Below are 104,514 nucleotides of genomic sequence, written 5' to 3'. Positions count from 1 at the left end.
GTGTAGGTGTTTACTCTGTACTGCATGTCTATTCGTTAATAGTTAGGGTTGAACGTCGAAAAGCTGTGATATCCCCACTGTCTTTTGGACTCTTGTGATGATCTTGCATGGCTAGAGAAACCGTACACTAGGTTTCGTAGGTAGGCCAAATTACACTACGACATGAGAACGCTGGCTAACTCATGAAGACACCGGTTATCTAAACATGAGCACACCGATTAGCTCACTATGACTACATGAGCACAGAGAATATGCCGCGAAACCCCACGCAACATAGCTAGTCTTTTCATTGGGTTTTTGAACAAGATTAGAAAAAACAAACTGGTAACAGTTGTCTCTTCTTGTCTGTAATCCTGCAGTTGCAACGACTTCTTTCTATTAGAAAACGATAAAATCCTTAAGTACTGCATGAATGCTCAACCAGAGCCTGGCAGAGGACACTCGCGATCATGGCGGTTCATCTAAAAGAAACCACAGTTGCTGTTAGCGATTCATCACATGGGCAAGAGAATCATCAGAAACCAAGTGAAAAAGCAGATAACTGACAAGGATTGCTACTGAACGTGAAAGAAAGCAGAAACAGTGTCACTTGTGAAGAACATTTCTCAAGTGCATTTTTTGCTAGTCTATAGTCCGCGTGCCAAATTGTTATTAGCACATAATTGAAGATGTTGCGATTAGATTAGCTAAATGGAAATATAATCAGACGTGATTACAATCAGTTCAATGTCCACTTACCGTTGCAATTTGCATTGGCGGTTTCATGGGTTTTCATTGGTTTTCATGGGTTCCACAGAATGTTGAATACTGCAGCAATCCACGACAACGCGGGGAATTTGGGTTATTCAAAACCCAGCTCTGTTAACCAATCATGGGTTTTGAGTGGTTTCAGTGGGTTTCTGGACGAATTTGAGAAAACCCAGCTAGGGTAAATGAGTCATTAACCCAGCTGGGTTATGCTACTTTCCATAGCAAAAAACTCTATCTAAAGCCATGAAAAACAATGTTTGTTTCGCGTCATATTCCCTGTGCCCGTAGTCACTGGTAGGATTGGTGGGGTTTCAACCCCATATCATTTTAAAAATTTGTACTTTGAGTTTCCGGAAACTTGAACTACGGCATAGCTGATTAAATAACCTTTTATATAATTACCTTATAATGACTTCACTGCACGTTTAGTCTGGCAGCACGTAAAAGCTAGCTAAGCAATGCTTGCTTCTAGTACACGCCTTGGCTAAGATTAAAGAACACGCCCAACTAATTAATTAATTAATATTGATTTTAACCCCACCACTTTAAAATTTGTGACGACGGACCGCAGAGGGTTCAGCAGAGCCGGCATCGAAGAGTCTTCAGTAAGTATAAAGTAACAGTCTGTCAAGTTCTCACACTGGCAGGTTTATCATAGACTATAGTTGTAAAACACGTGGAGTGCGCGCGAGGAGAAGACTGGGTACGAGTCTAGCAAACCTTCCAGTCCTTCTATTATGCACACATGCATTCCGTATGTCTATTTTTGTTTAGCGTCTCTGTATAACTAGAGTTATACAAAGTGCATCAATCACCGAGTGCATGAAGTTACATGCACTAGTGGTCAACCTTGCTTACTATAGACACACTTTATTAATTAAACCTCCTTGTAAATAGAGTAAGATGATAGCGTTGAGTTGTAGTTTGGATTCGCCTTCTTGACTTACAATGAGGTACACGTATCCGTGTGCTGCGTCTCTATGATATGTAGTTAGCGACTCTATGGCGTTTCCGTATGGCAAAAATTTTGGATAGTTATATATTGGCTGTGACTCAAAAGCCATTAATTTTTTTGCAAATTAAACGTTTCTCCGCGTTATACGCGGTATGCAGAAGAGAAGAAAACAACTGAAATAGCAAAATCTTGTTTGCTGGTCAATATTTGCAATTACAGATCGTCGATAAATTAATGATAAACTTTTACAATTAAATAAAGCTAATTGTTTATGTTGCCATAAAACACGTTTCATACTAACTGTCATTGCTTAGTATTAATTATTATAAAAAGGTTATTATCGTTTATATTAATCTTGTATTTTTAAATTCGTCTGGCGTGTGTATTCTTCTGTTTACTTTAACCAAAAAACTATGCGTAACGCGCGTACCTAACGCCTTTATGACGTCGCATGACGTTGAATAGCGTCAGAGCAGGCAGATCCCTAAAAGACTATGTGTGCAAGTAGTGATTTGATTAGAGTAATCAGTATAAGAACTCAAAGTTGTTAGTTTTCTTTTTTTTTTGGTAAAGAAAAGGGGATGTATAGAGATGAGTATGATATTATGTTGTAATAGAGCGTGTAAGGTTACAAGTAAGATATAAGACTAGGGACATTGTAATTCAATACATTCTCTCATAAGTGCACACATTACACTTACTGTTTAATCATGTATATATATATATATATATATATATATATATATATATATATATATATATATATATATATATATATATATATATCTTCCTCTGCAGCCTTTGTCGGTAGTTGCAACTCCTCTCGGACTTTGTCTCTCCGCCTGCTCTTCACTCCTTCAATGCCATTTTCTCCACCTGATGGGTCAGATAGTATGTCTCCTACTTCCGTTTTCCCTGGCGAATTGGAATGTCGGCAGTGTTTGGCGGATCTTTTACCACCTAATAGTACGGCGCTATCTGTTAATTCCACGCAACATTCAATTCAACGAGCTTTAGATGACGCTTTGAAATCCAGCGTTAGGTCGTCTCTTTGTAGTTTGCGAGAACAAGCGCGTTTTAATGCTGTCACATTTCCTCATGTGGGGGCTTGGTTGAGGGCAATCCCTAACCCAAATCTCAGCCTGGCCATGTCCCCGCGTGAATTCGTGACTGCTTTGCGTTTGCGCTTAGGAGTTCCAGTGTTTTCACCTCCCCCACGTTCAATTCGCTGTGTCTGTGGCCATATTTTAGATGTCTTTGGTGACCACGCACTTGGCTGTAGCAGCTCTCTGCGAATCAGACGACATGACGCCTTATGTGACACCGTCTATCACTGGTTGCTTGTGGATAATTCTGGGGTACGAAGAGAGCAGCGGTGTTCTTCTCAATCCATGGACAGACCAGGTGATGTTTTTCATCCCGACTTCTCTAACGGAAAGGCTGCTTATTTTGATATCTCAGTGCGAAATTCATTTTCTCCCTCACATGTCATCAATGCAGCTGTAAAGGCTGGTGCTGCTGCTCAAGCTGGGGAAATGGAGAAAGACGAACGTCACGACTCAAATGTTTCCTCGTATGGTTGCTTGTTCTATCCTTTGGTTGTTGAGTCATATGGAGTCTGGTCAGAACATAGTCTTGAACTGCTGAAGTCTATTGCCAAGAAGTCTACTCTGTCTACAGGTCACAGTTTCAGCCGAGCTATTACTAACCTTCATGAACAACTGTCTGTGAAACTGTGGCAATACAACTCTCGCATGATAACTGAACATCTAGATGTTTTGTCTGTAGCAAGTGTTTGTAGTGGTGTTTTTCAGTAGTGTTCCGTCCATTGGGCGGTTAAAATTTAAAAAAAAAAAAAAAAAAAAAAAAAAAAAAAAAATATATATATATATATATATATATATATATTTTTTTTTTTTTCTTAGGTCTCATATATATATATATATATATATATATATATATATATATATATATATATATAGAATAGGACAATCGGCGACATTTTGTCGTAGAAAGCGGTCACAATGGCACTCTGCAGTCTATTGTAGTAGTACACTCCACGAAAATATAGTTGTGTCAGAGTCGACGTATATAGAAATTACCCAACCAGGTGATGAGAAAGTCAATGAGCTATACGGAACGTTATCTCGCTCACAAATGATTTTGAGATTAGACGTATGAATTAGTGTTTTCTGAGCAAGATGTAATATAAAAGTTTAGTCTACTGTTCAGGAGTCAATTATTACTCATCTAATACAATACGGTAAAAGACTATAAACTTTTTAAATTTAACTTCTGCATGCATCGTTCATGCAACCATTACAAACAATGAACGGATTTATCTGCCTAGTGATTGCTAACTTTAATTAAAATACATGAAAAAGCCCAAAAACAAGTAGACAAACAAACAAACAGGCAGATACACAAAACTCAAATGTTTGTCAAGAACGACACTTTCTACTCAAATGTCTAGTTAAGTTTAGTGTTGCTAATTCAATAATATCCAGCAATGTTTAGAAAGCAAAGCACATTTCCCACGGCCGGCTCGTCACTAAACTCCGTGAAAAGAAATCGATCAGAAGAAACGGGCAACCACATGTTGACAGAGTTGACATCCCTTCTAACCGGTTGATGTACGGGAAAGGTAGCGTGTTGTGCACGTACCAACACGGCTAGGGATCGCGGTATTCACTGGCACAACGTTGTGTGTCAGAGCGGAGTTGTCCGCGACAAAGCGTGGTTTGGCACGTGACGGAAAGTAAACTGAAAACAAGCAGCTGTTTGAGTGTTGGAAAAATGATCTCCTGAGACACGCGTTTGAATGGCACTCCCACTGAAACCCCCGCTGTGTCTAGTGTCTTCGGTCAATTCAATTGTCTATTCATGTGAGAAATTGAATAAGCGAACGGCGCGTTCAAGTTTCTAGTTTTGAACACCTAGGGTGCTTACAATTCAAACTTTAAAACATTAATCTAAAGATCACAAGAATCAAACATCAAAAGATGAAACAATTTTACAAAAGAATAAAAAGAAGATAAAAATAAGAAAATTAAAAATTAAAAATGTAAATTTAAATTTAATAAATGCATAATTTTTAGATAAGAATGCAAGAAAAAATTTAAAATTTGAAAATAAAACAATTAAAATAAAAAATTAAAAAATTAAGTAAAAATAAGTAAAAAATGAAAAATGAAAACATAAAAATTGAAATGTAGAAAGTAAATGGCCGGACGATTAGTGGATGGTTCGGCCATCTAATTTTTTACATTTCAATTTTCAAATTTTTAAATTTTTTTGTTTTTAATTTTTAATTATTTACTTTTTACTTGCATTCTTATTTAAAATTTTTTAAATCTATTCTCTTTTTTATTTCTTTGTAAAATGGTTTTTTATCTTTTGATGTTTGATTCTTGTGATCTTTAGATTTATTTTTTAAAGGTTGATTTTTAGGCACCTATTGTCTGTGGATGGTCCGGCCATTTAATTTTCTACATTTCAATTTTTATGTTTTTATTTTTCAATTTTCAATTTTTAGTTAATTTTTTAATTTTTTATTTTTAATTCTTAATTTTTTACTTGAATTCTTATTTAAAATTTTTGTGTTTATTAAATTTTGAATTTTTAATTTTTAATTTTCCATAGTTTTTGTAAAATGGTTTTCATCTTCTGATGTTTGATTTTTGTGATCTTTAGATTTATCTTTTAAAGTTTGATTTTAGGCACCTATGTGCTCAAAACTAGAAACTTGAACGCACTGTTCGCTTTTCTATTTCTAACATGAATAGAAAATAGAAAATAGAAAATTGAAATGACCGAAAACGCTGGACACAGCAGGGATCTCAGCGGGGGTCTCAGCAGGACTGCCATTCGTATGCGTGTCTCAGGAGATCACTTTTCCAACACACAAGCAGGTGTTTGTTTTTACTTTGCTTTCCGTCACGTGCCAAACTACGTTCGCAACTCTTGACAACTTCGCTCTGACACACAACGTTGTGCCAGCGAATACCTCGGTCCCTAGCTGTGTAGGTACACGTACTGTACGTGCATTGTACACAACACGCTACCTTTATTGTAGATGAACAGGTTGGAGGAAAATGCTATGTTACAGCTAGATAGGCGCCCCACTAGCTTGCGGATCGCCGAGTTGGCAACTGTGGTGACGAAGTATACGGAACGACGTTTGTTGCTAGGAAAAATCGAGACACAATTGAAACATCGAAACCGTCAACCTACTACAATTAATTAAGTAGTAGACTGCGAGCTTTCACGGGCACACTCTAGATTTAGTACACGGTACCGGTACCGTATACAAGAGTGGGCGTGGTACTCTATAGCAGGTCACATTTCTCATTTGCATGACGTCACACAACTCACCAAGTAAACAGACATGCACGTCCATCATCAACGCCTTCTGAACTCTAGTTGAAGTCAACTCAACTGAACTCTATTTGCTCAACTCAATTAATTAACTCAACTAGCTAACGCAGAACAGCGCGGCTGACAGCTAGAGCTAGTTATTAAAGTAGACTATGTCAATGTGTCACTCAATGATCTCTGGGCTCTCATTGTCGGCGCGTACGTTCACATCTGCAGTCAAGCTGCGTGACGAGGAGGCACCGGCACCTTGGGTTGTGGCAGATGGTAACACGATTGGTAGTTCCGTGTCCGACGAGCTGTCGTCGTGAGCTACGTCACTCCCAAGTTCATTTCGCATTTCTTTTTTGAGCTCTTTCATGTCGTCGAAACCGCGAAGAAACAGCGGAAGTTTGTCGTCTGACCAAGTAGCGTTGCAGAGTGGGCAACGCCCGCATTGAGAAGTGCAACGTTCGCAGCCGAGCCATTGTCGGCAGCAAATAGACACTGCTATCGGACTTCTGCTGAGCAGGTGGCAAATCTTGCAACGCATCATTCTTGCTGCTATTGTCGCTGCTTTCGATTTAGTGCGTCGTTTCGATGGCAACCGATGGCGAGTCACTTGCTCCATCTTGTCTTCGATGTTCTCGAGTCGCTCGTGTACTCGTTCGAAGCTGGACTCCAGGCGGCCGAGATGAGTTAGCGCGTCTTCTACTTCGCCGTCGTTCTTGAAAAGGATATACATATCCGGAGATGAGGCACGAGTGCTCGAGCTCAACGACTGCAGCTGGCCGTAACCGATCGCTGTTGACGAGGCGGTGGCCGATGAAGCTCGTTTTCTTTTGATCGGTGCCGTCTCTCGTATAGAATCGAGGTAGCACTTTAGTGAGTCATAGTCCGACTGGAGTACCGCTCAGATTCTTCGAGACGGTACCTTCCAAAGTGTACGTCTGCATGCATCCAAAGCAACTAGGTTAATTAGTTAAAGCGTGAACGTATATATATATACATACCAGCTAGAGTGCATGCATGCTTGCTAGTGCATTTGAGCATGCAAGGCTTTAGGGTGATCGACATGTTCATGAACAGACAAATTAAAGAAGACCGCGCTGCTTGCTGCAGAGACTCCTAGATAAACACCTCGTCACGCATACTGTGCATGCATAGATGTAACGTATATCCTACATCTTGTTCCGTCGCCATCTGCGAACGGTACGCGCGGTTGTTCACTAGGATAATTCGGTCGTCACACAGAACAACACCTTGAGCTTCGAAGTGACTCTGAAATAAGTCAGTAATATGTAGTAGGCTGACGTCACTTTCGGCAACGTACTTCGTACGTCGAACGTACTTCGGCTAGCTGCAGCTTGTTTCGAACGACTTGCATAGACCACAGGTCAACACTCTTCTTGATTTCTCTGACTGCCGATTGCGACCGCGCTTTCTTGCTGCTCGGTGCTACCGATCTAAACGCAGACCAAGAGAAAGACGGCGCCGGCGCCCATGAAGTTCCGGGTGCTGGAACTGTTGCGGTCCTAGCAGTATGGCGACTTCCTTCGCTGGTTACACCTACAACTGGCTGCAGCTGTAGACGACGACTGTGCGAAAACGACGAGGCATCGGACACATTCGACTCTTCCACCAAGAGCGGGTCGCCGTAGAGTTGATAGCGATGACCAGCGGAGAGTCCGTCGAATCGACCTCCTGTCTGGTGAAATATTGCCGCCTCGTTGCCATCCTCTCTTTTCAGGTAAATGACTTCTACCTACACATTGATACGCAACACTGAATTTTGTCGATCACCTTAATTAATTGGTTAACACTGTATGATTGTTTTAACATCGAAAGTTGTTCGCGCCGTGTACAACTTTACTTGCCTTGAAAACTCGAGACAGTCGCAAACTGTCCACGTCCGACAATTTCGTTGGCAGCTCTTGCGTTCCTCGAAAAATGGTCACCATATCAAATGGTCCACTTAACCGTCGTTGCCTGTCCATCGTCTCCACACGCACACTAAAATGATTTTACTAACGATTGACGACTATTGACCGATACGACCTCTTCTAATAGAGCCGAGGCGGTGTGACCACGCCTAGCGAACGCTTCACAGCATTAGTCAAAAACAATATGGGTAGATGCAAGTTGAAGCGACCTAACGTAGACGACGCTTACAAAACAACTGTAGTGGAGGCTGCGAAAGTCTACCCAAGAATGTCTTGCGGTGTGAGAAAGCAGTCGCCCCGCCCAATTACTACCGAGCGGTGGTTCGGACCCTTCTAGAGCTGCAATGCGCTTTGTTTTGACATTTATTATTAGCCACGCATGGGGTTAGCTAACTGTTCTCACAAACAACCAGACTTGAGGCTTCGAAGCAAATCGTTTAGCACTAGGTGACGTGTGAGAACATACGGCCACGCCTTTCCCTCTTCTCGCAAACAGCTACCTCCGCACACTAGCTACTATAGTGTATCGATAAATAAACTCTCTGAACATCAAAAGCTATAAGCTTTCCAAATGTACAAAAGCAATTTGCTAACCGTAGACATCATCACCCTTGCTAGATCTCACCCATGATCATTACGTGCTATATAGTTATTTATGTATGCATAGGGGGATTAACATCTGGGGCATGCACAGCAGTTAGACACTCGTCTTACTATAAAATATATTAAGCTGTGACCCTTTATACTTTGTGTAAATCATCAGCGCTTAATTTTTAGGGTTCGCGTCACCACTTATGTATCATTTTGATCGTGAAGCTAGCAAATACTCGTGCTTGCTTTGATATTCATTTATGATTCAAACACGTCGTGCACCGTCAGTGGCGAACTCAACGAGTTCAGGGGAGCCGTAGCTATGGGGGATCATAGCACAATCCCCTAATTTAGCTGTGTTCCTTTTATTATCTATTGTATACGTTGTTGATGACCATTCACGAATTCCTACTATCTACACTAAAAGTGTGAAAGTGGATAGTATTATGTGGATAGTAAATTTATCTATAATCCTAACCCTAAAATTATAGACAGATTTTGTTCCATAAATCAAGGACGAAGATCGCGCTTAAAGTAGAGAAAAAAACACTCTAATATATAAATAGTTTGTATACTCATGAATATATTGTTGTAATTTGGAGACTATACTTATCCCTAAATCGTCCTACGTTGTAAATTAATATTAATATTAAAAAGTTATTAAAATTAACATGCTTCCTATTTTTGGGGCCTGGCTATACGCCGCTGAGATGCCGATAGTTACTGGTAGGATTGGTGGGGTTTCAACCCTATATGACTTTCAAAATTGGTACTTTGAGTTTCCAAAAACTTTTGAAATAGGGCTTAGCTGATTAAATAGCCCTTTAATTAATTACCTCATAATGACGTCACTACACGTCTAGTCTGACAGCACGTAAAAACTAGCTAAGTAGCGCTTGCTTCTAGTACACGCCTTGGCCTGCATGCATAATTACCTACCACGCATTTCTAGTGAAAGAGACAGTCATGCACTGCAAGCAATCAGTACATGTATTAGCTAGCACAGCACAGCTTTGTCTACTGCATACAAACACAACGTCGTTTGCGACAAACGGCTTGACTTACAATCTGCAAGCAAACGTACACAAACAGTGTGCCACATGTATGCATGCGCTTACGAACCAGCTCAATTAACTTAATCAACAGCGAAAGAACACTGACACATGCACGGTCTCGTCAAAACACTGTTCTTCATTACTGCACGTATATAAAGGCAGATTGTTGAAAGACTCCGTGTTTACTTCCAGATCGGTAATGCAGATTTTTTGTTGATGTTCCAGTCTTATCACAACTATAGTTATCATAGCAGCTGCTGACTCCAATTCCTAGAGCATAGTCATCCAAGCGGCAAACTCCTTTTTTCGAGTAGTCTCCAATGCATCCGATACGAGAAATTGTATGACGTTCTGCCACGTTGGGATTAGTGCCGTGGGCGCATCCATCCCCTACATTCAGTCCACACCACTGAGCATTGGCCGCAAAAGTGAAAGAGACGCCAAACGCAGCTGCAAGAGTTCGAAAGTTGTAATTCTCAGTAACAGTGACGCCAAAGTTGCTGGCAAATAGTCGAGAAAGTGGAATTCCAAGATTATGAGTGAACACAGCACAATTGGTGTGAGGTCCGTTGTAGCACACTTTCACTTTCTTTCCGTGGATACTAAGCCATCCTTTGTTTTTCATCGAACTTACTGCACTAACGTCTGCAGCAGTATCCGGGGCAACGAGTATGTTGTTATACCAGTATTGACTAGCCGGAGCCCACTCTGAACTGTTTCCATATGCTCGAGCAACGAGTGTCCAACCTCCACCACCTGAAGTCATATCACAATATGTCTGTATAACGCAAACACAAATAATTACTATATACATGCATATTCATTGAATATGTGCGCAGTAATATAAACACCAAATGCAACTGGTCGCGTATAATATGAATACCCGTGATAAATCATTCACATCTGGTATAACATGCATATAGATGGTATGCTCCCGAGGAGAGGTGACCGGTTGGTCATTCGAGCCCAAATAGGCGTAATCTTAGCTAAAGAGCCAAAACATTACAAAATTTTGAAACTTTACTTTTTAGTGAAGGAGAAAACTATAGGGTGCCCATAGTCATGTGGCCGCCTTTTGGCGTCACGGTTCTTCACACCTATCTATACGTTAATTGTTGAATTTACGGAAAAAACGCATTCGGCAGTTGTATTTGTTCTATGTATATGTGTTTGTATATGTATATTTATATGTGTTTGTATGGAACAATGAATTACCTTGAAAGTTGTTTTCCCCGTACTTTCGAATAGTAGGTAAGACTTAGAATGCTCGCTTCCTTGTAAACCAATGTCATACAGCTCTTTACAGCTACTTCCTGCTGTACTTGTGAGCCTAATAACACACAATTACTGTTAAATTAATATTGTATCTGTATATGACAAATACGATTACTTTATAAATTTCAAGTTTGAATTACCACCGCATACGATAAGATAACTGTTGTCAGAGGTCAAGAACGTTTGGCCTGTGTTCTTGGCAGTGCAACTTTCGCCTGTGTATGTTGGTATTTTCAAAATTTCATGGATCTTCAACCATCCAAGAGTTTGTTAATCAAGTAAGCATGACAGTTAAGAAAGTTGAGACTACGTACGTACATGGCATTCTCTTGCAAACAGAAAACATGGTCATGCCTGCACCGTCACGTAAAGACAAGCAACACACACACGCACGCACGCACGCACGCGCACACACACACACACACACACACACACACACACACACACATCAAAGATAAACTGGAATAATACACCTTTTACAGTCTGTTAGTTAGCACATTGGTAAAACAATTATCAATTAACACACACACACACACACACACACACACACACACACACACACACACACGCACGCACGCACGCACGCACGCATGCACACACACATACACACAGACACACACGCACACGCACGCACGCACGCACGCACGCACAAACACACACAAACCTCACCACACCATAAACACACGTACTTAACGCGACACAAAACGTATATTTAGCCCCTAAACTCGTACCCAGTTCTCCTCCTCGCGCACGCTCCACGTGTTTAAGCACGTGCTCTTTGTTCCAATAGCCAGGAGAAAGACTGGTAACATTATGTCACGTGAATTCACGTGGTAGGTTTCGGTGTGTTGATTGGTCAAAACTGTAACGCGAGGCGAAAAATTTTGTTACAAAGGCACGCGTAGAACAGGAGCATATAAAGAAGAACCTTCCCTCTATATTATTCTCCTGAGTAGAATGAATTGAGTAGCAATTACCTTCCCGATTAGACGGTTATTTACAATTGTTGTCGTCACGTAAGGTGCAAGATCAATAATGTTAATTGTCTGACCTCTACTGTGGACATCCTGACAATAACGTCTTCTCCAGCCAGAATTGACAGAGATGTCTCCAGCTGCTCAGTACGAATTGAATGGTAGCCAATAGACGACAGGAGCGCGTACAAGGTGCATTCGCTACTGCTAGGTAGTAAAACTACAATGTTCATGAAGCAAAGTTTTCACTCGTCGCAACTAAGACTATCTAATTAGTAAATCTAATTTCTGAACAATCCTTAAAATGAGCGTAAAGCTTTTGTGTTTTGTATTGGCGGGCGACAGTATAAAATTTAGCGTAGTACTCTTGTTAGACTAATTACTATATTATCAGTGCAGGTGGCAACAATTTACAGGACCGGCTTCTAATAAATGTTCACTTGACATAATATGTTACCAGTCCTTAGTGGAACAAAAGAACGTTCTAAAACACGTGGAGCGCGCGCAACGAGGAGGACTGAGTACGATTCTATTAACCCTCACTATCTACGCGGGTGTAGCATTATACGTTATCAACAGTTGTCTTTAAGTTGTACTTCAATTAAAATAGTAGTTGAAGAAGGCGCAAATGTTAATTGGATAAAATAACATTTAGTTACCTGCTGTGTCCACTGTTCTAGTTCTTTTACCTATAACACATATATTTATCACATTTATGTACGACTTGAAGAAGGACACCAATGTTTTTCCACGGTTTACCCTTATTAATAGTCCCTTGACAGGGTTGAAACAGCGATTCAAAAAATCCTCACTCATCTAGCCATAAGCAAATACCGTCATTCACAACTTGTTCAATGTAGTTCAACGTTGAACCTCTGGTCCAGCAATGCCTTGCGGTCCTGCCTCTCCTTTTGCTCCTGGTAACCCAATGGCGCCCTAATAGAAGTAATATGATTGCGAGTAGTGTGACTATTATCTTTAATAACGCACTTTTACTCCCTTTGGACCGTGCGGACCTGGCGTACCAACAGGACCTGCAGATCCCTAAATAAATTAGTTGTATAGCAAAACAACGAAGTTTTTTATGTAAAATCATACTGGAACGCCATCCAATCCAGCTATGCCCCTTGGCCCTGTTGGGCCTCTGTCTCCCTAATAGAACAGCGGACGTAAATATGCAGTATCTAGTTAATTTTTTATATATTGTATTCAACTACATAGTAAGATTTATCGTGCAGATAAATTACATAAATAATGTACAAAACTCAAACTAACTTCAATATGGTTGCAAAATACGAGTAATTGAGAATCATATCCTTGTGTGTGTGTGTGTGTGTGTGTGTGTGTGTGTGTGCGTGCGTGTGTGCGCGTGCGTTCGTACGTTTGTGTGTGAGTACGTGTGTGTACTTGTCCCATTTAGTATACGCAGCAGGGGCGGCGGAGCGAGTTGAAAGTTGAGGGGGCTGAAAGGGTAAACATTACAGAAAGCAGAAATTCTACAGCATAAAGTTGATAAAGTTGGGGGGGGCTCTAGCCCCCCCAGCCCCCCCGGCTCCGCCGCCCCTGCGCAGCAATTCATTCTGTGACATAAGTAGAGCACTAATGCATGTAAGAGAAATGTGGAAAATGAAACACAGAAAGCCAAACAATAATGTTATATTGACCTCATTCTTCTCGTTAGTCGAATTCACCCTTTTGAAGAGTAGTGTACATGCCTGTTTATACACCAAAAGCTGCAATATACAATTATACATACTTTTTGACCACTTGGTCCTGTTTCTCCTCTAGCGCCTCGAGGCCCAGAGGAACCCTGAAGAAAGAACGTAGATAAACATGCTGTTTTCCATATGTACGAGTTTGTCTTACTGCTAGTCCAGTCTTTCCAGGTAAACCTTGTGGGCCAGGTGGACCTGCAGGCCCAATTACACCTGAGGCTCCCTGTAAAACAATTAGTAGCAGCTAATGCATGGGTAGCAATGATTTGTAGCATTTCTAAATTCATATTAAGCTAGATCATTAACTAATTATCAAAGGCTAATCGAAAGACCAGCCCAAATGAGAAGTAATGTCTATAGAGATTGGATTTGCACGAGTGCCTCGACTGCTATATATTTGTGAGAGTTCAAGATTGTTTTACAAACGTTTCAAGCTACCATTATCTTGTGTCGTCTCATCATTCACTATTATTTTTAATTTTTAAAAATTTTTTTATTTAATTAGCTTTAGGTTTATATTTTATATTTTGAATAACCACCATACCGTTGGTCCAGTCTTTCCAGGGGGACCTTGTGGACCTGGTGAACCAGGAGGTCCAGTTAAGCCTGGAAGACCCTAGATAAATACAGAATGCCAATATTTCTAGATGGATGCTTTCATTAATTTACTGACTTGCTTGCCTGTAGAACCAACTGGACCCTCATCTCCTATCGTACCCTTTTGCAATAGACAACCGGTAAGTTTATAGTGATTACAAATTGTTTCATTGCGCGTGTCTGTTGATTTTTGCTTAAGTGCTTGTTTGTGTGTGTGTGTGTGTGTGTGTGTGTGTGTGTGTGTGTGTGTGTGTGTGTGTGTGTGTGTGTGTGTGTGTGTGTGTGTGTGTGTGTGTGTGTGTGTGTGTGTGTGTGTGGTGTGTGCTTGAGTGCGTGCGTGCATGTGTGTGTGAGGGTGCGTGTGAATGTTTGTGTGTATGTTTACTCAAGAGAAGGTACAACATGGATAACATGGATGATGATCATGATGATGATGGTGTATGTGTGTGCGTGCGTGCGTGCTTGCGTGCGTGCGTGTGTGTGTGTGTGTGTGAGTGTGTGTGTATGTTTGTGTGTATGTTTACTCAAGACAAAGCACAACATAAATAACATGGATGATGATGATGATGATGATGAAGATGATGATGATGATGATGATGATGATGAAGATGATGATGATGATGATGATGATGATGATGATGATGATGATGATGTGTGTGTGTGTGTGTGTGTGTGTGTGTGTGTGTGTGTGTGTGTGTGTGTGTGTGTGTGTGTGTGTGTGTGTGTGTGTGTGTGTGTGTGTGTGTGAAGGCTAAGCATGAATAACATAGGTGGTGTGTGTGTGTGCGCGTGCGTGCATGCGCGCGGCGTGTGTAGTTGTTGCTTCAACTTCTAAATAATGTTTCGAATAATTAGGCAAATATATACTGTACCAACCTTTGGTCCTGTGCTACCCAGTCCGCCTTGGGGACCTTGAAAACCGGTATGGCCCTACATGTTCAATAAAGATATTTAGTCTGCAAATGGCGGCGATTCTGATTAAGGTCCACTAATGTATATCTTTTATTAATTTTGCATATTGGGAATCATATTTTATATTTATGATATCTACTGTTCATGCAAATAATGTTGGTGCGATAAACAATCAAACAATGGTCTTCAGACACCGTTGCTTGAAGCAAGCAGATTACATGCAATAATATGTACTTGTCAGATACCAGATATTAAAAAGCGCAAGGTTTACAAATAATAAAAACAGAAATTAAATGTCTAGTCGGTACAGACATATCTCTCCGCTTCATTTTGATAAAGACTAGCAGAGAAACCCGGCAGAATCTCTGAGATGTGTAGTATAGTATATGTGTACCCTGAAAGAAGACACGGCAAAGCACAAGTCTAGAACCAAAATGGCTTACAAAGCTCAACAAATAGGCATTCACCTGGGTAAGACTATTATAGTATAGGATTGCCCATTGAATTTGACAAAACGGATCAATGTGTGGTCACACACACACACACACACACACACACACACACACACACACACACACACACACACACACACACACACACACACACACACACACACACATGGCAAATTGCAAATGGATAAGAAGCTCCCGTTAAACGTTCATGCCCCAGCCAGATGGCTGGGTTCTTTTGCACTAAGTAGGAGCTCTAGGCCTTGCTAAGCAATCTTCTGGAGTCTGGCCAGATGCTCGCAGGAGCACTGACTGCGGTGCCAACTGTGGTGTGGGCACCGAAAGTCCCACCCTGACCCCAGTGGTTGATGGACTTTGTCGCAGTAGAAGGCCTTTGCCACCCCAGTCGAAGACCAGGTACTCATTACCCGAGGCCCGGATTTCCGGGCCTCAAGTATAGTAGTCGTTCGACGATCCGACGACTCGGCGACCATATATATAGTTGGTTAGCAGAGATGCAAATGAAGCTATTTCGACCAATAGACGAGAAGTGGTGTCATTACTGACCAATAGACGAAAGTGATGTCATCATGAGGCTCCACCTCGCTTTCTTTGGTTGCTGCTAACGACAATTCGGCCATCGGGCGTCCCTCTTGTACATGGTGTTTACCCCTTTGCTTTAAGGGTTTAGCACATACATTTGTACAAGTATGTTTCCCCAACAACAACCAGGAGCGAGGTGTGTAGCTGTACCTGACTTGTAACATTGTGCTTGTTCCACAGTGTTTCTGCATAGTGGTTCTGCAGTCTGCCAGCTTGAATTTTGGGTGTGCGTGGCTGAGCGGCCGTGGTGTTGTTGCAAAGATCACTGGTGTCGTCTTCAACAGAAATTTGGCACTTGACAGGAATTTGCGAAGGGGAACGTGCATTGTCCATGACAGCGTCTGTTTGTCGGGCGAAGCGGCTCGGCTGACCTGTAAGTACGCTAGTGCGTCTCTATTCATTTTTGTTTTACGGTATCCAAATTCAGAACGAACAGACGCTTAGCTAATCTACGTGTGCACGTGCATGTTTTCCCACATTGGATGTTTTGTTTTGTCTCTGGGGTCACCACATTAGAAATCAAGCAATAATTGCCGTAATATTTAATTTTGAGTGATGATATTAATTTTTGGTAATTTAGTGATCTGGCTACGCGAGACTAAAACGTTAGTAAGTAACTTACCCGAATACCTGGTGGTCCGGGTACGCCAGGAACGCCCTGCATCAAGAATTCCAGTGCATGACTAGAGTTACGTAAACACTCACAATGACTCAACTGACTGGTTCTCCCTTCATTCCTGGGCATACAGTAGCTTCAGCGCTGGATTTTCCATCGCAACGAAAGATTGAAAGAGTACAGAGACAACACGCAAGTAGAAAACAGGGTAACTTCAACATGTCAGTGTTTCACGTCTGCTCAACACGATAGCGCAGCAAGCTGCCTGATGAAATGACAAGTGAGGAAGCAGAAATAACTCTCCGAGAGCAGCTCTACGCTTCCCAAGAGGAACTTCGTGAATACTTCGTCCCAACACCAAAGTGGCTGCCCAGTGCGTTGCCAGACAGTAAAGCTCCGCTGAGTCTGCGTAACAACCTGATACCAAATTCTCTACAACGCCCACGTGCCTTGTAACCTAAGCGTTTGTTAGTGTAGTATCTGGCTGTGTAGATTGTCCAGTGGCCGTGGTCATACTTGGCTTAGCAAACTCGAGTTTGCGCTAATTAATCATATAAACCTGCTGTGCTTTCATGCTCAAGGTAGGTGTGTTCTCACATGTTGAGCTTGAGCTTGTCCAGTTGCCTCTAATTAGTTAAAATAGGCTGTGTGAACTCTAGCAGGCTGCAACTGATTGTATCATGTACTCGAGCTACGCTACTTAATTTCAGCACAAGAATTGAAACGTCTTTCGACCTCTTTCTGTCTTCAAGTGCCTTCTCTAGGTGTATAGAGACCACATGCGCATGATAGAACAGCAGCAGTTGCCTGAATCTATGGATGCGACAACGTCTTTTACTACAGAATTCCGCAAGTCGTGCTACGGATTCGATTTGCTCAAGAAACAACTGCCAGACCAACACAAAGTAGGGGAATCGTACTTGATCCATAGCTGTGATACGCAATATGAATGAAGAAGCACTAGAAGTGCAAATCCTCGGCCAGTATGCACCTTGAAGGTAATTAGTCGCGCTATGACAGAATGGTTTAAACAATACCAATAACCGCCACGCACAGCAAAACTATAGAGCAAATACAAAACTCAGATTTTGGTTAGATAGGTACAAAAGAAGCAACACTGATTTTCAGTGAACAAACATGATTTCATGCACCTACAATGTTTTGAACTTTCAGAAGATGACATTATTTATGGGACAAGCATAATTTTACAATCTTTGCTCTCTAGACGCCTAGTTTTTTGTGCCATTTTTTCTAGGTGTCTGGTTGAGCCACTATGGGCGGTTTTAGGCGTGGCATAGGTAACCCCATAGCCAAAACAAAATTAGATGTGGGAAAACATGAACGTTACAAATGTAGCTAGATTAGGCGTTGTTTCTAGTGGTAACTCTCACGTACAACAAAAGAAACAGCTCCCCACCGATTTTCCAGCTGACAACAATCTAGACGTCTCGTTGTTTGTGCAGCTTCTCTAGACGTCGGTTATGTGTATAGCTTCTCTAGATGTCTGGTTGTTTGTGTAGCTTCTCTAGACATCTGGTTGTTGTCCTAATGGGGGAAAACATGCATGTTACAAATTTAGTTGTTTCAAAGTGCTGGAACAAGCCAAATGTTGCAAGTCGGAGAGCCTGGACGTTAGGCCGGCTCGCCTTACGTGATGAAGTGTAGCACTCGTCACTGTTAGTGCTTGCAGCAGCTACAGTTCTCAGACACAGCAGAAGAACAACTCTATCCTATTGCTATAACGCGTAGCTCTACTCAAGGCAGACTAAATAATCTAGCAAGTGTATGGTCTAAATAGACAACAGTCATGATGTCATACTAACGTGCTTTAACGCAGTACTAACGTAAACATACATCTAATTACTCGCGCTACATTTCTCCCTCTCTAGTAATGAAACGGGTCCTCACGTCTTCTAAGATGATTACGGCGAACAGGTAGATCGATCACAACACTTGGGTCAGTAATATCCAATGTTGTAATCTCCGGTTCTCATCCAGGCAGGCTGAACGAGTCGGCGACCAACCCGAATAACAGGCCGAGGTGCAGGTGGAACAATCGGTTGTACTGGAGGGACTGGAACAGGTTGAACATTAACCGCATTGCCGTCGGCTCTGACCAAGACTGCTTCCTCCTTGTCGATGTGATGATGAATGTCCACCTCGAGCAATGTAGACGACGGATGACGTTGATTATGAGAAGCTCGTCCGGTTGCATGGTTGTTTCTTGTAGAACCTTCTGGTGTCTGGTTCGGCATTCTTCGGTAACACGGACTCACTTTGTTGACATGAATTCGCTGAACACATCATCCTTTGGGTCGCCTGATAGAGACATTGGTGCTACCATGAACCTTTATAACCTTGAATGGTCCAGTGTATCGCCTAACAAGCTTTGGAGATAATCCCTTAGGTACTGCTGGGTTATACAGCCAAACATAATCATCTAACTTGTACACAGGACCACGGCTGCTGTCGTCATAGTTCCTTTTTTGTCTGTGTTGAGCTTGCATTATTTCATTGTCTGCAAATTCTCTTGTCATCTATAACTGTTTCTCAACTGCTTGATTAAAATCAGTTGTTGTTTGAGGTTGTGGAAGAGGATTCTGTAGCTCCACGTCTATAGGTAGACGAGTCTCTCTGCCAAACACGAGTCGGTGCGGTGTCTCTCCAGTGGACACATGTTTTGAAGTTCGATAGCCAAACAATACAAGAGGCAGCCACAGATCCCAGTCACGCTGGTTGTTGAAAACTGAAAACATACTTTGAGATGGCTTCCATGAGGGTCTTATTCATTCTTTCAACTAATCCATCACTCTGGGGATGGTAAGCAGTTATCCCAGTCTTCTTCATAACGAGTAATTGACGCAACTGCTTCATGACATTGCCCTCGAAATTTGCTCCCTGGTCGCTATGTATGACGACTGGAACTCCATATATAGAGACAATGTCTCGCATCAGAGTTCGGGCCACTGTTTCAGCTTTCTGTTCCGGTAGTGGAAAAGCCTCGACCCATTTAGTGAAATAGTCCACCACCACTAGGACATGTTTGTTGCCTGCTTTAGTACCAGGCAAAGGCCCAATAATGTCCAGCCCTATCATTTCCATAGGACCTCGTACAGGTACATTCTGTAGCATTCCTTTGGTCTTGGACATGGGCTTCCTTCGACTGCACATCTCGCAAGATTGCATGTATTCATATATATCCTTGCTATAGCCTGGCCACCAGCATGTGTCAGAAACACGACCTATCGTTCTATCGTCTCCAAAATGACCTGCATTGTCATGTAGCTGATCTAAAACCGGAGGAATTAGACAAGTTGGCAAAACAAGCAACTGCTTATCCTCTCCACCGTCAACAGTGGTGGCAGGGCAAAAACGATATAGAATGCCAGCATCGAGGGCCAGCTGGTGCCAAATCTTGCGATAAGCAATTAATTTGGGATGAGATCTCCATCGCCCTGCAGCGGAGGGACGTTCTGTGAATTGAGCCAACAATCGTGAAATTATTGGGTCCGTTGCTTGCATGTCACGCAATTCACGATACGACCAAGTAGGGGTCATTCCCACAGCACCTAAGACGTCCTGAACAGCTCCAACCACAGGCGCCATGACCTCTTCAAAGGAGTCATCAAGTGTCGCATGATGACTGGCCATGTTGACAGAAGGCGGTTGATGTCTGGACAATGCATCAGCATTGGTGTGTTGTTTGCCAGGTCGGTGGCAAATAGACCACTCATAATCGCTTAGGAGAAGTATCCAACGTGCCAAGCGATCCCTGGGCTCTCGAATGGACTTCAGCCATGTCAGTGGACAATGGTCAGTGATAAGTGTAAAGAGCCGTCCATACAGATATGGCCTGAAATTATTGACTGCCCAACTAAGGCCAGTGCCTCCATTTCGATGGTAGAATATTTTTTCTCACTCTTGTGTAGTACTCGATTAGCATAGGTAATCACTCTCTCTTTACCGTGTTGAATTTGGGAGAGAACTTCTCTCAGCCCTATATCACTTGCGTCTGTTGCCAGAATGAATTCGACCTCAAACTGAGGAAATGTCGAAATAGGAGCTGATACCAACTTTTGCTGAAGTGTGCAGAATTAATGGTGACTGTCCTCTGTCCAGACGAGGGGTTGTTCTGGCTTTGTTGCTGCAGCTGAAATAATGGCGCTGCTACAGATGAATATTCTGATATAAATGGACGGTAATAGCCAGCCAATCCCAGGAAGCTTCTCAAGGCGTCTTGTTATTTGTGCCAGTTCTCTAGCTAGACGTCGAATACCTTACACTGTACCGCATTTACGCAGCTATCCGTCTAACCGCAATTTTGTTTGTTATAATGAGGTGACCCCAAAGCCAAAACAGAACAACAATGTGGGAAAACATGCACGTCCACATGTATAGATTGTTAGTTATGCGTCTGTTCGCTCTGACTTTAGATACCGTAAAACAAAAATGAATAGAGACGCACTAGCGTAGTAACAGGTCAGCCGAGCCGCTTCGTCCGACAAACTGATGCTGTCATAGACATTGCACGTTCCCCTTCGCAAATTTCCGTCAAGCGCCAAATTTCTATTGAAGACGACACTAGTGATCTTGGCAACAACAACATGGCTGCTCAGCCACGCAACCAAAAATTCAAGCTGGCAGACTGCAGAACCACTATGCAGAAACACTGTGGAACAAGCAAAATGTTACAAGTCAGGTACAACTACACACTCTCGCTCCTGATTGTTGCTGGGGAAACATACACTTGCAAATGTAAACCATAGGTGATGTTTGTATGTGCTAAACCCTTAAAGCAAAGGACTAAACACCATGTACAGCACGGGCGTCCAATGGCCGAATTCTCGTTAGCAGTTACCAAACAAAAAAAGGTGGAGCCTCATGATGACACCACTTCTCGTCTATTGGTCGGAATAGCTTTATTTGCATCTGCGCTAACCAACTATATATACGGTCTTACGGTCATCAAACGACTGCTATACCCTTAGCCCGGAAATCCGGGTCTCAGGTAATAAACTGGAATGTTTTGACAAGCGCTAACACCAGCTAAACCCAGCGCAAACCCTACATTCGGAAGAGCTAGGCTAGCTTTGCTCTAACCCACATTCCTGTCGTAAACTGACCTGATGTATTCTAATTGATTATGCTAAGCAGTAGCAAACCAGCTCTAAACCAAACTCTCTGTTCGCGTTGGCTTTGCGCTCGGAAGTGACTAATGAAGCAGCTGTATTTGTTTATCACAACCAGATGTTAAGTTATATTCTATGAACTGTACATTCTAGAGGTCATATTACAATACAATGATGTTAGGTAACGGTAGAGAAAGTCGCAGGCTATCAAGACAAAGCAGAACGAGAAGAGGAGTCAGAAATATCAAGCAACTACTTCCGAAACAAGAGCAGCTGTGAGTTGATGTCAAGGCAGCGGACCATTTAGTAACCTTGCTAATTGGCTACTTCCTCTATTAGCAGCATTCTTGTTGTAAGATCAAACCTTCTTAATAAGCTAAGACCCTAACGACTCTTGATATGCAAAAGCCTTATCAAACGGCCTGTGTAATACATACGCCATCGTTACCCTAACTATAGGAAATCTGGGAACTTGCGGTTTTGAATGATACCAAGGTCGTCACTGTCTGCCCTATTGCGCAGAAGTTATTGCTGATTTTCAAAGCGCAAATTCAACGCGAACAGAGAGTAGTGCGAACACAGCCTGTGAGTGCGGAGAGCTGGTGTGGTGCATGAAACGTACATGATGATTATCATTACTTTCTGTAATGGCGAGCGTCGATCTAGACGGTATTTCTACCAATGAAACGGTTGACGTCAATCGCAAATGTCGTATTTACTCTGTACTGCATGTCTAGTCCTTATTAATTAGGTTGAACGTCGAAAATCTGCGATATCTTTACTGTCGCTTGGACTTTCGCGATGATCTTGAATGGCTCGAGAAACCGTACGGCTTGTACAGCTCCTATTTTGTTCACCGGATACAATTTGGTTTACGTGTTCTGAACCTGTCGTAGCAGCCCCTATTTTATTCACAACCCTTATTTTCTTTACAGCCTTACTCCGTCTGAACAAAGTACAGTTTCGGGAATAATGGAGTCCCCGTAACAGCGGGAGACTACTTGTTTATAGCGACTAATTGGTTTCGGCTTTCCTACGTCTCAAAAATCGGCACACTCTACTGGCATTTAGTATTTTATACTTACCACTTAAGTAGGAAAGTCTAATTTGCAATAGAAAACCATATTTATTTGTTTAATATTTATAATATATTTAATAAATAAAACCATATTTAATAGCAAATGCTATGTGTGCAACACATTTCAATCAAAGCAAAAACAAGAAACAATGCAAGCCCATCCTATTCCAGACCGCCCATGGAAACGAGTCGGAGCAGATCTAGTTAGAACAGCGGACGTAAATATACAAATCTAGTTAATTATTTCATAAAAATAAAACAACAGAAAATTTATGTAGTAGCGAAAAAAAATATGATAGCCATTATGATGTCCTTCGCATCGGTGTCATGCAGCCACAACAGTAGAGTCCCCCGATTTGAGACGTAGGAGATGAGGCGATAAGATGCATGCGATGAAAATATGAGATTGCATCAATACGAGATTACCAAGACTGCACGCGAAAAGGATTATATAGTTATATTTAATCTAATACAGAGAATCTAGTTTTTAAATATTTTTTCTCGTGTTTTTGTGTGATTGCATCAAGGCTGCGTGCTTGAGCTCCACAAAATCAATTGAAGTGCCTACTCTCCCATTTTCCTAAATGTAGACAACACATGCAGTATGTAGTCTTTGGTAGCCGGTTGGAGAGTTACAGAATGTCGTATATATGTATCTTGTACGCGTTGGACACTCGCTGCAACTCACTCTATTTCTATAGTATACAATTGATTGAGTTTTCGAGACACATCTAGATAGGTACTTCGTGTAATTGCCTCTTGGGAAATTCACTTACACGTGTAGAACACTTAGTAGACTCAGCGGGGCTTCCATTCGTACGCGTGTCTCAGGAGATCACATTTCCAGCACACAAGCAGCTGTTTGCTTTTACTTTCCGTCACTTGCCAAACCACGTTGGCAACTGTGGTGACGAAGTATACGGAACGACGTTTGTTGTTTAGGAAAAATTGATACACAATTAAAACTTCGAAATCGTCAACTTACTACAATTAATAAAGTAGTAGACTGTGCGCTTTCACTGGCACATACTAGATGTAGTACACGGTACCGGTACCGTATACAATGGTGGGTGTGGTACTCAATAGCAGGTCACCTTCTCATTTGCATGACGTCACACAACCTATCAAGTAAACAGACATGCACGTCCATCGTGAACGTCAATGCACGGCCATTTAATTTTTACTTTTGAAATTTTTACATTTTGGTATTTCAATTTTCAATTCTTATTTAATTTTTATTTTTTTTTTTAAATTTTAAATTTTAAATTTTAAATTATTAAATTTTTACTTGCATTCTTATTTACAATGTTTGTGTTTTTTTATTAATTTTAACTTTTAATTTTTAATTTTTAGTATTTGCTCGCCTTTTTATTTCTTTGTAAAATTGTTTTTCATCTTTTGATGTTTGATTCTTGTGATCTTTAGATTTATTTTTAAAGTTCCATTTTTAGGCACCTATGTGCTCAAAACTAGAAACTTGAACGTGCAGTTCGCTTATTTAATTTCTAACATTTCAATTTCTAACATTCCTCTCTTTTTTGCGACTTAATTTCACGTTATTGTTTAAGGAAAGTTGTATGAAGCAGTACAGCTTATTAGACATTTCTAGATGAAAGTAGAATGACGACGGTTCTTGTAAGCTAACAGGAAATGCACTCCGATTACCTGACAGCTGATGGCAAGACTCCACCTTACAACTACGAGGCTTATTAATCAATCAATAATTGTACTCCTCAATCTAATCCCAGCGGTATGCCTAGCTCTACTCATATTGCATGCCTAGATAACTAATCTAAATCAACAATAAGCTTAGTCTTCAAATTGATGCAAGAAGTAGATCAAGGTGTCTGTGCACTGCAGTCTCACAAGTTGGTTTACCATACGCACTACAGCTGCTAATTGAGTGAAACGTGTGGCCACGATACATACACCTTCTAAAAGTTTCAATGTATAGCTGCCCTCTACAACTCATTTTCAGGTAAATGATGTAACAATAAGCACGATTAAACGGCAATTCCACAGTCTACACACACACACACACACACACACACACACACACACACACACACACACACACACACACACACACACACACATGGGTGCGCACACACATTATATAATCTGTAAGTACAACAGCAATGAACAAAGAGTAGCCTTGCACGGATGTTGACACTTTACGCCTACGAGTCCGGTCAAGTTCAGATTAGGTCCAAACTGTACAATCTTCTGGATGTAAATAGCAGGTGTTATGCTGCTAGTAAGTAGTTACTACAGACCTACACCGATCTAGTCGCCAAAATGTCTAGCAGCCGTCCGGTTCCCATTAAGTTTAATTAATTGAAGATGTCAATTGCAATTGACACAGGCCCACCACTTACACGACTCAGAGTAGTGCAATTCCATAAACATGACAATAAACATTGACATAAAGCAGCAGAATTATGATAGCAGCACGTTCTCTAAAACATTATTAAGATTTAACTTATCGTTCCTGTCAAGGCTATATGCATGCTCTTTACTCATCGACTGAGTTCATTGCTTGTGGTAATAGGCGGAGATTTGCTCTTGTTTTGACCGTTTCTCTAGACGACGACACAATGATGCACCGATTAGTCTAGTAGATAGAGCGTCAAAACCACGCCCTCGACAACACATGACTTATGTCACACTAGTTCAGAACAAAGAAACACGTACCAGCTAGCGCTGCAGAGTAGTCGTAACTCAAACTTCAGAGAGGCGATATGAACGAGGAATCATTTTTCGTTTTCTCAATTTTCCTGTTTGCCGCAGTCAACCAGATATATTCTGAAACATCGAGTCCCTCTTTGTAAAACGCGATAGATTAACTAACGTTATACAATAGTCGTCACCTCTAGCTCTGATCTGTGTCTATAGTCATGTAGCTGCACCAAGAAACCTTATACCAGGCGAGACGTTTGTTGTCTACGTTCACACTGAGGCCACCAACCTCTCAAGTACTCAGTCGATATCTGTAAGTCTACATCATTCTGCTGGGATAACCCTTGTGGATGGAGGCACACGATTGATAAAATCAGGTAATAAACAATTGCTCTGCACAGAGACAGTCACTGTAAATTTATTTGTCGTTGTCTAGGTTCGTCCAACAAATTCGTTTTGATGGTATGTCTCTAGAATCTGAATCATTGTCAACTTCATGTTTTGCAGTTACTACCGATTTGTGTAGACACCACTGAATGCTGATCCTGCAGTTACCAGCTACTACATTTTCGTCAACAAAGTGACCGGGACAGAGAATTCGCAAAACAAAAGCATACCAGTTACAGTCCAAGGAAAGACCAAAATCATCTTGATTCAAACTGACAAGCCCGTTTACAAACCGGGAGAAACAGGTAGAAATTGCAATGTCATTTGATTAAACAATGTCAATTTCTACGTTCTAATTCTAGTAATGGGGAGAGCAGTCGTTCTTAATCGTCAAACAAAATCTGCTACTGGAGCTGTTTCAGTTACACTACAGGTCCATACCGTATGATGTTCTACTAAAATTATTAATTGTTAAATTCAGTATTTTTTAGAATCCCCTCTCGTACATGATGGGTCGCTATTCAAATGTCACGCTTGATTACGGTTCGTTTCAGATTTCCATTTGCGAAAATATAGCAGCACAATGCATTTTTCTATGCTACGCATACCAATATCTACTTCATCGTCCTTTTAGGTGTTGCAAAGTTCGAGTTTCCTATATCATCAGAACCTGTTCTTGGAACACATCGAGTGTGTGCTACCTATGAGGTAACTGATTGAAATTCTTTAATAACTATGGTAATTTACAATAATAATTTATTTTTAAAAAATAAAACAGGGTTTGCCAAAAGGGCAACGATCATGTTTTGAGTTTGAAGTTCAGCGCTATGGTAAGTCACATTTGCATCACATTATACCCATGTTAGTATTTAATTGCATTTATTTAAGTTCTTCCCAAATTCTCATGTACCATCACTCCTACTGATGAGGCCCTCTCCTGCTCCCCAAAATCTGTCTGCTTTTCGGTATCAGCAAAGTTAGTCTCTGTGGCCATTGTGTGCATAAAAAATTTGTTTGTATGTTTAATATCGACGTCTTAGATATACGTATGGGCAAAGAGTTCAGGGAACTCTATCAGCGTCAGCGGTGCTTAGTCGCAAGGCATGGCGATGCCATCGCAGAGAGATCGAGCTGAAGAAGGTGAGGCTACTTACAACAGCATGTGGATTATCTATACACTATAAGGGCTCATTAGAGTCATATCAGTTTATTTTTTTTCTAATAAAATGGCATGACTTATAAACAAATGCACTTAAACCATAAGACCGTGTTCATACGTAGTTGACATTTTCATCCATTAGCATTTGCGTTACGCTGTTCACACCTACTACATTTACGTCATTTCCATAATGGTAAAGTGAATGTCAATGATAAAGTTTACGTCACCTCCTATCCTTATTTCACTTTACCATTTACCATTGTTTACACATTACGCCAGTCACCCATCCACACGTAAACAGCTTCCTAGACGTACTGCTTGGCTTTCACTAGTTGTAGACTAAATAGCGTGTCCAAACCGATAATTCAGCACGCAAAAGGCACCTGACAATGAGCAGACGGCAGTCGGCAGTAGACACCTCCAAATATTGACTTCCAACAGGACGGTAGGTGTGAAATAACTAGCTCTTTGGACAGAAGCATAACATAAACAGGGCAATGACCAGGGTCTTCTTTTTACGATCTAACGCCATGTCATGTGTGCGTGTAGTCGAATGGCGGAAACGAAACTCGTATGTGCATACCACGTGAGAAAGAATACGCTTGCTACTTGCGTAATTGTGTATGAACAAGGGTTCAAGTTACCATCGATTTTCACTTTACGGTAATGCTAATGCTAATAGAATGTCAACTAAATGTGAACACGGCCTTAATCTCTAGCATGCAGATTGTGAAGTTTATTAGTTAAACACGTAATGTAATTGTGGAGCCCTAGTAAATAGTACAACTGCAAAGATAAAGGTAGTCAGTACTTCCAGCTCACACCTTTCTTACAGAAAACAACAAGCATACAGAAGTCATGTTAAAACGATTACCTCACACGCTTATGACAACTCAGTTATGCAATTGATTCAAAGTTATGATTATCTATACTTTTTATCTAAAGATTTACGCAACTACTGACTACAGACATAAAGAAAGGTTTAACCAACCGCATTACTTGTTAAAATGCGGGGCAAATAGATGCCTTCATTATTTTACGTTATTAATTGGCGTTACATCAATTGCAGATTTCTGGAACAACTTCTATGTGCCTTCGCGTCTGCTCTAACTATTATTTCTGTGACGGAGACGTAGTAATCGATGTCAACGTGACTGATTCCTCGTCTCAAACAACCGTCCATTGCAAAGGAAAGACCAGTGTTCCTGTCAGAATTAATGTCCATCAACTCACAATTATTGATGATGACGACAGTTTCCATGCTTGTCATGCTACAGTTGTAAAGGTAAAAACATATGGTACATCATTAAAAATTTCTATTAGTCAATCGATCCATTACTTTTAGGTTGCTGCTTCAACTTTGTCTGGAAATCCGAAAGCTGCAAATATTAGCCTAGATGTCAGCACGTATGCAAAGAACAAAGCATCGTGCATGGCAACCAGACCACGGTCATTACAAAGTCAATACCAAGTTACTGACCACAGAGGAATAGCGACATTCTCTGTTTGTATGCCTTGCAACGCGCTGAGAGCCATCTTTCGTGTAAGATATATTCTGACTTAATTTCAAGGTGCTAATCTTTTAATCAAATATGCTTATGTAGGCGTCCGTAGTGTCCTACCAAGCGAGTCAGTTTCCTACCGCATACAGCTTTCGAAGATTAATATATTCTCCAGAAAGAATTGTTTTATCTAGCAAGAAACAGAAACTGCTGGTAACTTGACATAAAATACTTCACTGTAATTCAGACATACAAACTTGATAATTTGAAATTTCTTGCAGATTGGTGAAACAGCAAATATTACTGCTTCATTTTCTAATGCAGCAGTAGCGGATTATTACGTAAAATCAACAAATATACCGCAATTGATATTTTTTCAAATCATTTTTGCCTAAAGGTTGTTGACGGTGGACAGATTATTGACAACGGCCGTTGCTCACCAAACAGCGACAGAAAAGCTCGCAAAAGGCACAAACAGTTGTGCAAAATGGGTAGAGTTAGAAGAACTTGCTATATCTCATTTGTTGTCACGTCATCAATGGCTCCCAAGTTTACTTTGATTGTTAGTCAGAAAACACTCGGTGCTTCACGCATTGAGTTTGAAGTCATTCAGAGTCACAGTACTGACTCTTCGGTACATTAAAATATTTCTTTTAATTTTTCTGTAATTTATGAGCGCCCTATTTGCAGATATCGCTAGAATTCCAGCATAAACAAGTAAAGCCTGGAGAGAAAACTAATCTGCTGATTAAAGCACCACCAATGTCATACGTGGGCGTGGTAGCAGTAGATCAAAGCGTGTACATTCAACAGAATAAAAATCAACTAACCCCTTCCAAAGTTAGTGCAGTCATTGTATCTGCTAGCACGACATATAAGTCTTGCTTTATCTAAATTGCAATTTGCTCACTTATTTCAGTTGTATCAAGAATTAGACATGTTTGATGAGCACAAGCAATTCCCCGTTGAGTCATACGTGTGTGGTTGGGACGTGTACTGGGAATGTTCTTGTGTGTGTTACGGACAATACCCAAAAACAATGGATCAAACCGATACTGCCAAAAGATGCTGTCCTCGAAACTGCAGTGCATTGCGCTACTCCAAGAAATATTGCTCTTATCACAAAGCAAGCAGCTATTTTACGGTACTCTAACAATATTGCGCTTGTCTTCAAAGTTTTATCGTATTGTTTACGAACAGTCATCTGGAATTCAACTATCTGATCGTGAAACGGAACCTCCAAAGACTTGCCAGAAACCAAATCCTCCACCTAAGCCTGACGTTACCTACAACTGTTGTTATAATTGGTGTAAGAAAATATAAATCACAGGCTGTAAATAGCGTAATGCTGTTTCGTTGCCAATGACAGCCGATTACGTTGTTGCTGCTCTAGCAACTCCATCTGCTGTGAACACAATTGAGACCGGTAGTGAAAGCGATAATGTGGTAAGTCCGTCTCGTGTGCGAACACACTTTCCTGAAACTTGGTTGTGGTTTGACCGAAAAAATAGGTATTCTATTTTTTCATGTACACATAATCGTAAATATACAGAGATATGTTTTAGAAACAGCACACTAAATGAAGAAGTTGTTGTTCCCGATACGATCACGTCTTGGGTAGCAGATGCCTTTGCTGTATCTCCGTTACACTCGATGTCCATCGCAAGACCAGCGACTCTGACAGTCTTCAAGCCATTCTTCGTCACTATCAATCTGCCCTATTCGGTCATAAGGGGAGAGCTAGTAGAGATTACGCTCACCGTCTACAACTATCTTCAAACCATGCTAACCGTAAGTGTAAGTGCATGTTGTTTAGAAACGACACAATACAACAATTCACTTGTCCAGGCCTCTGTGGACGTACATGTAGATATCAATGACGCACGACTAGTGCTAGGAAAGCGAGACAAAACTCCGTTGAATCAGCGAACAAGGACACTTGACGTTGTGCCAGGAAACGGAGAAGTGATATCATATTTTCTTTTGCCGCTGAGAAATGGCCATCTGCCAATAACAGCAACAGCCAGATCGACGTTAGGAGCTGACAGCCTGATAAGAAACCTACTTGTCGAAGTGAGGAACTAAGTTGTGTAGTAAATCAAAAAAAGAAAATCTGAGGTTTTCTTTACGTAGCCTGAAGGCGTTAAAGAAGAGTATAGCCAGTCATCACTTTTGTGTTTGCAAGGTAAATTGTTATTCCTGTGCACCATACATTTATACACACACACACACACACACACACACACACACACACACACACACACACACACACACACACACACACACACACATATGTATATAATTAGAAATTGTCGTCGTTTAGATAATGATGATGATAATTCCACATCTAAACTTCGTTCTGACGATAACAATCATCGTATCACATACGTCTTCAACGCATCACTACCACCCGAGTTTGTTCCCGACTCAGAGAGAGCATTTATCTCTATAACAGGTCAACTAAAGGAGGCATTAAGAAAAAGCAATTTTGTACGTAAATTGAAAGAACGTTGTGTGTAGGAAATTACATGGGATCGACAATCGACGGTTTGGAAAATTTGCTGCGATTACCAACCGGCTGTGGAGAACAGAACATGCTCAATTTTGCTCCTGCCGTCTACATCGCACGGTACCTCGACACAGTCGGCAAACTCGATAATGCAACCCGAAAGAAAGCACTTCGCTTCATGCAAACAGGCAATAGAAAACACAAGAACTAGGATAGAAAACCATTATCACTGTTGTTATGCATTTAGGATATCAGAGAGAAATGACCTATCAACGAGAAGATGGATCCTACAGCGCTTTTGGAAACAGAGATCGCTGCGGCAGCATGTGGTATTTCTATTTATGTGTAAACTGGAAATTTTGGTGTCTATAGTTTGTGCATAACTTTAGGTTGACGGCTTTTGTATTGAGATCATTCGGTCAAGCAGACGGTGTACTTGGAATGTCAATCGATGAAAGAGTTCAGAACGAGGCTGTTCAATTTGTCAAAAAACACCAAAACGCAGATGGCTCCTTTCCTTCTATTTGCAGTCCAATAGACAAAGAAATGCAAGGATGCAGCGGTGGTCGCTGCTCGCTGACAGCTTACGTCACATTAGCTCTACTGGAAGCAGGAATATCTCCAAAAGTTAACAAAATTTTTGTATACAAAGTAACGAGACAGCATCAATTAGATAATCCATTCTGTATAGGACGAAAGTATCAAATTGGCTCTTGATTATCTATCAAACAGATGCATAGCCAAGGGCTGTAGCAGCCCGTACAATCTCGCTCTAATTGCTTTCACACTGTCTAGAGCTGACAAAGAAACAGAGAATGCTTTCAAGGCTCTTAGAAAATGTGCCGTTATAGAAGGTAATCACACTCACTGGCAGTATTCGAATGAAAGAAAATGCCGCAACACACGGCCGTGGTCTTATTACTGCCGGACACGTTCGTGTGACGTCGAAACTACCGCCTACGCATTATTGGCATTTACTAATCGAGGAAACATTGCTTACAGCTTCCCAATAGTCCGTTGGTTGATCGAACAACGTAATCTTCGAGGAGGATTCAAGTCTACTCAGGTATTGAATAAAGAAAATTGGTAATGGAGATTCGGTCTTAAATTGAAAATTATTTTTTCTATTTGTAGGACACAGTAGTTGCTCTTCACGCTCTCTCTGAGTACGCTAAATTGACCAAGTCTGATGGGCGTGTCGTTGCGGAGGTATCAATAAATGCTAATCAAACCACACAGACGGTATCACTTGACTCGTCAAATGCTATGCTAGTGCAAACAATCACAGTTAGTCATGCATTGTCTAAACCATGCACATAGTTAACAGCATATTGTTTTTTAGCTGCCAAGCCTGCCAACACTGGTTAATGTTAACGCAAATGGCAAAGGTTGCATTTTGGCAGCGGTTGGTGTAAAGTACAATGTTCCCAAACCTGACAAGACTAGAGCCTTTCAGGTTTTTGCCAAAAGTCTATTACAGAGAGATTCATGCAAGTATTTGGTAAGGGTTTGCAACAGGTAGGGCATCTAGAACTGTTCCAAACAACACCGGCTGTCTACATCTTACTTGCCTTGCAGATGGCTTCAAACGAATCCGGAAACTTCAAATATGGCCATAACTGAAATCACTTTCTTTTCAGGTTTTCAACCTATTCAAAGTGAATTGAAGCAGGTCTCTTCTTCTTCAGAAAGTTTTAGATATTTTGGCTGCATTAATTTTAACGAAATGTTTCCAGCTTGAACAAAGTAACCGTTGTAACATCAAGAGAACCGATTTCAAAGGTCGCGCTCTCAGCGTATACTTCGAAGAGGTTTCTTATTAGAAACATGAGACATGGCAAATGACATGATGGTCTTGTTTCTATTGCAGGTTACACAAACACGTTGTTGCTTTGATGTAACAATGAAAAGGGCTTCGGTTGTGGAAGATCTTCAAGGCGTTCCTGTCATTACATACAACTACTATGAGCCTGACGAGAGAGGAGGAACAATGCTGTATCCTCACCGAGAATGCCCCTGAAGGAAAAACGTTCTCTTGTTGAACTCACTGTGTCTGTCGCTTGTGCAAGAACTGTGACGTTTTGTTCGAAAGAGATACTAAATCTCAATTATTGAAAAATAAATACAAAAATTGCTGCTTTGCAATATTAGTGAAGGTTTCTCGACATCTATTGGACCTGTTTGTGGTATGCGTCTTCTAACTTGGTTGATAGTGCTACGCATCAAGTTGGCTTAAGTATTATACAGCCCATTTGCGTTCCCTGTACAGTTGTGTGTGTGTGTGTGTGTGTGTGTGTGTGTGTGTGTGTGTGTGTGTGTGTGTGTGTGTGTGTGTGTGTGTGTGTGTGTGTGTGTGTGTGTGTGTGTGTGTGTGTGTGTGTGTGTGTGTGTGTGTGTGTGTCTGTGTGTGTGTCTGTGTGTCTGTGTGTGTGTTTGTGTGTGTGTGTGTTTGTGTGTGTGTGTGTGTGTGTGTGTGTGTGTGTGTGTGTGTGTGTGTGTGTCTGTGTGTGTGTGTGTGTGTGTGTGTGTGTGTGTGTGTGTGTGTGTGTGTGTGTGTGTGTGTCTATGTGTTTAAAAGTATGTGTGTATCTGTGAGTGTGTGTGTGTGTGTGTGTGTGTGTGTGTGTGTGTGTGTGTGTGTGTGTGTGTGTGTGTGTGTGTGTGTGTGTGTGTGTGTGTGTGTGTGTGTGTGTGTGTGTGTGTGTGTGTGTGTGTGTGTGTGTGTAGATATTAACTGTTTCATTTGTTATTGTGCCAATACACAGTTGAGTTTTTCTATAGACATTAGAGAAAATGTGAAGTAACTGTGTTCTGCTTCTTTGTGAAGTAATGAAATATTTTGACATAAAATGTAAATGTACAAACCAAGAAGAATGACATCTGCCTGTTTTGATGATTTAAACTATATGATTTGTACTTGTCATTTTGTTGTTCTTTGTTTCTTCGTTTGTTGTAATATGTATCTTTTAGAGACTAGTCTTTCATACTCAGACCGTAACCCCGCACTCCCGCAGCACTGGTAAACAGACTGGGTTCAGAAGTGTAAACCACTGTATCTGTAAATTGCTTCTGCACTTTTGCAAAGAGCATTTACTTTATTAGCTTTAGCTCATTCACAATTTAGTACACTTTTGAGCTAGTTTATTAATTTGATTCCTTATTCCAAACCTTACTTGTCTGTACTGGCAAAGACAACGAGTAGACAACACAAAAAAGAGTGGCTTGGGCAAGGCTAAACCGTGAAGAATGGAGCGATGTTGTTAGTAACGGGACGGAATATGCAGTATGATAGAGTCAACTTTCTCATTACTGTCAATAGAACTAAAAATGGCTACACTGTAGCAAATCCTGAGCAACATTTCTTACTGTGACTGAAGCGGGCTTAACTTGAACTGTACCAGAAGTGTTAATTAATCACCATCGCGCTAGTGCATGCACGTCACATTCGCATAATCGGCTAATTGAATAAACAAACCCAGTATATCTATTTCAGGGCACATTAGAGTTTTATTTCGGATTATCGGTAGGAATGTAGGCAAAATCTGACTCAACCGTTCGTCTCGGACAGGAGAGCTCGACCTGTCTGCCGCGTTTGGCGAAGATTCGAGAACACCGTTGTGTCGTTACTCGTTACAGACACGTGGACAGACGAACAGAATCGGGGGTTCGGCGTATTATAGTATAGGATACCACATAGACAGGTTCATCAGACTAATGAAGTACTATTCACCATACAATCATATACGTATAACCAACAAATATATTTAATTGCTACAATACTTCTATTAGCTAATAATTAATCTCTATAGTATATACTTTAGAGTTTTCACATTTCGGAGTCGTTGTCGAGTGACAATATTGAATTGCGTGGACGGTAGCCAGTATCATCTAAAGCAGCTTGAATGGCCCGTACATAAGTGCTGGCAGTCTTACCAGGTAGATAATGTTGATGAAAAGTGTCCGCAAAAGGTGAAATCAAAGAAGACGGGAGTACTTCAGTTACGCTTGAATGTTTCCCCAACCATTGAATTGAAACGTTAAAAATACCATAGTTGAGCGGTGCGTCATCTCTTTCAAAAGACAAAATTTTTGCAGGCCACCATGGACGGTCTACCATCTTGGCCCAAACAATGTCGTTGATTCTGAAGCGATATGATTGACAATCCGTTTCTCTACAACTTTTAGTAGAGTGATGCCTTTGCCTTGTACTACAATTTGCATATTTTTTAGTGCTAGCTTCTCGTTTCGAGACCCAGAGAGCTTCGAACAGAGCTTCCTCTTCTTCACTTGTAGTGATAGCGTGAGAATGAGTACGTCGCTGTTTTCTTCTTTGAGAATGTAGATCGTACTTCTTTCCACGTTTTCTCTTTTTGTTTGATTTTCTTGATTTCGAAATTGTTTGTCTGTTTATTTTGTGCTCATTCTGCAAACGATCAGACGTGATCGCAAGTTGTAAAAATGGCTCGTCGAAATGTGAAAAGTTCAGTATGTTTGTTTGCAAAGACTTCAATTGTGTGCTATTTGATGCTTGACGCTCCTGAGTGACACTAACTTGAACGTCTGTGGTGTATATTTCTCCATCTGAACTGTCTGTTGGAGTGACAACAAACAATGACTCTGCTACTGTTTCAATGTTCACTTTCGGTGAAGTAAATTGTTCACTTTGGGGATGGTCAGTCTTTTCTGTTTCTTCACCGTTTTCGAGTCGTTGAGGGCTTGCGACTTGTCGAACGTAGTGGCAATTAGGAATAACATTAGAGTCCTCTTCTGCTAACGACAAAGGTACATCTACCATTGCCATTGACTTCATCTGAGGAGAGGTAGCAGAATGAGAAATATCTGGAGAGGTATGGAATGGTGAATTGGTTTTTGCATGAAAAAATAGCTGGTTTCCATCTCCGTGAACAGACCGCATCACTTCCGTAGGTTTCATTATCATTTCATTTGCATCAGCCGATTTTAGCAGATTTCCTGAACCATTTTGTGTGGACACCTTCACGCTAGGGAATGGCAAACCTCCGCCTTCTGTCTGCTTGATGAAATGATTATCGTACGACCGAAACCGTTTGCTCTGTGCTTCTTGCAGTTTTGCTATCTTCCCCTTTCTTGGTCGCCCAAGTTTCTGTTTCCGCAGCTTTGTAATCGACTTTTGCTTCGCTCCGGTATTTCTACTTTTTGAATGCAAGCCGCAAGTGGTACCTTTTGCGGCATTCTTTGTTGCAACTGGTTCTGCACTGTAATCGCTGCTATCTATAGCACTAGAATAGAAAGTATTTCTTGTTGCGCCGTTTTCATCGCTAATCAAAGAATTCCTACAAAAGCAAAGTACGAGATAAGGAGTAATAACTGGCGAAAATGAAAACAGCTAGAAGCACTCACAGAGACTAGGATTTAAAAAAATTATCAGGACATTTAACAGTTTGAATTTGAAAATGTCAAAATATATTAGTTTAGACTGCAGTTTTATACAACAGGGTTAATAGTTATATGAGTAGACGAAAATATGGAATGACTCTATCGAGTTTCACAAAGTATTACTTCCTGCCAGGTCTGCTTTGGTCTCTGAGATAATAATATTTGCTCTCAGTAGTGACGTCCCTGGGATCAAAGTAAACAAACGAGATCGTCTTCACACATCATCACGTTACCAGGATAGTGAAGACGATATGACATGCACGCCCACACCAGCTACAGACGAATACAAAGTCAAATACAGCTCCTGTTGCTGCATGCGGACGCTGATTTGTTGGTCGTTGTCTCCTTAATAACTTTGTTGCAGTAATGATTATGTAGCAAATTATTGGGGAAAAAATAAAAGACGACAAGGAATACTGCCTTCAAGTCTTGTATAACAAGTTGGTTAAGGGTTGTCTACAGAGCTCTTAATTAGAGGTATAGAACTTCAAGTTGTTCTGACGAAATAGTAAAGCAAATGGTTTCCGATGGTATGTGTGAATTAACTAAGCCAATAGCCTTTGTTTACGTGATTTTCATAGACGTCATTGTTTGTAAAAAGCAAATACTTGAGACCATGCAAAGTAATATTCTCACTTGTAGACAGTGATGTAGAATTTTAGGAGATGCGTGATTGCTATGTTATCTGCTTGTTTTACTGTTGCTCTAGCAACGGTGTCTTATGATGCCACTGTAAATTTACATTTAAATTTAAATGTACAGTACATTTAAAGCAAACTCTGGTTTAATTAATAAATTAGAGATAAGATAAAGACAACACTACTTATTAAAATTCCTTCATTCAGTACAGTTCAATATCAGTGATAAGGTCAGCACATCCATTAGACAACATGGTAATTTGAAATTCTGCCAAAAATTGCATTTCATTGATTAAAGCAAACGTACACTAAATGCTAAGAACAATACTTGAAAACGGATCTTTTAGTAGATTAACCTAACCCCAACTTCAAGAGGATATAACCGTTTCCGTTTCAATATCTCGAAATTTTTTTTCTAACCATAGCCATGATGCTCAACTGTGCAAACGTTGCTCAAGCACACGTATAGAAACGTCTTGACCCCAGTATCAAAAAAGTGTCTGTTCCAAACGCGAACAAATCGGGGACTGCAATGGCTGCGGTTCATCTAGAATGAGGTTTCTGTCAACTATTGTGTATACCTTCTTTTTACTAAACGGTTATAAAATTTTTACGATATTTTCACTGTTTGTAGAAAGTAATCGATACGGTTCGTCTTCCGCGTTTTCGTCTGGTTTCCTTCCCATTCGACCTGCATGCGACTTGACGTTTTTAGGCAGTAAATAGAGACATGTACTATCTTCTGGTAGCTAAATTGTGTGACCAACCTGTCAGAGTCGAGAAGAACTCCTCGTAGAGTTCTTTCGCCAATTTTTATTGACACGACCACCATTTTGTTCATCGCTTCCTCCACTCGCACCAATGTCTCCTCGCCTTTTCGAAGCATTGCCGTGTTGCTGCTGTAGGTGTAGGATACCAAGAGCAGCAAGGGAACTGACTTTGACTCACCTGACAGGGCGTACTCTGTTCCGGTTGCTTTGTCCCTTGTAAGAATGTGGGCGGAAACTGGTGGAAGTGACGTCAACGGGTGGATGATATCATACCAGAATACTATAGGATCAGTAACTCTATGTATATAGCCATACCAAATAATTTATTTCAATATTAAACTCAGAATATAAATCCTATAATATAATACGCCAACACGCCTCCGTTTGTCTGAACGTCCGCATGTCTCTAGTTAACGCGTCGATCTACACTCGCCAGTGTCGGATCGTCGCGAAACGCGGAGGAAGTGTCGAGATCAGACAAACGGTCGAGTCGGATTTTGCCTAGACTGTCTCCGACAGTCATCTAGAAACGAGACTTTGTCGTTCTGAAATGAGATGCGCCGGAGTTTGTTTGTTCAATTAATTAACCACAATGCGGATGTGACGTGTCGCCAGTCACTGTGCAAACGCGACCTTTTGCGTGCGTCCGTCCGTCCGTGGGTCACGGTAGGTGATTCTTCTTCGCGGTAGTGTCGTCACGTCATTCTCCACGAATAGGTTATTCTTCACGAACAGACCATGCTTGACGTTACTAGATGAGAAGAGTCTGAGATGGAGAGACAAAACTCTGGCTCGAGTGAACAACAGGAGAGTGCTGGTTGCATGGAGTGTGTAGGATTGCAATTTCTAGGAACATTGGAAACTTGCCAATTAAGTGCAAACGCAAACATGGACTGCTACCGCCAGGGTAGGACTAGTATGTAGTATTTGCGTTCTTTGCTCACTGTAGTTATTTGAAATTTTCTTTTCTGCTGACGTTTGCAAATCTGTTTACGGTCTGGCAAGCGAGGTAGTTTTCCTGTCTCATGATGACATCCACTGCACAGCCTCCCTGCACAGCCTCCCTGCACAGCCTCCCTGCCCCCCGCTCGTGACCATCTTCCTACGCCACTGTTCTGCTGCAGCCTTGTGCAATACGTTTGTTGTACTATGTCGCATACTAAGTAAAATGTCAATGTCGCATTTACTAGAAAAGTTTGCATGATGTCAAATTTGTTAAAATGGCACTGTTTCCCAGCAATTTCCTAATTCTTGAGCAGTTTCCTAGTAGAATTATGCACAATAGTTATAAAAAATATTTATTTTGTAGATTTTGTAAAGTTATCACTTTTCTCCTAAACGTTCTAGCTCACATTCTTTTCAAATCGTTAGTGAAACGTATACACACAGCGCGAGCGAGCAATTCAAAACATATGACAAAATCACTACTAGGGAAGAAAAAGAAGTCTTATCTTTCTTTGATGTACGGTAGATCCAATTCGTGTAAATGAGAATTGATCATAATGAGGAGACGTGTGCAATTGAAACTTTGAATGTTCCGTCAATTACTAGGGACTTCTCAGATATTGGTGTGATGACGACACGGAAGCCCAAATCACCGTCATGCCCTACATTGAAGGTGAAAATAGATGAACTTCTAGTTCTTCCCCTTGAATTTGCACTTTCAATTCAGGAGTTCAAAGATTAATGGCCGGTTCAATCTAAAATGAATTTCAGCTAGATCCCTAGGTGGTGCATGCAGGCTACAGTTAGAGATAAAACAACGTCAAGTAGAAAGCAGAAACTTGATGCAACTCACAAATAGATATTCTTAAATTTTGAAAAAGTTCCAAGAGTTAACAATTTTCAAACATTAACTCTAAATGTAGAGATCAAGTTGTTTCAGTACATGAGTTGCTCATCTAGCAGCTGGAATGACAGAGACTATCTGGTGAGGTGCTATAGTCCGAAACGTATAGTTTTAGCACTAATGGAAGCCTTTAATAGAGACTCCTGTATCCAGACCGTCTTCCGTCATCACAATTCCGGGAAGATGTCTTGTCACCTGCATGCCTTTGTGGTAGTTGTTTCGCTGATTTCGTTATTCCACTGGATTCTTTACGGAAAGAAGTGTTTAATGGCTTCTGGTTCTCTACCAAAATAAACAGTGCATATGAAAACGCGAATGCGTAGTAATTTCACTGTATACAACGTCGTCGGTTTATTGATCCGTGAAGAACGGCATGACCTTCATACTTTCCTTGTCCGTGATAAGACATTAAAAATTACTCAAAAATTTCCATTGGCGAAGAGCAAGTGAGCAACGTAAGACAATCAACATAAGAGACTATACACACATCATCTTTTAGGTTGACGCTACATTTTACGCAAAACGAAGGCTGTCAAAGAATGCTTTCTAGAGGATCGGTAAAGCCACGCGCGACGGCGATCTAGATATACACTGCATTAGGTATGTGTACCATAAATGTTAATGTTTACGTCATCAGAAGTGGTTTTCTGATGGAAGGCACGTCTTCACATCTCTAAGACAACCAAATGTAGAATCAGCAGAAACCAATTTTTATGTACCTCAACGAACAAGACTGTAGAAGGCATGGTACCGTAATATAGATAGCAATAGAGAAATTAAGACATGCAGTATATTACGCTTGCATCTGAAACTACCGTATTCGCCCGTAATGAAGCCCTGGGCGTATAGAAAAGAAACACTTTTTTTCTGGGCGTATACTAGGGCATGAGCGTTATTTTGGTCCTAGGCGTATACATGGTCGCTGGGTCACTAGATGCTGTCGTCGACCTGGCCAGTCATCATCTAAATACTTGAAGACAGAAATACCAGAAATGTTTGCAATTATTCATTTGCAAGATCTAAGGTACTGGTATCCATTCAGCATCAACATCCACGCAGGAACTAAACACTAGACACACGTGGTCGGCCTGAGTCTAGCGGCAAGCACTTTCACTCAACATTGACACCAGCTCATCAAACGCACACAGACGGAGACGAATGTTCTGCGGACCCATTTTGTTTTGTCTGCACATGCGTATCCTGGGCTTATACTTGAGCACGGGCGTTTTTTTCGAGCTGAAAGTTCTGACATGTCGCACATGAACGTATATACGGGCATGGGCGTTATTTAGGTATGGGCGTTATTACGGGCGAATACGATATAGTCGCTACTGATGCTTCATAGCTAAAGCAGGATTCACAATATGCAAACGCTTGAGTGTGGCGTCGCTTCGCGTCGCGTCACACGCGTCGTATCATTCACAATGTAATTGTAGGGCGTCACAGACGTCGGTGCATGTATTCCTGAATGACCACTAGCGCTAGATTACCAAGCGCGAAAATACGGTTACACTCATTTTACCTCGTTTTCTAGAATGGATTAAGACTAAGAGGAGGAAACGCTACTGTTGTGTCTCTTGTTGCATCACCACCACTGTAAAAAAGCAAAAAGAAAAGCACGTCAAGTTTGGGTTCGTGAAATACATCAACAACACACCAAGCAGGGACAGTACCGTCAACTTCTCTAAAAGATGCGGTTGCACGAATCTGACAACCACTTTAGATATCTGAGGATGTCGAAGGCTACATTTGACCAACTGTTGGCAAAAGTGGGACCTTTGTTGGTTCGCCGTCGGTACAACAGTGTCGTCCGACCATCAATCAGACTAGCGTTGACCCTTCGCTATTTGGCAACGGGAAACTCGCAGATATCGCTTACTTTCAGTTTCCGTGTTGGAGCTGCAACAGTATGCCAAAGTGTTAGGGGGGGACTCGCATTGCCATATGGAATGTTTTGATGGAAGAGTACGTGAGACCCCCTGCTACAGAAGCCAACTGGAAGAGTATCAGTGCAAAATTTTTATGAACTCTGGAATTTTACAAACTGTCTTGGAGCAATAGACGGCAAACATATGGTAATTCAGGCTCCAGATAGGTCAGGTTTCACATAATAAAATTACAAGGCGACGTACTCCATTGTTCTATTGGCAGTGTGTGATGCTCACTACAGATTTATTCTAGTAGACGTAGGAAATTCAGGTCGCCATAGCGATGGTGGTGTGTTTTCAAATTCTGCATTCGGCCAAGCCGGGAGCTTGTCATTAGCGGTAACTAGGCCCTTGCCTGGAGCCACCACAGAGGCTCCATTCGTGTTTGTTCGTGATGAGGCATTCCCTTTACGTACCAACATGTTGAGACCGTATCCAGGTAGGGACCTAGATGAACGAACGGCTGTGTTTAATTACAGGTTAAGCAGAGCTAGGCGTGTAGTTGAAACACTTTTTGGAATTTTGGCTGCACGTTGGAGGATATTTAAACGACCCATCATTGCAGCACCAGACAATGCTGCCATATTTACAAAAGCAGCTATTGTCCTTGACAACTACCTGCAAACCAATAACTGTTCGGTGCATTGTCCTACAGTCTTTACTGATGCGGAAAAAGATGGTGCTGGTCACTTACTGAAAGGAAAGTGGAGGCATAAAATTGATGATGGTGGATTTCCAGAATTGGACAAATAGGAGGAAATCGGAGCAGTCGATCTGCAGTTGAAGTGAAAGACATGTACAGAAACTATTTTATGACACCAGAAGGAACGGTCACCTGGCAGTACCACCATGTCAACGGCAAGGACTATTAATAAATAAATTAGTCTTGGTCATTATCTTTACCTACTCAATCAGTCTTTTCACTTCTATTGAGTAACCACCGGCATTTTTAAAGGCAAGAATAATATCAAAGATTTTATTACCTAGCCTGAATTTTTATTAGACCAGTTAGTTACAATAATCAATTTCCTGCTAGTTACAATTATTTGTTACTATAATCAATTTATTGAATACAATTAGTTATAATCCACTGGTTATATAGCTGTAGGAGCTAGTATGTGACTAAAATATTAGCTATAGTCTAGAATATTCTTTAATTAATATAGTTGTACCTGGGAAGCTATCTAAACAATTTGTTTTACATTGATATTATATTTTTCCAGACTCCATATGGCAACAATAATTGATGCTCCATCTTTACCATACCTGAAAATGGGCTACAAAGAGCACTTCCCAAGATAATATAATGAGCATATTGAGAGTAGGTATGCATAGGCAGTGCCAAAGTACGTATTTGTTAAAAATGACAATTAAAAGTTATTGACCTGTTGTTGTCGATTAATGAGTTTGTCAATCAGTCATGTAGCTAACAGTCTGCAGATTCTATCTCTCTCTGATGCAGTTGGTGGCTTTTGAAAAAGCCGGCTTATAGACCACACGTAGTTTAGTTGCTGACCACGTATCACAAGATACTACACAGTGATGAATACAAGCACACACACAATTCTCAAAGGGTTGGTGACCTATGGGGTGCTCTTTCAACACGGAGAGAAACCATCTCCTGATCCACCAAGCTCTACCTCCAACATCACTTGTTGAAGTATGAGCTTTGCGAAAACCTTTTTCTCATAGGGATATCTCCGTAGAGTAGCAGCTATCTGGCTACCAAACAAACCATCCTCATCGGAGTCAACATGAGCCCTCTTTGAGTCCAACGAGTTTAGTCTATCTACGATTGAAGTCTTTAGCTCGTCTTCTGGTCCCTTATGATGTCTCTTTCTTTTGACGGCTGGAGTGATACTTGGTTGACGTGGCCAAGTCTCTAACTGACAAATGACTGAGCTGTTGTGTGGTTATTACTGCAGTAGAAAAAAATTAGCCTGTGAAAGGAAGCAATATATCAAGTCGAAGTCCACGCATTTACCTTTCATGATTGTCGACTGTCTCATCACTGTCTTAGAGTTCACTCTCTATTGGCTGACTCTAACCCGACTGGTTCTTCTGTTGTTGACTCTCCTGTTGCTGACTTTCGAGCAATGAAAAATTGCTGTCTGTTCTGTTTGTCAATACAATAGAGTTATTACTAGAGATACTAAGTTTTGCAAGAAGTGCATGCATAGATCCACAGCAAATGCAGCGTAAACAGTAGTATAGGTACAGTGAAATGACACAGAAACAGTACAAACACCGGCGCGTACAAACAAGAGGTAACCAATAGCTAGACATGCAGGTAAAGAAAGACACAGATATCACGAAAGCAGACAAGGAGACTGACAGACCAACAGATCAACGAACTTATCCACTGACGGGCATGCAGCCACATCAAAGCAGACAGCCAGAGACACGAAAACAGACAAAAGGAGAAGAATTATGGATCTAGTAATTACGTTCTGTGCTTCACGAAAATGTCTAGAAAAGTCATCATAGTGAAGAAAACTCACGAAGACGTCGGTGGTGGACCTCCGGTTCCTCACAAACGTTTCTTCTGAAGAAGTTTAAGCTCCCTCACGTATTTGTCTTGGAGAATTTTCCATTTCTTTTGGCAGAATTCTGCCAAGACACCCAACTCGCTAGAAATCTACTTTCAAGCGTATTCTCGAGCACACAGGTCCTTGTATACTTGGCAGTTGGCCTTCCACAGGCAAGAACAGCTGCGTCCAGTCTCTATCAACCGCTCGACGTTCAACATGTTGGTAGCCATTGATTATGAAGCAACTACGTGCACTTCTATTAGCCTGTGATTGGTTAAAATCTTGATTGCCACTTCCGACGCAACGTGCTCCGACTTCCAGTTCGACGATGAAATAGTACTCGGTTCTATTCGGATGCGTCGCGTCCGTCGAGCGCCGCGTCCGTAGAGCGCCGCGTCGCGTAGACCATTTACAGTTTGAATCTATACGACTCGACGCGACCCTCAAACGTTTGCATATTGTAGATTCAGCCTAACCGACTACAAAAGCCTCGTTAGAAAGCTTTATTCTCTTACAAATGTATTGCAAAAATTGTCAGAAGTAGGGTTGATAATAGTATATGGCTGGAAGTACATAGAAGTTGCCTGGAACATCCTTGGTAACTATAGCAAAGCCCTATTTGACAACTTCGGAATGCTGGCAATGAAAAGTGCTGCAGAACCACTGCATCATAGGCACGTTGCCGGACTCATTATCGCAGAAAATGAGGCGGCGAAAGGGGCCTGGCTAAACAAGACTATGTATCCCCAAATGACGTGTGGATTTACATAAGGTTCCCGTATTATATTTTGATTTGCTACAACGACACATGCAGAGTCACGCAAATTTATTCGTCTAGTTTTTAGATAGGGACAATCTATTAGCATAACACCTCCCTGACACTAAATATCAAGTGAGTTGAAGTTGTCTAGCTTGCTGTGCATTATCAGTATGCGATACCAAGCAGTAAAAGAGGCGTTCTATAGCTAGTTGCAATAATGTGCGTCAATCTACTGAAGACGAAGGAGAACAAAGTTTGTACAAATCAGTTGTGCAGCTATCAAAGTCCCTTTGTTTCTGTCGTCAGTGCGTCGATTCATGTATGTCAGAGTTGCTGTTTCATGCCTGCTGTGCACATCGTCCCATGCAGGTGTCATGGCAGCATAAGCAGCATTCGTGTCTATACCTTGAACGTTACCTACCTTCTCGTACTTTTCTTCTTCTCCGCTTTCCGAGTGTCTAGTGTCGTCGACTGTAGACGTACAAAGCCGCTGCTGCACCAGCAAGCGATTTGGGCTACTTGGTTTACAGGTAGATGTGGATACGGAATATTCTTGCTCACGACGTTTTCCAAAAAATAATAACTCCGAAAATGATAGAGGCTAAAATGGTGGTCGCAGTCGCTGATATCCCTGCAGCTTCTCATGGAGATATTCCTCCTTTGGTGGCTAGGGAATAAATATACATACAAATATAGTGTTGGATGGGCCAATATGTGTAGAAGTATAGCTACTGAATTACCTTGCATAGTAAGATGTCAGAAGTCATACACTCTAATGTAGTTGTTCATGCTTAATATTCAATTTTCCAATCTTAGGTACTTACTTGTTTTAGGGCTTGTATTAAACGACGGCACTAATGCTGTTCCTGTAATTAAATTAAGAAGCAATTGTTGTAGCGGTTATTCTAATTGTTGTCTTACAGTACTAGATATACCGTAAGAAGGACACACGCTTTGTAGTAGACATGCTTATGCTTAGACTGATGGTCCTACCCACTTGACGACACTTGCTACTTAGCCTTTGTACAATTGTCATGCCATAGTCTGATCCACATGATCTTCTGCACTGATATTCTCTATTAGATTTCATACCTTCATTGATCGCAAAGTTAAACAAACACATACAAACGTTTACTGCGGAACCGCAGCCCTTGATTCTAGATACCTTGAACAGTCACTCTAACAATTGCAGTGCTTGTTCCTACAAATGCTTTGCCGTACAGTTGTACACGTCATTGAGTTCATTGCCCGAGGTTAGGATTTCCGGGCTATGGGTATAGTAATCGTTCGATGACCGACCGACCGTATTTATACTCAATTACAAATGAAGCTATTCCGACCTATAGACGAGAAGTGGTGTCATTGCTGAACGTGATGTCATCATAAGGCTCCAACTCTCATTGTTTGGTGTAGCTGCTATGATAATTCGGCCCTCGGGCGTCCGTCCTGTATATTATGTTTATTCAAGGGTAATGTTAGTGTTAACATTTTTGCCAATTATTGAACTAAAAAGCAGCTAGCTTGCTATAGTTCGCTAGAGAGTATGTCCGGGTACTGTACTCGTGAAATCCGGTAAAGGTATTTGTCTTTGCTTCATTGTTCATAGTTAAACGTAATTGAAACGTACACAAATTTAAAATAGTCAGCACATGTAGATTAATCAATTGAACGTACGTTGGGCAGACTACTGTCTTAAGTTGCATCACAATGAAAAGGAACAGACTAAGTAGAACACAATTCTTGTCAGCACGTCTCAAGCTATCAGCAAAAATGGACGAAACAAAGTTTGTACAAGGCAGCATAAGGTCTATTTGCATCTTCCATCACGGCGTGGTTTCATATATTGGATAAGTCGTTTCATAGGTATTTTGCTCATTGTTCCTTCCAGATTTTACAACACCATAAGCAGGGTTCGCGTTCAGACGTTCTTCGTTAGGTGCACTTTCATACCTTCCTTCGAGTTCCATTTCTGATTGTTCAGAGTCATCCACCGTAGTAGCAGGAAGTGGCGGCAAGTAAGTCGGCCTACTTCGTTCGTTGCTGTCTCCTCTTGCGTTAGAACTGTCTTGTGGACGCTTGCGAAAGTGAAACTTTGCGTGAGGATTCTCTGAGGGAGCACTTTTGTCGGCACGACTAGATATCTGTTTCCTCAAGCGATTCAAAATAAGATAGAAAATAATTAAGCAAATAGGAACTGCCGTGATGGCGGTCACGGTCACTGATATTCCTGCAACTGCGCCTCGAGACAACTCTTCCTTTCCGACTGCAAAAGAAATCAGGTACGTCGAATGCAAAGTCAATAAATACGTGAATATTTGTTGATTTACCTTGAGTTGAGTCTTGAATATGAACATAAGGAGATGTTTGTGAGTTAGTGGCCGTGTAGTCTGTAGCAAATATTCATAAATAAATAATGCTGTTATATTATGTTTGTAAATTACAGTTAATATCTATAATTCAACATAATATATTTAGCACTTAATTTTAGCTCTGCTTGCTTGTCGAGTTGAAATCAAAGATGGCACTGGTGATGTTGCGTCTGCAGCACAATAGCACTATTATTAGAAAAACGTTAAGCCTCTTGTCTTATCGTCTGGTTAGTTACCGTTAGTCGGGCACACAGAACGTCCTTGACAAGCTTGTGCATAAACAGATAGTCCCACACACCGGACACTACTTGTGCTACACATTCTTTGAACCATCGTGACGCCATAATCTGACCCACATGATACACTGCACTCAGATCCTCTGTTAGACTCTATCCAGCCATCGATCACTAAAGCAGAACAAACATACTAAAATTACTACTCAATTTATTAGCGTTTCATTGTTGATACCTTGAACGGTCACAGCAATGCTTGCTGTGCTCTTTCCAGCAATATTGATTGCCGTGCAGTTGTAAACGTCATCTTGTTGAGTGCTTGGGTAGTTTTGTAAGGACAAGTAACTTTTGAAATAGTCACCGGATATTTTGTATCCGTCCCATGTACTATTAATAGCCACACCATTTTCGTACCACACAAAAGTGGGTTTGGAATTGACAATGTTAGATTGACAAGAGATGGTAAGTTTGTTGTAAGAATATTTTAAGTCATCGCCTATAGTTGTAATAGATGTCATTGGTGGAACTGTAATAATTTGTGTAAAGATCACGTGTTGTACATAATTGAGTGTATTAGATTACCTTCAACGTCCATGACTGTAAACCAAGTAAATCCTTGGTCGATGGACTGAATCTTGTAGATCCCGACATCTCCTTCAGTCACATATGACACTCTAAATCTAAATCCAAAAGAGTGACTATAGACATGTATTCGGCCATCAGCTGAAGCATTTATATATATTCCATTTTTGTAAGTATTGAAGGTTCCGAAATCGAAGCAATGCAAACAGTATATATTAATGTAAGCGGGCTGATGCAGGATCGGAGTTAAAGAGTTGGATATGCCGAAGAAGAGAAAACCCCCGTCTAGAATAGACACAATTACAAGCTATCATTATTTCTGTCAAAAGGTTAACTCTCACCAGTAGCGTTCGATGCCGACAACGTGGCTAGATCTGACTCGACATGCCCCAATGAGTTGTTAACATAGCAAGAGTAATTTCCCAAATCAGCAAGATTCACATAACGAATTATTAGCCATTGACTTCCTTTTCTAAAGTAAGTGCTTGTGTTTTCTATTGGTACTCCATTCTGAAACAAACCGAACATATAACTTAGACATACGCCGTTAGTATCAACAACTAATATTTGCTTATCGATAAACCTTTCTCCAGTTGACATCAGGCTTAGGAATGCCATATACATGGCACCAAAATGCCGCTTGTTGAGTATGCTCAACAAATGGTTCAAAATGAATACTATCAGGGTTTTGAATTAAAACTGGAAAAACTAAAACAACAACAACATGTATTTATGTAACTTCATTATGCATGTCTACAAGTTGTAGAATTTAGTAGTAGGAAACAAATTGTTTCTATTTGCTGTAATTACACAAATGGTCGGGAGCGTATCCCAAAGTTTGTAGGGTGGCAGAATCCCCTCTTCTTGGCCGTGTGTTTATGACACGCCTTTCTACGTGTATGATTGTTATTCGCTGGTTTCATGGATTCAAAAGGCTCTTAGTCATTGCTCTAGAAAAACTTAATTGAAGTTTACAGCGGTTAACCAAGGTCGCCTCGATTGTCGTAAGGTGATCATCTCTCAAATTTTTGAAAGAAAGAGGCTCTCGTTAAGTAGTTCACGATGACAAAAAATTATTAATCCGAGGCACAGCCTCCTGTTATAGTAATGGAGTTTTTCAGAATGTCTTTGATGCTGATATGCAAAAATTTGATGAAAATAATTTATTCTGTAGTTAATTAATTGACGACACTATTATCTGGCTATATACCCATCGAAAATCCATGATAACTTCATGAGACACGCTCCCGGTATTAGCAGCAAATATATTGTATCATAAAATCATTTTGCAAACACTAACCTTAGAGCAAGCACGTATGTGGGTGCTACATGTGCTAGCAGTTATGGGTTTAGTGAGATAGATTCATGCACTTTACACAATTTAGTAGTGTCACATAAATTGGTAAAATACACTAATACAAAAAGGAATAGAATTATATCGATCAATTGATCAACTACGCTTAAGAATGACAGGCAAGCCTGCAAAGACTAACGCATGTAACGTACATAACGTAGAGATTGTCTATCTTTCATTGCAGTCTGTTCTCTTGTCACTCTGCTGTACACCCACCAGTTTCTCTTTTAATTTACAAGAAAACTTGCAACAATGACACAATTTCAGAATCTCTGTTTACACCCTCACATCCACAAAAACACGCCTTCCAAAAGACAATCAAATTTGTTCTCGTAAACTAGTCTGAATTTAGACACCATGCATATTATATACATCTAAATCATACTAAGCCACAGTTATAAAAAATGCAACAATTTTCTTAATTAAAATAGTCTGTAATTTAAAGAGTAAATATATCATCTAAGAAATACAAATTAGGTTTCCGTATAAAGATCGAAACACAGGCAAACTATTGATTTTATGTTGGTTGTTCTAAAATAGTAACTATACATCTGTTATTGTCACACATGTCCTGGTACTCACTCTAAATAGCTGAATAGCAATTTTCTATTTGGTTGTCTGCTCATTGTCTTTTTTATCTTCTCTACGACCAAACGCAATTCCTGCTGCAGCCTTCATTGAATCATTTTGACAAAACAAGAAGGACGAAAACATTTCGAGCAGACTAGGCACTTGCCCAGTCAGACACACTGTTTATTGCCATTCTCTTTTGCAAAATCAGTGTGCGAAATAACGGCCGGACATCGGACATTTACCGACCGAACGAAGCATTTGTCCGGCCATTCGTGATTTTGCCGGACATTTTGTCCGGTGGCGTAGCGGCAGGTGTGGAATTCCGTACGAGCAACCCACATCCTCGCACATCCCAGTGTCATGTCAACAAACGTAGTTTCCACAGTTTGCGCACGAAATAAACGCAAACAGCGACGCGTCGTACGTGTACTGTACAGCCGAACGCGTATTTTGTCAAATCCCGGATGTAGGCGTTCAAGTATACACGCTGGGGCTCCGAGGTGCGCAACAAAAATGCAGCAGACAGCCACAGGCCGCACACCGTGAGCGCGGCAGGATAGGAAACTCAAAGATATGTGCGTGTGATGTTTTCTGTAGGGGCTACTAGAACCTGAAGATGATTAGGTTGATAACATAGCAAGAAGTCATTGAACTAAAAACCTGCCACTAGCGTGGCGTAGTGCATGTTCTTGGAACGATTGCAGTTTCCACGTCTAGAGGTATGGCGCATATGCGGACGAAGATGACGTTCCAAAACTCACTGGGTAGGACACGCCAACGGAAGTCAAAAGGAGGAGGGGCTGGCTGCGCGAGACAGGGCATGCAGAAATTTACGCGGATGGGTTTGTAGCCATGCAGGGCAGAGTCGAGGAAGCGATGAAAGTCTGTCTCTCTCTTCATTGTTATTTCAAACAATGGCCACTTTTTAGTCAGACTTTTTTAGTAATTTGTCAGGTGGGTTGTACTAATTGCATGCATATGACTCTGTATCAAAGGCATGCAACATCAAAGTGTCATCTAGAGCCATGAAACCTGGCGCTTGGTCAGGCATCCTCGAGCTAGCTGCGGTGGCAAGTGTCCTTTATCAACCTGTTCGTGCAGTGTATTCCAAGAGATTTGGTTTGGCAATACAAATACATGAACACGTGTACCAACCTTGAATTACTGCGGCAACCCATGATAGTTGTCATGAATTGATCCACTACAGTAACCATCAACTAGATCTGAATGGGGAAACATATGCCTCCACCCAGACCACTTTGTTCCTTGTGCTTGTATATCCAGTGTGGTGGACTCAGATGTTGGAAAAAGGTGTGGTGGGATCAGTCTGTGTACACGTTTCGCTTGAATGTGTCACTCCTGTAGGAAGTGTTGCAATGTCTTTACTCCCAAGCAGGTGTCCATTGGACCCGGCAAGAATGTATGTAACCCTTGTGGTTGAAACTTTTGGTCTTTGGTTGTCTCACAGCCTCGACGTTTCAAAATCAATTGCACGAAGATCAGCACTGCATAACCACCTGACCGTTAGCCAAGCCACCTCACACTTTCATCAACAGTTGTCCACCAAACTCTGGCTTTATAATTTTAAGATGGTTTTAGAGAGACTAGCATTCGAGAGAAGGGAAAATAGTTTTGGGTTAATTTGAGATAGTTGTTTTGGGGTTGGGGTCGGGAAACTATAGCAGAATAGAGAAAATGTATTGATATATATATATATATATATATATATATATATATATGTGTGTGTGTGTGTGTGTGTGTGTGTGTGTGTGTGTGTGTGTGTGTGTGTGTGTGTGTGTGTGTGTGTGTGTGTGTGTGTGTGTGTGTGTGTGTGTGTGTGTGTGTGTGTGTGTGTGTGTGTGTGTGTGTATGCTGAATTATTGTAAGTGATAAGTAGTATTAGCCAGAATTGGAATGTCCGACCAGACTTTTCTAATGTCCGGCAAATTTTGAATTGACAGGACATGATGTCCGGTGGTCAGTCAAAGACTATTTCGCACACTGCAAAATAGAAGATAACCGAATTTTTTTGTCTGAAAGACCAAAATTGGTGGACTGCCATCAAATCTAGTATTCCTCACGATAAATTGGCCACACACACACACACACACACACACACACACACACACACACACACACACACACACACACACACACAGGTACACACACACACACACACACACACACACACACACACACACACACACACACACACACACACACACACAGGTACACACACACACACACACACACACACACACACACACACACACACACACACACACACACCACACCAGACACAATAGAAACGATGGAAAATAAATAACTACTACCATTTACGACAAGTGCAAGACAAACTAAAAAAACAAATATTTTACCATGAACTGTTAATTGGTAGCTCCTCTGTATTTTACCCAAGTAGTTTCCTGCTTCGCACGTGTACCAGCCTGTATCCGTTTCGTTAACATGAAGGAAAATGAGCTCATTACCACTTAGCTCTACAAAAGACTTATCGTTTCCAGCAACGCGAAAACCGTGCTTTTTCCAAACAACTTTTGGTTCTGGCATTCCGACAGCATCACACTTTAGACTGACCTTGTCTCCTTTAACAACAATAGTGTGAATGTGGTCACCATTGGCAGCATTCAGGAATTTAGGAATATAGCCTAAACAACAAATTTCAGTTTATGTTTCTATGCATATGTGATTGCAAAGAACACGGCACAACTACTGACCTTGATATGTATTCCAATAAAGATAAAATCCTCGACGATTGACTGAGCCATCGGATGTGAACACTACTAGAAACGATCTTTCCATAATTTTTTCGTACGGAATTCCATATCCGTGGTAGTCGCCAACCAGGTCAGAGTCTGTCGTTTCTCCTTTGTACACGCGGAGATGGTCAGAAAATTTTTCCGTGTCGAAGAATATAAATGAGAGAACGACAGTAGATGTAGATGGCACATGAACAATCCAGTGACAGATATCGTTATTCTTGTAATTCATTGGGAATCCTGGTGAGGTTATATGACCAGTAGCAGAAGAAATATTACCACCACATGGTTCTAGAAAAAATTGTCGTTTACATAAAGTATGCTTAAATAATTTCCTTTTATTAATTAAACTGTCTTCTCAGTCGCGTAGTAATAAATTAACTTAAACAAGTATGTTGAATCAATTCCACGCCTACCATCAGCAGCTTCTGTATAGGATTTCAGCGAACTTACGATGTTATTGCTTGAAAGACACTGTTTGTTCTCCTACAGGCTGTATTTGACACAGAATTTATGATCGCTGAAATATTTTACGTGGTATGCCTCGACGACTTGTTATTTTCCAGATTCTGTCATCTTTCCAGAAATATATGTAACTAAACAATATGAACAAATGCGTCATTCTCGTCTTCTGATAAACGCTTAAGCTTATACCAGTGGTTAGTTGGCAAAGATCAGTGTCACGTGTCAACAAAGCGACTATTTTTGGGTTACTCAAATGATCATAACGTTTGGGAAAAAGGGGCGGTACTTGCATTGACTGAAGCGAAATGACTGAATGCCGTTGCCGCTCACATATATATTCTACTGACTAGTATATCAGAAGTAGTTGTTGTTCGGTGTTGTTAAAGTTAGTGGTGTGAGTTATACGCCTATATAAGTCTTTTGTCTATTGCGTGTCTTCCGCAGCGCGTGTGTAACGACTCTAGCCTTTCTTCAAGCGACCCGTAACATTGGGAGTTTAGGCGGGAAAGGAAGAGAAGCATAGAAATAACGGGAAACTCTGGTATTCAGTGGAAGAAGAGACGTGATAGACAGATAATCGATAAAGCGTTTGATGAAACTCGGTGAAAGAATTGGACTGCAGGTAAGGAGTTACAAACCTTTGTGGTTGAGCAGCAGTCGATTGAACGAGAAGGCAGACATGAGTTAGGGGAATTCAGAGTGTTTGAGTTGGAAAACGAAGAAGCAACACCCAGGCGCGAGTTAGAAATAAAAAAGATAGAGTTGGATGCCGCTGCCCTAGACACGCGAGCGGCTGAGCCAGAGCCTGGGACCAAAGGGCGTACAGGCAAGTTGCATAAATTACCTACGTTTCAAGATGGTATCGACGAAATTGACAGTCATTTACAGCGCTTCTTGAGGTTGGCGACGAGTAGCTCCTGGCCGCAGTCTGAATGGGCGACAGCATTTAGAGCATTGCTAACGGGTAAGGCCCTCGACGTCTATTCTAGGATGCCGGATGAAACCACCTTAAATTATGATTTACTGAAAGAAGCCTTACTTAAACGATACGATTTGACGACTGACGGATATCGCGTCAAGTTTCGCAAGAGTCGTCCACAGCTATATGAAATCCTGAACAGTTCGTCACACGGCTTACATCATATTTAGATAAATGGATCTTACTGTCTCACACAGATGAGTTGGCGATTGGAATCAAGGAGTTATTTATAAGAGAAAAATTCATTAACGCTTGTCCCAACGACTTGGCGATCCACCTTCGAGAAAGAGAGTTGCCAAATTTGGAAGAGTTGACGCAGGCTGCAGGAAGATATCTGGTAGCACACAATCGAATTTTCCACTCCGCATCAACGTCAGGCGTAATCTCTGCGCCGTCGGAAGCTGTCGATCATGACGACATCCAATCTCGTGAAGAGATTCAGAAAGCTGCTATTCAATGCTTCCTGTGCAAGAGGTTTGGACATCAAGTGTCAGAATGTAAGTCCAGGACTAAGACAAAATGTTACATATGTGGTAAATTGGGTCACGAGGCTAAGAGATGTTGGCTTGTGAGACGTGGGACGGACGGTAATACCAAGATCACATACAAAACTGCAGCAGGCGAGGATAACTCTAAACATGAAAATAGCTTGCAACGTGGTGGGAGATCAAGCAATTCTAGAGACGTCAGTGCTGGATGTTTGTGGTCTCTAACAGTTTGTCGATCACAGCGAAACACGTCTTATCACAAGACCGTAAGACTGCCGACGCTAGAGCCTAGAGGAAGGCAGCGCGTAAGTATTATCACGCTAATTGTGAGAACAGCCGTATCTGAGAGTATGCTCATTGCCAGAGATTGGGTCGGAGATGCTAGAATCACCGCACTCAGGGACACCGGGTGTGGTGGAGTTACTGTCAAGCAACAATTTGTGAGGCATGACCATTACACCGGACATGATGGCTTTATCCAATTTTTTGATAACTCTATCAAGAAAGTACCAATCAGTGGCGTAACTAGGCATGAGGCAGCCGAGGCAGTTGCCTCGGTAAATAAAATGGGTGTGGTGTTGCAAAAATTTTGCTAGATGTATCAGTTAGTAGATAACAGAAAAGATCGGGCATTCTGCACGCGGTTACCGAACAGAAGAAGTCCTCTTTCATCACTGTTCTCGCACTTAGCTAGCGCACGTTCACTGTACGTGAAGCACTTGCCACACACGTAACTGAGAAACCTAGAGGTTAATTAAGTAATTAATATAAACTTGCCTCTGTAAAATTTTAATGCTAGTTACGCCTTTGCCAATTGCTCGTGTCAATGTTTACAACCCTTATCTCTCATGCACGGTGGAAGCGCTATGTCTTCTAGACGTCCTTTATGACGTTATCATTGGCAACGTGCTGGGGCAAAGAGCCCTCATCAAAACTGATTCTGACATCCACACTGCCGCCGTAGTGACTAGAGCTCAAGCAAAGTTAAAAGAAACAACCACCACTTGACGGTACCGAAGGCGAGCCCGTTGCTCACGTTGGGTAAAGAACGATTAGAAGAAATCAGAATCAGGACCGTACACTTGAGAAATACAGACATTTGGTAGCAGCTATAGATAAGTCGGACGACCAAAATGGTCTAAAATATGAAATCAAAGATGTTATTCTCTATAGATTGTACATCCATCCAAGTGTGAATGGAGGTCAGCCAGTGAGGTAAGTCATGGTTCCAAATCCGTTAGGTCGTCAAGTGGTTGAACTTGCCCATCAGTCTAATTTGGGCGGCCACCTGGGATCGAGGAGGACTATTGGCCGAGTCTTTAGCAATTCTACTGGCCCTCAGTTCGAATAGAGGTGACCCAGTTCTGTAAATCTTGCGATATTTGCCAGCGCACAGATAAGACAGGAGTTTGGGGTAGGGTACCGCTACAAATTATGCCTATAATAGACGTACCGTTCAAAAGAGTTGCAGTCGACCTGGTGGGACCGATGTCCCCGCAGAGTGAAAGCGGGTATCGCTATATCTTGACGCTGGTCCACTACGCGACTAGATATCCAGAAGCCGTTTCTCTCAAGAGCATCGATACGGTATCGGTGGCGGATGCTCTCCTCAACATTTACAGCTGGGTTGGAATACCAGAGGAAGTTCTCAGTGACTTGGGAAGACAATTGGTTTCGGATTGCATGAAAGAGGTGTCTAGACTACTTAATATCAGTCAAATTACCACTACGCATTATCATCCCATGTGCAACGGTCTCGTAGAAAGATTCAATGGTACTTTGAAGACGATCCTGAGACGGCTGTGTGCAGAAAAGCCTAAGCAGTGGGACAGATATGTCATCGCTCTGCTTTTTGCATACCGGGAGGTAAAACAAGAGTTTACAGGGTTTTTTCCATTTGAAATAGTCTGCTGGAGAATAGTGTGGGGACCGATGCGAATACTTCGTCACCTCTGGACGCTGGAAGATGATGACACGGATGTGCGTACTACCTATCAATATGTCTTAGAATGAAAGAAGAGGCTGGAGCATACTACACAAATAGCACGAGAAGAATTACGAAAAGCGCAATGATATCAGAAACGTCATTATGATTTAAGAGCAGGACAGCGACAGTTTGAAAAAGTTGACATGGTCCTTATTCTATTACCAACGGAGACAAACAAATTATTGATGCAATGGAAGGGACCGTACTCCTTAGAAGAACGAATTGGGTCAAACGATTATAGAATCAACGTTAAGGGCAAAGTCAAAACCTATCACGTTAATCTTCTAAAGAGATATCATGTGCGAAGTGAGGAGTTGATGCCAAAGACAGATGACAATGTGATAGGACCGCAGCTGGAAACAGTATGTTCTGCTATCGGCGAAGACACGGACAGCACTCAAGAAGCAGCAGGTGATGGCATATTTTTGGAACTCGGGAGTTACCTCAGCACAGAGTCCTTTAAAGACGCGAAGTATGAAGACGGACTAATCAAGGAGCAAATGGTCGAAGTTGTCGGATTATTTTGAGAGTTTGCGGGAGTGTGTACTGATCTTCCTGTGACAACGACCTTGGTAAGCCATAACATTCGTTTGATAACAGATGTGCCGGTTAGTACCAAACCTTACTTGGCTCCATACAGTGTGCGCAAGTCTTTGCAGACGGACATTCATAAAATGATAGAATGAAGGTGATACGTCGTTCAGAGTCGCCCTATGCATCACCAGTGGTCGTGGTACGCAAGCGAGACGGGACTAACCGTATTTGTGTGGATTATCGCCGACTTAATCGCATCAACATACCAGACCCCGAACCGCGATAAATCCGATGGTAGAGCTCGTGCAAAAGCTTGGAAAAGGTAGATTCTTTACCAAGCTAGATTTAAGTAAAGAATACTGGCAGATCCCCGTCGCTGAGGAGGATATAAGCAAAACAGCTTTTGTTAACCTTAATGGATGTTATGAGTTTCTAAAGATGCCGTTTGGGATGATGAATTCAAGTGCGACGCTCGTCCGAGCAATGAGGAAGTTGTTTCAAGGGATGGAAAAGGTAGACTCATACGTGGACGACACCGTACTTTACACACTGACGTGGCAGGACCACGTAATTGTCCTTCGTGAGGTATTGGAGCGAATTCTAAGGGCAGACGTGACAGTCAGACCGTCAAAATGCTTGATCGGAGCTGAGACTTTAGACTTTATTGCCCATCACATTGGAAAAGGTATGATCGAAGTAACCGAAGCGAACATCTCTAAATTACGCAATGCACCGCGACCCACAACTAAGAAAGAGCTGCGCGCCTTTATAGGTCTGGCGGTGTTTTTATAAAGATTTCATTCCCAACTTCAGCGCGGTGGCCGTAACTCTGACTGATCTTACCAAAAAGGGGCAACCCAACAAGATTGAGAGGGGAAAACGACGAGAGAGAGCATATACATCGCTAAAACATGCAGTGACGAGCAGGCCTGTGTTACATCTTCCCGATCATGACACGCCATATACGTTGCGTGTCGACGCATCAGAGGTAGGCATCGGAGCCGTCTTACTCCAGGTTCATGACAACAAATTGTTCCCAGTCGCATTTGGAAGCAAGAAGCTCACCGGAGCCGAGAGAAAATACTCGGCTATTGAAAGAGAATGTTTGGCTGTGGTTTGGGCAGCAAAAATACCTATGCTACTTGTATGGTCGCGAGTTCACTATCCAGACCGACCATCAACCTTTACAGTATCTAAGTAAGGCTAAGTTTATCAAAGATCGCGTAATGCGCTGGGCTTTATGCCTTCAAGGATTTAGAATGCGGATCGAGACCAACAAGGGACGAGATAATAACGCCGCCGACTTTCTCAGTCGTTCGCTTGACGACGGTGACTAGGTGTGAAAGTTGAAGTCCCTAAGTTTCAACTTGGAGGGGAGTGGTGTCACGTGTCAACAGGCGACTATTGTTGGGCTACTCAAATCATCATCACGTTTGTGAAAAGGGAAGGTACTTACATTAACTGAAGCAAAATGATTGAATGCCGGTGCCGTTTACGTATATATTCTACTGACTAGAATATTAGTAGTTGTTGTACGGGGTTGTTAAAGTTAGTGGTGCGAGTTATACGCCTACATATGTCTTTTGTCTATTGCGTGTCTTCCGCCGTGCGTGTGTACCGACTCTAGCCTTTCGTCAAACAACCCGTAACAATCAGCAATAACTCTATTTCAAATTTCAATATTGTACGCTAAATATTTGAGAATCAACGGAATATCTGACGCTACTTCTAGTCTAAAATATGTGATTAAAGGAGAACTCACAACCCCTAGGCAACCGTTTACTGCAGACTTCTACCTTAACGGAGAAATAAAGCATTGAAATGTCATGTTTTACGTTTTAGTACCCGAATTTTTTATTCGGACTAAATCATTACTGGATGGCAAGGAAGACCGATACCTGTGCACTTTTTAAGGTAAGGATTGTGAGACATATGGTGATTTATTGATTAAAGGAAACTGGGACCCTAAACATATTGTGAAGCGTTTCTTTTCTGCTATTTGTCTAGTACACTTATGAAACTTAGTTAGGGTAGTGCCGGGTTCCTTTGCTTGGCGGTACACCTGTTTCAAACCAAAATGAGTGCGATTTCTCAGTAATTTAGTCTCTACTTTGGAAAAGTTTGCCATCTGGTATGAGGAGACGCTACACATGCGATGAGCCTGGGCACTGGAACTCTTCTCAACACTGTTTTCATAGTTTGCGGTTTTCAAATTGTGTTAAGCAGCCAAGCACAGTACCCTGCAAAACCCAAATACAGTAAGTAAATGTGCAGCCTTGTTTATAAAATTTATTATACAAATTCGACAAAGGTTCTAAGGTGCAAAGAACTTCACGCTCCAAGACAACACTGTAGAAGACTGAATTCTGAGTGATACAATCGAGTGTCTGTTGCTCATGCTCTGAACACCAGTCATGAACATGAACACAAGTCGCTGTTGCCCAGACGGCCCTGATTTGGTTTCTCTAGATGTTCGGTCTCTAGTGTACTATTATCTTCTCCAATTAGAGTTTTAAGCTCGTCTGAGTCTACCTCAGGTTTGCATAAGTATGGCAATATCTGCTGATCTAAAGAACCTGCAATATCTGCCATGACTGCAAAACATAATTTAAAAACCGCAACTATAAAAACAGTTATAAGAAGAGTACAAGTGCCCAAGGCTCACAGCATGTACGTGCCAAACCTTTCCAAAGCAGAGACTAAACGACTGAGAAATCACACTCATTTTTGGTTTAAAACAGGTGTACAGCCAAGCAAAGGAACTCAGCACTACTCTAACTAAGTTTCACAAATCTACTAGACAAGTAATAGAAAAGAAACACATCTCGATAAGTTTGGGGTCTCAGTTTGTTTTAATCAAAAAATCACAACTTGCTACCATATGTCTCACAATCCTTACCTTGAAAAGTGCACAGGTATTGGTCATCCTTGCTAACCAGTAATGATTTAGTCTAAAAGAAACATACGGGTATTAAACACGTTTACACAGAATATTTCAATGCTTCATTACTCCGTTATGGTAGAAGTCTGCAGTAAACGGTTGCTATGGGTTGTGTCATGACGTGAGAGCTTTCATCCGAGATATTGTTGATTTTGGTGAGAGTTCTCCTTTAAGTTTCGTAGTCACCGCTTTTCAGGTGATGGAGTTAAAAGAAATATAACAAACCCTATCTAGGAACCAAACGTCACTTTGCTATTAAGTAACTTGAGCCTCTAAAGTCAGAATAAATATATATTTGATAAAATAAGGTCATCACAGAGTAATTCAATGGAAGATTATTTAATTAGTTATGCCCTATGTCGAAAGTTTCTGGAAATTGGTAACTGGCGAAAGTACAAATCATTTTTAATTTAGTAGGGTTTAATTCCTATATCATCTCTACAAAAGACCATACGGATCTCAAATTGAAAATTAGTTATAATTATTGTGCCGTACAAAATGTGGCTTGAGAAACACAGTCGGTTTCGTAGCCACACGTCTTGACGATTTGCGAAATCACAGTTTTTCTTTACGTAATTTTTCGTTAACGGTTATTTTGTGCCTGCTGCTGGTAACTTTAATTGATCAATTCTAGTAGATTGCAGCAAAGAAACGATATTGATATAATAGCAGCTCCGTTGTCGCAGTATTATATAGTGTTCCTGCCTATGTGAAGTGTATAGGTAATACTTAACTAAGCTAAAGCCTAAAAATAGAATTAGTTAAATTTACCTGAGCAGTCGTATCCTGACCATTGAGGAGCACACTTGCAGCCGTCACACAAACCAACAATTGATCCTCCATTCAAGCACACAAGTGAACAGCCTAACGAGAAATAACCAAACAATAATTTACAAAGTTTTTTCAATACTGACTATAGTATAAAATATAAGGTAAGTACACATTCTGTGCAGAAATACTTTGATTCATTAAAGCTTGGCGATTCTGACATAGTCTTCAATTATTGTTCAAATTATGTATGCACATTACACAACTGCAGTTGTTTGAGGTTTTTAAAGCTGTCGTCAACTATAGTGTCTATATACCATTTGAATGCATTTGTTATAGCGTTGTCCTCAAGTTTAGAAGGGATGGTCAATCATAACGCAAAGCCATCCCCCATTTTTCCTTCTTACTTCCACAGCATGGATATCTGCCTTTGCAAGAAAAGTGGCAATATGGGAATGCGCACACACACCTGTCACGACTTCTTTCGACTACAGTCTTCGTCATTGAGAAATTCAAATGAGTTCTATCAAACAGATAGTTAATTAATTAATTAATGTCGTCGCCATCACACCGCACTAAGATTAAGGTAAATTTTTGGGTAGCTGAGGGAAACATGTCGCATTTGCTTGACATACTCTGATGTCGTGTAATTAATTAATTAATTAGACTTTCCACAAGCAAAGAACCCACATGTACACATAAGTCACATGATATCGATAAAGAAGCGAATGTATCGTTTTCAAGGTGAAATGTAGACGCTCGCAAGTCCAATTTGATCGCGATCATTCTGGTCTAGAGTGGAAGCGCGCCTTCAATTAGGAAATAAGTCATGTGTTCCGGTTTTTACTGAATAAAAAATCATGTCTAAAAGATCAGGTTTTACTCAGTGCGTCATTATATGCTCTGATAGCCAGCCCAACTGGTTGCTAGCCATTACAACTGTGATGTTACAAAGCCAAACAGATGCATCTGGTCTAAAGCAGTCAGCAGCTAACACGTACAAGGTCTATCAGAGTTTAGACAGAAATATGACATTTCTATACAACTCATTACAGACACCATACCTTGAATGTGGTTGAGATTGCAGAAGACAACCAGCAAGTTGATAAGCGCCTTGTGTACTTCCCAAACCATTGAAGGGTGTCGACTGACAAGGTATATCTTCACGTGAGTACTTTACTTTGTAGAAGCCCGTATGTGAAATACTAATATTGTAGTAAAAGGGTTTTGCAATCCAGAGAACATTGAATCTGTATTGTAAAACGTGTCTTTATAACCTTCTTTAGTGTCGAATATTATTAAGAAACTTCAAACATTTATTAAAATTGCTAAACTGTGATTATGACTTGTTTGTTTAATTGCAATCTTCTTTAACTAGAGTTTAGTAAAAGACAATAGTACCTGACTTTTACATAACATAATACTTGCTTTTAGTGTAGAGTGCGCGTTCCAAATGGTTATTAGCACGTAATTGAAGGTGTAGCAATTAGATAAGCTAATTGGAAATATAATCAGGCATGATTACAATCAGTTCAATGTCCACTTACCGTTGCAATTTGCATTGGCGGTTTCATGAGTTTTCACTGATTTTCTTGGGTTAACGGAATGTTGAATACTGCAGTAGTCCACGGCAACGCGGGGAATTTGGGTTATTCAAAACCCAGCCCTGTTAACCAATCATGGGATTTGAGCTGTTTCAGTGGGTGTTTGGACGAATTTGAGAAATCCCAGCTAGGGAAACGGGTCATTAACTCAACTGGGTTATGCTACTTTCCCTAGCAAAACCCTACCTAAAGCCATGAATAAACAATGTGGGTTTCGCGGCATATTCCCTGTGCACTTTTGCTAGTAGGGTCAATCTGATGTTGCACCTCAAAAGGAACTTCTTTAATTAATTAAACGTTTATTCCGTCAGCTAAAACATCCATTTACATTGGAGCGTAGAACTCGGTCTTCAGGCATGAATATGTAACCCCGATTGGACCAGCAAATTAGGCGTGATTAATATTTAGCAGACAGACAAACAGACCGACAGAATCGTCTACAAAGATACAGCACAGTACAGTAGATTAGTAGGAAAACATTACATATTTCTAAAATTGCGTTTAAATTAAATATTTTAAAATTTAGATTATTTTTCTATTGATAAAAATCTTTGGTTTCAGTAGGATGTGTGTACAGTTGACTCGCAGACAAAAACCTTATATATATATTATTTACCTTTTTAGCTATTATCTGTGTTCAATCGATTAGATTTGCATCAGTCACTTGGCCTACTGACTTGATGCTGCAGTATCCGTATACCTTGAAAACACTATTAGATATTGGCTGACAATTATCATAGAGTTTTTTTAAAACTTTACTGATAGTGTTAGAGACCATACCATACTGCGTACAAAAGTATCATATTCAATGTAGAACAGACTGTTATGACACGTGCAGCTAGCCCATGTGCACGTGACCGTCACTACTCGCACGTGACAGAAACCATTGGAAAACTAGTATTTGTAATGAATGGCTGGATTGCCGTATCGCTGAAATTTGCTATTGCAAAATACCGCAGGTACGGTGACATAGCGAGACTCAAAGAGAGCTTTAGTTCGACAACGCAGCAACCAGTGAGCGACGTCACTGCTATTACACTGCTAGCTAGTTGTGACGATCAGCACCTTGAATATGCTGTACGCCGTAGAGCACAATCAAGAGCTTGAAAATTGTTTCATAAGCACTGGTAAACATTACCGACTGCTTAGATAAGAGCAATGGCTTGAGGGTCAGGTGAGTTAGAATCACACTCACGCAATACGCGCATCCTATTCTAGAGTCCAGTATTGTTTAGTAAATGTGGCTGCAGAAGCCTGGACGCTTCGCTTTGTTCAAGAATTTCAAGCTCAGTGTATAGAGAAATTCAGCGGTTTTCGAGTGTCTGTGTAGTGCGCTTCTGTTTGTAATTTATTCGGCTGTCAAATACCGCTAGTGCAAACGGATTCTCTAGAAATATTTTTAAAGTGTCTCTAGTCCTGCTTATCTTCATGTGCTGTTTGATTTGTTGAGCATCAAGTCTTGTACGATTCGTCCTGCCTGGTGGTTTAGTATCAAATTGCATCAATTATTACTGAACTTGAATTTTAATTAATTAAAGAAACATTCCAGAGAACTGCGCAGCTTTAGCGCGCAGGAGCCAAAACAGCGAGATTCGTTAATTGAAGGAGTTCGCGGAAAGGGTTCCTGCTTATGGATGAGTACGGAAACCGATAAGTGTGCGTTTATATCAACGCTCACCTATCGCCAACTCATTGCACGGGCGGATGTGCGCGTTGATAAAAATTTGTGTTGTAAGACTACATAGAGGAAGTGTGGAAGGTGCGTGCGCTTTTTCATCAGTGACTGCAGCGCTTGTTTCAAAGAGGTCCCCATTTTGGGATCGTTGTCTACAAGTCGTGCAAACGGTACGAATCGAATTTCCAGTAAACTGGAAACGAGTCATGGGTTTCTGAGGCTATACTCTTACGATGTGATGATTGCTCGTGCGTTGAAAGCGTTTTGGTATGTTTATATAATTAATTAATTGATTAATTAGTAATAATTAACAAACCTACACAAATACACACATAAGCACACAGTTGTACAGGCTTATTGCTGTTTTCAGTAATGATGTAATTGTTATGATAGAGTTTTATATATTTATAGTTTGCACAAATATCCAAAAGATATTTTCAAGACTAATATACCCAGCTGAAGAAGGTACTCGAATTTAAATATCATGTGAATTTATGTTGTTTTGTTATGTTGTGCATGAAAGCTTTACAATAACCGATATACCATCATATCATATACGCATGCACGTGTGGGTGTGTGGTTATCTGTGGATTTACATACCTATATACATGTAGTATATATATATATATATATATATATATATATATATATATATATATATATATATATATATATAGTGTATTCTGTTTGGGGTTTTGTGTATGCCAACAGATGGATATTTTGTCGTCGGTCTCAAGGTGCTGGTCGTCCTAGGTATAGATGTGTTATGGTTTTACCAAATGAATTCCAATGGCTTCTAAAATGGCTGCTCTTGAGTCATTACCTCATGCGTCAAACCATGTGTGTGTCTTCTCATATGATAGGTGCAGAAATGTCTAGGAAATTCCTGTATTTCTGTTGACCTGACGAAAGATGCACAAATCCAGGAAGAAATTGCTTTGGTCCTTGATGATCTGGCTCTGGAAGGCGTGAAAGCAGCTGCACAACATGGTTGTCCATCGTGTCTTCTTGAATCAGACACTTTTCAAGCAATAATGACGGAAACATCTTCTCTTCAGGTCACATCCATTAATCATATACCGAAAAGAGTTCGACCTCTTCTTTCAGAAATCTTAGCAGGAGAATTTCAACAGTCTGTCAATAGCCATTTGTGGGGGTTCGTACGTTTGTCTCTTTTTGCTAAAGCAGTTTTGAGACCACCACTTTGAGGAGGTAAGAAGAAGAGGCATGTTGTAAGTGCTTGTCTACTCTCACGTTTGCAACATGGGAAGCAGGAGACATGGTATCTTTATGGATCGAAGCTAAAAATGATGCCATTCATAACATCAAGGTTCGCAAGTCGTTTACTTTGTTGCAGAGAAACACACGACATGCCTTGTTTCTGGCCAGTGAGAGTCGCTATGGAGATGCTATGCGGTCATTGAGATCTAATGGTTGTGCTCCTGTGAATGATTTGGATTCTTTTGAAGAACTCAAACTTCGCCATCCTTCTCAACCATTGCCAGAATTGTCTGATGATATACCTCCACCACTATGCGTGAATTTATTGTCAGTTATGGAAGCATTGCAAACTTTCCCTCGGGCCTCCAGTCCAGGATTTTCGAAGCTTGCTCCTAGCATTTGCTTGATGCCACCATAGGAACAACGTCACCAGCAGGGCAGGAAGTTCTCGAGAACCTAACTCGTTGGGTCAATTTTGCTTTTTCTGGCAAGATGGATAAACGAATTTCTGCATGGCTTTCGGGCACTCCATTAACAGCTCTGTATTAAAAGCAAGGTTGTGGTGGTGTTCGACCCATTGCAGTTGGAAAGGTTCTCCGCCGTCTGATAAGCCGAGTTTGTTGTGCTGCAGTCAAATCTAAGCTCCCAGAGATATTTCTACCATATGGGCAAGTAGGTTTTGGAATTCCAGGTGGTTTGAAGGCAGCTGTTCACTCATTGTCTAGTTTTATTGATACTTATGGTGACAATCCAACTCTATGCTGCCTCAAGCTTGACATGGCAAATGCCTTTAACAATTGTCATCGTATTCCTGTCTGCAACGCCTACATAGGGATCTGCCCGAGTTATTTGGTTGGGTTCAATGGTGTTATCACACGGAGGCCAAACTTAGGTTTGGTCAGAATCGACTAACATCTTCGGCTGGTGTTCAACAAGGGGATTCTTTGGGTCCTTTGCTTTTTTCTCTGGTCATTCTAGAGCTGATGGACGAAATTGGTGCACAGGAGGAAATATCTATGAATTTGTGGTACTTGGACGACGGATTCTTCGTTGGTCAGCGTTCTACTATCGCTTCAAGGTTAGAGAAGGTAAGATCAAAAGACCCATCTTATGGACTCCAGCTCAGTATGTCCAAGTGTGAGGTCTTCTGGCCAACTGGAGATCCTAAATTTCCACAATTTCTACCAACTATTGAACGAGTAGCTCAAACAAATGGAGGTGCTGAGCTGTTGGATTCTCCAGTGCGAGGATGGAACGATTTCTTTCAGAATTGCTTCTCAAAACGAATAGATAAGATTTGGGAATGTCGACAAAACCTTCAAAGTCTTGAAAATCCTCAGGTTGAGTTACATTTGTTGAGATCATGCCTTTCATTGTGCAAGATCAACCATCTCCTCAGAACTGTGCCATTTGATAAAACCACTTCTCAGTTGCGGCGTCTTGATGTCAACTTAAGAAAGAGTCTTGAAGGAATAGCTAACTGCTCTCTTTCTGAAAATTTGTGGAAACAGGCCACACTGCCAATTCGTTTGGGCGGTCTTGGTTTGAGGAAAGCATGCAGAAGTGCCCCTGCATCTTACCTTGCCAGTTGTAACTCCACTCGTCAATTGATATGTCGGTTCCATTATCTGCTTTCTCAGTTGAAAGTGTCATTTTCCATCGTAAACGAGCACACTTTTCCAGGAGAGCAGGTTGCTCATGACCACCTATGTCAAAGTATTCCAGACACAGCTATTAAGACTGAAATGACCAGTCAACGAAGTTTGCAGAGTAGGCTGGATTCTGATTTAAGTTCTTCCCTAAAAGATTCTGCTAGTATTCTAGATCGTGCTAGACTGAATTCCATTCCTGGCCAACATGCTGGTGCATGATTGCGGGCATTGCCAAACCTAAGCCTTGGCCTCGCCATGCCCAGCAAAGAATTTATTGTTGCTTTGAGAGTCTGGTTGGGCATTCCAGTCTTCAACTTGCCTTCTGATACCAAGCACTGCACATGTGGTGCAATCATTGACAAATTCGGTGATCGTTTATTGGGTTGCAACCAAGAGCAGAATCTGAGAATAAAGCGTCACAATGCACTCTGTGAAGTAGTTTTCAATGCACTCCTAGTGGATGATTTTCGTTGTCGTCGAGAAATGCGATGCAGTAGCACAAGCAATTCAAGACCTGGTGATATTTTTCACCCGAATTTCGAACATGGTCTTCCGACATATTTTGACTTGACCGTCTGAGACTTCTTATAGCCATCCTACCTTGGTCAAGCAGCCACTTGTCCAGGGGCAGCGGCTGCAGCAGGAGAGATGGAGAAAGATCAGCGGAATGATGCGATGGTTTCGAACACTGGAGGCATTTTTCATTCCCTCGTAGTGGAGCCTTTAGGATTATGGACACCGAACAGTTTACAAGTACTTAAAATTATAGCGCGAAAGGCTTCTTTTCTGAACGATGCTGGTATCAGTAGATCGGTTTGTAACTTGCATCAGCAACTGTCTGTAAAGCTACAATGGTAAGATGGTGTTATGTAGAATAGCTTTAGATCGTAGAATTGATCTCAGTTGAGATCTGTAAGAAGTATAAATAAATATATATATATATATATATATATATATATATATATATATTGAAAATCAAACAATCCCCCAAACATCTTCAAACAAACATGTCTTACATTACACTATAGGTACATACCATCTGTCAACGTCCTGTACTTCAAGCTGAATTCTCTTGTGAATCATTCTCAAATAATGTTTCCACAATTGAATAGAAAGTTGCTGCATCATATTTCGAAAAGCTTGGTCAAATTGAAGGCCACTGACTGCTGAAGTTTTAGAGGCAATAATAGCTTTTAGAGTATTGGTGCTCAATAATGACCAGAGCCCCAAGGTATCAACCAACGGTAAACGAGACCACCAGCTTGCACGAACTCTGTCTTCATGGCGAATATCGTGTAGATTCACACTGTAGATTCATATTGTGAAATATGAACAGCCGTTAGACATGTTACGCCTTCCTTTTACAGACACGAATTGTTGACCTGTTCACTCTTTGAGCAAACTGCAACGCCCCTTTCAAAGACGGCTCCAGTTTTCTACACATTGTTTTTATGATACAAAACTACACATGAATTGGTTGCAGAAACTGTCTTATTATGGTCAGATTCGTTTGTTGAAGTTTGCTTGGGATGTTTCTATGATTGATGAATTAACTACACACATACCTTATAAGATGAAATATTGGCGTGAAATGTATTTAGGCCGAATGGCGGATTTTTCAGCGACCGCCAATATAAAATCCGCATTAATTTGACCAGCAGGATGTGTTGACGTCATCACCCACGTGGATCAGGCATCACATGGCGATGTGGTGGTATGCTGGCAGGCCACAAGATGGTAGATAATCCCCACTTGCCGTTTGTTGTGCCTATGAATAAGTCCGTGAGACCACAAATGAAGCTGGACTGTCACGTCTCGCAGTTCCCGTTTTTTGCGCTGACACATGTACAGCAGTTCTTCATCACTAGGCATTTGGATACCATTAAGTTGGAAAATGTGATCCACGAACACAGCTGTCAATCACAAACTCCTCCATGACCACTTATAGTAAGACATATATCAGTTATCAAACAACGATGTCCGGATCGCCAAAATTAAATCATTTACAAAGCTTTGTTCAACCGTTTCTTAGCAAACCGCCAATGTAAATTAGTGCCAACGTTTCATTTTATATATGCATAAGAAATTATGTCGATTGCTATGCATATCAAAAGCATACATGAATGTCAATATTTAGTATTCCATGATTTGGTTGAATTTTAGACTGTACTTGGTGACACAAGCAGGCTGTGCAGGCAGGCAGGCAGGCAGACTGCTCTTTGATTTAATTAACAGAACTGCATTTTTATAGAAACAATGATGAATGCGAACTGAAAACTCTATATTTGCTACTTTCTTAATAAGAACAGGCAGAAATACGGATACACACACACACGCACACACACACAAAAACACAGACACGCACGCACGCACGCACGCACGCACACACACACACACACACACACACACACACACACACACACACACGGACACACACACACGCACACACACACACACACACACACACACACACACACACACACACACACCTAAAACCTGGAATTCTGCCACTATGGGCTTCGGCATTGCAGAAATTTCTACCAGAAATTGCAGTCATTGCCTTGTAACAGGTCACTATTCAGTTACACCAGGTCTCGTTGTATGGGATCAACCTACCTGCTCTTTGGACCATGCTAAGGGCATTTCACATTTCTGTAACTTGCTTCTCAGTAACAACTGTTGTGGACGATATACTCCTACTTCTCAATAACTTACCTACATTTAATTTGAAATAATATGGCTGGCATAATAATGAAGACTAGAAGGACTAATAATTGTGTATTATATTATTTGTACAGTCATACTGATAACAGTAACGATGAACACCATACTGTAGCATATTTCGAGAATGATTCACAAGAGAATTCAGCTTGAAGTAAAGGACGTTGATAGTTGGGATGTACATAGTGTAATTTACGAATGGTTGGTTTAAGTATGTTTGAAGGGAATGCAGTTACTGATGAAAGAGCGCACGCACGCTCCACACTTCCTGTATTTAGAATACAACAAGAATATAGGGCTGTAACGCGTCTATCGAATGTGAAATAACGCACGTTATAATGTGTACATTGTTGAAAACAATCCGCGTGTGGGATACATTGATATTAAACAACACAAAATCCAAAAAAGCGTTATAAATTTATTAGCGCGCGCTGCACTTGGATTGTTCTTATCAACGCTCATCCACAAAACGCTCACTGAGTGGCCGATACGTGCGCTTTGATATGAGTGCTTCGTAGTCTAGAACACGATAGACGACAACGTCCACTACTGTTAACTAGCGCCAAAGAATCTCACAAAACGCCAATACTCTCGAATGTTGCACGAAAATCGCACGAAACGAAGGTCAGTTTGCAGACAGTCTGAAAGCAGCACGATAGTTTCCACCGTTCCTAGAGCGACAGAAACAACTGAGAGACCATTTCCTGGAAACGTGATTACGTCTTTAAGACTCACGTGATCTAATGACGCGCAAAAACGTGTCACTTGGCGAACGAACTTCTGGAAACGGCCCCGTCCTTTTTTATGTTTTAAACGTTCTGAACGTACGTCTGTCGGGTTTCCTCTGATAATAGCGCCCACATAACCAACTTAGTTAGTATAGTTTTCCATTAGCACAGCGAAGGTGGAGCCAGCAGCTAGCGCATATCTCCGGAATTCTCATTTAATAATGAATAATTTCACAACTTACTGAAGACATTGTTTGCAATCAAAGTCATTTGCACACAGTACACACATAGCAAAAATTAATGCAAATAGATTGAAATCTATGTGTCGTACTCATCTCACAGATAACGTTACACAACAAACACATCTAGAACAACGACTTAAATCAGACTTCTAACACAATAATCGTGGTAAACCGTGTAGTAATCAACGATCATTGGTATCTTCATATATTGGGCATGGTGCTTCGTAATCGTTTTCCTCAACGTCGTTTTCACGCCTTGTTGCAATGTAGGCAGGGTTCTCTTCTTCTTTGTCCAATACAAGACTTGTTGCAATGTATGCAGGGTTCTCTTCTCCTGTGTCTTTTGCAGAGCTTGTTCCGTTGTATGCAAAGATTTTGTTTGCAGGGTCCACTACTGAGCTTGGTGTAAGGTATGCTGGGGTTTCTTGTACATAGCATTTTACAGGTCTTGCTGCAATATAAGCAAGATTTTTTTCAGCATTGTCTATCGCAGGGCTTGTTGCTATATACGCAGGGTTCTCATCGATGGGTTGATTGGTAGATGGAGTTGGATGCCTTTGCTGCACTTTACTTCCCGAGTGTCTAGAGCTATGGGTCTGACTGCAGAGAAGAATTTTCCAGCTAATTGACTTCTTTTCTTCTTTTCCCCTTTTGCTCATACTTGATTTCTCTTGTAAACTCTTGTCATTCGGCATATCTGCGAGCGCGATGGCCGACGTATTGTCTTTGCTGGCAGAGATCGGTATTTTTTGTTTATTACGGCGCCAGATAATGTAGAAAACAATTCCAGAAACAATACCAGCTGCGATCACTATCATTGTCAGAGATATCCCTGCAACAGCGCCTGCAGACAGTTCTTGTTTACTGTCTATAGTTCGAAAACAAGTCAATAAAATAAGTTAAACGTTTTGGATACACTAAACTATTTATCAAATTATCATATGTTGTCTCTATTGAGCTTCGACTACTAATATGAACCGAAATATGTGAAGGATCCATAGTAGTGGTATTGTCTTCTGTAGCATGCCAATAAATTTTATAGATTTGTAAAATTCAGAGTTTCAGTATTTAATTAAATAACTTACTTCCCGTCGTGTCCAGAATTTGAGTTGATTTTTTAGTTGGCGTCGCTACTTTAGTTTCTGTAAAACAGCAATTATACAACTTCTGCAACTTCAATTTTAATGATGGGTTTAAATTGAAAATTGGCAGTATAGACGAATAGCGTTTGAACATTCCAAAACTTTTCGAAAATGTTTATCGACTTACTTGCTAACGTTGCGTCTGGAGAAGATATGTAAGCAGATTTTTGTGATGGAGATGGAGTAGTTATATAGTCATCTGGAACAATAGTATGACACTTTTATCTTTTTAATGTTAAACTAAATCTAGCGTTTGCGATTAAATAGCAGCATGCGTGTAGTTGAATGAGTGTTTTGAGCTGACGCAAATTTTGTCGTGGGTGCTGTCGTTGTTTCTGTAAACAATCATTCTAGACATTGATATAACTGCATGCAAAATTGCTTAGATCTAAAATGTTTAGTTATCAGCTTACTTGTCTTTTCATGAGAGCTTCGAGGTGACATCCAAGTCGCGGGTGCTGTGGGTGCTGTAAAAATATTTATAGAAATTGTTATAATTTATATATATATATATATATATATATATATATATATATATATATATATATATGTATATATATCAAAGAATTTTTTCGTAATTTTTTCGTTTTTCTTTCTGTTATCATCCTTCTTCAATTATGCCTGTTTCTACTCCATCAGTCAGTCTGTCTCTGATGTTGTCAAGGATTTTTGCAATATGACTCTACTTCGGTGACTGTGCCTTGTCAGCTTTGGTGACACCTACTGGTAATTTTTTTGATCATGTCACTGTTTCTCTACCTTTTGACTATGTACATCCAAATTTTTGTTAACTTTAAAATGTGGTACAGTCACAAACTGGTTTTTTGGATGCTCTCTGTATGCAGTTAAAATGGGAATATATATATATATATATATATATATATATATATATATATATATATATATATATATATACACATTTTTATACATAATTTCCTAAAACTTGAAATGTTGATAATTAGAAAACATCTTATACTTGTCGTTTCTTGGTTGTTCTGAGTTGACATCCAAGTTGTCGTGACAGCTGTTGTAGCTTCTGTATACATAGTAGAATGACAATATATACAATGGTGCTTGTAAAAATGGCATAGTTTGATAGATACCATGAAACGGGCAGGAAGTGTTTGCTTGACATGTTTCTGTGTAGACTGATTGTCCTTTGCATCTTGGTGGGCTCTTTATGCATTGCCGTTGTACAAGTTTGATACCAGGTTTTGAACGACAAGATAGACTGCATTGTGACCCTCTGTTAGACTCTATCCACCCATCCTTCACTATAATAAAACTTACATACAAATTTGACGTAAACTGATAGCCTTCAATATTTGGCACCTTTAGCGGTTACTGTAATACTTGCTGTACTTTCTCCAGCGTCATTAATAGCAGTGCAGTTGTACATGTCACCAGTTTGAATAATCGAGTTGCTGTTTAGTATCAGGTAACTCGTAAAATAGCCGTCAACAATTTCATGCTTATCGGACTGGTTGTTTATAGTCACTCCGTTTTTGTACCAAACAAAGGATGGTTGGGGGTAAACGAGAGCAGATTGGCAAGCAATTGTTCTATTTTCAGTAAAAATTTTCGAGACATCGTTTGTAGCTGTGATCACTGTGTTTGGTGGAACTGAAATGACGCAATTTTTCAACCACGGTTAGCACTCAGTATGTAATATAAATCACAGCCACTAACCTTGAACGTCAATTATTGTAAACAAAGAGGTGTTGTCAACATTCTCTTTAATTTCGTATATTCCGCAGTCTGCCTCGGTCACATTGATTATTGTAAATGAAATTTCGTATGCTTCTTGCACCAGAATGGTTCGGCTATCGGTTGACGTATTTATGTTGACTCCATTTTTATAAACGCTAACTAAAGTATTATTTGCTCGTGTACTCGACGCGTATCGTCTGCACGATCGACAGAAAATATTAATGCCAACATGCCCGAATATGTTAACATTTGGATGGCCTCTTAAATTCGAATTGTATAGGACACCCCTGTCTAAATTGCGTGCAGACATAATTAGGCATATGAAATTTTGAACACACATTGCACTCTTACGTACAGATGAAATTCCCCGCGGATAGCGTAGCTGGAACCGACTCTGCTTGCCCCAGTGAATTGTTGGCATAACAAGAATAGTTTCCCAAATCAGAGTTAAACACATTCCTAATTATTAGCCATCTCCTTCCCTTTCTAAAGTAAATTTTTGGTAGCTCGATTGGTACTCCATTCTAACAGCAAGCAAATAAAGATAATTTACAGTGTTATCAATGACAAAAATTTGCTTAAACTTTTTTCCAGTTGACATCAGGCTCCGGAATCCCGTAAATTTCGCACCAAAATGCCGCATGTTGAAAGCGTTCAAGGAAAGGTTCGAAGTGGATACTGGCAGGATGACTAACTACGACTGGAGCAACTATAATAACATAACAATTAGTCATAATTACACAGTGTCTAATAACTACCAAAATCAAGTAATGGAAATAGACTAAATATTCGTATATGTTTGATGGACGTTACTGTGCACACTGTAACTGTATAAATTTGAATAGTAGTTGACAACTACTTTTGTAGTTTTAAGTAAGTGAGTAGGAATGTGTGACGGTGCCAGTTCATAGGTGTGGCTTTCCTGTGTGTGTGTGTGTGTGTGTGTGTGTGTGTGTGTGTGTGTGTGTGTGTGTGTGTGTGTGTGTGTGTGTGTGTGTGTGTGCATGCGTGTACGTGAAGGCGTGTGTGTTCAGTTAGCATATCAATATTAAGTCTTTTTGCAGCTTTCGTTTGATGTGCAAAAACAACATATAAACACGTTGTTACCAGCTTAACATACCATAAACTGATACTAGAAAGCTGCGATGTATTGTTCCTAGGTAATTGCCTGCTTCACACGTATACAAGCCAGCATCTGATTCGATTGCACGAGAGTAGAAGAGCTCATTACCATTGTGCTTAAAAGTAAATGACATTTTCCCTTGGGCAATTGGAAAACCGTCCTTTCTCCATAAAATCTTCGGTTTGGGTATTGCAATAGCATTGCACAGTAATGTGATATTGTTGTCTTTAATAGCTGTTATACGCAGGAAGTTACCTCTTTCATCTAACAATCTTGGAAATACACCTAAAGAAAAGATCAATTTTGGTTTTCTTGTGTTAAAATTTCAATTGAATTACCTTTATATATAACCCAAGTTAATAAAAATCCTTGCTTAGTCACTGATTGGTCACTTGAGAATCTTATCAAAAGCGAATTTTCCACGATTAGTTCATCAGGAATTTCATTTCCAGTGTACGATTTCACATGTTGAAGTTTTCTCTCATCTATAGATTTGCTTGTTTTGCGCTTGTAGATAGAAACTGTGTCGATACCTCTTTCCAAGTCTAACGATTTAAATGATAGGACGACGGTAGAGTTAGGAGACGCGTCAATATTCCAACTGCAATGTTCGTAATTTTTGTAACCGATTGGGAATCCAGGTGATGTTATTGTTCCGTTACGAAAGGAAGTAGTTCCACCGCATGGTTCTAAAAATATTCTTACTACTATATTTGTTGTTTGCTCGCAATATTTACTGTTATCTTAGCTTGCTTTTAACATCCGCGAGCAATTCATTGCTCAGTAGAAGTATTCTAACAATCTCATATTTATTATTGTTAATTTATTTAGGTTACGCAATTATTAGCGTTGGGATATTTAGTTTAATAGTATAACGATCAATATTTTACATTAAATTCAATAAAAGTGTACCAAGAATTGCGTTAATCGTTGAATATATAATCATTACTTGCATTAGTATTTTTTAAGTTTTGATTCTTGCTCTGATAATCAGTTGAAGTTTCATCCATCAACAGAACGCTAGATTCTGTACTTGCTCGATTTTTCTTTTCAAGATAAAAGATTTGTCAGATCTAGATACTGGAAATAGAGATTATCGTCAACATCTTGTTCAGTTGATGAGTGTTCGTTTTACTGGAGAAATCTAACCAAATTTGTAGCGTATTTTTCATTCTACTATACATGTACATGGTGGTAAATTTCGCAGTTGGTATCCGCTAGAAGATGAGAAGTACCTGTGACACTGAATCTCATTCTCGGAATAGCAGCTCAAGGCTCCACCTTTCTCATAGCATCCCATTCGTTGGTTAGAATCTGCCTTATAACATGCTTTTATTGCAAAAGTCTAACATGTTTAGCAAGAACAGACTGTGTTTATGTTAAAAATCCGCATGTAATTATATTACCGCTTTGACCTACAACTGAATGACGTTTATTACAACAGCGTTCCCTAAACACAATTCTTAAAAATGAAACGTTTTAGAGAGTCGAGTTGTCTTCTGTGTCCCTGGTAAAATGACGATCATGCACGAGTATCTACATTTAGTTGATCTGCATAGTCAAACAGACATGAGTGTGCTAACAAGGACAATATGGGCAGGGCAAGCTCCTCCCATTTGTAGGATGTCAGTTGTCACTATTGATTTCTAACGATTAAATAATTACCAAACTCTTCAGTTAGACTTCTTTGTTTAGAATTAGTAAAACTCAATCATGAAATCTAAATTTTACTAGTTTTAATCAGTTATGATTTAGTATGTAGGTACTGGTTGTCTGAAATAGTTTCGTGTGCAAACGTTCATGCCTAGTGAATAATATATTTTACCTGAGCAGTTGTATCCCGTCCACTGAGGAGCACAATGGCAAGCGGTACACGCATCTATAACCGTGCCACCATTGAAGCACACAAGAGTGCAACCTGACAAGTAATATAAGCAGCAAGCAAACAAGTTAATAATATGACCTGTGTCAATAAGGTTATACGATTAAAACAGTAATGGCTAACATAAAGATCTATACACTTCAAACATTATCAAACTCATATTTGTAATAATTTTTAAATTTTTAATTAAATATTTACTTTAAATTTAATTAAATTAATAGGTCAATATTAAATAATTTAGAACTATCATTACTCAATTTTGAAGACGAACTATAGTTTAGAAATAGTATAGCTGCATAATGAATGTCTTTGCATCCTAAACCGGTTTTGTGCTTGCATATGTTTTCATTCTAGCATGCTAAAAGCGTTTTGATATTGACAGATCACTCCTAAATCGCTTACAACTGATCATGTTTATCCTTACTAAAATATGTTACTTAATATTTCAAGCTTTAAAATTTTTTACTGTGAGACAGTTTATCATGTATTCTGCCGCTTCAACTGTAAACGAAAATCCTCCCAAAATTTTTACCATAATGATAATAAAATCACGTTAATATAACTGTTAAAATAGCCGTGACTCATAATTTAAGAGGGTATACGTAGCTGCTATGGTAACAAGACATCAGACCGTGTCTGTCTTTTTGGCCACACCCAACAATATTGAATTGCCATTGCACACCCAAGTGTCTATATGCAGCAACGACAATAATATCCTTACATTCTAGGCGATCTATAAACCGTATCTGACTACTAATGTTTAGATAAACCGCTTTCAAAATGCTACCCTCGGTTTCAGCAAATTGCATTACCGATTCTGAACAAAAAGTGTGCTTTCTGTAGAAACGGCTATTAACATAGGTAAACATAAAGTACCTTGAATGCTCTGTAAGCCGTAGAGTACAATCAATAACGCGAGAAACGCTTGCCAGTGTTTGTAGATCATCTTTCAACGCTCGTTTCAAACACCAGTCAAACTTGACATTTCCTTTTTAGTCGAGAGGCCCGTATGAGGAAGTTCATGAAATCTAGAAAATGAGATTGTTTAGCTACATTAGGCGAGATGTAATCGCCGTCTACCGTAATGTACTAAGTCATAAAAATTGATTTATCGTTCTTTCGTCTTCCAATCCATTGTTTCTTATATCACGGAAAAGAGAACAACAGAGTGACGGACAAACGCAAGTTAGCGCCTTCAAAGTGTTGGTAACGACTCGATCTCTCTCTTCCTTGCAATCACATTATAATGCTCAAAAATGGTTTTTGTTACCAACTTTTGATCTTTACTGCTGTTGCCTCGTGTACAGTACTCTGAGACCAACTAGAAACTCTTTGCGTTAATGTGCCTAAATATTAGGACGCAATATACTATTTCTATAATTCTAACAACTTCTTTACTCATACACCCATTAAGACTGAGTCAGTCAATTATTTCATTTTAATCATCAGTCATTAACTTAAGCTAGTCTATCTGACTAGCTTGCTGGTTTGTGGCCCGGGCCATTTGAGTTTTCCCACTGATCCGCACCTGCATGTGTTCAAGTAGTTGTGACTGCTGTTGTTGTTTCTGTAATACACAAAATGTATTGTTAAACCGCATAGTTAGAAACATACCGTCAGACGGACAGATAGAGTTTTGTTGACATGTTTGTAAGAGGATTGATGGTGCTAAGCATCTAAATCAGCTCTCGATGCATTTTCTTGGGACAAGTTTAATGCCAGGTTCTGAACCACAAGATAACTCTGTTGCAACCCTGTGTTAGACTCTATCCACCCATCCTTCACTATGATACAAACTCACATACAAATTTGCCGTAAATTGATAACCTAGAATATTTTATACCTTCAGCGATCACTATAGTATCTAATACTTGCTGTAATCCATGTTTCCAGCGGCATTTATAGCGGTACAGATTTAATTAAAATTTGTTTGATTATTCCTGACAAGACCTAGCCATCGCAATAATGAATTACAATCTTTTTGTAAAGATATTTTCATAAACGTTTCCTGCATCTGATTGATGGATTGTTTATGGCTTGTGGTTACCATGCACAACAAATTGCGAATACTGCTTTCTGCGCTAAGGGCACGGTGCACTTCTAAAGGTGACAGAAATAGTAAGCCACACATCCACAAATCTACATACCGGAAATCATTCCAGCAATATAATTTTGTAAGTAAGTTGCTAAGTCACCTATACAGCTTTTACAAAGTTTTGTATTAGTAATTATTAAAATATAAAAGATACTCACTAAAAGTTTTAAATTATCTTCCTACAATAGTACATGTTTTCCATCTTCCAAAGGTTAAGTATTATCTTGAACTCCTGAGTTAAGGTGTACGCAAAGAAATCTATTCGTTCAACATACGTAGTATCCCGCGCAATGAAATCAAGTAGTCATGTATCCACAGAGCACCAATTTCTTGTATATCTTGCTTTTCATATCAAATTTTACTTTAGTTGTTGCTGCTCTGCCTAAAATCTGCTTTTGAGTTTAGAGGCCGCTATTGCGATGAAAGAAAAATCTTAGCTTAACCGTTCCTCTTTTGGGCTGACGTTTGGTACTCTAACCCAAAACTTGATCTGTATGGTACACTGGCTTAGATATTACTGATTCACCTCTTTACAACTGCACTAGAACTGTGTTCTGAAGAGTGCTCTTCGATGATGGCCGTTGTCTAGTTGAACTAGTTAGCCGAAAGCTCACTTTCCGCGCGCTCGCAAGAGAGAGACCCGGATAATGGACCAGAACGTTTGTGTTGGAATGATTGATTTTATTCAATGATTTTTCTTGTTGTCTCTAATGCAATACTGTAACTCGATTTGTTGTCCGGTGGTTGATTGTCCAGTCAAGAGATATCGCCAAGGTGAACGTCAACGTGTTCTGAGCACATTCGAAAATCAGGACGCCAAAACAATAGCAGAGGATTTTCGACTGCGTCATTCACTAGAGCCTTGCTTATTTTGTGGTAAGCTGTATGGTTCTCGTTGCACGCACACTGGATTCAACGCCCTCGAAAGACACGCTATAAGACTTGTTCTAGACGAAGTACTGAATCGCGTCAAACAACCTGTTCCTCTAATAATAATTCCGAGACAATGCTAGCCAATAGTCCTTTCAATACTACAGCTGGTTCGGGACAACATTACGGTCACGACTTACATTTCAAACCATCATTAAATCGTCATGAACCGCTCCTATTGGATGCTGAAGATTCCTCAGCCGTGTCATCTGTCAATGTGTGTATAGCGACGGGGATTTTAATTCAAGACCGGAAGATAACAAACGACATGCCAGGCCCCAGGTAAAGGTGATATCAAAAGACGACTTCAATTAAATTCGAAACCGTTCAGCACCATCAACTACTATTCCTTCATGTCTTCCCGTAAAAACGTCACATGTGAGCAATACGGACGGATGGCGATTTGTTGAATGTGCATGTAGATTTTGAATCTATTAGTGGGTCAATCATTCATACTGTTTCACGCATACCTAATCATTTATAGGATTGCTTCAGAGAATGTTGTGCAATGTCTCTTGTAACACTTGCAGAAAACAGCCATGATCTGTTGGCGTGGAAATTGTTTCTGTTAAATCCGAGGTTTCTCTTGCAACCAATGACACGTGGAGGAAAGAAAGACTGGTGTAAAAGAGTATGAGTGTAGTTATAAAAAATTCAAAGAGTTGAAATTTAAGGAGCTCTATCAAGCATCTATTCCTCGCTTAGATAAAACCTTTGCCAGAGAACTTTTAATTGTTCAGATTCTGATTCAGTTCTTTCTTCTCAGTTAGTCAGATTTGTTTTATCAAAAGTAAATCATTGAGAGATTTCTCATGTATACAAAATCTTGACAAGTCCAGACTTGGCTAAACCGTCTGAAGAAACTTTCCAACGTTTAAAAAACATCCACAACTACAAAATGCGGTTTCTGAAATTCAAAGGGAACACAAAGCAACTCGCCCTTCAGTTCAAATTCGTCATTTTCGTCTTCTGTTTCAGTTCTCAAGAAATGTCCAAACGGTCCTAGCTGCGGTTGTAATGGTTGGAGATTTAACATCTTGAGTTATTTATTATTGGAGTCTGATTACACTGCTAACTACCTTTCTTCATTATGCAACAGCTATCTGTCAGGTTCAGTACCGGACGTGGTGGCTACTACTCTAACCGGTGCAAATCTGATTGCTTTACAGAAAATAAATATGATGTCAGACCACTTGCTGTTGGTGATTGCCTTCGCCGTTTGACTGCCAAACTTGCGTGTCATCAGCTCAAAGAAAAGATATCTAATTACCTTTCTCCTCATCAAAATGGTGTTGCTACTCCAGGTGGAGCTGAGCTGATGACTCAGCTCATTCAGGCACGTCTGGAAAAGCATCCGGATTGGATTGTGATCAAAACAGATGCAAAAAATGCTTTCAATGTTGTTGATCGATCTGTGTTCTTGACTGAAGTAGCATCAATTTTTCTGGAATAATTTCCTTTTGTGGCACAATGTTACATCACTCCAGCAAGACTTACTGTTCGTGTCGAGTGTGAAATAAAGTTTAAACTTTCTGAGCAATGAGTACAACAGGGTGACCCTCTAGGTCCATTGTTATTTGCTTCGGCTCTTCAACCAAAAAAGTTGATAAATGCAGCCAATGAACACAAGTCAGTATTTACATCTAGTTATCTTGATGATATAGCATGATACTGGGACCACAGGAAGAAGTAATCAAATGCTACAACAGGTTGAAGGACCAGTTCTCCAGTATTGGCTTAGAAATGGGTGAAGATAAGTGTAAAGTCTTCTCGCCAGTAGGTATACAAAACTGGGATTTGAATATACCGATAAAACAAGATGGCCTAATTATTTTGGGAAGTCCATGCAGTCGGATCCATAACATTTGTAATAGAATACGTTTGCAAACAAGTGAAACAAATTGGGTCTGTGCTTTGGTAGCTCTACACGAGAAGCCACCCGAAACTAGAGGTATTTGTCCGGGTCTAGAGGTAGGGCGTGATCTAGAGGGAGGACGTCGAGTTTCGTTCTCGCTACAATGAGCCAAATCCATTGATTGTCATAGATCCAGATCAGTTACCTAACGCCTCTACGTTGCCCTATATTTTATAGCTAGGCGGTTGCGTTGGACAAAGATTTCGCGTCCGAATCTAGCCACAATCTGAAACTAGATACGGGACTTTACTGGTCAACCTCGAACATAACCAATTACTGCTAAACCAATCAAAATTTACAACTGACATTCCGGCTCTAAGACGCTGATTGGCTTAGAAGGCTATTTCCGAAATCATTTTAGTACTGTTCCTAGAGTTCGCGCGCTCTCTGGTCTGGAAGTTCGAGGCTAGCAGCACGACTCGGAACATACGGGTTTGTGTTCTACTCGCTTGGATGCCGCGAGCAAACAACTCTGAGACGGTGAGACATAGTGCTTGCCAGTGGAACTTAGTTTAGTTTGTTTGATCGCTTCCGTGTTTGCTTGCTTGGGTCGATGCCGTTGACTGTCCAACATTAGGGAGTGTCCAACACTAGGAGACTTACCCCATTCGAATTCTTCTTTTTGTAGGTGAAAGTCCATATTCTATAAGTGAACGTTTATAAGGTCATGGGCACTGTACATACTTCCAGGAGTCTGATACAGCAGTCACCCTAGGAGACTAGTCGAGCATGCTCAGAACTGGCACAGTAAGACTGGAGTTATGCTACCTTACGTGTAGATAAGAGCATACCCTAGCTACTATGTGAGGTAATACATTAGCTCTAGAATTTGGCTGTGAGTTAGGCTACCTTACTTACAACATGCCCTGCCATCATGTGAGCTAATACTGTAGCTCTAGAATTTAGCTATTAGTGCATGTTGAGCTCTTCAAGCACTAGTAATTGCTGTGTAAGTTGATCCTTTAAGACTGTGATATTTATTAATACTTTGATTTTTATGCTAAATCAACTGGAAATATTGGTAATTACTATTGTAATATATCTTTTCTAGTTTTTCCAAGGTATTGAAAGGAATAAAACTAAATGCTTAATTAATCAAATTTCAAATACATTCTGAGTATAGTTTTTGCCAGTTTTTGTTTTTCTGTGATTGATTTAAGTGATTCGGGTGCCTGTGTAGCTTTGTGCACTGATGGTAGTGTGTGCACCAATGTTAGGACATTTTTCAAGCAGCATAGCATGGCTTATTTAACATAGTTGTATCAATTATTTGTTACTTTACTCTTTGTGACTGTGAATCAGTGCGATTAGCCTAACCAGATTTATTTGTTGTATATGTAAAAATCAGCTTTACTTTACAGTTACTTGTTTGTATCTATTTATCTGTTTTGTAGAAATTTCTGGCCGTTGTGATTTCTGTTCTTGCAATGACAAACGTTGAAGGTCATGAAAGACTCGAATATAGGCTCAAGGGATCACAAGAACAGTTGGAATCGTGGGCCATGAATATGTTCGGTTTGTTTTGACGATGTCTGTAATGTCTGATAGACTACAATACATTACAGTACAACAGCACTATTCTATGTCATTTGATGTCAACTGATTGTTTATGGTGTATAGAAAGTAGTGATCTGCTCAATGTTATTACATTGGCTAGGTTATATATGACTGTTATTGTAACTCGTTATTATGGAATTAATAATGAGATATGATAGTACAATGTTTTAACAATGTCTTGTATGATTGCCCAGCTGCAGATCTATTGTAGAGCTTAATATTCTTGGACATCTAGTCTAGGATTTTGAGACACACTAATTGATTTCTGAAATGGTCATTGCAAATGTTGATTGAAAACCATTTAATTAAACATTCTTGGACTGTTCTTTCTATAGTGATCATTTGTGATTTTATAAAATTAAATTTAGTTTTCTTTTCAACTTTTCTTTTTATGTGACAGCAAAAGATGAATGATTTCATCTATAATCCATAAGCAACAGGACATTGTAAGAGTCACGTGACTTAGCAAGTAACACACTTGCTGGAATGGCTATCGGTTTGCGACTATGTGTGTGGATCCAATGTGTTGTCGACTATTTCTCTCATACTTAGGAATGTGCCATGCTCTTAATGCAGTTTATCACCGAGCAGTATTTGCGATTTGTTGTATATAGCAGCACTGATAATGGACGGACCAGTGGTTTTTTCCTGGAACGGTCTAATTCATGTTTGCAATTGCCAGGTCTTGTCGGAAATATATAACAAAACTTTAATACCTGTTTGATCAATCGCTTTCACGGCTTACGATAGTTAAATGAGAACCTGACATCGCATAACCAGAGACGACATTAAATATCGTTTGTCATTGTTGTTTTTGAACTGTTGTAGGTGTGAAAGTAAATTCTGTAAACATAGCTTCAATTACTAGTGTTAATCAGACTAGAGTCAGGCTATCAAAAAGTGCAATGGGCCAAGCTGACCTGTTAATTGCTATCTCACTGTAGCTAATTTCCGAATAAGCAGAGATACTGTTCTTGTTGTCCCAATGCAGTTGACGACTAGTGCTTGTATGAAAGAGCTATTGCTTGCAATGCTTCTTACTAAGCAATTAAACAGTAGCTTCTGCATTTGATTGTTTTCCTTGCATTTTTGTTTACAGCACTGTGTCATTGTCTAGATGGATGTATTGGTTGTGGCAGTCATTCACTAGTTTGTGCGCTTGCTTGTTTGGGTATCTGCGTCATTACTTTCTTGCTCGCTTGTCTTTCATTGTAGTAAGAAACCAAAATGACTACATTACATTGTACATTTGTCTCAATGTTGTTTCAATTTAAGTCTACATTTTAACATTGTATGTTTATTATTGAAGACATTTGGCTGGTGAGATAAGTCGGGAGGATGCCGATCGAACTACTGCATCTGCAACAGCTGCGGTTGACGACTTAGTGTTGTTAGCTCTGCAGATTGTACCGTACAATATGAATCGTAACGCTGAAGCATGTGATCTGCTGATGGAAATAGAGAGACTAGACTTGCTGGACAAATATATGGATGAAGCTTCGTATCCAAAAGTGTGCTTGTGCTTGACAAGGTGTGATGCTAGTTATTGTGTTGTGGTGTGGTGCTAGCCAATTGGTGAAAGTGTTTTTGCATTGTTATGCATGTAGTTGCTTTTCTCTTTGTGTAAACTGGTTGCTTATTTGGCGGTCTGCTCGTTTACATGACCGTTTATTGTACGTGTGTGTGTGTGTGTGTGTGTGTGTGTGTGTGTGTGTGTGTTTGTCTGTTTGCTTGTCTGTCTGCCGTGTGCATGTGTGTTTGTCTGTTTGCTTGTCTGTCTGTCTGTCAGTTTGTCTGTCTGACTTTCCCTCTGTTTGTTGCTTGCTTTGTCTGTCTGTATATATGTTTGTTTGTCTCTTAGTTAGTTAGTTAGTTTGTTTGTTTGTTTGTGTATCTCTGTGTGTGATTGGCTGTTGACAGTGTTGTAGATTTGTAGGAGTTGGACAATTTCTGGAGTCTGGGTATTGGTGTGTTGTTTGTTTATGTTAGTCAGTTTGTCTACATCTTAGAAATAAATTTGATGTACAGAAGGGAGTAATGCAATTGCATGATGAAAGTGAATGACATTAGTCAATGCCATGAGATGGCAGTGTGAGGTTGTTTAACTTAATTTTTTTTCGTGTAACTGTCTATTCATTTGTTTGGCTGTTTTCGTTTTTACTTATTTTTACCATTGGTATGATTTGTGTGCATTTGTGTGTGTGTGTGTGTGTGTGTGTGTGTGTGTGTGTGTGTGTGTGTGTGTGTGTGTGTGTGTGTGTGTGTGTGTGTGTGTGTGTGTGTGTGTGTGTGTGTGTGTGTGTGTGTGAGTGTGTGTGTGTATCTATTCTGCACGTGCTAACTTGTATTGTGCTGCAGTTGTGTGAACTGCGTACAGCTTTAACGATTTACCAGAAATTTAACCAGCCAGCTGATGCTGTGTTTCTTGTAATTCGTCTAAATGACATGGATCTTGTTCAAGAGATATTTACAACATGTGAAGGTCTGTAAGTAATGATCAACATTTATGACAACAGTATCTATTTAATACAGTCAGAGCTAAACTGTGTCACTAAATTGTAATGCAACAAAATGTCACTGTGTGTGTGTGTGTGTGTGTGTGTGTGTGTGTGTGTGTGTGTGTGTGTGTGTGTGTGTGTGTGTGTGTGTGTGTGTGTGTGTGTGTGTGTGTGTGTGTGTGTGTGTGTGTGTGTGTGTGTGTGTGTGTGTGTGTGTGTGTGTGTGTGTGTGTGTGTGTGTGTGTGTGTGTGTGTGTGTGTGTGTGTGTGTGTGTGTGTGTGTGTGTGTGTGTGTGTGTGTGTGTGTGTGTGTGTGTGTGTGTGTGTGTGTGTGTGTGTGTGTGTGTGTGTGTGTGTGTGTGTGTGTGTGTGTGTGTGTGTGTGTGTGTGTGTGTGTGTGTGTGTGTGTGTGTGTGTGTGTGTGTGTGTGTGTGTGTGTGTGTGTGTGTGTGTGTGTGTGTGTGTGTGTGTGTGTGTGTGTGTGTGTGTGTGTGTGTGTGTGTGTGTGTGTGTGTGTGTGTGTGTGTGTGTGTGTGTGTGTGTGTGTGTGTGTGTGTGTGTGTGTGTGTGTGTGTGTGTGTGTGTGTGTGTGTGTGTGTGTGTGTGTGTGTGTGTGTGTGTGTGTGTGTGTGTGTGTGTGTGTGTGTGTGTGTGTGTGTGTGTGTGTGTGTGTGTGTGTGTGTGTGTGTGTGTGTGTGTGTGTGTGTGTGTGTGTGTGTGTGTGTGTGTGTGTGTGTGTGTGTGTGTGTGTGTGTGTGTGTGTGTGTGTGTGTGTGTGTGTGTGTGTGTGTGTGTGTGTGTGTGTGTGTGTGTGTGTGTGTGTGTGTGTGTGTGTGTGTGTGTGTGTGTGTGTGTGTGTGTGTGTGTGTGTGTGTGTGTGTGTGTGTGTGTGTGTGTGTGTGTGTGTGTGTGTGTGTGTGTGTGTGTGTGTGTGTGTGTGTGTGTGTGTGTGTGTGTGTGTGTGTGTGTGTGTGTGTGTGTGTGTGTGTGTGTGTGTGTGTGTGTGTGTGTGTGTGTGTGTGTGTGTGTGTGTGTGTGTGTGTGTGTGTGTGTGTGTGTGTGTGTGTGTGTGTGTGTGTGTGTGTGTGTGTGTGTGTGTGTGTGTGTGTGTGTGTGTGTGTGTGTGTGTGTGTGTGTGTGTGTGTGTGTGTGTGTGTGTGTGTGTGTGTGTGTGTGTGTGTGTGTGTGTGTGTGTGTGTGTGTGTGTGTGTGTGTGTGTGTGTGTGTGTGTGTGTGTGTGTGTGTGTGTGTGTGTGTGTGTGTGTGTGTGTGTGTGTGTGTGTGTGTGTGTGTGTGTGTGTGTGTGTGTGTGTGTGTGTGTGTGTGTGTGTGTGTGTGTGTGTGTGTGTGTGTGTGTGTGTGTGTGTGTGTGTGTGTGTGTGTGTGTGTGTGTGTGTGTGTGTGTGTGTGTGTGTGTGTGTGTGTGTGTGTGTGTGTGTGTGTGTGTGTGTGTGTGTGTGTGTGTGTGTGTGTGTGTGTGTGTGTGTTCATGCGTTTCCAGAAGTTACTGTTTGTAGTCAGTTGCATGATGTCTTCAGCCAAGCAAACACTATCACCGGCTTTCAAACTCATTTGACACTCGTTTTATTGGCATACTGGGAGAGGGCCGAGTTAGCTACCGAAGAATGCAAGTTGCCTTCTCATTTGGAAATATGTCAGGTGGACTCATGGTGTTGATATTGTTTAGATGTATTGCTAAGCTCAATTATGGAAGGATAGTCATTTTGAAGAAAGTTCATGGATCATCATAGATTTAGAGGAAATAATGCGACTCAGATAGAATGTATGTGTGAATTGTACATATCAGTGCATTTTTTCATTGCTGGGATGCAGAGAATTGTAGTAGAAATAATGAGATGATAAGTTTCTCTTGTACTGTATCAGTGCATGTATGTGTTGTTATCGATTATACACACAGTTTACTTGTCTTGTTTGCTCTTTATAGCTGAAATCTGGTAACATTTGCATTGTTGGCAGATACTATTTGTTGATATGTTACAGTGTAGCCAATTTTTGATAACCGAGATTAGTGGGACATAGATATGCATAGTTAAGAGTGGAACCTCTAGCTAGCAGACCATAAGCTCTCAGTCTTTTGTCAGACGCTCACAAAGGACACAAAGCTCTCTGATTGGTTGAACTTGTAATTAGAAAGTAGTGATGGTGGTAGAAGGTTTAATTAAATCCTTGATCAGTGATGTGCTGTTGCGTTGTTTTTTGAGATAATGGGGACTTTGTGTACTTACCATGGATATAGATTACGTGACGTCATTGTAAGTGTATGTATCATATCTAAATTAGGCCTTGTGTACACAGTACTGTGTCAAAGTTACCTGGCTTTTGGCGTTAGTATAGTACTCTGATGCACAGACACATAGAGAGAACAAACGCAAGGAAAGCGAACTGTTTGCAAAAGATGGTGAGTGGTGGGTTGTTGGTGGTGTGTGAGTGGTGATAAGATTCATTTCCCATCTACTTGAGGTATGTCATGATGCATGTCACTAATTACCAGGGACGTATCCCCCGCGCAAGCATACTCAGAACTGCGTGCGTCATGGACTCAAGACAAGCAGGTCAGGCTCTTGTTTGTCTTGGTTTGTCAGGGTTTCAGAGAGTTTGAGAGACAGCGGTTGTCTCTTGATACCGTTTGTAGTGAATGAGCATGCGCAGAGTGGCTATATCAGACATATGTGACGCGTTTCGAACAAGATGCAGGACTGGGCTAGCGCGGGCTGGCTCTGCAAGCATTGCCGTTCCACGCCAACACAGCACCGGGGTAGACTGATGGTAGAAATTGGCAGACTTTTGCAATGTCAGTACAGATCACGCCTACATATTTATGGCCACGACCCCTCCTCTAGCGAAACTTCTGTAGATTAGCGTTCCGCTTACACTATACATTTAGCTGTTGTCTTGGGTATTGGCAGTAAAAATTATTTAGTTCTAATTTAATCTTAATTGAATTTTAGACCTAATAGAACATGTGTACCAGACTCTCTCCTCGCGCTGTCGTGCCCGTATGCAGACAGTAATCTAATATTGCTCTTTTTGCAGACTGTTTGTCAAAAACGACTATTCAAAGCAAAGAGTTTGGCGAGGAAGTACACGCAGAATGGTCGTCTGTTGGTACCAGTCAGCTGACGGAAGAGAAGGCAACATCAGAAAACAGTCAGAGTAATGGAGGAACAGCCAGAAGTCCTCAAAAGTACAAGTAACATATATTACGCGCACACTAAATGTCAAAAAATTTACTGGGTATCATTATATACAAATTATGACAGTAAAACTGAATCTGTGTTTATAGTTAATTAATTGGGTTTTGATTAATTAATAGAATTAATGGAAAAGTTAAAGGCAACAGTCTGATGAGCTAGCCGTCACACGGGTTTGCAGCTTATTAGATGGACACCATTGAGGTGACTCTTCAGGCAGGCCGGCGGAGCCCACCAGATGTTGGGTGAGCCAGACCTTGCTTGACTAGGCTTCGCCCACTTGACAACTTTCGACTAAAGCCGTATAGCTAGGGTGGAGTCTGGCTAAAGACAGCGTTACTAGAGGGTATTCTAACTACTAGTAGTATTGTACTCTGACAATATTTAATCATTTATTGAACTGCACGCAAAGAATGTCAAATTTTAGAGATTGAAAGACCAAAACTGACTTGCGCTGGTCATTAGCACTAAGGAACCCATTTCCGATTTCTAAAAGGTTCATCTTATCTATTCGGTCACTATGTACATGCTGTACCATCAAATTGTTTAGACGGCGTTGGCTCATTGTACACCTCAAGTACATCTTCAGTCTTCTGACAGCGATGAAGGACCTCTCACTTGTGGCATTTGATGCTGGCATCACTAATATCAACTTGACCAAGCTAATAACCTCTGAGTAGAGAATTCTTCCTGCATTCGACATAGTCTGAAAGTACTTCAAGACACTGCCCAGTGATGCGTCTTTGACACCTGGGAAGTTCGTAGCCAGCACCTGCCACTGAGTGTTGAGGTTGGCTTGATCTATATCATGTGAATGGTGTTCAGAAACAAACGCAAATTCCTCATCACAATGCTCTCCTTTACATCCCTTCAGCAACAGTTGTTCTACATTTGAATACATTCTATAGCCTTGTTGTTCAAATCGATCAACCAAGCAAGTCACAATCGGATCTATAGCTTGGTTATAAACAGTGACCCTGTAGAGCTGTTCTGGTGAGTGACAAAAATTCAGGTGGTGCATCGCCATCTTCAAGTCGAGTTGGACGCATCCGCTTACGTTTTAGACGTAGTTCTGACAGTTCTAGCCCTGCTGCTTTTGCAATTACACTCTTCTAAAAGCTGCTTGTATAGGTCTCCTCTTGCAATGACTCAAGAGTTTTCATCAAATCCCTAACAGCTGTATGTTCCGCTGTAGCTGAAATATTCTTTTGCTGTAGTGTCTTACTGAGATTTTCTCTATGTCGAAGAACCATTTCTGCAAGAGAGGATGCATAGTAGTACTCAAGGGTTCTCATTTGAACAGCTACGCCTTGAGCGCGTGCTCTGATTTCACTGTCTTTTGATTCTTTATAACACAGATGCCAAAGCTCTAGGAGAACTGAGTAGTTGTCTAGCACACTCGTCAGGGCATCCGCACAGACTGTCCTGTAGGACATACATAGGACCGTATACCTGGCGAGCCTGGTCTCATTTCTGCGTTCAATTTCTGGAAAGCAGCATCACGTTTTGGTAAAAATTTAATCAACTTACATACTTCTTATGTTGTATTTAGTGCATTTTTCAGGATTCAAATATTCTTGATTGCATCACTGGCAGCCAGATTAAGCGCATGCCCATAGCAGTGTGTATATAAAGGGAGGGGCTTTTCCATTAGTATCTGCTTGGCCACACCTGACTTTCCTCCAGGCATATGGTACTGGTACCAGCATAGCACTGGCCTCCTAAGTTTATGGATGTCCAGATTCAGTGCAGTTAGAACATCTGTGAGAACAGTTACAACTGTCTTTGCATCTGTTATTTCAAGCTGGTAAGGGTCGACCAATTTTTCGTGAACCTCTACTTCGTGATCACCGTAACAAAAGATGATAACCAGTTGCTCTTTGTTGCTTGCATCAGTCGTCTTATCTGCCATAGTGGTGTAGTACTTAGTAGAATGCAGCTCATTGCATATCTCTCGAAGACATGAATGAGCCATTAACATGATCATCTCATTCTATATATCCTTTGAAGTGTGCATCTCATTATTTCTGTTTGTGCCCTCATGAATGCCTGGGTTGTCTGCAGCCCTGAGCATGAGGACTTGCATGAAGTTACTGTTGTCCTCTTTTTCATTCCCTCTCAATTGTAGTGTCGCATATCCAGACCCCTTTTCGACGCGTCATCCTTTCGTGCAAAATGGGGACTGGTGAACAGCCTTTGATGTCGCTGTGTGCCGCGTAACTAGAAATCGGCTATCTAAAGACCGGATTTAGTTTCTTAAACGCTTTACTAAAGACGAGACTGGTATGCAAGCAGTGAAATCCTATCACATTAGCTTCTCTTGTTTCGTAGCAGTGCACGGAACAACCCCGTAGTCTATCTTTCAAAAGTACCCGGATAATCCAAAAGTGCAAAGCATCGGCGAAAATGATCGGTTGTCTTGACTTTATTGCTGTTATCTAAGTGGAATACTGACGCCGGTTTACTCGCATTGCTAGTTCAAGATTTCACGACAAGGACACCTTTAGGTGTTCGACATTCTGTTCCCGACTTAACAACGTTCAGCTACAGTTACAATAGAGTAAATATGCTCGTAAAAAGTTGTACAACTTGTCAGAGTGCTCGTACCACGTTTTCTGACTGAAATACGCGGAACAACGAGTACGTGCAAGCATCTGGCAAAGTCCAAAAGTCCAAGTCCCGCCTACTACCATCAGTCACGCCTACTGTTTGTCACAAGAGCTGACCCGAGCGACGAAACACGGATTTCATGCAACCGATAGACACCCTCACAAGCAACTGTTTGGTGCTGCTCTTGCAAAGTGAATAGAAAAACATCAATGGAATAGCATGAGGGAAACAAATTGCGTTCTAGCGGTGGAGCTAAATGCACAGGAGGTTCAAAAGTTGGTTCCCGACCAGCAAGACGCAAGACCATCTAGACAAAAGTTGTCTTGCCTCTACCCTAAACGACAATAAATCGCCTCCGGAACAATCAACGCACAGCTGAAGGCCTGAAGATTTATGCAAAAGCGCCCGTACTTCGTAGTAAATGTACTTATCGCGCACCGTGCATTTCAAGATCAGCGATTTGTGCCCGTTTCATGATCGTCTCCTGTCCAAAAGAAATCACGACACCAACGCAAACTGCTGTTGGCAATCGACTAAGGCACGCTGCATGCTCTGCTGATCGAAACAGGGTAGCTGGTCATCTCGTTTCCTGGGACGAAATTCACGAAGTGAGGCGCCATGTGGTGGTGACAAAAAATCGTCCTCTGTTGCATCCTAACTATCGTTGAATTTATGCTGCAAACCTTTTAACTACACGTTGCGACAATGGACAAGAAAATCCTCTGTAGGCTACACAGATCAGTGGCGGATCTAGAGGGGATTTCGGGGGGTTCTTGGAACCCCCTAAAATTATGTGACGTCATCACACAGAGATTACCGCGTACCAGCAGTGCTTGTTACTTTTTGACGTGACTCAGAGCTCACGTTTTAGTTTTAAGTAACTTCACATGGAGGTGCAGTAAAGCTTATGAACTTTCGACGTAGTTCCACCATTGTCGGACAGTACGAGTGAGTCGAACGGTACTCCTACTCCTTTTGTAGCCTACTAGGCGCGAACATCGGACACAATGCTCCAATTCGGCACATGGAAGAGCGTGCAAAACGGCTTCACGTCGTCAGTTGACATCTTTGTTTGGCTGCCCTAGAAAGACGACTCTTGAAGGAAGCTAGCCCTATAAGACTTCAAGTTGCCAAGACATTCAGAAAACGTTGCGAAGGCTTCTTGCTGTAAAATTAAGGCATTTTAGGCTTGCAAACAGGAAAAAAGGTGTGGCGGATATGGCTCTGTGTGAGCCTCGTCCCCACCTCTTCCGTGTGAGCCTCGTCCCCACCTCTTCCGGGACGTGAAGGCTGAAAGGGCTAGTTGAAATCAAACCGTGGTTTTTGTCCCATCTCGAACACCACCATTTCGTCTGCTGAGAGAAATGTTGAGCAAGCGCCCGCCTAAGCGGAGAGCACCCGGTCAACTTTCGCTAGTCAAGTCAAGTATCATCCTTGATGTGCCTTGTCCCTAAAGTGATGGAGAGTACCGACACAGATGAGACTTTCAAACAGCTTGGCAAAACCTATGCCTCTGACCTCCCGAATGCGCTGACCCTTTCTACAGATGTGCGAAAGTAGAAGACGAATTGGGAGAAGACCAGTGCTGAAGAGAGGCCAGCTTCACCATCCGCTGCTCTTCTTCTATGCGACCTTATGTCTTTCCCAACATCCACACACTGCTTAGGATTGCCTGTACTCTGCCCGTGACATCTGCTAAGAATTAGCGATCCAATAGCAGCTTGAAGAGGTTGAAGACGTACTTGCGTTCTACAATGGGAGCCATTGGCTTGTCTTCACTCGCTCTCATGTCCGTACACCGTTCTGTCACAGTCGATTTTGAACAGATAGTCACCGAGTTCGGCCAATTTCACCCAAGGAGGCTCCTAAAGACAGACCTATTTTTGATACTCATCAATAACATTAATTTATGGTAACTTGTTGTCAATCTCACGTGTTCTCCAACGTGTTTCATTTACTTCCTTGCAGTGATAATGTTTCAAAGTAGTTATTTTCTATCTCATGAAAATATACCTCCACCTTTGATGGTCACAACATTCACACTTTCATGAAACCATATATGTCTATAGAAGCTTTCTTCGGAAAAAAAGAAAAAGCAGTAACATTTGCCTGTCTAGCAAAGGACAAGTATAGGCTTGCATGTTTAATTAAATTCCCCAGTACTGTAGATTCATTAACGTATATTTCGGTTGTATGGTATAGGTGATTAAATAGCTAATTTATATGTAGATGCGTGGCTGATTCTAAGCTTTGTGACGTCACGGAACCCCCCATTCGAAAATTCTGAATCCGGCCCCGCAGATTATCAGTAAAGTAGTTGACATATCAAGCACCCGAATACGGGACATTGTAAAACAACGAGATGCATGTAATCCGTTTCTTGTTTTGAAAGATAACACGCGGGCTGTTTATGTAGACTGTAGAGAACAACTCGAAGACTACAGCTAGAGTCGTTGCTGTTTGTGAAATATGAATGTCTAGAGCAGCAATTAGATGCGACCGCGGAAACGTTGACGTCGGCAGGCTCGACATCGCACATCTAGCGTTGTGCGCTTGTGTCACAACGGCGACTGACTGCGCACGCACTGAATGGTGCGAACTTACTCGATGCTGTTTGCTCTTTTGACGCTTAAAACGACCGCGGACAGTCCAGAGTGAGCGATATGATCTGGTACTGGAATTCAAGGGTTTGGAGCTGACGTCATCGAAACAAGATGAGTCGTCTTTCTGTGTTTGGGTAATAATCTCACCTGTTTTGTGCATTGCTTTACATCGAGTACGTTCACATTCAGTCTCCGTTGTGACACAAGCGCACAAACGCTATGTACGACGTCGATCCTGACAGAGAGTAGGAGATGGAAGCCTATAGCCTGTCGACGTCAACGTTTCCGCGTCCGCGTTTAATTATTAATTGTTGCTGTAGACATGCAGATTTCACAAACAGCAACGACTCTAGCTGTAGTCTTCGAGTTGTTCTTTACGAAACAAGAGAAGCTAATGAGATAGGATTGCACTGCTGGCATACCAGTCTGATCTTTAGTGAAGCGTAAGAAACCGAATCCGCTCTTTAGAAAGCTGATTTTTGGCTACGCGGCACACAGCGACATCAAAGGCTGTTCACCAGATCCCATTTGGCCCGGAAGGATGCTGCGGCGACAAGGGATCTGCATGGCTACGCGAGACTATCTCAATGGAAGGCCTTGCCTTGTTGAAATCTTACATTCTGCAATATTGTCAGCAAAATCTGTTTGTTCTTCTGCTGTTTTGCCAGATGACTAATATCCTGAAGGCTATCTATCTCTTTCGTTTTTTTTTGAACAGAGAGAATATAGAGCACAGAATGAGCTTCCACACGGTGAGCAGACTCCATGTGTTTGCGGATTTTCTGTACGCCGTCTTTCGAATTACGAAAACCAGTTTCAATGTGTACTGCAAATCAGTAAATGCGCATGATAGTTAGACTAACTAGCCGAATACCAAACTACAGGAAGCTAATTGTATAATTAATTTGCTAGTACAGACTGCTGTCCCAACTTATATGGTAAAAGTCTTGGAGAGGAACGTATCAAGAGCTGCAAGAGGATATATTGACTACTGCCCATCCTGCGATTATCAGCTAGATAGCTAATTAAGTAACTGCATGTGTATTGAGTAACTTCAGCTAAGGACAAGACACCAATTTAGATTTAATGGTACTGACAAACGGAGAATCATGGTGTTTGGAAAGCATGATCTACCTTAAGTTCTTGTACAGCAGTCATACATGTGTGGCAAAAGATGGCGTCTCTTGACACGTCGTAGTGGAGTAAAGGCTAATAAACAAACCATCGTGCTTGGCAAGACCTTTCATTTTCTTCGAACTTCCTCTTCGGAAAATGTGCTTTCAAAGCAATACGTTGTCTTCCACAAAAATCGATGCATTCAATTATTGATATCAGAATATTTCTGTTGCGTTTCACTCGAGCCCCTGCCCCTCCTGGCATTGACAGATCAAGTCGTTCCTCTGGGTACATCATCGTCGCCAAGAAGGCCTGCAACTTCACCATTGAATCCGTGTGATAGGAGAGATCACTGTGCACCTTTATGTCAGCTAGCGTGTCTTTCCAGTTCGTATGTGGCTCTTTAATCAGTATCTTAGCTGTCCGTGCTCTACTGTGGGCGGTAGCAACAGGTAAGAGAACGCAGGCAAGGCAGAAAAGACCTTGACGCAGGTGGGAGAACGTTATGAATTGAAATTTCTCAATCCAATTTCTGTGGCATGTTCTCGTATATGTTCCCGACTTGCGCTTCTTCTTTTTGTAGACTCTAGTCGGTAGAACGAGATCTTGATGGGGAACACGAGTTTGGATTAATTCAAGAATGGTACTGTCAAGCAGGCGAGACCTTGCTTTGCTGTCCAGAAAGTTGCTAATATCAAGACGTCTGCACACATGTGAATCACCCTGACCACCATTGCCTGCTGATGAGTTAGTTTCGTCTACCACACCAACATGCACTACTCCTGAGTGCTGACACCTATTTTCAGAATTGCCAGTAGTCTCTAGGCGCGAACAGGAGCAACAAGATCGATCACAATCTTTTACTGTACCAACTGCTTCGTCCACAACTTCAGACTCACCGTCAACCGTACTGTTCGCGTTCTTCTTCCACCGTTTAACTTCTGGAACGAAATAACGGTCTAGGCTAGGAGTAAGTAGGCGACGTTGGTTCTTCTTATAACTCTGATCTCCACCATATGTCGAGGTTGTTGAAATGAATCCATACTCACGCCTAAATGCGCTATGTTTGATTTGATTGGAAGAATGCACCCATCAAGTGCCAACTGGGGATAAAAAAATGAGATGCTCCGATTCCTGACGACCAAAGTTACAACGCTGTTCTTGCTGTTGAATAGTAATCCCTTCTCAGTTGCAAATGACGTACGTATGTCAAGCATCCTCTTTGTCCCATTCACACTAGGGGAAATTAAAGTTACATCATTACAGCATAAGCCAGGCAGACAACAAATGCAGGACCCAACCTAGCTCCATATCCACAATTCTTTAGCCTTATCAGTAAATCCTCAATATAAATATTAAAAGAAGGACGAAGAAAAAACACTTACTTGTCGGACACCGTTACCAACAGTACACTTCTCTGACAGTTGGGTTTTCCACTTGACATGCATAGTCTGCTTCTCATACCACACCGATAACAGCCTTACAGAGTACACTGGCACTCCCATTTCCAATGACGTGATAAAGAGACTTTAAGACGTCACTCTATCATAGGCTTTAGATAGGTCCAGAGCACATACGAAACCCTTATCATGTCCCCTATTCAGGTAATAGTCAACCGCACTTTTAAGCAGAAATGAGCAATCTGCACAACTGTGTTTACGCTTGAAACCGAATTGTATCTCATTGGTTATTAGCAACTTCTCTATCCGATCCAACAGAACTAAGTCTAATACCTTAGATTTCACCGAAGATATAGCAATGCCTCGATAGTTATTCATATCCGTAATATCTCCACATCTATCTTTGATGATAGGAACTATGACTGACGAAAGGAACTGATGTGGAACAAACGAGTGTCTGAGAAACATTGTGACAGAGATACTCAGATACAAGGCAAGCATACCTCCACCATACTTGACATGCTTTGGTTGGATAGCATCTAAACCTGCCGCCTTTTGCATCTTAAGATGCCGTACAGCCTTTACAACCTCAGCAACTTCGATATCAATACACCACCATGTAAGATTGGGTCCACCCATTTCCTTTCGTATCATCGTTTCAAACTTCATTTTCCTTCTTCGATTCTCCTCTGAGAATGCTCACTATTAGCCACAGCAGCAAAATACTCTCTCCAACGACACAACGTCTTTATCAGAACAGGCTTGACCCATTCTTGTATATGCCCCCCTGAGTTTGGCCTTATTTCTCTCTTCAGTCTACCCCAGAAGTGATCATGATGATCCATGTTCACGTCTCTGCTTAAATATTGGGCAAAAGTCTTCTTTTCCTCTTTCTTCCAACTCTTGAGCTTAGTTTTGAACTGCTTACGAGACTTCAACATCGACCCATACAAAAGCCCATGTCGTGGCATACCAACTGCCATCCAGGTAGAATAATCGTTACTTGAGGCTCGTTTTAACATCTTTAGTTCATCGTTCCATCCCAGTTTCTTTGTCATCTTGTTTTTCCTCATTCGGATGCATTGTTTGTATGTATGTACATGTATATGTACATGTAATAAGTGTGTATACTACGACTGTTTGTACTACGTAGATATGTATGTAGGTTTGTTAGTTTGAGGCTAGGTAGGTTGTAGCTTCAAACCAGTCAGAATGTGACTTGTAAAGGTGTGTTGACGTGGGCGTTTTATTTCGGTCTGGCTACTATGCATTTCTGGTGCCACACCAAGGCACCAGCCTTAATCGAACCTAGCCAACTTTACCTTTCTTACCAAGGAATTACAGCATCCATCATGGGCAGAAAATTCTTTGTTAAATGAGAGAAAACAGGCTACCGAATTGACTCAAAGTAAACGCATAAATTTTGCTACAGTATTTGGTAAGACATCCTGAGATGTTTGTAACGGCAAGAAATTTGTATACAGGGTACCTGCAATAGGCTTTGATTAAGTTAAGTGACGCACTCATTTTTTAAGATCATTTGTTTCTATAATATCACTGTTGATTGGTTCAGATCACTCGACTATTTATGGAAGAAATGGATTCGTCCTCTATTTTCTGATTTGGTGCAAATTCTCCCCGTGGAACCTATTCTGGATAAGCTACTGAGTGCAAATCAGGTGACACTAGAAGAATTTGATAAACTGAAGCAAATGAGTGGAGACGTTGAACAAGCTCGCTATTTATTGACCAACATCTTACGTTATCAAGGCGACGAAGCTTTTCACAAGTTTTGTGATACTTTGTCGGAAGTTGGTGGTTACGATCAAATATTACATCTTATACAACCGGATAAACATCCAGGTTATGAAATGAAGTAATATTTTGTTTCTTAAATTGTGACAAATGATTTTTGTGTGTATTGCATGTATGCAGATCCCCTCAAGAGAGACAACAAAGGTACCAACATTTATCTGGTTGAAATAATATAATATATTGGAAAATTTGATTGACATAATTTTGTATAATATAATATATAGAAATAATTGCACAATTACGACATGAGGCAATATCTCGTCGGCTAGTTTCACCCGGAAAATCTCCACAAGACAAGGGAAAGCAAAAGCGGAAAGGTTATACAATTTATTGGATGGATATAAGTAAGCAATTACGTTGTCGTCTACAGAAGTTTTTCCAATGGAACTGGAAAAAAGAAATTTCCCTCGTGCGTGTGGTCGAGACGCAATTATTACTGACCTATCGCGTTACTTTTGGAAAGAAGATCATGAAAATACAGAGAATGTCGAAATTAGTGATTTCCGTTTGATGGTAAAATACAATCAATGTTCCTTGTAGTAGCTATGTGATGTTCTTGATTTTCAATTTTATGTTTGTAGTGCATTTGTGCTCAAGGTGGGGCGGGAAAGTCATGTGTCGCAGCCAACTATGCAAGGCTTTACAGAAAGGAATACGAAGGAGGAGTTTTCTTCATCACCTCAAGAACAAGCGCATCTATACGACATTCAATGCAAAAATATGTAAGAAAAATCAGATACGTTTGTTTAAATTTTGACTCTATAGTTGTTGTAATAGATCGTTCGCTTAAGTTGTGAGAAAGATGATGTTGTAAGTCAACCACTGGAAGGAATGAATGCGCGCTTTTTAGATCTCGTCAGTCAACGTGGAGGCAATGCTTTGTTGATCTACGACAGCAGTGATGATTTGGACGTCGTCCAATCTCTCGTCCCTTCTTGCAACATGAAAGTTCACGTTATCATTACGACGAGATGCAGAGATCACGAGCTGATGCGAGAAGGCAGTGTGATTCAATTGCCAGAGTTGGATGAAGACGGAGCCGTCGAGTGTTTCTGCAGTTGGGCTGAAAAATGCAACGATGACGGGAAGATGTCAGAATTAGAATTGGATGAGATCAGACGGATAGTGAGCGATGGTCAAGTGAAGCTATTGCCGCTGGCCATTCGACGTGTTGCAACATTGACGAAGAAAACAGGATTTACTTACAAGGAGATGAGAGAAAAACTGTCATCGAAGAAAGAGGACGTACGTTATCCATCCGATGATTTACAGGACGTATTACGTGGTCATGGACTGCAGCATCTACAGCACAAACTAAAGAGTTTGGACATCACACGGATCGACCAAATTTTAGCTGCCGACGTCGCCTCACTGGCCATATCGTGCGATATTAGTACGAGTGATAAAGAGAAGCTGAAGAATATGCAGGAAAGACTAAAAGTCGACAGGACAGCGCCGATGCATTGGGATCTCGATCTAGAGGAAGCGGCGAAGAGATCCGAAGATGCAGAGAAAATTCTCGGTTTTGCTTCTCTGATGGACACGAGCGCCATTCCTACTGATGTCCTTCGTGCAGCTGTGATGCGGGACGGAGAGTCGAGGATCGGAGAGAACGAGTTTGAAGTCTCTCTGCATATGCTGTCAGACGACTTTTCACTGCTCTCATTGAATGACGAGGAACAGACGTGCGACATTCATGCCCTCGTTCAGCAATCTGTCGTAAGCCACATGAAGAGAAGAGACAAATTGCTACCTTATCTCATTCGTTTGACAAAGTGTATGCAAGACATGTTACCAAAGTCTTATGTGGCCGTAAAACGCAACCTCAACAATAGCAAGTTGATTGCATTAGCTCCACACGTTTACATCGTTTGTCATCACATCTTGAAATTGAAATGTATACAGCAAGAATGTTTAGAGCTTTTGAAGTTTTCTTGTTGGTTGGCATACAATTTGCACGACATTCCTACAACCAAGCATTTAGCAGAAGAGATATTGAAAATTCGTCTTCGACTCGGCACTCGCAATATTGATGATGCCTACGAAATGAGCTGGAGTGAGTATAATTTAACATATACTTACAGTTTAGCTTTTGCAATTTATATTTCAGGTCTGATGGATGTTGGTAATGCGTACAAACTAATGATTAGACCTGAAATGGGGAAGCCATACTTTGAAGAAGCTGTACAAGTGTTGCAAGCATTTGGTGACGACAGTTCTCTTTCAATGTTATACGCTACTGGTAAGACGATATTTCAAATATTGAGTTAACAAAGATTATTCTAAGGGATGATAAGTTAACATCTCAAAGCCAGATGTTTTATACGGAAGAAAGGAAACGTCTACCCACGGAAGAATGTTATTGCTGCAATCAGCGTACAGAAATTTAAGAAAGATAATGGCTTCAAGAGTGATCTGAAGTTGTCAGACTGTAATTAGAGCATCGCTAATTGTCATCTAGTCTGTTCATAATCAACGATGCATTAAATTAAATATAATACATTGAATCAGACTAACGTCGAGAAGGTTTCCATGTTATATATATTCATACGGCTTTGCTTGCTTAATGTGATCACTCTCGAACTGTGGAGCCGTTGTGGCCAGCACATAACATTACAAATCGTAAGTTTTCGTTCTGTCACTGGAGCTAATAGTGATAAAATGTTTTTTCTTCTCGCTATTGAAACGTTTGTTGATGATATCATAAGACTAACTATAGGTCATGACAACGATTAAATTGAAAAGTAGTTTACAATTTGCAGTTTTCTTTCCGATGTCAAAAACAATTATAATATTATAGTTAATATATAATACAAATAAATAGGATGAATCATTTACCATTTCTAACTACAGGAAACACAATCGTTACACAATCAACGTAAGAAACGACGCAATTAGGAAATTGCCGCAGTTACAATGTAACATGTTATAGTAAGGTTAGTTGTCTTTCAGTAGTGACACTAAGTAGATCACACTGCAATCTGTTGTAATGTTAAATCTACCTAAAATAGACATTATTTTGCATAGTAATTTGCAAGCAAGTGTGACAGCTTGCTTCCATTTATGATAGTTATTTATGCATGCGTCGGCCTTATTTAATAAATTGTTGTGCTACTTTTATATTTAGACTTATCACACATTCTTGTTACAGCTTTAGGCCGTTTAGCAGGATGCTACTTGGACATGAAAAACTTTAAAGATGCAGAACGACTGTTTAGAAGAGAGATTAACTGGATAAGAGAACGCGGACTGGAGGATGCAAGGATGTCTGCTGGTATGCGTTCGGCTCGTCTGCTCTATTTCTATTTTTTACTAATTTAATGTTAACACATAATAATTTGTTGCATTCTTAAATAATAAATTAAAATGTTGTTGGTCTGATAAACATGGACACCTCAGTTTTAGTGTTACGTCGTCATCTTCCATAAACTAATATGTTTTGTACATCAAATGTATACAACTCTACTCTGCAGTTACTCTAATGCCAGATATCAAATTTCTTGATAGTTATATTCTCCCATACATGCATCCTTCAGCTTGATCAAGTTAAAAAAAATTAGAATTAATGTATTTAATAGTTGGTACATACATCCACTTTCCATCACTATGTATGGATAACTACGCAAAGGTTAGCAGTACATGTGGTGCAGCAAGTATTCCTCGCTCTTGTCGATATCAGCAACATAATTTTCTTTGTGTTATTTCTTATCTCACGTTTGTGAAATGTATAATGACAAGTACAGGGAAAGCCTCATGATTATTGCCTTTTTGATTTTACAGTAATTCGGTCAGTTAGTCTGGATTTTATGTCTAAATATCGGCGCATTAAAATTTAGTTGGTCTGACCTCATATACATTATGCTTGTTTGTAGTAAGCAGTTCCAGTCGCAATTCTAAACTTTTGTGTCATTTTCCAGCAAACATCTTTTTATCGTATACATACGCGTTTTGTCGGATTACTACTCTAATCCAACTTATTACGATTTGACAGATCACCTGGATGAGGTTTCAGATGAAGGACGTTCTCGGGCAGCGTAGCTGTTGATGGCGAAGATGTAGAGCCACTTCAACAAGTCCAGTCGGTGATGTCACATTTCCGTGACCGACAGTAGCGTCGCAAGCCAGGCTCTCGCTGAGATAAACGCACGTGAATCACGCGAGGAGGAGGAGCTTTTGCCGGAATTGCTCCAGCGCGACAAGAGCCTGGTCGCTTTCGAGAACATCATAGTGACGTGGGACCCCGGATCCGCTTTCATAGCTGGGATAAGGCTAATTCGATTAGCTAAGGTTGTAGGTATGAAAGTTAGGTAACGACGCTGTATCGCTTTACGCACTGGCTCGTTTTGAGCAAAGTACGTAGTTGACCTCATCGTTTGCTTCTAGTACGTTTAGACAGCTCAGCCATGTAATATTCTGCGGTTTTACGAATCCTTTTCAGCATTCAGTTTCGCCAACAGTACACCGCCGAATCTATACGACTACCAATCTGAAGCGCTGGAGTTTGATAAATGAACTCGTGTATCGTACTACGCCGTTAGTGTATGTAGCACTCGGAGTCCATGCATTGAAACAAGTCGTTGTTGTATCGTAATACAACCACTTATTTGTTAACACAACCGATGATCTACAAACACCGCAAAACTCACATCACTCCACTCCCTTCTCTCCAAGTCCCGTATACTCTAATCCATATACCCGTATATCACATACCCTCCCCTTTCTACGTTCCCTTTAGGTATTGTATTGTATTCATAATAGTCCTTGAGATGTTGTGTTCTTTGTCTGTTCCTCATTTATCTTTTAGTTTCTACCTGTGGTTGTTCTCGTCTATCTTCTTCGTTCCTTTCCTCTTTAGCCCAAAGGCATATGGGATCTGCCGCTCTTGCATCTGTGCTTGTTTTGATCAATTTTCCATTTTGTCCCGAGTATAACGCATCGACAGGCCAACGTGATCTATCTTGTAATCAATATGAAAACTCCTCGAGTTTCTTGTGGACTTGTATTGGTTCTGACAACTATAATTTAAGCGTGTTGCCTGTATGAGGTCTTTTTACCCTAACCCAGTCTCCTGGCTGGAAAGACCTATATACTGCGAACCTATCGTTATCTGTATAGACTTTTTGCTTTGCTTGTTTTAGTTGAATCCTGTTCCGTATCTTCTGATAAGAAGTGCTTTGTAATTTCTTTCCAGTGGTATTTGGGTTCGGCATTGATAACGGTTCTCGCATTCTTTTTCCTATTATCAACTCTGCTGTTGACTTCCCAGTTAAGGCATGGTTTGTTGCTCGATAATTGACAAGAATTGATTGAATGGCCTCCGTGACTGATGTTCTTTCAGCTAAAGGTGTTACCAATCCACGCTTGAACACTTGGTTGAACCGTTCAACTCCCCCATTCCCTTGTTGGTGGTAAAATGAGGTACGCGTGTGCTTGATGTTGTGTTGCTTCAAAACTCTTGAAACCGCTAGGATGTAAATTGTGGCACTTTGTCAGGAATGATTTGTCTAGGTAAACTCCATCTTACAAAAAGTGTCCGAAGAAACGTAACAACTGTCTCTGTGGTAACATCTTTACTTGCCTGAATTTCTGGCCATTTCGAATGCATATCATGAACTACCGTGATAAATCATTGACTATACGGTGCTGCCTGTATTTCCCAGAAAATCTCCATTTGCAACTTATCCTACGGTTGTTCCGGCCACTCTACCGGCTATAAGGGAGAAGCTCGAGGTTTGACCGATTTCCCACTCATCGCACGTATATCACAATTCCTCATATATTCTTCAATTTGTTTGTTTAGACCTGGCCACAAAACTGAATCCGGCACCCCTTTGTCTCATGCGTGTCATTCCAACGTGTCCTTCGTGCACCATCTTTATAATTCTATGTCA

General features: G+C 40.8%; 8 protein-coding genes and 1 long non-coding RNA gene across 10 annotated transcripts; 4 read left to right on the top strand and 5 right to left on the bottom strand.

The window, feature by feature from the left end:
- The first annotated feature begins 2,498 nt into the window (after positions 1-2,498).
- Positions 2,499-3,537, top strand: LOC134182500 (uncharacterized). Its single transcript, XM_062649902.1, has one exon. The coding sequence runs from the start codon at positions 2,566-2,568 to the stop codon at positions 3,520-3,522; it is 957 nt and encodes a 318-aa protein (XP_062505886.1). The 5' UTR covers positions 2,499-2,565; the 3' UTR covers positions 3,523-3,537.
- A 6,034-nt stretch (positions 3,538-9,571) lies between these two features.
- LOC134181797 (uncharacterized) lies at positions 9,572-19,325 on the bottom strand. Its single transcript, XM_062649065.1, has 16 exons — positions 19,146-19,325; positions 18,813-19,082; positions 16,795-16,830; positions 15,085-15,138; positions 14,285-14,329; positions 14,156-14,227; positions 13,763-13,834; positions 13,653-13,706; positions 12,995-13,048; positions 12,887-12,940; positions 12,770-12,832; positions 12,656-12,712; positions 12,556-12,585; positions 11,038-11,171; positions 10,863-10,977; positions 9,572-10,425 (listed from the first exon to the last, which is right to left on the bottom strand). Exons 1-16 carry the CDS (start codon positions 19,323-19,325, stop codon positions 9,787-9,789), a joined length of 1,929 nt encoding a protein of 642 aa, XP_062505049.1. The 3' UTR covers positions 9,572-9,786.
- A 7,100-nt stretch (positions 19,326-26,425) lies between these two features.
- On the top strand, positions 26,426-33,370 carry LOC134181796 (ovostatin homolog 2-like). The gene is made up of 28 exons (XM_062649064.1): positions 26,426-26,494; positions 26,553-26,604; positions 26,696-26,769; positions 26,840-26,891; positions 26,950-27,037; positions 27,102-27,201; positions 28,290-28,505; positions 28,566-28,763; positions 28,825-28,935; positions 29,004-29,063; positions 29,120-29,356; positions 29,413-29,562; positions 29,642-29,698; positions 29,899-30,031; positions 30,092-30,233; positions 30,288-30,513; positions 30,571-30,795; positions 30,856-30,907; positions 31,046-31,177; positions 31,243-31,419; positions 31,479-31,560; positions 31,621-31,858; positions 31,923-32,297; positions 32,366-32,518; positions 32,574-32,749; positions 32,810-32,903; positions 32,968-33,042; positions 33,102-33,370. Exons 1-28 carry the CDS (start codon positions 26,426-26,428, stop codon positions 33,249-33,251), a joined length of 3,894 nt encoding a protein of 1,297 aa, XP_062505048.1. The 3' UTR covers positions 33,252-33,370.
- A 1,563-nt stretch (positions 33,371-34,933) lies between these two features.
- LOC134182288 (uncharacterized) lies at positions 34,934-38,223 on the bottom strand. The gene is made up of 2 exons (XM_062649684.1): positions 38,052-38,223; positions 34,934-36,543 (listed from the first exon to the last, which is right to left on the bottom strand). The coding sequence occupies exons 1-2, from the start codon at positions 38,168-38,170 to the stop codon at positions 35,058-35,060; spliced, it is 1,605 nt and encodes a 534-aa protein (XP_062505668.1). The 5' UTR covers positions 38,171-38,223; the 3' UTR covers positions 34,934-35,057.
- An 8,473-nt stretch (positions 38,224-46,696) lies between these two features.
- Positions 46,697-48,545, bottom strand: LOC134182422 (uncharacterized). The gene is made up of 5 exons (XM_062649823.1): positions 48,307-48,545; positions 47,960-48,250; positions 47,728-47,898; positions 47,450-47,661; positions 46,697-47,385 (listed from the first exon to the last, which is right to left on the bottom strand). Exons 1-4 carry the CDS (start codon positions 48,317-48,319, stop codon positions 47,594-47,596), a joined length of 543 nt encoding a protein of 180 aa, XP_062505807.1. The 5' UTR covers positions 48,320-48,545; the 3' UTR covers positions 46,697-47,385; positions 47,450-47,593.
- A 91-nt stretch (positions 48,546-48,636) lies between these two features.
- LOC134181795 (follistatin-related protein 4-like) lies at positions 48,637-62,321 on the bottom strand. The gene is made up of 6 exons (XM_062649063.1): positions 62,237-62,321; positions 61,176-61,268; positions 52,969-53,301; positions 52,612-52,899; positions 48,890-49,014; positions 48,637-48,816 (listed from the first exon to the last, which is right to left on the bottom strand). The coding sequence occupies exons 1-6, from the start codon at positions 62,304-62,306 to the stop codon at positions 48,637-48,639; spliced, it is 1,089 nt and encodes a 362-aa protein (XP_062505047.1). The 5' UTR covers positions 62,307-62,321.
- Positions 62,322-70,972: 8,651 nt separating this feature from the next.
- Positions 70,973-77,830, bottom strand: LOC134181794 (hemicentin-1-like). Its single transcript, XM_062649062.1, has 14 exons — positions 77,749-77,830; positions 76,816-76,908; positions 75,329-75,679; positions 74,988-75,275; positions 74,452-74,576; positions 74,223-74,391; positions 73,847-74,158; positions 73,490-73,780; positions 73,261-73,431; positions 73,134-73,193; positions 72,571-72,624; positions 72,285-72,356; positions 72,101-72,157; positions 70,973-71,883 (listed from the first exon to the last, which is right to left on the bottom strand). Exons 1-14 carry the CDS (start codon positions 77,816-77,818, stop codon positions 71,198-71,200), a joined length of 2,799 nt encoding a protein of 932 aa, XP_062505046.1. The 5' UTR covers positions 77,819-77,830; the 3' UTR covers positions 70,973-71,197.
- Positions 77,831-82,225: 4,395 nt separating this feature from the next.
- LOC134182229 (uncharacterized) lies at positions 82,226-85,129 on the top strand. Its single transcript, XR_009970294.1, has 3 exons — positions 82,226-82,292; positions 82,441-82,559; positions 83,207-85,129. It is a non-coding gene; the product is annotated as an uncharacterized LOC134182229 (long non-coding RNA).
- A 3,269-nt stretch (positions 85,130-88,398) lies between these two features.
- Positions 88,399-101,997, top strand: LOC134182135 (uncharacterized). Of its 2 annotated transcripts, none has more exons than XM_062649483.1 (10): positions 88,399-88,440; positions 88,922-89,078; positions 98,382-98,671; positions 98,744-98,767; positions 98,848-98,940; positions 98,994-99,136; positions 99,205-99,345; positions 99,401-100,679; positions 100,734-100,865; positions 101,775-101,997. In XM_062649483.1, exons 1-10 carry the CDS (start codon positions 88,422-88,424, stop codon positions 101,942-101,944), a joined length of 2,448 nt encoding a protein of 815 aa, XP_062505467.1. In that variant the 5' UTR covers positions 88,399-88,421; the 3' UTR covers positions 101,945-101,997. The 2 variants fall into 2 exon arrangements, with proteins under 2 accessions (XP_062505467.1, XP_062505466.1); XM_062649482.1 differs by lacking the exon at positions 88,399-88,440 and adding an exon at positions 88,484-88,679.
- The last annotated feature ends 2,517 nt before the right edge of the window (positions 101,998-104,514 follow it).

The sequence above is a fragment of the Corticium candelabrum genome, chromosome 7, assembly GCF_963422355.1.
Source record: "Corticium candelabrum chromosome 7, ooCorCand1.1, whole genome shotgun sequence".
NCBI lineage: Eukaryota > Metazoa > Porifera > Homoscleromorpha > Homosclerophorida > Plakinidae > Corticium > Corticium candelabrum.
The sequence above is the reverse complement of the archived record's forward strand: the minus strand, read 5'-3'. Positions and strand labels throughout refer to the sequence as shown.

Bases quoted from the DNA above. Each gene is read 5' to 3' on its own strand.
- LOC134182500 (XM_062649902.1), top strand. From the start codon at position 2,566: ATGCCATTTTCTCCACCTGATGGGTCAGATAGTATGTCTCCTACTTCC.
- LOC134181797 (XM_062649065.1), bottom strand. From the start codon at position 19,325: ATGACAAGAGAATTTGCAGACAATGAAATAATGCAAGCTCAACACAGA. The intron at 12,941-12,994 runs GTATGATTTTAC...TAATTTATTTAG, and splicing joins CTGGATTGGATGGCGTTCCA to GGATCTGCAGGTCCTGTTGG. The intron at 12,713-12,769 runs GTTCAACGTTGA...GCTTATGGCTAG, and splicing joins AAGGCATTGCTGGACCAGAG to ATGAGTGAGGATTTTTTGAA.
- LOC134181796 (XM_062649064.1), top strand. From the start codon at position 26,426: ATGGGGAGAGCAGTCGTTCTTAATCGTCAAACAAAATCTGCTACTGGA. The intron at 26,495-26,552 runs GTCCATACCGTA...AGTATTTTTTAG, and splicing joins CTGTTTCAGTTACACTACAG to AATCCCCTCTCGTACATGAT. The intron at 31,859-31,922 runs GTTAACAAAATT...CATTCTGTATAG, and splicing joins AAGCAGGAATATCTCCAAAA to GACGAAAGTATCAAATTGGC.
- LOC134182288 (XM_062649684.1), bottom strand. From the start codon at position 38,170: ATGCTTCGAAAAGGCGAGGAGACATTGGTGCGAGTGGAGGAAGCGATG. The intron at 36,544-38,051 runs GTTGGTCACACA...TTGCTTTTGTAG, and splicing joins GTTCTTCTCGACTCTGACAG to GAATTCTTTGATTAGCGATG.
- LOC134182422 (XM_062649823.1), bottom strand. The intron at 47,899-47,959 runs GTATCAACAATG...GTTCTGCTTTAG, and splicing joins CATTGCTGTGACCGTTCAAG to TGATCGATGGCTGGATAGAG. The intron at 47,662-47,727 runs GTAACTAACCAG...ATTGTGCTGCAG, and splicing joins TTCTGTGTGCCCGACTAACG to ACGCAACATCACCAGTGCCA.
- LOC134181795 (XM_062649063.1), bottom strand. From the start codon at position 62,306: ATGGTTTGGGAAGTACACAAGGCGCTTATCAACTTGCTGGTTGTCTTC. The intron at 49,015-52,611 runs GTAAAATATTTG...TTGTTGTTTTAG, and splicing joins CTACCAATTAACAGTTCATG to TTTTTCCAGTTTTAATTCAA. The intron at 48,817-48,889 runs GTTTATCGATAA...GGTTTGTTTCAG, and splicing joins CTGATGTCAACTGGAGAAAG to AATGGAGTACCAATAGAAAA.
- LOC134181794 (XM_062649062.1), bottom strand. From the start codon at position 77,818: ATGATCTACAAACACTGGCAAGCGTTTCTCGCGTTATTGATTGTACTC. The intron at 74,577-74,987 runs GTATGTTAAGCT...ATGTTATTATAG, and splicing joins CTTTCTAGTATCAGTTTATG to TTGCTCCAGTCGTAGTTAGT. The intron at 74,392-74,451 runs GTTTAAGCAAAT...GCTTGCTGTTAG, and splicing joins CTGATGTCAACTGGAAAAAA to AATGGAGTACCAATCGAGCT.
- LOC134182135 (XM_062649482.1), top strand. From the start codon at position 88,577: ATGCAGGACTGGGCTAGCGCGGGCTGGCTCTGCAAGCATTGCCGTTCC. The intron at 98,672-98,743 runs GTTATGAAATGA...GCATGTATGCAG, and splicing joins ACAACCGGATAAACATCCAG to ATCCCCTCAAGAGAGACAAC. The intron at 99,137-99,204 runs GTAAAATACAAT...TTATGTTTGTAG, and splicing joins TTAGTGATTTCCGTTTGATG to TGCATTTGTGCTCAAGGTGG.